This window comes from Triticum aestivum, chromosome 6A (genome assembly GCF_018294505.1).
Source record: "Triticum aestivum cultivar Chinese Spring chromosome 6A, IWGSC CS RefSeq v2.1, whole genome shotgun sequence".
NCBI classification, from domain to species: domain Eukaryota; kingdom Viridiplantae; phylum Streptophyta; class Magnoliopsida; order Poales; family Poaceae; genus Triticum; species Triticum aestivum.
Genome location: NC_057809.1, coordinates 399886530 through 400030708, shown reverse-complemented (window position 1 = coordinate 400030708; position 144179 = coordinate 399886530).

Sequence of the window (144179 nt, the reverse complement as noted above, 5' to 3'; positions counted from 1 at the left end):
TGATACGTCTCCAACGTATCTATAATTTTTGATTGCTCCATGCTATATTATCTACTGTTTTGGACTATATTGGGCTTTATTTTCCACTTTTATATTATTTTTGGGACTAACCTATTAACCGGAGGCCCAGCCCAGAATTGTTGTTTTTTGCCTATTTCAGTGTTTCGAGGAAACAGAATATCAAACGGAGTCCAAATAGAAAAATCCTTTTTGGAATGTGATTTTCTTCTCGGATAAGACCCAGGAGACTTGGACCCTACTCCAAGAAGTACCGGAGGCGGTCACGAGGGTAGGCCCCCCCCTCTACAGGGCGCGCCCCCTACCTCGTGGGCCTCTCGGTGCTCCACCGACGTACTCCTTCCTCCTATATATACCCACGTACCCCCAAACGATCAGAATAGGAGCCAAAAACCTAATTCCACCGCCGCAACTTTCTGTATCCATGAGATCCCATCTTGGGTCCTGTTCCGGAGCTCCGCCCGAGAGGGCCGTCATCACGGAGGGCTTCTACATCATCATAGCCCCTCCGATGAAGTGTGAGTAGTTTACCTCAGACCTTCGGGTCCATAGTTATTAGCTAGATGGCATCTTCTCTCTTTTTGGATCTCAATACAATGTTCTCCCCCTCTCTTGTGGAGATCTATTCGATGTAATCTTCTTCTTTTGCGGTGTGTTTGTTGAGACCAATGAATTGTGGGTTTATGATCAAGTCTATCTAGAACAGTATTTGAATCTTCTCTGAATTCTTTTATGTATGATTGGTTATCTTTCCAAGTCTCTTCGAATTATCCGTTTGGTTTGGCCAACTAGATTGGTAGTTCTTTCCATGGGAGAAGTGCTTAGCTTTGGGTTCGATCTTGCGGTGTTCTTTCCCAGTGACAGAAGGGGCAGCAAGACACGTATTGTATCGTTGCCATCGAGGATAACAAGATGGGGTTTATTTCATATTGCATGAATTTATCTCTCTACATCATGTCATCTTGCTTAAAGCATTACTCTGTTTTTAACTTAATACTCTAGATGCATGCTGGATAGCGGTCGATGAGTGGAGTAATAGTAGTAGATGCAGAATCGTTTCGATCTACTTGTCACGGACGTGATGCCTATATACATGATCATGACTAGATATTCTCATAACTATGATCAAGTCTGTCAATTGCTCAACAGTAATTTGTTCACCCACCGTACAAAACTTATGCTCTTGAGAGAAGCCACTAGTGAAACCTATGGCCCCCGGGTCTATTCTCATCATATCAATCTCCATCACTTTAATCTTGCTTTGTTTTTACTTTGCCTTTTACTTTTCACTTTGCATCTTTATATCAAAAATACCAAAAATATTATCTATCGGATCTCACTTCCGTAAGTGACCGTGAAGGGATTGACAACCCCTAGTCGTGTTGGTTGCGTTGAGCTCTTTGTGTTGTGTAGGTACAAGGGACTTGCGCGTGGCCTCCTACTGGATTGATACGTTGGTTCTCAGAAACTTAGGGAAATACTTACGCTACTCTGCTGCATCATCCTTTCCTCTTCAGGGAAAACCAATGCAAGCTCAAGAGGTAGCAAGAAGAATTTATGGCGCCGTTGCCGGGGAGTCTACGCAAAAGGTCAACATACCAAGTACCCATCACAATCCCTCTCTCCCACATTACATTAGTTGCCATTTGGCTCTTGTTTTCCTCTCCCCCACTTCACCCTTGCCCTTTTATTCGCCCTCTCTTTCTCCTTCCCCTTCTCCTTCTCCGTTTGCCTTTTTCTCGCTTGCCTTTTGTTTGCTCGTGTGTTGGATTGCTTGTTTGTCGCGATGGCTCAAGATACTACCAAATTGTCTGACTTCACCAATACCAACAATAATGATTTTCTTAGCACTCCGATTGCTCCTCTTGCCAATACTGAATCTTGTGAAATCAATACTGCTTTGTTGAATCTTGTTATGAAAGATCAATTCGCCGGCCTTCCTAGTGAAGATGCCGCTACTCATCTGAATAGCTTCGTTGATTTATGTGATATGCAAAAGAAAAAAGATGTCGATAATGATGTCGTTAATTTGAAGCTATTTCCTTTTTCACTTAGAGAGCGTGCTTGGTTTTCGTCTTTGCCTAAAAATAGTATTGATTCTTGGAACAAGTGCAAAGATGCTTTTATCTCTAAGTATTTTCCTCCCACTAAGATCATCTCTCTTAGAAACGCTATTATGAATTTTAAGCAACTTGATCATGAACATGTTGCACAAGCTTGGGAGAGAATGAAATTAATGATACGAAATTGCCCTACTCATGGTTTAAATTTGTGGATGATTATACAAAAATTTTAGGCCGGATTGAATTTTGCTTCTAGAAATTTTTTAGATTCGGCCGCGGGAGGCACTTTTATGGAAATCACTTTAGGATATGCTACTAAACTCCTAGATAATATTATGGTTAATTATTCTCAATGGCATACTGAAAGATCTTCTAATAAAAAAGTGCATGCGATAGAAGAAATCAATGTTTTGAGTGGAAAGATGGATGAACTTATGAAATTGTTTGCTACTAAGAGTGTTTCTTCTGATCCTAATGATATTCCTTTGTCTACCTTGATTGAGAATAACAATGAATCTATGGATGTGAATTTTGTTGGTAGGAATAATTTTGGTAACGACGCTTATAGAGGGAATTTTAATCCTAGGCCATATCCTAGTAATCCTTCTAATAATTATGGAAATTCCTACAACAACTCTTATGGAAATTATAATAAGATGCCCTCTGAATTTGAGAATAGTGTTAAAGACTTTATGAATTCACAAAAGAATTTTAATGCTTTGCTTGAAGAGAAAGTGCTTAAAGTTGATGATTTGGCTAGGAACGTTGATAGAATTTCTCTTGAGATTGATTCTTTAAAGCTTAGATCTATTCCTCCTAAGCATGATATCAATGAGTCTCTCAAAGCTATGAGAATTTCCATTGATGAGTGCAAGGAAAGAACCGCTAGGATGCGTGCTTCAAAAGATGCCTTTATTAAAGTGTGTTCTTCCAATACCTATGAAAATCAAGATGAAGATTTAAAATTTATTGATGTGTCCCATATCAAATCTTTGTTTTGCAATATGAATCTTGATGAAACTGAATATGATCTTCCTTTACCTAGAAGGCGTTCCAAAAATTCGGAGTATTTAGATCTTTATGATGAAATTGATGAAAGTGGGATTGAAAGAAATAAAAATTTAGATGTTGCTAAACCCACTATATTGGATTTCAAGGAATTTAATTATGAAAGTTGCTCTTTGATTGATTGTATTTCCTTGTTGCAATCCGTGCTAAACTCTCTGCATGCTTATAGTCGACAGAAAGCCTTCACCGAACATATTGTTGATGCCTTGATGCAATATTATGAAGAAAAACTTGAGTTGAAAGTCTCTATCCCTAGAAAACTCTATGATGAGTGGGAACCAACTATCAAAATTAAAATTAAAGATCATGAGTTTTATGCTTTGTGTGATTTGGGTGCTAGTGTCTCCACTATCCCCAAAACTTTGTGTGATTTGCTAGATTTCCGCGATCTTGATGATTGCTCTTTAAACTTACATATCACGGATTCTACTATTAAGAAACCTATGGGAAGGATTAACGATGTTCTTATTGTTGCAAATAGGAACTATGTGCCCGTAGATTTCATTGTTCTTGATATAGATTGCAATCCTTCTTGCCATATTATTCTTGGTAGACCTTTCCTTAGAACGGTTGGTGCGATTATTGATATGAAGGAAGGGAATATTAGATTCCAATTTCCATTAAAAAGGGGCATGGAACAATTTCCAAGAAAGAAAATAAAATTGCCATATGAAAACATCATGAGAGCCACTTATGGATTGCCTTCCAAAGATGGCAATACCTAGATCTATTCTCGCTTTTATGCCTAGCTAGGGGCGTTAAACGATAGCGCTTATTGGGAGGCAACCTAATTTTATTTTATTTTGTCTTTTGTGTTTTTCTTATGTTAGGGAATAAATAACCCATCTACCCTCTGTTTGGATGTGGTTTTTTGTTTTAGTTAGTGTTTGTGCCAAGCTAGACCTATTGGATCTTCTTGGATGATAGTTATTTGATCTTGCTGTAATTTCCAGAAACTTTGCGTTCAGTGCCCGAATTACTAAAAATCATCAGAACGTGATAAGACAATGATTCCAATTGCTGATGATCAATAAACAAATTATCTAGGTCGTCTAATTTTGGTATATTTTTTGGAGTTCCAGAAGTTTGCGTTAGTTACAGATTACTACAGACTGTTCTGTTTTTTACAGATTCTGTTTTTCGTGTGTTGTTTGCTTATTTTGATGAATCTATGGTTAGTAAAATAGTTTATAATCCATAGAGAAGTTGGAATACAGTAGGTTTAGCACTAAAATAAATAAAGAATGAGTTCATTACAGTACCTTGAAGTGGTTTTATGTTTTCTTTCTCTAACGGAGCTCACGAGATTTCTATTGAGTTTTGTGTTGTGAAGTTTTCAAGTTTTGGGTGAGTTCTTTTGATGGATTATGGAACAAGGAGTGGCAAGAGCCTAAGTCTGGGGATGCCCATGGCACCCCCAAGATAATCCAAGGACACCAAAAAGTCAAAGCTTGGGGATGCCCCGGAAGGCATCCCCTCTTTCGTCCACTTCCATCGGTAATTTACTTGGAGCTATATTTTTATTCACCAACATGATATGTGTTTTGCTTGGAGCGTCTTGTATTATTTGTGTCTTTGTTCGTTAGTGTGCCACAATCATCCTTGCTGTACACACCTTTTGAGAGAGTCATCTATGAATTAAAATTTGATAGAATACTCTATGTGCTTCACTTATATCTTTTGAGCTATGTAGTTTTGCTCTATGTGCTTCACTTATATCTTTTGAGCGTTGAAATTTTGCTCTATGTGCTTCACTTAGATCTTTTAGAGCACGGTGGTGGTTTATTTTAAAGAAACTATGATCTCTCATGCTTCACTTAAATTATTTTGAGTGTCGTAATAGCATGGTAATTTGTTTAATAATAACTTTCTTGGTATTCAAGATTTGTGAAACTTTCTTTTGAGTGCGTTGAATACTAAGAAAAGTTGGATGATTGATAATTGTTTTGAGATATGGAGGTAGTACTATCAAAGTCATGCTAGTAGAGTAATTGTGAATTTGATAAGTGCTTGATTTAAAGTTTGCAAGTCCCGTAGCATGCACGTATGGTTAACATTATGCAACAAATTTGAAACATGAGGTGTTATTTGATTGTCCTCCTTATGAGTGGCGGTCGGGGATGAGCGATGGTCTTTTCCTACCAATCTATCCCCCTAGGAGCATGCGCGTAATACTTTGGTTTTTGATGGCTTGTAGATTTTTGCAATAAGTATATGAGTTCTTTATGATTAATGTTGAGTCCATGGATTATACACACTCTCACCCTTCCATCATTGCTAGCCTCTACGGTACCGTGCATTGCCCTTTCTCACTTTGAGAGTTGGTGCAAACTTCGCCGGTGCATCCAAACCCCGTGATATGATACGCTCTTTCACACATAAACCTCCTTATATCTTCCTCAAAACAGCCACCATACCTACCTATTATGGCATTTCCATAGCCATTCCGAGATATATTACCATGCAACTTTCCACCATCCAGTTTATCATGACACATTCATCATTGTCATATTGCTTAGCATGATCATGTAGTTGACATAGTATTTGTGGCAAAGCCACCATTCATAATTTTTACTTGTCACTCTTGATTCATTGCATATCCCGGTACACCGCCGGAGGCATTCATATAGAGTCATACTTTGTTCCAGTATCGAGTTGTAATCATTGAGCTGTAAATAAATAGAAGTGTGATGATCATCATTCAATAGAGCATTGTCCCAAAAAAATAGAAAGGCCAAAGAAAAAAAAGAAGGCCCAAAAAAAGGGGCAATGTTACTATCCTTTTTTCCACACTTGTGCTTCAAAGTAGCACCATGATATAGCGAGTCTCATATATTGTGCTTCAAAGTAGCACCATGTTCTTCATATAGAGAGTCTCTTGAGTTATCACTTTCATATACTAGTGGGAATTTTTCATTATAGAACTTGGCTTGTATATTCCAACAATGGGCCTCCTCAAGTGCCCTAGGTCTTCATGAGCAAGCAAGTTGGATGCACACCCACTTAGTTTCTTTTGTTGAGATTTCATACATTTATAGCTCTAGTGCATCCGTTGCATGGCAACCCCTACTCCTCGCATTAACATCAATCGATGGGCATCTCCCTAGCCCATTGATTAGCCTCGTTGATGTGAGACTTTCTCCTTTTTTTGTCTTCTCCACACAACCCCCATCATTATATTCTATTCCACCCATAGTGCTATATCCATGGCTCACGCTCATGTATTGCATGAAAGTTTATGAGTTTGAAATTATTAAGGTATGAAACAATTGCTTGGCTTGTCGTCGGAGTTGTGCATGATGAGAGCAATCTTGTGTGATGAAAATGGAGCATGACTAAACTATATGATTTTGTAGGGATGAACTTTCTTTGGCCATGTTACTTTCAGAAAACATAATTGCTTTGTTAGTTTGCTTGAAGTGTTATTATTCTTTATGTCAATATGAACTTTTGTCTTGAATCTTTCTAATCTGAATATTCATACCACAATTAATAAATTTTGCATTGAAATTATGCCAAGTAGCACTCCGCATCAAAAATTCTCTTTTTATCATTTACCTACTCAAGGACGAGCAGGAATTAAGCTTGGGGATGCCTGATACGTCTCCAACGTATCTATAATTTTTGATTGCTCCATGCTATATTATCTACTGTTTTTGACTATATTGGGCTTTATTTTCCACTTTTATATTATTTTTGGGACTAACCTATTAACCGGAGGCCCAGCCCAGAATTGCTATTTTTTTGCCTATTTCAGTGTTTCGAAGAAACAGAATATCAAACGGAGTCCAAACAGAAAAATCCTCTTTGGAATGTGATTTTCTTCTCGGATAAGACCCAGGAGACTTGGACCCTACTCCAAGAAGTATCGGAGGCGGTCACGAGGGTAGGGGGCGCCCCCCCCTACAGGGCGCGCCCCCTGCCTCGTGGGCCCCTTAGTGCTCCACCGACGTACTCCTTCCTCCTATATATACCCACGTACCCCCAAACGATCAGAACAGGAGCCAAAAACCTAATTCCACCGCCGCAACTTTCTGTATCCACGAGATCCCATCTTGGGGCCTGTTCCGGAGCTCCGCTGGAGAGGGCCGTCATCACGGAGGGCTTCTACATCATCATAGCCCCTCCGATGAAGTGTGAGTAGTTTACCTCAGACCTTCGGGTCCATAGTTATTAGCTAGATAGCTTCTTCTCTCTTTTTGGATCTCAATACAATGTTCTCCCCCTCTCTTGTGGAGATCTATTCGATGTAATCTTCTTCTTTTGCGGTGTGTTTGTTGAGACCGATGAATTGTGGGTTTATGATCAAGTCTATCTATGAACAGTATTTGAATCTTCTCTGAATTCTTTTATGTATGATTGGTTATCTTTGCAAGTCTCTTAAAATTATCCGTTTGGTTTGACCAACTAGATTGGTAGTTCTTGCCATGGGAGAAGTGCTTAGCTTGTTCGATCTTGCGGTGTTCTTTCCCAGTGACAGAAGGGGCAGCAAGACACGTATTGTATCATTGCCATCGAGGATAACAAGATGGGGTTTATTTCATATTGCATGAATTTATCTCTCTACATCATGTCATCTTGCTTAAAGCGTTACTCTGTTTTTAACTTAATACTCTAGATGCATGCTGGATAGAGGTCGATGAGTGGAGTAATAGTAGTAGATGCAGAATCGTTTCGATCTACTTGTCACGGATGTGATGCCTATATACATGATCATGCCTAGATATTCTCATAACTATGCTCAATTCTGTCAATTGCTCAACAGTAATTTGTTCACCCACCGTAGAAAACTTATGCTCTTGAGAGAAGCCACTAGTGAAACCTATGGCCCCCGGGTCTATTCTCATCATATCAATCTCCATCACTTTAATCTTGCTTTGTTTTTACTTTGCCTTTTACTTTTCACTTTGCATCTTTATATCAAAAATACCAAAAATATTATCTATCGGATATCACTTCCGTAAGTGACCGTGAAGGGATTGACAACCCCTAATCGCGTTGGTTGCGTTGAGCTCTTTGTGTTGTGTAGGTACGAGGGACTTGCGCATGGCCTCCTACTGATTTGATACCTTGGTTCTCAAAAACTGAGGGAAATACTTACGCTACTCTACTGCATCATCCTTTCCTCTTTGGGGAAAACCAACGCAAGCTCAAGAGGTAGCATTACCTCGTTGGTTGACCAACGGTTGTTATAATAAGGGTGATAACACCAATTTGGAGTATTGATGACTCCTTCCATGTTTGCTGGTTGATGATAAAACCGTACCGGGTTATGATAAACACCAGTTTTATCCATATAACACTCGTGACTTGTAGTCAAAACCAGACCAGATAAATAAGCGCCGGGTTATAGTTGATCATGTACTGACAACTTAGCATTGTAAGCCACGCCGGGTTTTAATAAACGCTGGTTTATCAGAAAATATTTATGAATCTTATCAATAGAGAAAAAACTTTGCAAAAAACACAAGAAGAATATGCAAGGCTTTTCATGGGCTGCCAGGCCCTAAATCGAGGCTTTTCATGGGCTGCCAGGCCACTGAGTTAAACCATTTTTCAAAGCCTTTTAAGATGGACCTCAATCTTTAACCAATCATCGTTTTAACTTTGACAAGTTCAGGGTCTATGAGATTGACTTGTCAAACGTTCGACGGGTCATACTAGGTTTACCTGGACGGAGTGGCTTACTTAAAGAGGCAGGATAACCCGGGGTTTTAGGTGAATACATCTGGCTTCCAAGCCTGGCTTGATAGCCTATTGCAAGGGTGCAAACTCTTTGTTCTTTGAGAAGCAAAGAGCCCCCAAGCAACATTTGAGCTGTACTCGGTGGGTGCCTATGTTTGAGCTGTGTTGGTGCAACACTCTCTTTGGCCCCACATAATTTCCTTTTGGCCTTAAGCCTATCAAGAGGTGTAGCTATGGTGCGAATACAACCAAGCCCCCTAGTGATTTCCTTTTGGCCTTAAGCCGATCAAGAGGCGTAGCTAAGGTTCGGACACGACCAAGCCCCCTAGTGATTTCCTTTTATATGTGTGGCTTTATAAGTCGGATCAACAGAACTCCACTTTATGAATAGAAGCCCCCATGTAAACGTACATGATGTAAAAACAACGGAGACCCTGCTTTAGTTGAGGCTCCGGTTTATTATATTGATCATAATATATACATTGTCATAATTATGTACATAAAAGGAGCCTATGGCTCAAATATCGTAAGGCCGAAGATGAGCTATATTCCATGGCCGCTGGGTCTCCTCCTCCGATTTAAGTGAGTCTTTGTGCTCTTGAACATCGATAAGGTAGTATGATCCATTGTGCAAATTTTTGCTGACCACAAAAGGCCCTTCCCAAGGTGGGGATAACTTGTGCATATCAGTCTGATCCTGGATGAGCCGGAGCACCAGATCGCCTTCTTGAAAAGTTCTGGTTTTAACCCGGTGGCTGTGATAACGTCACAGATCTTGTTGATAAATCGCCAAACGTGCCGCCGCAAGATCACGCTCCTCATCTAACAGGTCTGGTGAGTCCTGACGTGCTTTTTCATTATCAGCTTCAACATAAGCCGTCACGTGGGGCGAGTCATGACGGATATCACTAGGGAGAACTACCTCTGCTCCGTAAACCATGAAGAACGGCGTGTAACCCATAGATTTGTTCGGTGTGGTGTTGATACTCCATAATACGGAAGGTAACTCCTCCACCCAACAACCTGGCGTCCACTTTAAAGGAACCATAAGCCAGGGTTTGATACCTCTCAAAATCTCTTGATTGGCCCTCTCTGCTTGACCATTAGATTGGGCGTGAGCCACTGATGACACGTCAAGCCGGATGTGCTCACGTTGACAAAATTCTTCCATAGCACCATTGGACAGATTAGTACCATTATCAGTTATAATGCTGTGTGGAAAACCAAACCGGAATATCACCTTTTTAATGAATTGAACCACCATGGCCGCATCACACTTACTGACTGGCTCTGCCTCTACCCACTTGGTAAACTTATCAACTGCCACCAGCAGGTGGGTCTTCTTGTCCATGGACCTCTTAAAGGGTCCAACCATATCTAGCCCCCAAGTTGCAAACGGCCAAGTGATTGGAATCATTCTTAATTCTTGAGCCGGAACATGAGCGCGGCGTGCAAACTTCTGACAACCGTCACACCTCTTTACCAAATCCTCAGCATCAGCATGAGCCGTCAACCAATAGAAGCCGTGACGAAAGGCCTTAGCCACCAAGGATTTTGAACTGGCGTGGTGACCACAATCTCCTTTGTGGATCTCATGCAAAATCTAACAACCTTCTCGAGGAGACACACAACGCTGAAACGCTCCTATGACGCTGGAATGATGTAGCTCCCCATTGACAATGGTCTTTGACTTAGATCACCGGATTATCTGCCGGGCCAAGGTTTCATCGTCTAGTAACTCGCCCCGGCTCATGTATGCCAGGTACGGGACCGCCCAATCCATAATAACATGAAGATCCGCCACCAATTGAGCCTTCGGGTCAAGCACAGCCAAATCCTTCTCCGTAGGTATCTTGACTGACAGATTATGTAGCACATCTAGAAAGGTATTGGGTGGCATCGGTTTACGTTGAGGGCCTATGCGACTTAAAGCATCTGCCGCTTCATTTTTTCGCCGGTCTATATGGTCAACCTGATAACCCTTGAAATGACCAGCCACCGTATCCACCTCTCATATATATGCTGCCATGAGTGGATCCTTGGAATCCCAAGTGCCAGATACCTGTTGAGCCACCAGGTCCGAGTCACCAAAACACTTAACCCGGCTTAAATTCATTTCCTTAGCCATCCGAAGACCATGGAGCAAGGCCTCATACTCAGCTGCATTATTAGTACAAGGGAACATTAAATGTAGAACATAACAAAACTTATCACCTCGTGGGGAATTAATATGACTCCAGCCCCCGAGCCCTCCAATTTTCTGGACCCATCAAAATGAATAGTCCAATAAGTGTTGTCTGGCTTTTCCTCTGGTGCTTGCAACTCCGTCCAATCATTGATGAAGTCCACAAGTGCTTGGGATTTGATTCATGTGAGAGGCGTATACTTTAACCCGTGAGGTCCAAGCTCAATAGCCCATTTAGCAATCTGGCCAGTTGCTTCTCTATTTTGGATGATATCTCCCAAGGGGGCTGAACTGACCACTGTGATAGGATGACCCTGAAAATAATGCTTGAGTTTCTGACTTGCCATGAAAACTCCATACGCCAGCTTATGCCAATGTGGGTATCTCTGTTTGGACTCAGTAAGCACCTCGCTGATATAATAAACTGGCCGTTGAACCGGATACTCTTTTCCGGCCTCCTTGCGCTCCACCACGATAGCCACACTAACAGCCCGGGCATTAGCAGCCACATATAGCAGTAAGGGCTCTTTATCGACCGGAGCCGCAAGTACAGGTGGCTTGGCTAACTGTCTCTTCAAGTCCTCAAACACTTTATCAGCAGCATCACTCCAGACGAAGTCATCTGTCTTCTTTAGCATCTGATACAAAGGGATATCCTTCCCCCCAAGGCGACTAATAAACCGGCTTAGGGCTGCAATCCGGCCTGCAAAACGCTAGACATTGTTGATACACGCCGGTTTAGACAAGTATGTGATAGCTGTGATCTTCTCCAGATTAGCTTCAATGCCCCTGTTACTTAGACACCAGAAAACCCAAGAGCTTGCCTTCTGGTACACCAAAGACACATTGGGCCGGATTAAGCATCATCTTATAAACCCGGAGGTTATCAAAAGTTTCCTTCAAGTCACTATCAATGTTTCCTCCTTTCTGGACTTCACCACAGTATCATCCACATATGCATGAACATTGTGCCGAATCTGTTTATGCAGGCAATTCTGGACGCAGCGCTGATAAGTCGACTGGGCACTCTTGAGCCCAAAAGGCATAGATACATAACCGAAGGCTCCAAAGGTATTTATGAAAGTTGTCTTCTCCTGGTCCTTAACTGCCATTTTGATCCGATGATAACCAAAATAAGCATCCAGAAAACTCAAACGGTCACAACCTGCCGTAGCATCAATGATTTGATCAATACGAGGAAGAGCAAAGGGGTCATCTGGATAGGCTTTGTTTAAGTCTGTGTAATCCACACACATACGCCAAGTGTCGTTTTTCTTAAGTACTAGCACCGGATTAGCTAGCCACTCAGGGTGAAATACCTCCACAATAAACCCTGCTGCCAAGAGCCGGGCTACCTCCTCACCAATAGCTTTACGCCTCTCTTAGTTGAAGCGGCGGAGAAACTGCCTGGCCGGTTTAAACTCAGGATCTATATTAAGAGTGTGCTCAGGGAGTTCCCTCGGTACACCTGGCATGTCATAAGGCTTCCATGCAAAGATGTCCCGGTTCTCATGAATGAACTCGATGAGTGCACTTTCCTATTTCGGATCCAAGTTAGCGCTGATGCTGAACTGCTTGGATGAATCGCCAGGACAAAGTCAACCAGCTTAGTCTCCTCAGCCAATTTAAATTTCAGCGCCGCATCATGCTCTGTAGTTGGCTTTTTTAGAGAAGTCATATCCGCCGGATCAACATTGTCCTTATAAAAATTCAGCTCCTCTGTGGCACAAATCGATTCAGCATAAGCCGCATCACCTTCATCACATTCCAAAGCAATCTGCCGGCTCCCATGCACTGTGATGGTCCCCTTATGACCCGGCATCTTAAGCTACAAATACACATAACAAGGCCTTGCCATGAACTTAGCATAGGCCAGCCGTCCGAATAGGGCATGATATGGACTCCTAATTTTCATCACTTCAAAAGTCAACACCTCTGATCTTGAATCATGATCATCTCCAAAAGCAACCTCCAGAGCTATCTTGCCAACCGGGTATGCCGATTTACCAGGGACCAAACCACGAAACACGGTGTTCGACGGTTTAAGATTCTTATCTATTAACCCCATGCGACGGAAGGTTTCATAGTAAAGGATATTGATACTCCTTCCTCCATCCATAAGCACCTTGGTAAACTTATACCCCCCAACCTGAGGTGCCACCACCAAGGCCGGAGGACCCGGATTGTCAACCCGGGGTGGATGATCCTCTCGACTCCACAGAATGGGCTGTTCAGACCAGCGCAGATAACGAGGTACCGCCGGTTCAATGGAGTTCACGGCCCTTTTATGAAGCTTCTGATCACGCTTACATAAGCTGTCGTGGGTTTGTCACGACATATGTCCTTGTGAAAGGACTTAGTCGTGGAGCCATCACAACGGATTAGCTTAAAGGGGTTAAACCGGACAAGGGGTCACGGGGAATTTATACTAGATCGGCCCCTTCGATGAAGGTAAAAGCCTACGTCTAGTTGTGATTGGTATTGCTAGGGTTTCAATGACTAGGGAGCGAATCCGCTTTGACTAATCTTCATAAAGTTAATCCGGCTACTCCTGGCCGGTTTACTCCAGTAGTAATATCCCCAACATTAGGACCCAGATTGGTTTGAACTTGTTCATGTCAATCTTCAACACTTAGAAAAATTCTTGCTCTGGCATCTTTGTATAAATCTGGTAAATCACCGTGACGTCATCCTTTAAATCCGCAGCCAATCGTTATGATGTCATCTACCCGTTGAAGCCGAAGATGCTCTTCATTAATGATCGTTTCAACCCTCGAGGTGTCATCCTTTAATAATTATCCATTTCCAGCTCCTCGATTTCCACACTTGTCTCTTTATCGCTTCGCCTTATAAATAGGACCACGGGTCCTTCTCCTTTTTCCCCTTCGTCTCCTTCACTTCACCTTCCTCCTCACAACACCTCTGCCCCTAAGCGCCGCTGCCGTCACCGAGCTTCACTTCTGCTTCGACAAAGGCCGTTGCATCAACCTGACCATTACCAGAGACACGTGGTGATCCTCCGTTGCTTCCTCCTGTACCAGTAAGTTTCCCTTCTCCTCACCCCAGATCTGTCATTAGGGTTCGGTGTTCTTCATAACCTGAAGCTGTTCCTCCTTTAGTAACACCAATGGCTAGTTAGATCTGATTGTTTTCAGTGCCCTTTGTAGTTTAAACTCCCTTCTTCTTGTTAAGGAACTTGCTTGATATCAAACTCATCTGAACTTACTGAACCTTTTGAGCACTTGAAATTATAACAGAATATATTTTGATTATCCAACGCATGGCAGATCTGAAATTTCCATGCCAAACTGTGAAATCTATTTTACCTTACTTAGCCCTTTTTCGCCTTAGATCTGTATCCTCTTTACCATGTAGGCGGTTTACCCTTGTAAAAACAATCTATCTCATACCATTAGTCCCCTGGTAAACCGACGAACCCCCTTTGCATTCATTGTAACAATCCGGTTTAACAACACATGTATACCCTTGAAATGACCTTGCCAGTCATTATTGTATTAGTCTCCGGTTTACGCAATTTCATACATCTGTATATCTTTATTCCATTGCATCCTGCGCACCACCATGAATGATTTGTAAACCGGCATTTCTTTTTCAGCTTTTCGTTTCACAATGGCCAAACAGTTTGCCGCTTGCAACTAGGCTCCTTCCCGGATCACCGAAGAACAGTTGAACGGAATGGTCAGTATTGGCACTTTGCCCAAGAAAACAGAAATTCGGTGGCGAGTTCCAGGAACAGAGAATCCTCCTACCCTGAGGCAGGGTGAGGTAGTGGTCTTTGTCGACCACATAGGCGGTGGTTTCAAACCGCCCGGGTCGAAATTTTTCCAAGATGTTCTTGCCAGTTTCCAACTCCATCCTCAAGATATCGGACCCAACTCGGTGTCCAATCTATGCAACTTCCAAGTCTTCTGTGATGTGTACTTACAAGAAGAACCAACTGCTGAGCTGTTCCGGGACTTTTTTCATCTGAACCGGCGTACAGAATTTGTAAATGGTCCCAACACTGAACTTGGTGGTGTCTCTATTCAAAAGCGGGAGGAAGTTGAATTCCCTCATGCCAAACTGCACAGTCACCCTAAGGAATGGAACCAGACTTGGTTCTACTGCATAGATACCTCTCCTGAAGATGAGAACCCTCTTCCAGGCTACCGTGATCACCGGCTTTCCAACACTCATCCAATGTCGCAACGTTTAAGTTCTGCAGAATGGGCCAAATATGCCCCTCAACTCGCCAAGCTCCGGGCCTTTATGGCCAACGGTTTATGAGGCGTTGATTTTGTGCGTTGCTGGATATCTTGGAGCGTTTTGCCGCTAAGCCACCGCCCCGGTTTAATGTATGAGTATACCAGTTAGTTAGAAGACCCCCAACGCCACATCAACATTCAGATAACCGATGAAGAGGTCACTGAAGGCGTTAAGAAAATTTTGAATGAACCGGAATCAGTCTGTCGCCAAACCGGCTTGAACCCCTTCTACACTCAAAATAAACCGCATGCTCTAAGGACTATGCTTCCTTTTTATCTTTGATATCTTTAAATTGTTCAACTTATAAACTTTCCTCTATTTGTGTATGAACAGGGTGATGATCCCTTCTGAAAGCGGAAATCCACAGATAAAGTGGCAAAGCCATCCGGTCCCAAAACCAAAGCCATCAAGCGTACCTCAAAGCGGAAAATGGCTGACCGGATCAACATGGAACTTGATGAAGATGCAGATGATCCGGAAGTTGAGGTAGAACTTGACTCACTTGGCTCCCTTTTCATGCACCTCATTAACAATGATCTTTATCAGGAGGACGTAGAAGGCATCCATGCTAATGATGTAGAGGTAATTACCCTTTCCTCCGGTTCAGACTCTATGCCAACACAAAAAACCCGTCAAGCAGTCCGGAAAGTAAGCTTTTCTCATCCTCTTGCTTACTTGGATCCAACATTTATTTTGAAGGCGCAGTAGCATGAAGCTCGCCGGACAACCCGGCACAGTGGCCAACAGGTCACTTCGGCCGGTTTACCTGATACCCCGGTTCGGAAGCGCCGATCTAAGGTCTCTCCCATTTCTGACAATTCTTATCCCAAGGAAGGTTATTTCAGACAACCTCTTAATCCGTCCGATTCAAATTATCAGGTGACACCTCCCTCATCCTCTGGTGAATCAACAACAACCAACTCCCTCCTCTTAAAACTGTAGCTGGGTAAGCATTCAAACCCTTTCTTCAAATGCATTGCAAATCTTGAATAAGATGCTAAACCTCTTTTACTTTTGTTTGCAGAGCCAAAGCCAGACCCAACAAGAAAGCTCGGATCAACAATCCGTCAGAAGACCAAGCGGTTTTTGGAGAAGAGCAAATAGGTGAACCGGACCAAACTCGTGAACCTGAGGGCCCTCATCCTAAAGCTACCTTTGATGAACCGCCCCTTCAAGACCAGAATATTGATGAACAACGAGAAGTTGATCCTGCTGTGCCTGACACTGAACCGGCAGCTCCAAACCAGGCTAGTCTGGTGAGAGGTACTAATACTCCATCATCACCCGCAAAAACTACTGAAGGCCAAGGAGATGATGTTATCATTACTGGCATGGGCCACAGCTCTCCTGGCCATCTGCTACGTCTTGAGCTTGCGTTGGTTTTCCCCGAAGAGGAAGGGATGATGCAGCAGAGTAGCGTAAGTATTTCCCTTAGTTTTTGAGAACTAAGGTATCAATACAGTAGGAGGCCACGCTCAAGTACCTCGTACCTGCACAAAACGATAGCTACTCGCAACCAACGCGATTAGGGGTTGTCAATCCCTTCACGGTCACTTACGAGAGTGAGATCTGATAGATATAATATTTTTGGTATTTTTGGTATAAAGATGCAAAGTAAAAAGTAAAGGCAAAGTAAAAAAGCAAAGCAAGATTAAAGTGATGGAGATTGATATGATGAGAATAGACCCGGGGGCCATAGGTTTCACTAGTGGCTTCTCTCAAGAGCATAAGTATTCTATGGTGGGTGAACAAATTACTATTGAGCAATTGACAGAATTGAGCATAGTTATGAGAATATCTAGGCATGATCATGTATATAGGCATCACGTCCGTGACAAGTAGACCGAAACGATTCTGCATCTACTACTATTACTCCACTCATCGACCGCTATCCAGCATGCTTCTAGAGTATTAAGTTAAAAATAGAGTAACGCCTTAAGCAAGATGACATGATGTAGAGAGATAAATTCATGCAATATGAAATAAACCCCATCTTGTTATCCTCGATGGCAATGATACAATACGTTCCTTGCTTCCCCTTCTGTCACTGGGTAAGGACACCGCAAGATCGAACCCAAAGCTAAGCACTTCTCCCATGGCAAGAACTACCAATCTAGTTGGCCAAACCAAACGGATAATTCGAAGAGACTTGCAAAGATAACCAATCATACATAAAAGAATTCAGAGAAGATTCAAATATTATTCATAGATAGACTTGATCATAAACCCACAATTCATCGGTCTCAACAAACACACCGCAAAAAGAAGATAACATCGAATAGATCTCCACAAGAGAGGGGGAGAACTTTGTATTGATATTCAAAGAGAGAGAAGAAGCCATCTAGCTACTAACTATGGACCTGAAGGTCTGAGGTAAACTACTCACACTTCATCGGAGGGGCTAGGATGATATAGAAGCCCTCTGTGATGATGGCCCTCTTCCGGCAGAGCTCCGGAATAGGCCCCAAGATGGGATCTCGTGGATACAGAAAGTTGCGGCGGTGGAATTAGGTGTTTGGCTCCTGTTCTGATCATTTGGGGGTACGTGTGTATATATAGGAGGAAGAAGTACGTCGGTGGAGCACCGAGGGGCCCACGAGGTAGGGGGCGCGCCCTAGGGGGGAGCCCCCCACCCTCGTGACCTCCTCTTTGACTCCCTGGAGTAGGGTCCAAGTCTCCTGGATCACGTTCGGTGAGAAGATCACGTTCCCTAAGATTTTATTCCGTTTGGACTCCGTTTGATATTATGTTTCTCCGAAACACTGAAATAGGCAAAAAACAGCGTCCGCCGCTTCATTCTTTCGCCGGTCTATAGTCAACTTGATAGCCCTTGAAATGGCCAGCCACCGTGTCCACCTCTCATCGATATGCAGCCATGAGTGGGTCTTTAGAATCCCAAGTGATAGACACCTGTTGAGCCACCAGATCTGAATCCCCAAAGCACTTAACCCGGCTTAAGTTCATCTCCTTAGCCATCCGAAGACTGTGGAGTAAGGCCTCATACTCAGCTGCATTGTTAGTACAAGGGAACTTTAAACGGAGGACATAACAAAACTTGTCACCTCGTGGGGAAGTTAGTATGACTCCAGCCCTCGAGCCCTCAAATTGTCTGGATCCATCAAAGTGAATAATCCAATACGTGTTATCTCGCTTTTCCTCTGGTGCCTGCAATTCTGTCCAATCATTGATGAAGTCCACAAGTGCTTGGGATTTAATCATTGTGCGAGGTATGTACTTGAGCCCGTGAGGTCCAAGATCAATAGCCCACTTGGCATTCCGGCAAGTTGCTTCTCTGTTTTGAATGATATCTCCTAGAGGGGCTGAACTGACCACTGTGATAGGATGGCCCTGAAAATAATGTTTAAGCTTCCGGCTTGCCATAAACACTCCATACACCAGCTTCTGCCAATGTGGATACCTCTGCTTTGATTCAATGAGCACCTCACTGATATAATAAACCGGCAGCTGAACCGGATACTCCTTGCCAGCTTCCTTGTGCTCCACCACAATAGCCACGCTAACATCTCGGGCATTAGCAGCCACATACAGCAATAACGGCACTTTATCGATCGGGGCTGCAAGCACAGGCGGTTCAGCTAAATGCCTCTTCAGATCCTCAAACGCTTTATCAGCCGCCTCGCTCCAGACAAAATCATCTGTTTTCTTTAGCATCTGATATAAAGGGATAGCCTTCTCCCAAGGACGACTGATAAACCAGCTCAAATCAAAGCCGCAATCCGGCCGGCCAAACGTTGAACGTCATTGATACACGCCGGTTTAGCCAAAGATGTAATTGCTGAGATTTTTTCTGGATTAGCCTCAATGCCTCTGTTTGACACCAGAAAACCCAAGAGTTTGCCTGTCAGGACACCAAAGACACACTTTTCTGGATTGAGCATCATCTTGTAAACCCGGAGGTTGTCAAAGGTTTCTCTGAAATCATCTATCAATGTTTGCTCCTTCCTGGATTTTATCACAATATCATCCACGTATGCATGAACATTACACCCAATTTGCTTATGAAGACAATTCTGAACACAACGTTGATAAGTCGCCTAGGCACTCTTAAGCCCAAAGGGCATGGAGACATAGCAGAAGGCTCCAAAGGGAGTTATGAAAGATGTCTTCTCCTGGTCCTTAACTGCCATTTTGATCTGATGATAACCAGAATAAGCATCCAGAAAACACAAACGGTCACAATCCGCCGTAGCATCAATGATCTGATCAATACGAGGGAGGGCAAAGGGGTCTGCAGGGCAAGCCTTGTTCAAGTCTGTGTAATCTACACACATACGCCAAGTGCCGTTTTTCTTAAGAACCAGCACCGGATTAGCCAACCACTCCGGGTGAAAGACCTCCACGATGAACCCTGCGGCCAACAAGCGAGCTACCTCTTCACCAATAGCCTTCCACCTTTCTTCATTGAAGTGGCGGAGAAACTACCGGACCGGTTTAAACATAGGATCAATGTTAAGTGTGTGCTCAGTGAGTTCCCTCGGTACACCTGGCATGTCAGAAGGTTCCCATGCAAAGATGTACCGGTTCTCACGGATGAACTCGATGAGCGCGCTTTCCTATTTGGGATCTAGGTTAGCGCTGATGCTGAACTGCTTGGATGAATCGCCGGGAACAAAATCAACCATCTTAGTATCTTTGGCCAATTTAAATTTCAACGCCGGATCGTGTTCCGTAGTTGGCTTTTTCAAAGAAGTCATATCTGCCGGATCAACTTGGTATTTATAAAACTTCAGCTCCTCCGTGGCACAAACCGACTCAGCATAAGCCGCATCACCTTCCTCACATTCCAAAGCGATCTTCCTGCTCCCGTGTACTGTGATGGTCCCCTTATGACCCGGCATTTTGAGTTGTAGATAAACATAACACGGCCTTGCCATAAACTTAGCGTAAGCCGGTCGCCCAAACAAAGCGTGATACGGACTTTTGATTTTTACCACCTCAAAGTCAATGTTTCTGATCTTGAATCATGATCACCTCCAAAAGCCACCTCTAAGGCTATCTTGCCCACTGGATATACAGACTTACCAGGCACCACACCATGGAAAACGGTGTTTGACGGTTTAAGACTCTTATCTGTCAACCCCATACGACGGAAGGTATCATAATATAGAATGTTGATACTACTTTCCCCATCCATGAGTACCTAAGTGAACTTATATCCCCCAACTTGAGGGGCCACCACTAAGGCCAGATGACCCGGATTGTCAACCCGGGGCGGGTGATCCTCTCTACTCCATAAAATGGGTTGCTCAGACCAGCGCAAATACTGAGGCACTGCCGGTTCAACAGAGTTTACTGCCCTCTTGTGAAGCTTCTGATCACGCTTACACAAGCTAGTGGTGAAGACATGATATTGCCCACTATTTTACTGCTTAGGATTACTCTGATAACCTGACTGCTGCTGCTGCTGGTTCCCCTGATGGTTGTAACCTCCCTGGTTGCCCTGGTTCCCTTGATTGCTATGTCTGGTTTGATTGCCCTGAAATCCTGAACCGGAGCTGCCGCCTCCGTAACCCGGCCCGTGGAAACCACCTCCTGAACCGCCGGGCGGGCCATTATCATACTGACACATATTGGAGTTCTTGAAATCTCGCATGATATAACAATCCTTCCAAAGATGCGATGCTGGCTTCTCCTTTGATCCATGCTTTGGACAGGGTTGATTTAACAGGCGCTCCAAATTAGGGCCTGAACCTCCGCCCCTCTGAGGCTGTTTGCCCTTACGGCGCTGACCGTTCTCCTGAGCATTGGTGTTAGCCACAAAGTCCAAACTATTGTCGGCCTTGTGCTTACCATTGTTCCCTTGGCCTGCCGGATTATGCTGCTGACCCTTGGTGTTGCCGTTCTTTTTCCCATTCCCCGATTTGTCCTCCTTTGAGTCAGGGTCTTTGGTATTATCTGAATCGGCATACTTAACCAAAGCGGCCATAAGCGTTGACATATCATTGCAGTGACATTTGAGCCTTCCTAACTTCTGTTTGAGCGACAGAAAACGGCAATTGCCCTCCAACGTTAACACTACAGTATCTGCATTGATACGATCTGATGAATGCAAAATAGCTGAGACCCGCTTTCCCCAATGGGTCGTGGACTCCCCATCCTCTTGGACACAAGCGGCCAGATCCACAATTGACATGGGCTGCTTACAAGTATCTTTGAAGTTCTGGATAAAACGGTGCTTCAATTCGGCCCATGATCCGACAGAGTTAGTTGGTAAGCTCTTCAACCAAGTACGAGCTGTTCCTTCCAACATCATGGTGAAGTATTTAGCACATACTGGTTCATCCACATCTAACATCTCCATTGCCATCTCGTAGATTTCAACCCATGCATCTGGTTGCAGATCTGCGGTGTAATTGGGTACCTTACGAGGTCCTTTGAAGTCCTTGGGCAGTCTCACATTACGCAAAGCGGGGGTGAGACACGGTACCCCTAAGGAACTGAATACCACACATGGCTCTACTGAAGCGGTAGGGTGAACCGGAGTAGGTTGACGGGCTCCGTGCATAGCTGCTAACTCGGCTTCCGGACGTGTGCCACCATGATCCACCACATCCTGCGCATTAGCACCTCCCCCTGCCGGGTTGTGCCCTCGCGGCGAATTACGCCGACGTGCACTGCTTGACACGGCCGATTCATCCTCAACGTGCCTGATGTAGCTCCGGCTTGGACGGGGGGTGGAACGAATCCTCTCACGACTGTGCGAATATGCCTGCTGCTGGTTTAGAGCCATTTGAAGGAGATCTCTGGCCCGTCGTGCCTCAATCGCAACTGGTGATTCGCCGTCGGTTGGGAGGGCTGTCAATCGCGAAGCGGCGGCCACAATGTTGTCCAACAGGTTGGAGTAATGCCCGGGAGGTGTTGGAACATACTGTGGTACAATGTTGTTCTGACGAGGCGGGTCCGTCGTGCGCGGCTGAACGGGCGCTTCTCTTCCTGGCGCCTCTGTCCGGTTTAATATTGGCCGGTTACTAGTTCCTGCTCCTGGCATGTTGAAGAGATTTCTTGGCTCATAACTCGGTGGGAGATGTGACCGATATCTTCTTCTCATGACTTCCTCTGAGGCGTTCTGATCCAGCCTAAGCCGGTAGGCCTGAGCTTCCAACTCGGCCCGTTCGGTAGCCATCCTAGCGTTTTCTGCCGCTAGGTCCGCTTTAGCCTGAGTTATCAGATCTTTCACCTTTGCGATCTCCGTGTTGTGATGATCCCGGGCTGCCACGTCCACCTTTGCCGCCATCAATGTTGCCAAAGCGTCGAACAAGTCAGACAAAACTTGAGCCGGGGGTGGCGCAGAGCTCTCTGCCCCCGCCGGCGTGGCTGTTGCTGAACCGGAAAGCATTGATGCGGCGGTTGATGAGTGAGGCGCTGATTGTGTACCGGCCATGAAGATAGCGGCCCGGTTTGGCAGATCAGAGGAGTCCGGAATACTATTGCCCTCGGAACCTCCACTAATCCGGCCATCCTGCAACTGATATAGCGATTCGGTTTCTCCAGAAGACTCGTCGTCGGAGCAGACAACAGTTTCTCCCTCGGATGCTGGTCCATCCTCATATTCTGCTCCATGGATGACACCTACGAAAACATTCTTTGCCATGGGCTGAACCGGGGAAGGGCTTGCATGCTGAGCCGTCTCGATGATGTCGATGCAGGTGTTCGGCTCAGGGCCCGGTTCGCCAATCTTGCCGATGAAGATGTGAATCCCACCAAAGGGGACCCGGTACCCGTATTCGATTGAATCGGCCTCGGGGCCCCATCCTGCGTTGTCGATGTAGAGCTTGCCGCGACGACTCTTCGTCATCCGGCCCACAGTGTATCCCTTAATTCCATCAAAGCTGCCCTTCAAGAACTCGAAACCATTGTGCGATAGCCCCACGGTGGGCGCTAACTATCGTGGGTTTGTCATGGCAGATGTCCTTGTGAAAGGACTTAGTCATGGAGCCATCGCAACAGGTTAGCTTAAAGGGGTTTAACCAGACAAGAGGACACAGGGAATTTATACTAGTTCGGCCCCTTCGATGAAGGTAAAAGCCTACGTCTAGTTGTGATTGGTATTGCTAGGGTTTCGATGACCAGGGAGCGAATCCGCTATGACTGGCTCTCGAGTTGTTCTGTGTTGTCCCTAAACCGACATCGGGTCGTCCCTTTATATACACAGGTTGACGCCCGCCGGTTTACAGAGTCCCGAAGCCGGATCATAAACATGTCCGGTTCAGTCTCTATACTTCCTATCTTATAATGCAAGTTACATAATAAGGTCGGTTTACATCTACACGCTTTAACTCGCCTTTGGGCCTTGGACCTTCATAAAGCGCCATCATTCTCATGTCTTCATGGGCTTCTAATCTTCATAAAGTTAATCCAGCTACTCCTGGCCGGTTTACGTCCAGTAGTAATATCCCCAACATAAGCTAGTGGTGAAGACATGATATTGCCCACTATTCAACTGCTTCAGATTGCTCTGATAACCCGATTGCTGCTTCTGTTGATTCCCCTGATGGTTGTAACCTCCCTGATTGCCCTGACTGCCTTGATTTCCATGTCCGGTTTGGTTGCCTTTGAATCCTGGACCGGAGCTGCCACCTCCATAACCCAGCCCATGGAAACCGCCTCCTAACCGCCAGGCGGTCCATTGTCGTATTGAAAGAGATTTTAATTTTTGAACTCCTGCATAATGAAGCGATCCTTCCAAAGATGCATAGCCGACCTCTCCTTTGATCTGTGCTTTGGGCAAGGCTGATTTAACAGGCGCTCTAGATTGGGGCCTGACCCTCCACCCCGCTGGGGCGGTTTACCCTTACGCCGCTGACTGTTATCCTGGGTGTTGGTGTTAGCCACAAAGTCCAAGCTATTGTCCGCCTTGTGTTTACCGTTGTTCCTGTGACCTGCCGGGTTAAGCTGCTGCCCCTTGGTGCTGCCACTCTTCTTTCCCTTCCCTGTCTTGTCATCATCAGACTCGGGGTCCTTGGTACTATCGGAGTCGGCATACTTCACCAGAGCCGCCATAAGTGTTCCCATGTCATTACAATGGCGTTTCAGCCGCCCAACTTCAGCTTCGAAGGTGCAAACCGGCAATTGCCTTCCAATGTTAAAATGGTTGTGTCAGCATTGATTCGGTCTGATGAATGCAAAATCTCCGAAACCCGGTGTACCCAGCGGGTTGTTGATTCTCCTTCCTCCTGGACACAGGCACGTATCCTTGAAATTCTGGATAAACCGGGCCCTTAACTCGGCCCACGACCCAGTAGAGTTGACCGGCAGATTTTTCAACCATGTGCGAGCTGTTCCCTCCAACATCATGGTAAAGTATTTGGCACACGCCGCTTCGTCCACATCTAGCATCTCCATTGCCATCTCATAGTTTTCCACCCATGACTTGGGGGATAAATCGGCGGTGTAATTCGGCACCTTGTGCAGGCCTTTGAAATCCTTGGGTAGCCGTACATTGCGCAATGCTGGGACGAGACATGGTACCCCCAAAGAACTGGAGGTAACCCCTGGTTCCACCGACATTGTTGGACGAACCGGAGTGAGTTGGCGGGCCTCTTGCTGCGCCGCTAACTCAGCCTCTTGACGTGCCCTAGCGCGATCCACTACATCCTAATCATTGCCACCGCCGCCCGCTGGGTTATGGCCACGGGGCGGATTACGATTCTGTGCGCTGCTTGATATGGCCGGTTCATCAATATGCCTGTTGTAGCTCCGACTCGGGCGGGGAGTAGAATGAATCCTTTCGTGGCTATATGAATAAGCCAGCTGCTGAGTCAAGGCCGTCTGAAGGAGCTCCCTAGCCCGTCGTGTCTCAACTGCTACCGGGGACTCTCCATCGATCAGGAGGGCCGCCAATCGTGAAGTGGCAGCAACGATGTTATCCAATGGGTTAGAGTAATGACCTAGAGGCGTTGAGACGTGTCGTGATGGGACATCGTTCTGACGAGGCTGAGGCGCTAGATTCATCACGCGCGGCTGAACCGGTCCCCCGGTCCCAGGTGCCTCCGCCTGGTTTACCACTGGTTGGTTGCTGGTGCCTGCTCCTGGCGTGTTAAAGAGATTTATTGCCTCAAAACCGGCGGAAGGTGCGACCGGTATTTTCTCCTCATGACATCATCTAACGCACTCTGATCCAGCATAAGCCGGTAAGCCCGAGCCTCTAACTCGGCCCACTCTGTAGCCATCCTGGTGTTCTCCGCTGCCAGGTCCGCTTTAGCCTGAGTTATCTGATCCTTCACCTTTGCAATCTCCACGCTGTGCTGATCCTGGTTTGCTGCCTCCACCTCTACAGCCAGCAACATTGCCAAAGCGTCGAACAAATCGGACAAAACCTGAGCCGGAGGCGGCGTAGAGCCCCCTGCTCCTGCTGGTGTTGCTGCTGCTGAACCGGAGATCATTGCTGCGGCGGTAGAAGAGTGTTGTGCTGATTGTGTACCGGCCCTGAAGACCACGACCCGACTCGGCGGATCAAGGGGGTCCGGAATACTATCGCCATCGGAACCACTACTAATCCGGCCATCCTACAGCTGATACAGTGACTCGGTCTCTCCGGTTGAAGACTCGTCATCAGAATAGACAACGGTTTTGCCACCAGATGCCGATCTATCCTCATATTCCGCTCCATGGATGACACCTACGAAGGCATGCTTTACGGCGGGCTGAACCTAGGCAGACCTTGCACGCTGAGCTGTCTCAATGATGTCGGTGCAGATGTCCGGCTTAGGGCCCGGTTCACCGATCTTGCCGATGAAGACGTGGATTCCACCAAAGGGGACCCGGTACCCGTACTCAATTGAGATGGCCTCGGGACTCCATCCTGCATCATCGATGTAGAGCTTGCCGCGACGACTTTTAGTCATCCGTCCCACAGCGTATCCCTTGAGTCCTTCGAAACTTCCCTTCAAGAACTCGAAATGATTGTGCGATAGCCCCACGGTGGGTGCCAACTGTCGTGGTTTTATCACGACAGATGTCCTCTTGTTTTGGACTCTAATTTGCATGATTTGAATGAAACTAACCCCAGACTGGCGCTATTTTTAGCAGAACTACCATGGTGTTGTTTTTGTGCAGAAATAAAAGTTCTCAGAATGGAATGGAACTTTGCGTGAAATTTTATATAATATATAAGAATTTCTAGAGCCAAGACCTACCGCAGAGGGGGCCCTGGGTGGGCACAACCTACCAGGGCGCACCCACCTCTCCTAGCGCGCCCAGGTGGGTTTTCCCCCTGGTGGCCCCGCTGACCCTGAAACCAACTCTATAAATTCCTATTTTCGGAGAAAAAAATCAGGGAGAAAGAATTATCGTGATCCATGAGACGGAGCCGCCGCCAAGCCTTGTTCTTCCTTGGGAGGGTAGATCTAGAGTCTGTTTGGGGCTCCGGAGAGGGGGATCTTCGTTCTTCGTCATCACCAACCCTTCTCCATCGCCAATTCCATGATGCTCCCTGCCAGGAGTGAGTAATTCCTTCGTAGGCTCACTGGTCGGTGAGGAGTTGGATGAGATTCATCATGTAATCGAGTTAGTTTTGTTAGGGCTTGATCCCTAGTATCCACTATGTTCTTAGATTGATGTTGCTATGACTTTGCCATGCTTAATGCTTGTCACTTTGGGCCCGGGTGCCATGATTTCAGATCTGAACCATTTATGTTATCACCATTATATCCATGTTCTAGATCCGATCTTGCAAGTTATAGTCACCTACTACGTGTTATGATCCGGTAACCCTGGAGTGACAATAACCGGGACTTCTTTCGGTGATTATCGTAGTTTGAGGAGTTCATGTATTCACTATGTGTTAATGCTTTGTTTCGGTTCTCTATTAAAAGGAGGCATTAATATCCCTTAGTTTCCAATATGGACCCCGCTGCCACGGGAGGGTAGGACAAAAGATGTCATGTAAGTTCTTTTAATAAAGCACATATGACTATTTATGAAATGCATGCCTACATTATATCGATGAACTGGAGCTAGTGTCGTGTCGCCCTAGGTTATAACTATCACATGATGAATATCATCCAACAAGTCACTGATCCAATGCCTACGAACTTTTCCATATTGTTTCTGCTAAGTTACTACTTCTATCATCACGGTTACACTTGCTACAAAATTACTACTATCACTGTTACTGTTACTATTGCTGCTGTCACTACTATCAAAACTATCAAACTACTTTGATACTGATCACTTTGCAGCAGATAATTAATCTCCAGGTGTGGTTGAATTGACAACTCATCTGCTAATACCTTCAAATATTCTTTGTCTCCCCTTGTGTCGAAGCTATAAATTTGGGTTGAATACTCTACCCACAAAAACTGTTCGATCCCCTATACTTGTGGGTTATCAGGCCCCGGGGTCTATTTTCCATAATATATTTTCAGATCTATAAACCAAAAATCCAAAAATACTTTGATGTAATTTATTTGGTTTTACTTTGTTTTACGTTTTAGTAATCATTTATATCTATCTATAACAGATCTCATCCTTGCAAGTGATCATGAAGGGATTGACAACCCCTTTATCGCGTTGATTCAAGTGTTTCATTGTTTGTGCATGTGCATAGATTGGAGACTTGCCTGTACCTCCTACTAGATTGATACCTTGGTTACCAAACTGAGGGAAATACTTATCTCTACTTTGGTGCATCACCCTTTCTCTTCAAGTGAAAAACCAACGCAAGCTCAAGAAGTAGCAGGAAGAATTTCTGGCGCCGTTGCCGTGGAGGTTCCACATCAATCTTACCAATTACCTATCATAAACTCTCATCTCTTAATTACATTATTTGTCATTTGCCTCTCGTTTTCCTCTCCCCCACTTCTAAAACGTTTTCAGAAAAATACAAAAATATTTTCCTTTTTATCCGCCCTTTCGTTCGCCTTTTTGTTTGCTTTCCGTTTGCATGTTTGTCACTATGGCTCAACCTAAGAGCTTTGATCCTTACTTTTGTAAGTTGGAAGAGATTGAAAATAATGCTAAAATTTTCTTGTCCTTACAATTTGAGCATAATAGCTTCTTTAGGTACGAACTTAAAGAACAAAAAACTATGAAATTAATAAAGAGCTTGGTGATGTTACTAAGGAAATTTATGGCCTTAAATCTAAATTTTCTCATATTGAAAATTTAGTGGTACAAATTTCCGATAAACAAACCACTTTGGTAAATAAAATGGACGCTAAACCAGAGTCCCTTGAAAATAAGGATGAAGATCTTAAAGTGATTGATGTGACTCCTACTGAATCTTTGTTTTCTAATATAAATCTTGATAGAAGTGGGATTGGAGAGGTCAAAACTTTAAGTAGCATTGAACCCACTCTTTTGGATTTCAAGGATTTTAATTACGATAATTGTCCTTTGATAGATTGTATTTCCTTGTTGCAATCCATGTCGAATTCTTGTCATGCGTATAATCAAAATAAAGCTTTTACTAAACATATTGTTGGTACTATGATGAAAACTTTTGAAGAAAAAATTGAGTTAGAAGTTTCTATCCCTAGAAAGCTTTATGATGAGTGGGAACCTACAATTAAGATTAAAATTAAAGATTATCAGTGGCATGCTTTGTATGATTTGGGTGCTAGTGTTTCCATGATTCTGAAAACTGTGTGATGTGCTACGTTTCCGTGAATTTGATGATTGTTCTTTAAATTTGCATCTTGCGGATTCCACTATTAAGAAACCTATGGGAAGGACTAATGATGTTCTTATTGTTGCAAATAGGAATTATGTGCTCGTAGATTTCATTGTGCTGGATATAGATTGCAATCCTACATGTCCTATTATTCATGGTAGACCTTTCCTTAGAAAGATTGGTGCAATCATTGATATGAAAGAAGAAACATTAGATTTCAATTTCCATTAAGGAAGGGCATGGAACACTTTCCAAGAAAGAAAATTAAGTTGCCCTATGAATGTATTATGAGGGCTACTTATGGATTGAACCAAAGATGACAATGCCTAGATCTATGTTTTATGCCTAGCTAGGGGCGTTGAACAATAGCGCTAGTTGGGAGGCAACCCAATTTTTTATTTTTGTGGTTTTTGTTTTTGGTTCCGTTTTTCAATAATTACACATTATTACCTCTGTAGTAAATGTGTTGTGGTGTTTTAATTAGTGTTTGAGTCAAGCAAGACCTTTGGGATGGTTTATGGTGGTAGTTGATTTGATCTTGAAGAAAAACAGAAAATTCTATGCCCAGTAAAACAATTTTACAAAAATAATAGAAGCATGCTTTTGATCTGAATTTTCTACAAAAGATTTATATACAAATTTTCTAGATTGTCCTAATTTTTCAGAATTTTTGGAGTTACAGAAGTATACGAAGTTTTCAGATTGCTACAGACTGTTCTGTTTTTGACTGATTCTGTTTTCTATCTGTTGTTTGCTTATTTTGATGAATCTATGGGTAGTATCGGGGGGTATGAACCATGGAGAAGTTGGAATAAGTAAATATTACACCAATATAAATAAAGAATGAGTTCATACCAGTGCCAAAAAGTGGTGATTTATTTTATCATACTAACGGATCCCATGAGTTTTCTGTTGAGTTTTGTGTTGTGAAGTTTTCAAGTTTTGGGAAAGGATTTGATGGACTATGGAATAAGGTGTGGCAAGAACCTAAGATTGGGGATGCCCAAGGCACCCCAAGGTAATATTCAAGGATAACCAAGAGCCTAAGCTTGGGGATGCCCTAGATGGCATCCCCTCTTTCGTCTTCGTTCCATCGGTAAATTTACTTGAGGCTATATTTTTATTCACCACATGATATGTGTTTTGCTTGGAGCGTTGATAAATCGATTGTGTACCATGCTTTTATATTGATATTTATTGCATTATGGGTTGTTATTACACATTACGTCACAATACTTATGCATATTCTCTTTTATTTTATAAGGTTTACATGAAGAGGGAGAATGACGGCAGCTGGAATTCTGGACTGGAAAAGGAGCAAATATTAGAAACCTATTCTACACAGCTTCAAATGTCCTGAAACTTCATGGAGCTTATTTTTGGAATATATAAAAATATTGGGCGAAGAAAGTACCAGAGGGGGGCCACCAGCCACAGGGGTGGAGAACGCGCCCTACCCCCTGGGCGTGCCCCCGACCTTATGGGCCCCCTGGTGATACGTCTCCAACGTATCTATAATTTTTTATTGTTCCATGCTATTATATTTCCATCTAGGATGTTTTATATGCTATTTTATATGATTTTTGGGACTACCCTATTAACCTAGAGCCTAGTGCCAGTTTCTGTTTTTTCCTTGTTTTTGAGTTTTACAGAAAAGGAATACCAAACGGAGTCCAATTGATGTGCCAATTTTTGATATTTTTTATGGACCAAATGAAGCCCCTGGAGTGAAAGAGTTGGGCCAGAAGAGTCCTAGACCGTCCACGAGGGTGGGGGCGGGCCCTACCCCCTCCCCCCCGGGCGCGCCGCCCTATCTCGTGGACGACTCGGGGACGCCCCCCCCCCCGACTTGTTCCCGACGCCAAAAATTCCTATAAATACTGAAACCTCCAGAAAATAACCTAGATCGGGAGTTCCGCCTCCGCAAGCCTTTGTGGCCACCGAAAACCAATCTAGACTCATTTCGGCACCCTGTCGGAGAGGGGAATCCCTCTCCGGTGGCCATCTTCATCATCCCGGCACTCTCCATGATGAGGAGGGAGTAGTTCACCCTCGGGGCTAAGGGTATGTACTAGTAGCTATGTGTTTGATCTCTCTCTCTCTCGTGTTCTTGATTCAGCACGATCTTGATGTACCGCGAGCTTTGCTATTATAGTTGGATCTTATGATGTTTCTCCCCCTCTGCTCTCTTGTAATGGATTGAGTTTTCCCTTTGAAGTTATCTTATCGGATTGAGTCTTTAAGGATTTGAGAACAATTGATGTATGTCTTGCATGTGTTTATCTATGGTGACAATGGGATATTCACGTGATCCACTTGATGTATGTTTTGGTGATCAACTTGCGAGTTCCGTGACCTTGTGAACTTATGCATAGGGGTTGGCACACGTTTTCGCCTTGACTCTCCGGTAGAAACTTTGGGGCACTCTTTGAAGTTCTTTGTGTTGTTTGAATAGATGAATCTGAGATTGTGTGATGTATATCGTATAATCATACCCACGGATACTTGAGGTGACATTGGAGTATCTAGGTGACATTAGGGTTTTGGTTGATTTGTGTCTTAAGGTGTTATTCTAGTACGAACTCTAGGACAGATCGAATGGAAAGATTAGCTTCATGTTATTTTACTATGGACTCTTGAATAGATCGATCAGAAAGAATAACTGTGACGTGGTTTTGTACTGTACAATAATCTCTTCGTTTGTTCTCCGCTATTAGTGACTTTGGAGTTACTCTTTGTTGCATGTTGAGGGATAGTTATATGATCCAATCATGTTATTATTGTTGAGAGAACTTGCACTAGTGAAAGTATGAATCCTAGGCCTTGTTTCAACGCATTGCAATAGCGTTTTCGCTCACTTTTATCATTAGTTACCTTGCTGTTTTTATATTTTCAGATTACAAAAACCTATATATACCATCCATATTGCACTTGTATCACCATCTCTTCGCCGAACTAGTGCACCTATACAATTTACCATTGTATTGGGTGTGTTGGGGACACAAGAGACTCTTTGTTATTTGGTTGCAGGGTTGTTTGAGAGAGATCATCTTCATCCTACACCTCCCATGGATTAATAAACCTTAGGTCATCCACTTGAGGGAAATTTGCTACTGTTCTACAAACCTCTGCACCCAACAACGTCTACAAGAAGAAGGTTGTGTAGTAGACATCACATGGCAGGCCTCCGGTGCCCATCTTTGGCTATATGGTGTGTTTTAACCTGGAAAAAATCAGAAGGAAGCTTTCGGGATGAAGCGCCGCCTTCTCGAGGTGGAACCTGGGCAGAAAAATCTAGGGCTCCGGCGGAGCTGTTCTTCTGGGGAAACATCCCTGTGGGAGGGGGAAATCATTGCCATCGTCATCACCATCAATCCTCTCACCGAGAGGTGGTCAATCTCCATCAACATCTTCACCAACACCATCTCCTCTCAAACCCTAGTTCATCTCTTGTATTCGATCTTGGTCCCAAAACCTCAGATTGGTACCTGTGGGTTGCTAGTAGTGTTGATTACTCCTTGTAGTTGATGCTAGTTGGTTTATTTGGTGGAAGATCATATGTTCAGATCCTTAATGATGATTAATAATCCTCTGATTATGATTATTAATATGCTTTGTGAGTAGTTATGTTTGTTCCTGAGGACATGGGAGAAGTCTTGTTATAAGTAATCATGTGAATTTGGTATTCGTTTGATATTTTGATGAGATGTATGTTGTCTCTCCTCTAGTGGTGTTATGTGAACGTCGACTACATGACACTTCACCATTATTTGGGCCTAGGGGAAGGCATTGGGAAGTAATAAGTAGATGATGGGTTGCTAGAGTGACAGAAGCTTAAACCCTAGTTTATGTGTTGCTTCGTAAGGGGCTGATTTGGATCCATATGTTTCATACTATGGTTAGGTTTACCTTAATTCTTCTTTCATAGTTGCGGATGCTTATGAGAGGGGTTAATCATAAGTGGGAGGCTTGTCCAAGGAAGGGTAGCACCCAAGCACCGGTCCACCCACATATCAAATTATTAAAGTAACGAACGTGAATCATATGAGCATGATGAAAACTAACTTGGCAACAATTCCCACGTGTCCTCGGGAGCACTATGCTTTATATAGGAGTTCGTCCAGGCTTGTCCTTTGCTACAAAAAGGATTGGGCCACCTTGCTGCACCTTGTTTACTTTTATTACTTGTTACCCGTTACGATTTATCTTATCATAAAACTATCTGTTACCGATGGTTTCAGTGCTTGCAGAGAATACCTTACTGAAAACCGCTTGTCATTTCCTTCTGCTCCTCGTTGGGTTCGACACACTTACTTATTGAAAGGACTACGATAGATCCCATATACTTGTGGGTCATCAAGACTCTTTTCTGGCGCCATTGCCAGGGAGAGAAGCGCATTTGGTAAGTGGAATTTGGTAAGGAAACATTTATATAGTGTGCTGAATTTTACTGTCACTTTTTACTATGGAAAATAATCCTTTGAGGGGTTTGTTCGGGGTATATTCACCTTGACCGGAACCACAATTAGTTACTCCTCAACCTACTGCACCTACTGATGAAGCTATGTACCTAGAGTAGGGTCATAGGCCTGACCTAGACACCCTCCCCTAGGACGCCATCTTAAAACTAGAAGCATTCAAGGGATAGCATCATCCACTCGACTACAAGTCGTTCCACTCAGAAGATTCAAGGTCACTCGACCGCAACAATTATCACTCGACGGACAGAATACCTAAAGTCACTCTGCACGACAACGGTCGAACGTTTACTTCATAGACTTAATAGGCATTTATGTCACTTAATTACTAGTGTTGGGCCCCTTCTTAGACCTAAAGTCACTCTGCACGACAACCAGTAACGCCCCCTTCTTAATGTACTTTAAACACTTTGTAACGTGGGCTGGATGGGGTCCTGGCGCACTCTATATAAGCCACCCCCATCCACTGGCACAGGGGTTGGCACCCTCTGTAAACACACATATACATAATCCAGTCGACCACCTCCGGGCACCGAGACGTAGGGTTGTTACTTCCTCCGCGAAGGGCCTGAACTCGTAAAACTCATGTGTACAACTTCGCCATAGCTAGGATCTTGCCTCCTCATACCTACACCCCATTCTACTGTCAGTCTTAGATCCACGACAGTTGGCGCCCACCGTGGGGCAGGTGTCTTAGCGGCTTTCTGGTGGAGTTGCAATTTTTCCGATTCTCATCATCATGGTTTCCGTCGGCGGACTCGTTGAGGGCCGCGAGATCTGTCTCGGTGCGCTCGTGTTCATCGCCGACAATTCCGCCTGGCTCCTAGAAGCTCCACTCGACGTCGATGCACTCCTCGTCCGCGGGGCGACACACTTTCGCGCGTGCGTCCGCGGCGTCCTTCTCCGGCAACCATCGACCCAGTATCGGTCGGTTCCCATGGTGTCCTCATCCCCCACCACTTGCCGACACAAGCGTTCCGGTCGGTCATGGCTCCAGTGGTGGGTGAGGCACGCGGTGGCCCGCCAATCGACCACCTCACATGCCGCGGCAATCGAGCCCGATAAAACTCTCTACGGCATGTTCGACCTGTCGACTAGCTCCGTCGAAACCGCATCCGAATGCGACAGCAGCGATCCCGCGGCAGAAGTCTTGATGGTCGACGGACCACCCAGTCCTCCTGGCTTCCCTGCAACGACGGTGGCGATGGTGGCGGCGATCCGTCACGCGTCCACCAAGAGTACCGCCCCGAGCCCCTTTCTTCACAGCAGAGGGAAGAGCTTCGCCGCTGCAACATGGATGCACTTCACAAACCCCCGAGGCCCGGGCCTTGGAGGAAGCGCGCCTGGCCAACTTGGCTGAGCACACTCGGCTGGAGAACCTGCAGCATGCACTCGACGAGCGTGCTGGGCAGCAGATCCCTGAATCCAGTCGACGACAGCTTTTTCTGCCTCAAACTCAGGTATACCACACTCCGATCCAAAATCTCATAGCCGCAGCCCGAATAGCAGAGTCAATCCAGCCTTCCCAGTCGGAGGAAGGCAGGGGTTTGATGTAGATACGGGCCTTGCTTCGAGCAGCTGGAGAACAGAATACAACCGTATCTCAGTCGCAGAATAGGATTCATAGAAGGTATGTGGTGGCGGACACAGTCCAGTCGGCTCACATCCCAAGATCGCCTCCACGGCGTGAAGGACGTGGGCACCGGCGGGATCAGTACAGAAATCGTGAGCAGTATGATCACCGACTCGACCATGATGACCGCCGTCGAGTGCCCATGCCTCCTCCGAGGAGTGGGTCATACGTGCATCGGCGGCAAGATGACAGGCGCCCCCACAGTGATGAGCAAAGGGTACCAGTCGACCCAAGAGAGCCAGGCTTTGATGCGAGATCTATTCTCGTTCAAGGTCTGGTCGACAGGAACAGAGTGCATAGAGAAGGTCATGACAGAGATTATTTGACTGGCAGCAGAGTGCACGTCTCCGGTCCCGAGTGTTTCAGTAGAACCATCAGGGCCGCAGTGATTCCTTCCAACTTCAGGTTGGCGACTAGAGTCAGCAAGTTCACCGGTGAGTCTAAGCGTGACACTTGGCTTGAAGATTACCAAGTGGTTGTGCAATGATGAAGTGGCAATGAGGCACCTCCCTCTTAGCGTGGCCCCACTGGTTCAGATTCCACTCGACATGATCCACCCAGACCGAGTGGAAGAGTGAAAACAACAAATATGTCAAAACACCCAGTGGGTGTGCAGATGCGAAGTGCAGGACAACAAGAGATTGCATGGAGAAAAGTATTCGGGTAGCATATCCTAAAAGAACAAGTTTAGTCAGAAGCCAACTTACTTGGACATTGGCTCGAAGGGCCGCGCTAGCATCGTAAGCAGCCTGACTGTTTTCGTGCACCACCTTCACCCGCTCCATCATTATGCCAGTCTGGCGAATGGCTTCTGCAGCAGCGTCCGCCTGGCTTTCTGGAACGTGATGAGTGGTGAAGAATGGGACTGACCCGTCCAACTTCTCCAGGGCCGTCAGTCCCACACAATAACTTGAAGTTCTGAGGTGTGAAGTTGGACGGTTGAAGCAGGCACTGGCACAGTCGACGATGTGGGGCGTACACTCGATACTGGATCAGCAAAAGTAACAGAAGCCCTGCTCACATCTTCAAGTTGTTGAACCACTAGCTCTGCCACCGGTTCCGATTGGGATGTCTTGCCAGTTGATGCCTTCTTGTTCCTCCTAGGCCTCAGCGGCACGTCATCGTCATCATCTCGAAGCTCAATGATATTGGGAGGGGCTGCAAAGAGACCAGACGACCCCAGATCAGTTGTCAGAATTTAATCGACCAAGTAACCAAAGACATGATTACAAGAGTTGTACCTAAGTTGGAGGTGACTGCATCTTCCATTTCTTCATCTTCGTACTTGCGGGTGGAAGTCCCGGAGGTAGCAGCTCTGCAAATTTCAATATTCAGTCGGTCACGTCTATCGCACCGGGTCAACCAAAGAATCAGGTTTGATTATTACCCAGAGACAGTAGGAATGGCCACTTTGATCTTGGGCAAAGCCTTCGGCGGTTTGGATGATGCAGCTTTTAGTTGTTTCGGCACCTTATCAGACATCGCTGGAGACGGGGCAGCTTTCAGTTGCTTCGGTGCCCCCTCAGTCGACCCTGGAGAAGACGTCCGAGGGCGCTTCAACGACTGTCCAGTCGGTGCGGCCACTTTGTCATGGATGCTTGCGGGGTCGTGGGCGTGCTTGGATCATTTTTCCCTACGAGGAGGTGAGTCAACCTCTTCTTCATCACTCGGGTCGTCACTCTCCTCGTCCTCCTCTTCATTAGAGTGCCACTCGCCGCTCTCGCCTCCACTCGCCTCCCCCTCCGGATCCTGCTCCTGCTCCCCGTTGGGCATTGAGTACATCTCAGTAAGGGTCTGAAAGATAACAAGCGAAGCAAAAAATCAGTCGGTTATCAACAAGCAATTACATGATGAATCAAGAGAACGCTCGACAATTTAGAGTCGTACCTTGTCTGGTTGGCGTGAGTTGTCTAATGGAGGGACTCTCCTAGACCCCCTGGGGTTATCCTTGTTGCTGGTGATGCTTTTCAACCACTTGTCCACCGTGTCCTCGTCGACCTCCTCTGGGTGGATCCGAGTGGAATCCTCAATACCCGAGTAAATCCACATCGGATGGTCACGGGCTTGGAGCGGCTGGATGCATCGTTTAAGGAAGACCCCCAACAGATCCATACCGGTCACACTGTCTCGGACGAGCTGGACCACTCGCTCGACCAACACCATCACCTGTGCTTTCTCCTCTGGGATCACTTTCAAGGCGGAGGGCTTCTCGACCCGAGCCATGGAGAAAGGAGGAAGTCTGGTCGACTGACCTGGAGTCGGCTGGTCTTTGCAATAAAACCAGGTCGACTGCCATCCTTGGACTGACTCAGGAAGGATCATGGCTGGGAAAGTGATTTTTCCTCTCATTTGAATCCCAAGTCCCCCACACATCTGAATCATGTGTGTCCTCTCGTCACTCGGGTTGGCCTTCTTGACCGACTTGGAACGACAAGTGAAAATGTGCTTGAGACCCTAGTGTGGCCTACAACCTAAGAAGTCCTCGCACATGGACACGTAGACAGCGAGATATATGATGGTGTTGGGAGTAAAGTGGTGGAGTTGTGCTCCAAAGAAGTTCAGGAATCCCCGGAAAAAAGGATGGGGAGGCAAAGAAAATCCACGGTCAACATGGGTGGCGGGGAGAACGCACTCACCCTCTCGCGGATGCGGTTCGGTCCCGCCTTCCGAGAGCCGCGCCCATTCGTGGGGAATCAGCCTCCACCCCCCCCTCGACCAGATCGTCGATGTCGTCCTGACTAATCGTCGATCAAATCCAGTCGCCCTGGATCCAGCCGCGCGGCAGGCCAGACCTCGACGAAGATCTGCCCCAGCTGGACTTCTTCCCCTTCGCCTTCGCCGTCGCCTTCTTTGCGCGCTCCAGAGCCACCGTCTTCTCCTTCCCCATGGCCGCGGTTGAAACTCGAACAAAGCAGCAACACCGGGAGCAGAGGTGGATATGGTGGAGAAAGCGGAGGGGAAAGAACGAGAATGGGAATGCACCGTGCAGAAAACCCCAATCCGGCACCTTATGTGAGGCCGCTTCTGAGTGGCTGACATGTGGGTCCGGACGATCCTATCAAATCCCGCAACAGTCGCGCACGAGGTATGTGGCGAAAAAGGTGGCGCGGTGATCAAGGTGGCCTTGCCTAATCCCGTCCGATTACTGCGGCCTCCTCTGTCCCGCGCGCTTCCCCAAAATATGAATCCCACGATATCCGTGAGTAGCAGGGCAACCTATCAGACGGAAGATTTTTTCCATATCAGTACTCAAAACATCACAGTAAAAGTTCACTTGGTAGAACCAAGAATGGATCAAGGCGACTGACGGTGTCCTGGACTAGGGAGTACTCACCACGTCATCTCCCGATCTATTAGATTGGGCCGAGGACCCCCATGGCCGTATACTCATGGGCCAGTTCGGACAGCTGCTGCATACAAGGAAGATTCCACAAGACTTGGCAATCAAGACAAGGACTCCTCCCCACTGGCGTATTCGGCTAGGACTCTTGTTATCCTAGGCCTCTGGTGCATTATATAAAGCGAGGCCAAGCTAGTCGATAGATATACAGAACAACAATCATACCATAGGCTAGCTTCTAGGGTTTAGCCTCTCCGATCTCGTGGTAGATCTACTCTTGTACTACCCATATCATCAATATTAATCAAGCAGGATGTAGGGTTTTACCTCCATCGAGAGGGCCCGAACCTGGGTAAAACTTCATGTCCCTTGCCTCCTCTTACCATCCGGTCTAGACTCATAGTTCGGGACCCCCTACCCGAGATCCGCTGGTTTTGACACCGACATTGGTGCTTTCATTGAGAGTTCCGCTGTGTGATCGACAAAAGGATCGATGGCTCGCCTGCAGATCAACTGCGACTTCGACATCTTCGTCACCAGCTCAACTGGTCACCTTGGTTCGACCAGGAACTGTGCCCCGTATTCAGATCACCATGTTCGGACGAGGGCCTTCATCAAACATCAACTCCGATCTCTATCAAGATCATGGAGGAATCATCCATGCAGCTCGGGGGCTCAACGTCAACATTGCCTTGAAGCGACCGTGTTGTGTTTCTGGACAGCGAACTCGCATCTGCCGCCACCACCTCCTCGAGTATCGCTTCAACGATTGCTTCAGTGGGATTGTGTGGAATTGAGTCTACAACAACCATGCAAAATTTCATCGAGTTCCGATGGAGGAATCTCTGGCAATCTGTGATATACCGGAGCCGTTCCGAATCTGGACGGGAATCTGGACGAGTTTAGGGCGTGGTGTCTAGCTTCTAGCTCGGACGTCCTTTGGAAGATCCAACCATTGATCGGCTGTGGAATTCCCATATCTACCACCCCTCCAAATTTCAGATCGATCCGACCATCCAAACTCTGGGAACCTTCCGATTAGTGCATCACTTTTCAGATATGTTTCCTGCATGAATACGGATCCGACCCGAATTCATGTTTCTTTATGAACATGATAGGGGACAACCTTGTTAAAGGAATTTCTCCTAGGGTATTGTGCATTGTTTTTAAACATGTGCCCATAAAATTTTAAGCCTCCTTCGAGGTAATCTTCACCATCACGCTGGTGTCAAACTAGTCCGGCAGTATTGCTCCACGGCTGCCGACCTGCGCTAGACACGTCGCCGCTTTATTGAGCCGAGCTCAACTCCTTTGATCATCATCTCGGCAATCCAAACAAGAGTTCGGCATCGCGAAGGATAAATCATCATCAACGTCACTGCCGCACAGACTACATGGAGCGGGCACACCGGCATCGCCGCATGGTCACTTCATCAAACCAGCACTGGCTGCCTCACAAGTTACGACCTGGGTCGGCATGGCCGCTTTGTTGCTTCTTCAAGCCAATGTCCATCATCCCGAACTATTTCAACACCTCGGCTGACATGGCAGCTACAACAACTCCTCACTGGCCCGCTCCGTCACCTCGGCTAGACCGAGGACTTGGCTATTTCTTCATCAACATACTCCGGAGACTTCGGCATCACCAGCCGACCAGCTTCGTCATGTTAGCTGGACCGAGGGCTTTGCCTCGGCAAGCCAACCTTTGCCAGCATCACCGGGCCATTGCTTTATCGCCCATCGGGCAATGGGTGTGCGGATCGATTCCTGATTATGGGAGTCGCTTTTCTTCGGAATGCTACAACAAATAAACCAGGTGCTATTAATCCTAACAATTTTTTGCTTGTTGGGTTTATTTTTCTTATGGATTTATTACTCTGGTTTGTTCCATCATCTGTACACAGGTCTATCAAATGGCGGCCACATTAAAAACAGTCGCGTGGTGGTTCGGCCAGTTTTCGTACATTGTTCGGCGAACGGCGCATCTGGAGCCCGGACCACCCGGCAAATTCTGGCTTTGTCACGCCTTCACTGCGTCATGCCGACGCCCTGCATCGACATTGACTTCGGCGCCAGGCCATATTTCTTTTATTACTCACTTTGCATAAATTATTTATTATGTAACATTTTTTTATTATCATTACTATTATCTCCGGTTTGCACTATTTCTTGTGCACAGGAAAATGATCCGGGTTGGGCAGTATCGTCAACTCGGCGTACTGACATACCATGTCACCTCGGCTGGACGGGGGGCTTCGTCAACACTTCATTACCCCATGCCGGGGACTTCGGTATCACTCTGTCAGCCTGCATTGGCCGTGCTATGTCAGCACTTCGGCGTGTCGAGCTCTTTGCTCCGCCACCTCGGGACCGGCTTGGGGGATGGAACCTTGTCCTGCATCAAGCTCGAACCACGTCGTCAATACCGAACACATTAACCAGCTAAGTTGCCTTCATGCTCCAAGTTTTAAATTTTTAACTTGTGTTCGGTTCGACCAAGCATTATACCTTTTTGGAAAAAAGTTGCTTGTAAAAAATTTCCTTGTCATAACCTTGTTTATGACACATAAATTCAAATACCCCGTTTACATGGGGGCTTCCTTTATGAAGTTTTTCCTCTTGCATATGATTATACTTGTACGGCTTCGTTCCTTGTTCATGTATTACGCCACAATATGCATCATATTGACTTAAGCGATTTGCAAGCTGGGTTGCCTCGCTCCTGTGTTTACCCCTACGTTCCCGATTGTTCGGCTAGGGAGTAAAGGGAGCACCTCTACGATTGTCACGATCGGGGTCACCCGAGCCGGACCTCAGACTGGGTGAAGCCAAAAGCTAGCGCTCTTATAGTTTTCAATGATGGTCGGCACACAACGGAACTCATGAGTACAAAAAATCTATTGCACAAGTCTCACAATAACAATGAGCACCGAAGAAAGGTATCGATGGGGGTACTATTTTCTTCGAAGATGCTTCTTACACTTCGCAGTAATATAGCATAAGTTCCCTGAGCGTGCTTTGTCTGTTACAGCCTTATGGCCTGATTGCCTGGTTATTGGAAACACCGTCGATATTCTCGACAGATGGAGTACATAACACTTTTCGGTCCTTGACCGAAGAGGGAGAAGCCGACGCTCGGTTAAGACGCGTTTAAAGTTTGGTTGATCATAGATATGATATAAGTACTGTAGTACATGCAATCATTCTTTTACCCAAGTCACTTGGGGGCCCTTAAATTTATATGAGCCGTTTTATGATAAGTGTTCTTTTTCTTAGTCATTGCAAAGTTTTATTATTATTATTATCTATCACTCCTTTTTTCGACACGAGCGTGCGGTCACTAGCCGGTGAGCCTAATTTCTCTCTCAAAGCTGCTAGAGTTTAGTCTGCTAAACTGGCCTAATGAGAAGTACTCCGCCCTCGGGATAGGAGGTTGAAGCCGTAGGCTGACCCGCTTGAAGTCTTGAGATAGGATGTATCATGTTAATGCACGACAGAAGCACTTCTTTTGCTAAGGCCAATTTTCAGATTGGCACCGAACACTTGATCTTGTTGGGACATCAAGTTTTTACTAACTTTTTTGGTTTTCCAAGCTTATGGCACTTTTAAACTATTTGTGTGTTTTCAGCACAAGTCTCGCAGTGCAACGCCAGACACCTTTAGAGATTCGGCAAAACATTCTCGAATATTGCTATATATGCATCGGTTTTGAATTGTGTCTTCGGTCAATAGTTGGGTTGCCCGGCTCCTGCGCTTGCCTCCTACGTTCCGCTTTGTTCGGCTAGGTGTGCAAAGGGTGAACCACTGCGATTGTGCTTCCAGCTCACATGGTTAAGCACCTCAGTGGAGAAAGCCTAAAACTGACTGTCACAATAAGCGTAAACTGGTCAGCGATCCGATGACGGTGTTAAATGATGGGCCATTCATAACAATGGCCGAAGTGTTTACGGCTTGACCTCGACTGTCGCCGAACACTACCGGGGGCTATTAACTGGCCTCCCAAACTAAATCCTCGATATTTTGCTCTTACATTAGAGCTGCGGTTCCATGCTCATGCTTAGCATGACAACCCAAAGAAAGGAACCGATAGCGGGACTATTTTCTTTGGAAGACATTTCTTATGTTAAACAGTAATATAACATATCTCTCTGCGTACCTTTGTTTATAAAACCGTATGGCCAGTTTGCCTTGTTTGTCGTAAATCTTTGCCCTCATAAAGGCTTTATAAAGTAGGACAAACACTCCTCGGCTACTGGCCGAGGAGGTGGAAGCTGATGGTCGGTTAACAAAGTTTTGTACAATGCGGAACCGAGCATTAATGACGTTAAGTACTTGGATACATAGAGTCATTACACATAATTTGTGATTTTACTATGGATATCGATCCTTAATTCAGCCACCCGTGCCCGCATTAAGGCTCGGGGGCTACTGGGCTTCGGGCTTATTATTTACAAATATTAAAGGGGCACATCGATCCCCTGATCTGGTGTTTCCACCCGACCAGTGTCTCGGGGGCTACTGCATTGCCTGTTCAATGCAGAAAATTTCAAGTGCAATACAGTTTCCAAGGAGATTTTGATCCTCAGGTTGGTCGACCGTACCCAACTTGAGTCTCGAGGACAGAGCACGCCGCTTTTTCTGTCCCGAAGTATTCTGCCGAGCTAGGACTTGATCCTCAGACCGATTTTGCAAATCAACCTGAGTCTCAGCGGCTACTCGAATCAGCGGTCTTATGTCATCCTTCATGTGCATCTCGGGTTTTAGACCGATACCCACCTTGAGGGCTACTGGCTATATATCTCAGCAGAGAATAAATTACACCAATCAAAAATATTGACAAAAATCGGCCCACATTCGGGGTGGTGCACCACCTCGGAAGCAGTCCGGCATAAAGCTCGGGCGCTAGTGGCTGGCTCCATAGAGGGCATTTCCGGCATTAAGCTCGGCTAAACTCCTTCAAACTTCTTTGAACTAAGGTGATTTACGACACCTCGGATACAGTCCGACTTTGGAGCTCGGATACAGTCCGGCGTTGGAGCTTGGATACATAGTCTGGCATCGGAGCTCGGATACATTCTGGCATTAGAGCTGGGAAGCGGTCCGGCGTTGGTGCTCGGCTGCAAAAGATATCTTGAATGTAGTCCGGCGTTGGAGCTCGGACGCAAGAGGACGCTGCCGCCCGGGAACAACTTCAAACCCGAGGTGTGGCATAAAAATAACAAGTCATTGATAAAGGCCAGAAACTTAAAGGGGCTCCTTTGATACCCGACGTGTAAACTTGTCGAATGCATTTCGGCGATCCTCAAGATCGAAGATGAGAAGATTTGTTGAACCAGTTTTCAAGACCGATGACCGAAGATGAAGAATGGTTTGCAAGAATCAAGGAGCGTCCCTAACTTGAAGACCGGTTCAGGGGGCTACTGACAGTGTCCTGGACTAGGGGGTACTCACCATGTCATCTCCCGATCTGTTAGATTGGGCCGAGGACCCCCATGGCCGTATACTCATGGGCCAGTTCGGACAGCTGCCGCATACAAGGAAGATTCCACAAGACTTGGCGATCAAGACAAGGACTCCTCCCCACTAGCGTATTCGGCTAGGACTCTTGTTATCCTAGGCCTCTGGTGCATTATATAAACTGAGGCCAGGCTAGTCGATAGATATACAGAACAATAATCATACCATAGGCTAGCTTCTAGGGTTTAGCCTCTCCGATCTCGTGGTAGATCTACTCTTGTACTACCCATATCTTCAATATTAATCAAGTAGGACCTAGGGTTTTACCTCCATCGAGAGGGCCCGAACCTGGGTAAAACTTCGTGTCCCTTGCCTCCTGTTACCATCCGGCCTAGACGCATAGTTCGGGACCCCCTACCCGAGATCCGCCAGTTTTGACACCGACAGCGACTGAAAAAGAAGTTGAAGTCATCATGGTTGTTCATTTGGTCCCAATAAGACGCTTCTGAAGCGCGAAAATTGAATCAGAGGTGTTCTCAACTCCTTCTCCACTCAAGTCCTGAACCATTCGGGGGCTAATGATGAAGCTATGTACCTAGGGTAGGGTCGTAGGCCTGACCTAGACACCCTCCCCTAGGGCGCCATCTTAAAACCAGAAGCATTCAGGGGATAGAATCATCCACTCGACTACAAGTTGTTCCACTCGGAAGATTCAAGGTCACTCGACCGCAACAATTATGACTCGACAGACAGAAGACCTAAAGTCACTCTGCACGACAACGGTCGGACGTTTACTTCATAGACTTAATAGGCATTTATGTCACTTAAATACTAGCGTTTCCAGTAACGCCCCCTTCTTAATGTACTTTAAACCCTTTGTAACGTGGGCTGGCTGGGGTCCTGGCGCACTCTATATAAGCCACCCCCTCCACTGGCACAGGGGTTTGCACCCTCTGTAAACACACACATACATAATCCAGGCGACCGCCTCCGGGCACCGAGATGTAGAGCTGTTACTTCCTCCGCAAAGGGCCTGAACTCGTAAAACTTGTGTGTAGAACTTCGCCATAGCTAGGATCTTGCCTCCTCATACCTACCCTCCATTCTACTATCAGTCTTAGATCCACGACAGTTGGCGCCCACCGTGGGGCAGGTATCTTAGCGGCTTTCTGGTGGAGTTGCAATTTTTCCAATTCTCATCATCATGGTTTCCGCCGGCGGACTGGTTGAGGGACGCGAGATCCGTCTCGGTGCACTCATGTTCATCGCCGACGATTCCTCCTGGCTCCTAGAAGCTCCACTCGACGTCAATGCACTCGCCGTCTGCGGGGCAACGCACTTTCGCGCATGCATCCGCGGCGTCCTTCTCCGGCAACCATCGACCCAATATCGGTCGGTTCCCATGGTGTCCTCATCCCCCGCCACTCACCGACACAAGCATTCCGGTCGGTCACGGCTCCAGCGGTGGGTGAGGCACGCGGTGGCCCACCAATCGGCCACCTCACATGTCGCGGCAATCGAGCCCGATGAAACTCTCTACGGCCTGTTCGACCTGTTGACTGGCTCCGTCGAGACCGCATCCGAATGCGACAGCAGCGATCCCGCGGTAGAAGTCTTGATAGTCGATGGACCACCCAGTCCTCCTGGCTTCCCCCACAACAACGGTGGCGATGGCGGCGGCGATCCATCGTGCGTCCACAAGGAGTACCGCCCTGAGCCCCTTTCTTCATAGCGGAGGAAGAGCTTCGCCGCTGCAACATGGATGCACTTCACACTCCTATCATTGGAGAAACCCCCGAGGCCCGGGCCTTGGAGGAAGCGCGCCTGGCCAACTTGGCTGAGCGCACTCGACTGGAGAACCTGCAGCATGCACTCGACGAGCGTGCTTGGCAGCAGATCCCTGAATCCAGTCGACGGCAGCTTTTTCCGCCTCAAACTCAGGTATACCGTACTCCGATCCAAAATCTCACAGCCGCAACCCGAATAGCAGAGTCAATCCAGCCTTCCTAGTCGAAGGCAGCCAGGGGTTTGATGTAGATCCGGGCCTTGCTTCGAGCTGCTGGAGAATAGAATACACCAGTATCTCAGTCGTGGAATAGGATTCATAGCAGGTCTGTGGTGGCGGACACAGTCCAGTCGGCTCATAGCCCAAGATCGCCTCCGCGGCGTGAAGGATGTGGGCACCGGCAGGATCAATATAGAAACCGCGAGCAATATGATCACCGACTCGGCCACGATGACCCTCGTCGAGTGCCCACGCCTCCTCCGAGTTGTGGGTCATACGTGCCTCAGCGGCAGGATGACAGGCGCCCCCACGGCGGTGAGTGAAGGGTACCAGTCGACCCAAGAGAGCCATGCTTTGATGCGAGATTTATTCTTGTTCAAGGTCTGGTCGACAGGAACAGAGTGCATAGAGAAGGTCATGACAGAGATTATCCGACTGGCAGCAGAGTGCACGTCTCCGGTCCCGAGTGTTTCAGCAGAGCCATCAGGGCCGCAGTGATTCCTCCCAACTTCAGGTTGGCGACTGGAGTCAGCAAGTTCACTGGTGAGTCTAAGCCTGACACTTGGCTTGAAGATTACCGAGTGGCTGTGCAAATTGGTGGTGGCAATGATGAAGTGGCAATGAAGCACCTCCCTCTCATGTTGGAAGGCTCAGCCAAGGCGTGGCTGAACCAGTTGGCTCCTGGTAGCATATACAGTTGGGAGGAACTCGCCAGAGTGTTTGTTAGAACTTTTGAGGGTACTTGCAAGCGACCAGCAGGGTTGACAGAATTGCAATGTTGTGTACAGAAACCGAATGAAACCTTGAGAGACTATATCCAGAGATGGATCACGTTACACCATACAGTGGAGAATGTGTCAGATCACCAAGCAATATGTGCCTTCAAGGAAGGCGTTAAGTATCGGGAGTTGAATCTGAAATTCGGTCGGACAGGAGATATGACTCTGACTCGGATGATGGAGATTGCCACCAAATACGCTAACAGCGAAGAGGAAGACTGACTCCGGAGTGGCAAGCACAAAATAGTCGCCCAGGATACCGGTGAAGGTACTTCCAATTGGAAACAGAAGCGTAAGGCCGAGCCAGTTGCTCCTGGTGAGGCCTTAGTTGTGGCTCAAGGAAAGTTCAAGGGGAATCCCAAAGGGCCCTGGAACCCCAAGAAAGTGAAAGATCAAGACGGAAATGATGTGTTGGATTTGCCATGTCACATTCACACCAAGAAAGATGAAGAGGGTAATTTGATTTATCCCAAGCATAGCACTCGGCAGTGTCGACTCCTGATCCAGCAATTCCTAGAGAAGCAACCCAAGGAGAAGGAAAAGGAGTCGGACAAGGATGAGGACAAGGAAGAGGATGATGATGGTTTTCCCAATGTCAACTCCACTCTGATGATTTTTGCTGATGTTGAGAGCAAAAGTCGATTGGAAGTTATCAATAGAGAAGTGAACATGGTTGCTCCGGCAACAGAAAGTTATTTCAAGTGGTCCCAGACTGCCATCACCTTCGACTAGTCCGACCATCCAGCACATATAGCCACCCCTGGGAGGCAAGCGTTGGTGGTAGACCCAGTTGTTGAAGGCACTCGACTGACTAAAGTGTTGATGGATGGTGGTAGCGGCCTGAATATCCTTTATGCTAAAACCTTGAAAGGAATTGGGATTCCGATGTCCAAGCTTAGCGAAAGTAATATGAGTTTCCACGGCATTATACCCGGCAAGAAGGTTGAATCACTCGGCAAGATCGCCCTTGATGTGGTTTTTGGTGATTCCAAGAATTACCGCAAAGAAAAGTTGACATTTGAAGTAGTGGATTTCAAGAGTGCTTATCATGCCATTCTGGCTAGGCCTGCCTATGCACGCTTCATGGCTCGACCGTGCTACGTGTACCTCAAATTGAAAATGCCTGGTCCCAGAGTAGTGATCACTATCACTGGCAATCGGCGGAAACCAAAAGAGTGCTTCCAGAAGGGCTCAAAAATTTCCGATGCACAAATGGCGGGAATTGAAATGCAAGAATACCATAAGAATGCAGATCCAGGTGATTTGCTGCGCTCCAAGAAGCCTGCCACTGATTCTGCATTTCAGTCGTCCGGTGAAACCAAGCCAATTCATATTCACCCGACCGATCCTAATGCTGCTCCTATTTATATTCCAACTTCACTCGACAGCAAATAGGAAGAAGCACTCATCCAGTTCCTCCATGAGAACTGGGACATCTTTGCATGGAAACCTTCTGATATGCCGGGTGTACCCAGGGGACTGGCTGAGCATCTTTTGCGAGTCGACCCGAAAGTAAAACCAGTCAAAGAACATCTTCGACGGTCCGCCGTACAGAAGAGAAAACCAATTGGTGAGGAAGTGGCTCGGCTCCTGGCAGCTGAGTTCATCCACGAGATTTACCACTCCGAATGGCTCGCCAATGTTGTTATGGTCCCCAAGAAGGAAGACTCCCTTCGCATGTGCATTGACTTCAAGGATATCAATCGGGCATGCCCGAAAGATCATTTTCCTCTTCCCCGCATCGACCAAATTATCGATTCGACTGCTGGGTGTGAGCGTTTGTCTTTCCTAGACGCCTATTTCGGGTACCATTAGATCCGACTGTATGGACCCGATGAGATAAAAACAGCTTTCATCACTCCATTTGGGTGCTTTTGTTATGTCACCATGCCATTCGGTCTCAAGAACGCTGGGGCCACATTCATGAGGATGATTCAGAAGTGTCTGCTCACTCAAATCGGTCGGAATGTGGAAGCATACATGGATGACATTGTGGTCAAGTCGCGTAAAGGTTCCGACCTACTGACCGACCTTGCTGAAACCTTTGCCAACCTGAGAAGGTATGATATCAAGCTTAACCCATCAAAGTGTACTTTCGGAGTTCCTAGCGGAAAGTTACTCGGCTTCCTCATTTCTGAACGAGGGATCGACGCGAACCCAGAGAAAGTTGGTGTCATACTCCGGATGAAGTGCCCTGTGCGCGTGCATGATGTCCAGAAGCTTACTGGTTGTTTGGCCGCCTTGAGTCGGTTCATTTCTCGCCTCAGTGAAAAGTCATTGCCTCTTTACCGACTGATGAAGAAATCTGACAAGTTCGAGTGGACTCGTGAAGCTAATGCAGCGTTTGTAGATCTCAAAGCCCTGCTTTCCACCCAGTCGGTGCTCGCTGCCCCAATCAGCAAAGAGCCTTTACTGCTTTACATTGAAGCCACTGGCCAAGTTGTCAGTACAGTACTCACGGTCGAGCGGGAAGAAGAAGGAAAAGCCTATAAATTTTAGTGCCCGGTATACTATGTTTCTGAAGTTTTAACTCCATCCAAGCAAAGATATCCACATTATCAGAAGCTTGTTCATGTGATTTACATGACCACGAAGAAGGTTGCACATTATTTCTCTGATCACTCCATTACAGTCGTCAGCAATGCACCATTGTCGGAAATTCTGAACAACAGAGATGCAACTGGTCGAGTGGCAAAATGGGCGATTGAACTCCTTCCCTTAGATATCAAGTTTGAGGCAAAGAAAGCTATCAAGTCCCAGGCAATAGCGGATTTCCTTGCCGAGTGGATCGAACAGCAACTGCCAACTCAGATTCACTCGGACCACTGGACCATGTTCTTTGATGGATCCAAGATGCTGAATGGTTCTGGTGTTGGGGTGGTATTGGTATCCCCCCGAGGTGACAAGCTCCGCTATGTTCTCTAAATTCATTTCGATTCCTCCAACAACGAAGCTGAATATGAGGCACGTTTTTACGGGTTGTGTATGGCCATTTCACTCTGTGTCTGTCACCTCATGGTCTACGAAGACTCAGATTTGGTGGTGAATCAAGTGATGAAGGAGTGGGATGTCAGAAGCCCAGCTATGACTGGATACTACAATGTGGTGAGAAAGTTAGAGAAGAAGTTTGAGGGTTTAGAACTCCATCATATACCCCGACTGAAAAATCAAGCAGCGGATGATTTGGCGAAGATAGGTTCCAAGAGGGAAGCTGTTCCCAGTAATGTATTTTTGGAGCATATTCATACACCTTCAGTCCAGGAAGATCCTTTCACTGAAGAGCCCCCGAAACCAAAGAGCACCACTGATCCGACTGAAGTCGAAGTCCCGGCCGTGGTCGACTTGATCATGGAGGTTTTGGTCATCAGTCCCGACTGGACAGTGCCGTACATTGCGTACATCCTCAGGAAGGAACTCCCAGAGGACGAAGAAGAGGCCCGACAGATCGTCCACCGATCCAAAGCTTTTACTGTGATAAGAGGGCAGCTGTTCAGAGAAAGTGTAACTGGAGTCAGCCAGAAATGCATAACACCAGAGGAAGGTCGAGTGATCCTCAATGACATCCACTTGGGGACCTGTGGTCACCATGCGTCCTCTCGGACCATTGTGGCCAAAGCATACCGAGCAGGATTTTATTGGCCACGGGCAAATGAGATGGCACAAGAAATAGTCGACAAATGTGAAGGCTGCCAGTTTTGCTCCAACATGTCTCACAAGCCCGCGTCATCCCTGAAGACCATCCCACTCGTCTGGCCTGTCGTTGTTTGGGGTTTGGACATGGTTGGACCTCTGAGAACGGGTAGGAGCGGCTTCACTCATGTGCTCGTTGCAGTCGACAAATTCACCAAATGGATTGAAGCCAAACCTATCAAAAGTCTTGAAGCCAGTACTACGGTCAGTTTCATCAGAGAGTTAACATTCAGATATGGTGTTCCGCACAGCATCATCACTGACAATGGATCGAACTTCGATTTGGATGAGTTCAGAGCCTTCTGTGCTTCCCAAGGCACTCGAGTCGACTATGCTTCAGTCGCCCATCCCCAGTCGAATGGACAAGCTGAAAGAGCAAACGGGTTGATCCTCAAAGGACTGAAACCCCGACTGATGCGTGATCTCAAGCATGTGGCAGGCGCATGGGTCGACGAACTTCCGTCAGTACTTTGGGGTTTGAGGACGACTCCGAATCGGTCGACTGGTCGAACTCCATTATTCTTAGTCTATGGAGCTAAAGCTGTGCTTCTGAGTGACTTGCTTCACAATGCACCCAGAGTCGAGCTCTTCTCCGAAGATGAAGAAGAATAGGCTCGGCAAGACGCAGTTGATCTCCTAGAAAAGGAAAGAGAGATGGCTCTGATCCGATCGACCATTTATCAGCAAGACCTGTGTCGATTCCACGCCAGAAACGTGAGGGGTCGAGCATTTCAGGAAGGAGATTTGGTACTTCGAGTGGATCAACAGAAGCCACACAAGCTCGCCCCTACTTGGGAAGGTCCTTTCATCATCACCAGAGTGCTCCACAACGGAGCGTACCACCTCTACAACATCGAGTATAAGAAAGACGAGCCACGCACTTGGAATGTGGAGTTACTCCGCCCCTTTTACACTTAAGCATTCAGACTATTGAGATGTAATAAGAAATACCCTTTAGTTTGATTATCAAAGACACGGTTTTACAGTCTCGTAAATGATCGTTGTTCCTTTTTTGTATGTTCTAAATCCCCTAGTGGGTGCCTTAGATGCGAATCCGTTTCGCCTAAGTTTAACAAATCCTACCGAGTGATGAGCAAGCCTCTCACTTGGAGGCTTAGCTGCGAATCATTTTCGCCTAAGTTTAAAAAATCCTATCGAGTGGTGAGCAAACCTCTCACTCGGAGGCTTAGCTGCAGTCTAGTACTTGCCTAAGTTTAAAAAATCCTACCGAGTGATGAGCAACCCTCACACTCGGGGGCTTAGCTGTAGTCCAGTACTCGCCTATGTTTAAAAAATCCTCCCAAGTGATGAGAAACCCTCACACTCGGGGGCTTAGCTGTAGTTTAGTACTCGCCTAAGTTTAAAAAATCCTACCGAGTGATGAGCAACCCTCACACTCGGGGGCTTATCTGCAGTCCAGTACTCGCCTAAGTTTAAAAAATCCTACTGAGTGATGAGCAACCCTCACACTTGGGGCTTAGCTGCAGCCCAGTACTCGCCTATGTTTGAAAAACATCCCTATCCGCAAGGACGATGAGGTGCAGGTCGACTGCAACCCTCTTGACGGTGTCCTGGACTAGGTGTACTCGCTAGGTCGTCTCCCGATCAGTTAGATTGGGACGAGAACCCCGTGGCCGCATACTCATGGGCCAGTTCGGACAACCCCTGCCGCATACAAGGAGGAATCGACAAGACTTGATGCCCAAGACAAGGACTCTCCTAAACCCTAGGCCTCCGGTGTCTTATATAAACCGAGGCCAGGCTAGTCAATAGACAATCTCATATTCATTACCATCTCGTGGTAGACACATGTACTATGTACTATCCCCATATAAATACAATCAAAAGCGGAACGTAGGGTTTTACCTCCATCAAGAGGGCCCGAACCTGGGTAAAATCTATGTCCATGTTACCATCGCTCCAAGACGCCTAGCTTAGGACCCCTACTACGAGATACGCCGGATATTGAACCGGCATTGGTGCTTTCATTGAGAGCCTGCTGGGTGATCGATGCGGATCGATGGGATGATCAGGTGATATTTTTTCAATTACATGTATTCTGTATAGACTGTCTTTATTGTAAATTATGACTACTGCCTCGGGATACCCTATTCACAGTCAAATCAAGATCATACAAAAAGTGTTTGACCTCTGATAATACGGCAGATCCGATCTCCGCTGTTGCGGCGTAGGCGCATCGTGGAGGTGTCAGAAAAACGGGCACGGAGGCAATAGAAAAATCCATCAAGCGGCGTCGTAGCCAAGGAGCCACCTTGGACCAGTAGGGCTCACGCGTGGCAACTATGCACATCGGCCGATCAAATCAGCCTGACGGAACGCACGTACCGGGGAGATCCTTTTCCTTACCTTTTTTATTTCATCTCCTGCCCGGCCGCCTGTCCTCTGCTACCTTTTGCTAAAAAGTGCATGGACCTAGAATCTTACTGCTTCACATAATTGAGTACTAGTATGCTAATCCAATTGACTACTAGTTTTGAAGTACAGTGTCCTGGACGTGGTTGGATCTAGTAATCCAAAATACTACCTAGTGCATAAAGGAAAGAGAAGAGAATCTTTTCATGGCAGTTCTTACTTGTCTTGTATAGGACATTGCCTTTTATTTGTTTCGGCAGATAAGAATTGTGAAAATTGGGCACTACTCCGGACCCGAGAAGTGCTACTCGAACAGAAAAATCAGGTTCTATTTTTCCAGTTACCTACACAGTATATATTAAATACGCACTAGATATTGTTCTGCTGGTTCCCATAATTTTTTCTATGTAGACCTTTAGCGACCGATCTAAAATTTGGTCCATCGACGCGGCAGCCCCATCCGAACATAAAGTCACAGGGGGAGATGATCCCCGCGCAAGCTAGCAAGCTCCGGCTTGATCGGCTTCTCAGGGGCGCACGCGCGGCAAACGCATACATGAAGCGGCGGCAGCACGTCTCGAGCGACCACATGGGGATGAGGACCTCCGAACACACATCAGTACGGTACCTCGATTTTGGTCAGCGAATTTTATTAATTCGGATCAGCCCCGTCATCGCCGTCGAACAGGTTTTGTTTTTCCTAACTATTCAGTTAGCTCCCAAAATTATTGCACACAGAATATTTTCTGTTGTTTTGCAGTGCATTATTTTTGCAGGGGTATCTTGCGGACACTTGGGCATGACGTCGGTCTAGCCGGCGTCTTGCCGTCACTGAGGTTGGTTGACCTGTGTCGACATCGCCGCACCACAATGCCATCATACCATCGAGCTAGCCTGAACGCTCAAGCCATATTTACCAAACCTTTCTTTTTACTTCGCATAAATTAATTATGCACCTTTTTTCATTATTATTATTTCTTGGTTGCACTACTTTGTGTGTGCAGGCAATCTATTTAGGTTGGGCCGCACCAACACTTGCGCACATCCCTTTGTCAGCATGACCACGCGGCCGCTTCACCCGGCCGACCTCGACACTCAGGCCATATCTCTTTCATTATTTACTTCACTTATATTAATTAAGTAGAAGAATTTTTTTAATATATATTATTATCTGTCATTACTTTTGGTTGGCACTATTTTATCTGTGCAGCTAATCGACTTAGACTGAGCTGCGATGTCGCCTCCATCGACCAAATTGTGTTGTCACCTTGGCGCGCTACCCTTTGTTGGCAACCCGCATCGTCGCTTCGCCAACCTAGCTACTCAGCCGGAGACTCTGGTGTCACCCGCCGACCTGCTCCATCACCGCGGCTGGACTGGGGGCTTCACCTTTTCAAAGTGACGAACTCTCCGCTCGGCCACCTTGGGACCAGCCTGGGGGCTGGAACCTTGCCCCGCATCAAGCTCGGACCGCGTCATCAATGCCGAACACATTAACCAGCTAAGTCGCTTTCATGCTCAAAGTTTTAAATTTTGTTCGGTTCGACCAAGCATTATACCTTTTTGGTAAAAAGTTATATGTGAAAAACTTCCTTGTCAAAACTTTGTTTATGATGCACAAATTCAAATACCCCGTTTACTTGGGGGCTTCCTTCATGAAGCTTTTCCTCTTGCATATGATTATACTTGTACGGCTTCGTTCCTTGTTCGTGTATTACACCACAATATGCACCATTTGACTTAAGTGTTCCACATGTTGGGTTGCCTGGCTCATGTGCTTACCCCTACGTTCCCGATTGTTCAGCTAGGGAGTAAAGGGAGCACCTCTATGATTGTCATGACCGGGTCATCCGAGCTCTGACCTCAGACTGGGTGAAGCCGAAAGCCAGCGCTCTTATTATTTTCAATCATGGTCGGCACACAATGGAACTCATGAGTACGAAAAATCTATTGCACAAGTCTCATAGTAATAATGAGCATCAAAGAAAGGTATCGGTGGGGGTACTATTTTCTTCGAAGATGCCTCTTACACTTCGTCAGTAATATAGCATAAGTTCCCTGAGTGCGCTTTGTCTGTTACAGCATTATGGCATGATTGTCTGGTCATCGGAAACACCGTCGATACTCTTGACAGGTGGAGTACATGACACTTTTCGGCCCTTGGCTGAAGAGGGAGAAGCCGACGGTCGGTTAAGACGCGTTTAAAGTTCGGGTGAACACAGATATGATATAAGTACTTCGATACATACAATCATTATACATAAAATTATTTTATCCAAGTCACTTGGGGGATCTTAAAATTTATATGAGTTGTTTTATAGTAAATGTGTTTTCTTCTTGGTCGTTGCAAACTCTTTTTCTACCGCTCCTTTTTTGACTCAAGTTTATGGTCAATAGCCGGATAGCCTGTCTTCTCTCTGAAAGCCGCTTGAGTTTAGTTTGCTAAACTGACCTCGGAGAAGTACTCTGCCTTTGGGATAAGGAGCTTGAAGCCATAGGCTGACCCGCATGAAGTCTTGACATCGGATGTGTCATGTTAAAGCATGACAGAAGCACAATTTTTTTCCAATTTTCGGATTGGCACCGGACACTTGATCTTGTTTGCACGTCAAGTTTTTACTGACGTTTTTTGGTTTTCCAAGCTTATGGCACTTTCAAATTATTTGTGTATTTTCAGCACAAGTCTCGCAGTGCAACGTCGGACACCTTTAGAGATTCGGCAAAGACATACTCGGATATTGCTATATATGCATCGGTTTCGAATTGTGTCTTCGGTCAATAGTTGGGTTGCCCGGCTCCTACACTTGCCTCCTACGTTCCGCTTTGTCCGGCTAGGTGTGCAAAGGGAGAACCACTGCGATTGTGCTTCCAACTCACATGGTTAAGAACCTCAGTGGAGAAAGTTGAAAACTGACTGTCACAATAAGCATAAACTGGTCAGCGATCCGATGACTATGTTAAATGACGGGCCATTCATAACACTGGCTGAAGTGTTTACGGCTTGACCTCGACTATCGCCGAACATTTCCGGGGGCTAGTAACTAGCCTCCCAAACTAAATCCTCAATATTTTTCTCTTACAATAGAGCTGAGGTTTCATGATCATACTTAGCATGACAACCCAAAGAAAGTAACCGATAGCAGGACTATTTTTCTTTGGAAGACATTTCTTATGTTAAACAGAAATATAACATATCTCTCTGCGTACCTTGTTTATAAAAACCGTATGGCTGGATTGCCTTGTTTGTCATAAATCTTTGCCCTTATAAAGGCTTTATAAAGTAGGACAAACACTCCTCGGCTACTGGCCAAGGAGGTGGAAGCCGATGGTCGGTCAACAAAGTTTTGTACAATGCGGATCTGAGCATTGATGATGAAAAGTATTTCGATACATAAAATCATTACACATAATTTGTGATTTTACTTTGGATATCGATCCTTAATTCGGCCACCCATGCCCACATTAAGGCTCGGGGGCTACTGGGCTTCATGCTTATTATTTACAAATATTAAAGGGGTACATCGATCCCCTGATCTGGTGTTGCCACCCGACCAGTGTCTCGGGGGCTACTGCATTCACAATCCAATGCAGAAAATTTAAAGTGCAATATAGTTTTCAAGGAGATTATTATCCTCAGGTTGGTCGGCCGCACCCAACCTGAGTCTCGAGGACTTTGCACACCGTGTTTCTATTCCTAAATATGCTGGCGAGCTGGAAATTGATCCTTAGGCTGATTTTATGAATCGACCTGAGTCTCAGGGGCTATTAGGGTCAGCGGTTTGATTTTTTCATTCAGGTGCATCACGAATATTAGGCCAACACACACCTTGAGGGCTACTGGCTATACATCTCAGCAGAGATTACATCGCACAATTTGAGATTAAATTCATAAAAATCGGCCCGCAGTCGGGGTGGTTCACCACCTCGGAAGCAGTCCGGCATAAAGCTCGGGCGCCAGTGGCTGGTTCCATAGAGGGCATTTCCGGTATTAAGCTCGGCTAAACTCCTTCAACTTTTTTGAACCAAGGTGATCTATGACACCTCGGATACGGTCCGGCACTAGAGCTCGGATGCAGTTCGGCATTGGAGCTTGGACATAGTCCAGCGTTGGAGCTCGGATACAGTTCGGCGTTGGAGCTTGGACATAGTCTGGCGTTGGAGCTTGGACATAGTCCGGCGTTCGAGCTCAGATATAGTCCGGCGTTGGATCTTGGACATAGTCCGGCGTTGGAGCTCGGATACGGTCCGGCGCTAGAGCTCGGATGCAGTTCGGCGTTGGAGCTCGGCTGCAACAATACTCCTTGAATACAGTCCGGCGTTGGAGATCGGACACAAGAGGACGCTGCCACCCAGGAACAACTTCAAACCCGATGTGTGGCATAAAAATAACAAGGCATTGATAAAGGCTGGAAATGTAAAGGGCCTCCTCGGATACCCGACGTGTAAACTCTTCGGATGCACTTCGGCGATCCTCAAGATCGAAGATGAGAAGATTTGTTGAACCAGTTTTCAAGATCGACGACCGAAGATGAAGAGCAGTTCAGAGGAATCGAGGAGCGTCCCCAACTTGAAGACCGGTTCAGGGGCTACTAACGGTGTCCTAGACTAAGGGGTACTCGCTAGGTCATCTCCCGATCAGTTAGATTGGGCCGAGGACCCCGTGGCCTCATACTCATGGGCCAGTTCAGACAACCCCTGCCGCATACAAGGAGGACTCCACAAGACTTGATGCCCAAGACAAGGACTCTCCTAAACCATAGGCCTCCGGTGTCTTATATAAACCGAGGCCAGGCTAGTCAATAGACAATCTCATATTCATTACCATCTCGTGGTAGACACATGTACTCTGTACTATCCCCATATGAATACAATCAAAAGCAGGACGTAGGGTTTTACCTCCATCAAGAGGGCCCGAACCTGGGTAAAATCCATGTCCATGTTACCATCGCTCCAAGACGCCTAGCTTAGGACCCCTACTATGAGATACGCCGGATATTGAACCGACACCTCTCTTCGGAGCTGCGCCACAAGCACAACGTGTGCTCCATCCCTATCCGCAAGGACGATGAGGTGCAGGTCGACTGCAACCCTCTCTTCGGAGCTGCACCACAAGCACAACATGCGCTCAATCCCTATCCGCAAGGACGACGAGGTGCAGGTCGACTGCAACCCTCTCTTCGGAGCTGTACCACAAGCACGGCGTGCGCTCCATCCCTATTCGCAAGGACGTCGAGGTGCAGGTCGACTGCAACCCTCTCTTCGGAGCTGCACCACAAGTACAACATGCGCTCCATCCCTATCCGCAAGGACGATGAGATACAGGTCGACTGCAACCCTCTCTTCGGAGCTGCGCCACAAGTACAACGTGCGCTCCATTTTCATCCACAAGGATGATGAGGTGCAGGTCGACTGGGATATCCTCCTCAGAATTGCATCTCAAGTACAAAGAATATTCCAAGTGAAGAACAAGTTCCACTCGAAGGCAAACGCAAGCACATTCAGAAGATAAACCAAGTTCAAATAGAATCTTAAAAGTTCCTAGACGAAGATAAAAGTACTCGGGAATCAGGCCCGAAGGAGTTTAACAGTTACAAAATCACTCGGCATTCCAAGGCAAATTTAAGGCGAGGTATCAAGTTTGTTCACTCCACAGGAGGAGGGCTTGCAGGCTCGACGAACTCGTCCAGATCAATCCCGTCAGTGATCCGTGTGGTAGCAGCGATGAAAGTTTACATGAACAATTGGAAGCCGTGTCTTTTGGTGTTAGCAACCTTAATCGCCGCCAGCTTCTCTTCTCGAGCATCTTTGCAGTGGACCCTAACCAGCGACAGAGCCACGTCAGCACCGCATCGGGCAGAAGACTTCTTCCATTCCTGCACTCGACTAGGAACCTCATTGAGTCGAGTCATCAGAGACTCGAGATCATTCTAAAACGTCGCCCTTGGCCAGAGTGATGTATCGATGCGCGACGTCGCCACCTTCAAGCGAGCAAGATAGCTGGTAACACTAGCAACGCGAGATTCCAGTCAAAGCCCATTCATGGCAGCCTCATCGCCGATTGGAGAAAGGATGGGATCCAAGCCCGTCTCGATCCATCTAGTTTCCTCTTCAAAGTTTTGGCAGAATTCTGCAGATTCAAGGAGTTAATGAGTCGACTGATCCGCAGTGACTTGCAAACAGTAAAACAGACGGATAAAAAAATAGGGGGTACCTTCGAGCATAAGGAAGAGCTTCTTGGCGAGGGCTTTCAGATAAGCTTCCAAGTCGTTTCTCCTACGAGACATGCATTCCAGCTGCTCATTCAGAGTCACCTTATCTTTCTTTAGACGAGTCGCCTCTCGGTTAGATTCAGTAAGATATGACTTCAGCTTAGTTATTTCCTCCTCTAGTGCTCCGACCGAAGCCAGTTTTTTGTCAGCAAGGGCAGTCTTCTCCTGAGCCTCCTTGTGCGCAGCTGCAAGGTCAAGGTCCTTCTTCGCCAGAGCCAGCCTCATTTTTTCTGCAAAATATGCATTTGGGTCAAATAGAAGAACGAAGGGATAACTTGAAGGATGGTCGAGATAAATAGTCGACACACTGTTACCTTCCGTACCAGGAACTTCACCTTGAGCCTTTTTTAAGTTCTGTTGGTCCAACTCCAAGTCAAGGTTGAGTTGCCTCTGCTTTTCCTCGAATTTAGCAAACTTGGAGATAAGTGCACAGGACTTCTACAATGAGTAAAAGACATGTCAATGGACAAGATCAAAGATTATTTACTTCCGAGTGAATAAAACTTTAAGATTACTGCAGACTCAAACATTCTACAGTAGTCTCAGGGACTACACCCAGTGGGTGCACTTAGCGTGTCCCCACTTGTTCAGATTCCACTCGACACGATCCGCCCAGACCGAGTGGAAGAAAACAATGGCGAGAGAAAGAAGTACTCAGACCCCAACCGACTGCCAGCAGTCGACTGCGGTCTCGGGGACTACACCCAGTGGGTGCACTTAGCGTGCCCCCACTGGTTCAGATTCCACTCGACATGATCCACCCAGACCGAGTGGAAGAGTGAAAACAACAAATATGTTAAAACACCCTGTGGGTGTGCAGATGCGAAGTGCAGGACAACAAGAGATTGCACGGAGAAAAGTATTCAGGTAGCATATCCTAACAGAACAAGTTCAGCCGGAAGCCAACTTACTTGGACATTGGCTCGAAGGGCCGCGCTGGCGTCGTAAGCAGCCTGACTGTTTTCGTACACATCCTTCACCCGCTCCATCATTATGCCAGCCTGGCGAATGGCTTCCGCAGCGGCGTCCGCCTGGCTTTTCTGGAACGTGATGAGTGGTGAAAAATGGGACTGATGGTCCAGACACAGCAGCTTAAAGTTCTGAGGTGTGAAGTTGGACAGTTGAAGCAGGCACTGGCACAGTCGACGATGTGGGGCGTACACTCGATGCTAGATCAGCAAAAGTAACAGAAGCCCTGCTCACATCATCAAGTTGTTGAACCACTGGCTCTGCCGCCGGTTCCGATTTGGATGTCTTGTCAGCTGATGCCTTCTTGTTCCTCCTAGACCTCAGTGGCACGTCCTCGTCATCATATGGAAGCTCAATGATATTGGGAGGGGCTGCAAAGAGATTAGTCGACCCCGGATCAGTCGTCAGAATTTAATCGACCAAGTAACCAAAGACAGGATTATGAGAGTTGTACCTGGGTTGGAGGTGACCGCATCTTCCATTTCTTCATCTTCGTACTTGCGGGTGGAAGTCCTAGAGGTAGTAGCTCTGCAAATTTCAATATTCAGTTGGTCACGTCTATCACACCGAGTCAACCAAAGAATCAGGTTTGATTATTACCCAGAGACAATAGGAATGGCCACTTTGATCTTGGGCAAAGCCTTTGGCGGTTTGGATGACATAGCTTTTAGTTGTTTCGGCGCCTTATCAGTCGGTGCTGGAGATGGGGCAGCTTTCGGTTTCTCCGGTGCCCTCTCAGTCGGCCCTGGAGAAGACGTCCGAGGGCGCTTTGACGATTGTCCAGTCGGTGCGACCGTTTTTTCGTGGATGCTTGCGGGGTCGTGGGCGTGCTTGGATCGTTTTTCCCTGCAAGGAGGTGAGTCAACCTCTTCTTCATCACTCGGGTCGTCACTCTCCTCGTCCTCCTCTTCATCAGAGTGCCACTCGCCGCTCTCGCCTCCGCTCGCCTCCCCCTCCGGATCCTGCTCCTGCTCCCCGTTGGGCATCGAGTACATCTCAGTAAGGGTCTGAAAGATAACAAGCGAAGCAAAAATCAGTCGGTTGTCAACAAGCAATTACATGATGAATCAAGAGAACACTCGGCAATTTAGATTCGGACCTTGTCTAGTTGGCGTGAGTTGTCGAATGGAGGGACTCTCCTTGACCCCCTGGGGTTATCCTTGTTGTCGGTGATGCTTTTCAACCACTTCTCCACCGTGTCCTCGTCGACCTCCTCTGGGTGGATCCGAGTGGAATCCTCAATACCCGAGTACATCCACATGGGATGCTCACGGGCTTGGAGCGGCTGGATAATCGTTTAAGGAAGACCTCCAACAGATCCATACCGGTCACGCCATCCCGGACTCGCTCGACCACTCGCTCGACCAACACCTTCACCTGTGCTTTCTTCTCTGGGATCTGTCGGTGTCAAAACCGGCGGATCTCGGGTAGGGGGTCCCGAACTGTGCGTCTAGGCGGATGGTAACAAGAGACGAGGGACACGATGTTTTTACCCAGGTTCAGGCCCTCTTGATGGAGGTAAAACCCTACGTCCTGCTTGATTAATATTGATGATATGGGTAGTACAAGAGTAGATCCACCACGAGATCAGAGAGGCTAAACCCTAGAAGCTAGCCTATGGTATGATTGTTCCTACGGACTAAAACCCTCCGGTTTATATAGACACCGGAGAGGGCTAGGGTTACACAGAGTCAGTTACAATGGTAGGAGATCTACATATCCGTATCGCCAAGCTTGCCTTCCACGCCAAGGAAAGTCCCTTCCGGACACGGGACGAAGTCTTCAATCTTGTATCTTCATAGTCCAGGAGTCCGGCCGAAGGTATAGTCCGGCTATCCGGACACCCCCTAATCCAGGACTCCCTCAGTAGCCCCCGAACCAGGCTTCAATGACGACGAGTCCGGCGTGCAGATTGTCTTCGGCATTGCAAGGCGGGTTCTCCTCCAAATTCCGTGTACCTGTTGAATAATGTCGGGTTTCTTGTAAATGTAGCCCTCCTTGGCTTCTACTCCCAATAATGGTCGTCTTCCACATGTCAAACGAATACGAAAAGTCTGGGTGTTTTTACATTTACACCCCTAGCCGCGTGAATGAGCCGCCTATTTAAGGGGACGAGGATTTAGATCCAAACCACACCTTCTCCCCTCCGCGAGTATTCATCATAGCGTATCCGACAGAGGTCCATTCTATCATGGCCGACCGCCGCAGCTCCTCCTCTCGCCCTTCTAGCCCTCAGCCTTGAGATTGGGAGAGATGCTCCATCCCGCACAGCGAGCTAGTGACGCTCCAGACCAAGGGATTTCTCCCCCCGGCCTATATGGTCCCGGTTCGAGCCGGACTTGCCACCTATAATGGCAGAGAGCAAGCGGAGAGCGCCCCCAATCCCTCCAAAGGAGAGCGGGTACACCTTGTCCCTTACTTAATAAGAGGGCTCGGATTTCCAATTCATCCGTTTCTCCGGGGGCTCCTGGAGTTCTATGGCCTCCAGCTGCACAACCTCACGCCTGCCTCCATATTGCATATCGCGGGCTTCGTAGCCCTTTGCGAGTTGTTTTTGGGCTGTGAGGCTCATTTCGCGCGGTGGAAAAGGTTATTCTGCCTTGTGCCCCATTCTCAGAAGGGGTCAATATATCAAGTGGGTGGAGCCGAAGTGTGGCGCATCGCCAGGACCAGATATCTATCCGGAACCCCAAAGAAGGCGTCCGAGGACTGGCCTTCGAAATGGTTTTATATAGAGGACATCCTGCTGCCGGATCCTGTCCAGATCGGCCTCCCTGAGTCCGACAGCGCTCCCCTAAAGAAGCACCTAAGCTGGCATCCATGGAGCCCTCAGAGGGAAAGTGACAAGGACGTTCTTTACCTGATGGGCCGGATAAGATTGTTAGCTCATTCCGGACTGACCATGATCGGGGTCATGGCCGCGTGCATCATGCGAGGGGTGCAACCGCTTCAGTATAGAGGCCACCCCATGTGGGACTTCAATAGGGAGGACGACGCCACCCGCCACGGCCGTAAGGAGCTGGATTCGGCTGCCGCTCTAATAAAGATCTTGTCCTCTTTGTACAAGGGAGAAGAGGAGGAATTTCTCCGCGTCAACCCACAGGGTGGATTTTCTATGTACAATCCCCCAAGTTGGGTAAGTGGTCACTTTTACTTGCCCATCCATTTTATATTCCCATCGTTAAATATTCAGTCTAACGACTTCAATGCAGGAACTGCGCCAGGATGTTAAAGAAATAAACAACCCTCCTCCACAACCCGAGGATCCGGGACGATCCCTCGACCCGGCCTCTCAAGAGGATCCGGACTTATCTGTGGAGCTGATTGATGGGGTGTTTCATCAATTGAGCAAGGACAACGCCTTGGTGGCCATTACGACCGATTACCCAGCGCTACTCCCAGCCTCACAGGTAACTGAGACCGAAGTGTCAGCACTTTGAAAAGGGATCTATCCTCGCGTGTTTTCGATTGTCGTATGACAACCGTGTTTTGCAGGAGAGGTCCTTGAGACGGGAGGCCGAGCCTGCGGCGACTAGCCAACGAGGGGCGGCAAGGCCCCGCGGGCTGAAAAGAATTGCGGTCCGGACTGAGACGCCGGCGCAAAGGTATAGCGCGCCATCTTATTCCCAGGTGTTATTCCTTCAAGGCATATTAATGCTCGTGCTCTCTTCAGGACGAAGCGACCTCGTCGGACTATATCCGGAGAGGTTGCCAATCGCGCCTCCACCAGCCAGGCTCCAAAGCCTGGTCCGGAAGCGGAAGCGAACACAAGGCGCACACCGGACGCTCCTCCAACAGAGGATGCGGACAGGCTGTCTGCCACCAATTCCAAGGTGGAGAGTGCCATGAACCACAGGCGTCGCCGGACAGTTCTTCGTGACGCTTGTTTCTCCCAAGAGGCATTGGATGCCTTCAATTCGGGAGATGCGTACGTCCGTGCCGCTCAAAATGGTCTAGTCAGAGCCACAGAGCAATATGTAAAAGACATACGGGTAAGAAAATTTTGGTAACTATATATATACCAGTAGCCCCCGAGACTTGAAACAGTTAGAATAACTGATTTAAGGATCATTTGTTATGCAGGTTCTTACAGAAAAGAATACCCTACTGTCCCGGGAGCTGGAAGAGTGCAAAGCCCAACTTGAGGCCGCACTAGCCGCGGCAGGGGAGCCTAAGGAGACCCCCTCTGGTAATATACGCTTCGAAAGATAAGTATTTTGCAAAGTGCGGCGTGGGTGCAAATCTGACAAATGAAATTGCAGATGGCGTCGGATTAAATCCGGAAAAGCAACAACTCCTATGCCAGCTGAAGGCTGGTGAGAGCGTGCTGACAAAGGTGAGGCGGGAGAAGAACGATCTCCAAGATGCCAACACCAAGCTGGGCGTTGAACTGAAGGATGTTCGTGCCCAACTGTTGGACTCCGTTAAGGAGAATCAACGGCTTCGATGCAACATATTTAGTAAGTGCTTAAACGAACTTTGAAAAAAGAGTTCAGCGAGGAAGTCGACTAACAGAGTAATGTCTGTAGGTATGCCAACAGGTCGTCCTGCAGAGGAAATGCCCGGTTCTACGGGTGACCTTCTTCTCGAGCTCTCACAACTACACGAGCGAGTTCGGCAGGTGATGCAAGGCGTCGCCCAGGCCTTGTGGCCATCCTTCTCCATGCCCAAAGGCCTTGGAGAGCTTGTAGAGAAGCTGAAGGGAGCACGGCGGCGCTTCCGATTGTGGAAGATGTCGGCCTGCAGTCAAGGCGCCAGGGAGGCCTGGGCCATGGTGAAGACGCGGTACACGAAGGCTGACCCAAACCACATGGCCGAGGTCGGACCCGTGGGGCCCGATGGGAAGGAGATCCCTGTGAGCTTAGTATACGGCCAAGTAGAATTGGCCGCAAAGTATTCCCAACAGGACTGTAAACTAGACAGCCTGTTAGATGGTATTGAAGAGGAATACAATCAGTCAGATTGACTATGTAATTTTAATTGACATGTGTAATGCCTTCTAGCCGGATTGTAGATCATTTGTCATGGCAGACCTTTTCGCTTCAACCTCAGGACCTGACGGTCCGGAGTGTGTCCGAATACCCTCATGATTATATAAGAACCGAGGTATGCATGGAGACCAGGCGTAGGGGTCATTAGTGCTTGAACAGACAAGTTCCCAACTAGTTATGTTATATTACATGGTTAGTAAGAAACATCTTCCAGGGAGAATAGTTCCGTTAGGGGTTCCTTTCCCTAGGAGGCATGCCCTAAAGTGCATGTCCATTCTGTGAAAAGAGACGCAGGAAAAACATCTGGGGGCGTATAGATAAATAAGTGAAAAAAAGATCATCTTTAGTTCACCGACCGAATATTCCCTTAAGAACGCTAGCTTTCGGCTTCACCCAGTCTGAGGTACACATCCGGCTGACCCGGCAGTAACAATCGCAGAGGTGCTCCCTTTACCACCTAGCCGAACAATCGGGAACGTAGGGGTAAGCACAGGAGCCAGGCAACCCAGCTTGGCCAAAACTTAAGTCATGTCGATGCATATAATGGTGAATAAAAGGTACATGCGGAAGTGTGACACATGTGTTGGGCATGAAGCCCGTATAAATAAGCTTCTGTTTAAAGAAGCCCCCAGGTTTAATGGGCGCGGATAGCGCGTCACTTTATGAGCCTTTAAAGGCTATAAGAGAGAGAGGGGGGGGAGAAGGAGAGAAATGTAAGATAGAAAGTATATAAAAAATGGATAGAGGAAGGAGACGAACACAGAGTCCGGCACTAGGCATAGAATCTTCGGAGACGGGCTGCGTTCCATGGGTTCGGCTCGAGTCGGTTATCCGATGCATCTCGCAGGCGGTACGCTCCACCAGTCAGGACTTGGTCAATTATGAAGGGACCTTCCCACTTGGGCTTGAGTTTGTCCTTTTTCTTGTCCGGCAGGCGTAGAACTAAATCGCCAACGTTGTAATTTTTGGCCCGTACTTCTCTGCTTTGGTATCTTCGAGCCTGCTGTTGATAGAATGCGGAATGGGCTTTTGCCATGTCACGCTCTTCCTCCAAGGCGTCCAAACTGTCCTGCCGATCGAGCTCGGCTTCTCTTTCTTCGTACATGCGCACTCGAGGTGAGTCATGAATTATGTCGCAGGGTAAAACTGCCTCTGCGCCGTACACCATGAAGAATGGTGTGTATCCGGTGGTGCGATTCGGCGTGGTCCGCAGCCCCAGAGTATGGAGTTGAGCTCCTCTACCCAGTGTGTATTAGATTCCTTAAGGGACCGCACTAATCTGGGTTTGATGCCGCTCATGATAAGACCATTTGCACGTTCGACCTGGCCGTTAGTTTGTGGGTGATAGACGGAAGCATAATTGAGCTTGATGCCCATGTTTTTGCACCAGAGTTTCACCTCGCCCGCCGTAAAGTTCGTGCATTATCAGTGATGATGCTATGGGGGACGCCGTAACGGTGTACAACCCCAGATATAAAGTCTATCACCGGTCCAGATTCGGCCGTCTTAACAGGCTTGGCTTCTATCCATTTGGTGAACTTATCCACCATGACCAGTAAGTATTTTTTCTTGTGGGTTCCACCTTTAAGGGGTCCAACCATGTCAAGCCCCCAGACCGCGAAGGGCCAAGTGATGGGGATAGTTTGGAGGGCGGTGGGTGGCATATGGCTTTGGTTTGCAAAAAGCTGGCAACCGACGCATCGTTGGACTAAGTCCTGGGCGTCTGCCCGGGCCGTCAGCCAATAAAAGCCTGTACGGAAGGCCTTGCTTACAAGGGACCGAGCTGCAGCGTGATGTCCACCGAGTCCGGCATGAATTTCAGCCAGGAGGTTCCGCCCCTCCTCTTCGGAGATGCACCTTTGAAGGACTCCGGTAGTGCTTTTCTTATAAAGCTCTCCCTCATGGACTTTATAGGCTTTAGATCGCCGCACTATGCAGCGTGCCTCATTTTGGTCCTCGGGGAGTTCCTGCCTAGTAAGGTAGGCGAGGAATGGTTCTGTCCATGGGGCGATGACGGCCATTATTACGTGGGCTGAAGGTGTTATTTCATTGGCAGAGCCTCCAATTATGTCAGAGTGTTCGGTGTCGGGCAGTGCGGTTGGGTCTGGGCTATTATTGCCGGGTTCCCCTTCCCATACTACGAATGGCTTGAACAGCCTTTCCAAGAAGATGTTGGGGGGACTACATCGCATTTTGCGCTGATGCATGCCAGGACATCTACCGCTTGATTAGTTTCCCGGGCTATATGGTGAAATTTGAGCCCTTTGAACCGAGCTGACATTTTTAGGACGGTGTTGCGATAAGCTGCCATTTTTGGATCCTTGGCATCAAAGTCTCCATTTATTTGGGATATTGCGAGGTTCGAGTCCCCGCGCACCTCTAGGCATTGAATGCCCATGGATACTACCATCCGGAGACCATGTAAAAGGGCCTCATATTCAGCTGCATTGTTGGAGTCTGTGTACATTATCTGGAGTACATATTGAATTGTGTCTCCTATGGGGGACGTCAAAATGACGCCGTCCCCTAGACAGGCCAACATTTTAGAGCCATCAAAGTGCATGACCCATTTTGAATATGTGACGTACTCTTTAGGGAGTTCGGCCTCCGTCCATTCTGCGACGAAGTCGGCCAAAACTTGCGACTTGATAGCTTGCCGTGGCTTGTAAGTTATGTCGAACGGGGGGAGCTCAACGGCCCATTTTGCAATCCGACCCGTCGCGTCGCGGTTGTTTATAATATCGTTAAGTGGCACTTCCGAGGCTACTGTTATTGAACACTCTTGAAAGTAGTGTCGTAGCTTCCGGGATGCCATAAATACCGCGTACGCAATCTTTTGATAATGCAGGTACCATGACTTGCACGGAGTAAGGACAGTGGACACATAGTAGACCGGCTTTTGAAGGGGGAATTTGTGTCCATCCGTTTCTCATTCAACGACGAGCACTGCGCTTACGACCTGATGGGTTGCTGCAATGTATAATAGCATTGGTTCGCCAATGTTTGGCGCGGCCAGGACTGGGTTTGTTGCCAAGATGGCTTTTATTTCGTCGAGTCCGGCCATGGCTGCATCCGTCCACTCAAAGTGTTCGGTGCGCCGAAGGAGGCGGTAAAGGGGTAGGGCCTTTTCTCCCAAGCGGGAGATAAAGCAGCTTAGAGCCGCCACGCATCCGGTTAATTTTTGTATTTGTTTGAGGTCCTTTGGGATATCCAATTGTGACAGAGCTCGGATCTTGGCTGGATTTGCTTCAATTCTTCTACCGGATACAATGAAGCCCAAGAGCTTTCCGGCTGGAACGCCAAAAACGCATTTTTTAGGGTTGAGCTTGATGTCGTATGTTCGGAGGTTATTGAATGTTAGCCTCAAGTCGTCTACTAGAGATTCGACATGTATTGTTTTAACGACCACATCATCTACGTATGCCTCCACTGTTTTGCCGATATGGTTTGCCAGACATGTCTGAATCATGCGCTCATATGTTGCGCCGGCGTTTTTGAGCCCAAAGGGCATTGTGTTGAAGCAGAATGGGCCGTATGGTGTGATGAATGCCGTTGCGGCTTGGTCTGACTCTGCCATCTTTATTTGATGGTAGCCGGAGTATGCGTCGAGGAAACACAACGAATCGTGTCCTGCAGTAGCGTCGATAATTTGATCGATGTGGGGGAAGGGGAAGGGATCCTTTGGGCAAGCCTTGTTAAGGTCTTTAAAATCAACGCACAGGCGCCAAGATTTTTCCTTCTTTGGTACCATCACCAGGTTTGCTAGCCAGTCCGGGTGTTTTATATCTTTGATGAATCCAGCCTCCAATAGCTTGGCTAGTTCCTCTCCCATGGCCTGTCTCTTAGGTTCGGAAAAACGCCGAAGAGCCTGTTTGACTGGCTTGAATCCTTTTAGGATATTTAAGCTGTGTTCGGCCAGCCTGCGTGGGATTCCTGGCATGTCGTAAGGGTGCCAGGCGAAAATGTCCCAGTTCTCTCATAGGAACTCTCGCAGTGCGGCGTCTACATCAGGTTTAAACTGTGCCCCGATGGAAGTTGTTTTATTAGGGTCCGTTGGATGGACCTAGAATTTGACTATTTCATCTGCCGGTTTGAAGGAGGTGGACTTGGATCTTTTGTCAAGTATCACAGCGTCCCTATTCACCATGGAGCGCAGTGCAATCAGTTCCTCAGCCGCTAGGGCTTCGGATAGCGCCTCGAGGGCCAGTGCGGCTGTCTTGTTTTCGGCGTGGAGTGCTATGTCCGGATCACTAGCGAGAGTGATGATTCCATTAGGCCCGGGCATCTTGAGCTTCATGTACCCGTAATGGGGTATTCCTTGGAAGATTGTAAATGCTTCCCGCCCTAGCAGAGCGTGATATCCGCTACTGAACGGGGCCACTTGGAACGTGACCTCTTCGGACCTGTAATTATCTGGCGTGCCGAACACCACATCTAGTGTGATTTTTCCTGTACAGCGCGCTTCCCGACAGGGGATTATTCCTCTAAAAGTTGTGCTGCTTCGCTCAATGCGGTTCCAGTCTATTTCCATTTTTTGAAGGGGTTCCTCATAAATGAGGTTCAATCCGCTGCCACCATCCATGAGTACCTTGGTAAGACGAAAGCCGTCCACTATTGGACTGAGGACCAATGTGGCTGGTGCTCGGGCTGTTCGGAATTTAGGTTCATCACTGGCGTTAAAAGTAATAGCCGTGTCACTCCATGGGTTTATTGTTGCTACTTGGTAAACTTCGGCAAGGCTGTGGAGTGTTCTTTTTCGCATATTATTTGATGCGAAAGTCTCGAAGACTGTTAATACCGTACTGGTGTCTCTGGGGTGGCTTTCTATGGCTTCTGGAATTAGAAGATCTTCGCCAATTTTTGCCACCTACCGGAGTATCCAACATGCTCTAAGGCTGTGAGTTGGTGTGGCGCCCTCTGCACTGTGAATTTTACAGGGTCCATTAAGCCATCCTTCCAGTATGGTTCCGTGCCCTGTAGAGGGATTTTGCTTTTTGGTATTGAACCCGGGTGTCTGGCGATGATGCACCCTTTTATTTCGGACTGGGTTTGTATTCAGGGCCGGATTGTCCCAAAATTTTATTTTTGTTTTCCAGGCGCTTTCCATCGCACTGTACTTTCGTACTATGGACGCCAAGTCAGCGAAGCATGTAATATCACGGTGACTTATGGCGTTGAGGATTCCCTTGTCCGTGCAATTATTGTAGAAGAATGAAATTGCGTCTTCCTCGCGGCAGTCCTTTATCCTGTTCATAACCAGGAGGAATCTGGCCCAGTAATGATGTACTGTTTCTTCGGGCTCTTACCTAATTTGGGATAGATCGCTTATGTACGGGTGGGTGGGTGGAATCAAATCCGAAACCTCACCCAATCTGAGACCCAGAGGCCAAGGAGTTTCCGAACTCGGAAGTTTGGGTTCTTGGATGCTGTCTAATGAATCTAGCCCGTCGCCTGACTTTAAGTTCAGGTCTTGAGTGATGTCCTCGCCTCCGCGGGTATCCGTCTTGGAGGGATCGGAAATCCGGACATAGCTAGTCCTTAAGATAGATGAAGGGTCGCCGCACTGTCCCTCTATCACGGCAACGTGATGGGTGACCTGGGGAGAGTTAATCTCTCTCAGATCGGGTTTAGGCCCAATCTGGTCGTAATCCGAGCGACTCCCAGGGCGGCGATGCGATCCAAGAGCTCGTTTAGGGAAGAGAGCTCCATTGGATATAGCTGCTCGGCGAATTCCAAGCTGACGTGAAGATTGCTTTCGATGACCCGAGAGGTCATCGTCGGCGCAGCAGCCGAACAGGCGGTCATAGGGAAACCACCTAGCCGGAGAGTTTGGCCGACAGCCAAAGCTCCCTTAACAACGGTGCCATCTTTAAAGACGGGATGAGGCATCCTTCCTGATGGCGACGGCACAGAGGAACTCTCAATGAAAGCACCAATGTCAGTGTTAAAACCGGTGGATCTCGGGTAGGGGGTCCCGAACTATGCGTCTAGGCGGATGGTAACAGGAGACGAGGGACACGATGTTTTTACCCAGGTTCGGGCCCTCTTGATGGAGGTAAAACCCTACGTCCTTCTTGATTAATATTGATGATATGGGTAGTACAAGAGTAGATCCACCACGAGATCAGAGAGGCTAAACCCTAGAAGCTAGCCTATGGTATGCTTGTTCCTACAGACTAAAACCCTCTGGTTTATATAGACACCGGAGAGGTCTAGGGTTACACAGAGTCGGTTACAATGGTAGGAGATCTACATATCCGTATCGCCAAGCTTGCCTTCCACGCCAAGGAAAGTCCCTTCCGGACACGGGACAAAGTTTTCAACCTTGTATCTTCATAGTCCAGGAGTCCAGCCGATGGTATAGTCCGGCTATCCGGACACCCCCTAATCCAGGACTCCCACAGGATCACTTTCAAGGCAGAGGGCTTCTCGACCCGAGCCATGGAGAAAGGAGGAAGTCCGGTCGACTAACCTGGAGTCAGATGGTCTTTGCAATAAAACCAGGTCGACTGACATCCTCGGACCGACTCAGGAAGGATCATGGCTAGGAAAGTGCTTTTACCTTTCATTTGAATCCCAAGTCCCCCGCACATCTGAATCACGTGCATCCTCTCGTCACTCGGGTTGGCCTTCTTGACCGACTGGGAACGACACGTGAAAATGTGCTTGAAAAGACCCCAATGTGGCCTACAACCTAAGAAGTTCTCGCACATGGACACGTAGGCAGTGAGATATACGATGGTGTTGGGAGTAAAGTAGTGGAGTTGTGCTCCAAAGAAGTTCAGGAATCCCCGAAAAAAAGGATGGGGAGGCAAAGAAAATCCATGGTCAACATGGGTGGCAAGGAGAACGCACTCACCCTCTCGCAGATGCGGTTCGGTCTCGCCTTCCAAGAGCCGCGCCGATTCGTGGGGAATCAACCCCCCCCCCCCTCGACCAGATCGTCGATGTCGGCCTGACTAATCGTCGACCGAATCCAGTCGCCCTGGATCCAGCCGCGCGGCAGGCCGGACCTTGACGAAGATCCGTCCCGGCTGGACGTCTTCCCCTTTGCCTTCGCCATCGCCTTCTTCGCACGCTCCAGAGCCACTGTCTTCTCCTTCCCCATGGCCGCGGTCAAAACTCGAACAGAGCAGCGACGCCGGGAGCAGAGGTGGATATGGCGGAGAAAGTAGAGGGGAAAGAAGGAGAATGGGAACGCACCATGCAGAAAACCCCAATCCGGCACCTTATATGAGGCCGCTTCCGAGTGGCTGACCTATGGGTCCGGAGGGTCCTACCAAATCCCGCAACATTCACGCGCGAGGTACGTGGCAAAAAGGTGGCGCGGTGATCGAGGCGGCCTTGCCTAATCCCGTCCGATTACTGCGGCCTCCTCCGTGCCGCGCGCTTCCCCAAAATACGAATCCCACGATATCTGCGAGCAGCAGGGCAACCTGTCAGATGGAAGATTTTTTCCATATGAGTACTCAAAACATTGCAGTAAAAGTTCACTCGGAAGAACCAAGAATGGATTAAGGCGATTGAAAAAGAAGTTGAACCCATCATGATTGTTCATTTGGTCCCAATAAGATGCTTCCGAAGCGCGAAAATTGAATCGGAAGTGTTCTCAACTCCTTCTCCACTCAAGCCCTGAACCATTCGGGGGCTAATGATAAAGCTATGTACCTAGGGTAGGGTCGTAGGCCTGACCTAGACACCCTCCCCTAGGACGCCATCTTATAACCAGAAGCATTCAAGGGATAGCATCATCCACTCGACTACAAGTCGTTCCACTCGGAAGATTCAAGGTCACTCGACCGCAACAATTATCACTCGACGGACAGAAGACCTAAAGTCACTCTGCACGACAATGGTCGGATGTTTACTTCATAGACTTAATAGGCATTTATGTCACTTAATTACTAGCGTTACCAGTAACACCCCTTATTAATGTACTTTAAGCCCTTTGTAACATGGGATGGGTGGGGTCCTGGCGCACTCTATATAAGCCACCCCCTCCACTGGCACAGGGGTTGGCACCCTCTATAAACACGCACATACATAATCTAGATGACCGCCTCCGGGCACCGAGACGTAGGGCTGTTACTTCCTCCGCGAAGGGCCTGAACTTGTAAAACTCGTGTGTACAACTTCGCCATAGCTAGGATCTTGCCTCCTCATACCTACCCCCCATTCTACTGTCAGTCTTAGATCCACGACACCTACTTAAAATATTTATTATGAAATTCCTTCGGGTATGATAGAGAAACTACTAGCTAATCCTTATGCAGGAGATGGAACATTACATCCCGATATGCACCTAATCTATGTGGATGAAGTTTCTGGATTATTTACGCTTGCAGGTATGCCCGAGGATGTTGTCAAGAATAAGGTCTTCCCTTTATGTTTAAGGGAAAGGCATTGACATGGTATAGGCTATTGGATGATGTTGGATCATGGAACTACAACCGATTGAAATTGGAATGTCACCTCGGGAATTAGCGAGTTGAGTGCCAAAACATATGTCAAGTGAATCAATTGAACACCCCATTGTCATCGGGTATTCATATGCAAGACATACATCAAGTGTTCTCAAAATCCATAATAGTATTCAATCCTATAATAGCGAAACCTCAAAGGTAAAAACTCGATTCATCACAACAAGATAGAGAGGGGAAAACACCATATGATCCAACTACATTAGCAAAGCTCACGGTACATCAAGATCGTGCCAAATCAAGAACACAAGAGAGAGAGAGATCAAACACATAGCTACTAGTACATACCCTTAGCCCTGAGGGTGAACTACTCCCTCCTCATCATGGAGACCGCTGGGACGATGAAGATAGCCTCTGGTGATGATTTCGCGGGGTGCCGGAACTGGGCTCTAGATGGTATTTTGAAGGTACGGAGGCTTGCGGCGGCGGAACTTCTCATCTAGGGTTATTTCTGGGGGTTTCTGTATTTATAGGATTGTTTGTGTTGGTCTCACGTCAGGAGGTGCCACAGGGGGACCACAAGCCACCAGGGCACGGCCACCCCCTAGGTGCACCCAGGTGGCTGGTGGGGCCCTTGTGGTTCTTCCAGCCCTCCCACGAAGCTTCTAGTGTCTCTTTCCTTCCAAAAAAAATCATCAAAAAGTTTCGTTGAATTTGGAGAACTTTTATTTCTGCACAAAAAACAACACCACGGTAGTTCTGCTGAAAACAGCGTCTGTCCGGGTTAGTTCCATTTAAATCATATAAAATTGCACCCAAACCATATAAATTATTGTAAACATGACATGAATACTTCATAAATTATAGATACGTTGGAGGCGTATCAACGAGGAACAAGTAGCAATTGTAACAAAGGTGCAGCAAGGTAGCCCAATCCTTTTTATAGCAAAGGACGTGTCGGAATAGTCTCTTATAGCAAGCAAAGCGTTCTCGAGGACACACGGGAATTTCATCTAGTCACTTTCATCATGTTTGTTTAATTCGTGTTCGCTACTTCGATAATTTGATATGTGGGTGGACCTGGTGCTTGGGTTCTGTTCTTACTTGAACAAGCCTCCCACTTATGATTATCCCCTCTCGCAAGCATCCACAACTACAAAAGAAAAAATAATATAAATCTAACCATAGCGTGGAACATACGGATCCAAATCAGCCCCTTATGGAATAATGCATAAATTAGGGTTTAAGCTTCTGTCACTCTAAAAACCCATCATCTACTTATTACTCCACAATGCCTTCCCTTAGGCCCAAGTATGGTGAAGTTTAATGTAGTCGACGTTCACATGACACCACTAAATGAAGCAACAAAATATTAAACAAATACCAAATTCACATGATTACTTATGACAAGACCTCTCCCATGTCCTCAAGAACAAAAGTATCTACTCACAAATCATATTCATGTTCAAGATCAAAGGCGTATTGAATATTATCAAGGATCTGAACATATAATCTTCCACCAAATAAACCAACTAGCATCAACTACAAGATGTAATCAACACTACTAGCAACCCACATGTACCAATCTGAGGTTTTGAGACAGAGACTGAATACAAAAGATGAACTAGGGATTGAGATGAGATGGTGCTGGTGAAGATGTTGATGAAGATTGGTCCTCCCACGATGAGAGGGTTGTTGATGATGTCGATGGCTTTGATTTCCCCCTCCCGGAGGGAAGTTTACACAGTGTAATCCCTCCGTCGGAGAGAAAAAGTGCTCCTACCCAGGTTCTGCCTCGAGACAGCGATGCTATGTCCCAAAAATATTCCTCAGATTTTTTCTGGGCCAAATGGCATCATATAGGAGAAGATGGGCCTCTGAGGGCTGCCAGGGGCCCCACAAGCTCGGGGGCGTGCCCTCGGGGGTAGGGCGCACCCTAGGCTTGTGCCTACCTGGTGGGTCCCCTTCTGTTAATTCCTTCGCCGGCATTTTTTATATATTCCAAAATAATTCTCAGTAAATTTTTATGTCATTTGGAGCTATGCAGAATACCTATCTCCGTTGCACCCCTTTCGGGCCCAGAATTCCAGCTGTCGGCAATCTCCCTCTTCATGTGAAATTTGCAAAATAAGAGAAAAAAGGCATAAGCATAGTATCATAAAGTGAAATAGCAATCCAAATTGCAATAAATATCAATAGGAAAACATGATGCAAAATGAATGTATCAATGATCCACCTCCTAAAAATAAAAGATATGATAAAAGAGATTTTGTTGCTAGGAAGCATGGTAGATAAAGAGAACCATGGGTACAAGAACCCATGCCTTTTCCTAGTAAAGCTTTAAAATCAAAGGATGAAGATGTTTTTAATCACTTTGTTGAATTTCTTAGACCTTTATTTCTTCAAGTTCCTTTGACTGATGCTATGAAAATGCCTCCTCATGCCAAATATATGATATTATTACTACTAAAAGAAAATTCCTGAGGCCGACTACTATGCTTGGAAATTATTCCTTCAAGGGAAAGATTCCTAAAAAACTAGGAGATCCAGGTATACCAATTATACCATGCTCTATTAGAAATAATTATGATAAAACTTCTTTATGTGTTTGGGACCTGGTGTTAGTGTTATGCCATTTTCTCCTTATAAAAGACTTGAATTGAATAAGTTAATACCTACTGAAATTTCTTTGCAAATAGCTAACAAGTCTACGACTATTGTTGTTGGTGTTTGTGAGGATGTTCTGGTTGTGGTCGCTAATGTTGTCATCTTAACAGACTTTGTTATACTTGATATGCCCGAGGATGACAACATGTTTATCATTCTTGGAAGACCTTTTCTTAACACAGCAGGAGTTGTTAGTGACCGTAATAAAGTCAAGCTTACTTTCCATGTCAATGGTAATGAGCATACAGTTTATTTTCCAAGAAAGCCAAACAAAGGAAATAGACTCAATTATATCGGAAAAGTTATGACTACTACTATTGGAGACTTTGAACTTCCAATTCCGGTTCCTGAGAAAATACCAAACCATTATGATTGGGACCATGCCTATTCAAGTTGAGGTAAACATAGTGTTATGCAAAAATACTTTGGTTTTATGTTGCTAAAAATGGTTCATTAATAAGACTTGATCAACCTTATTAATGGATTCTTTTTGAAAAACATATGGTCGATGAATTTCGTAAGCGCAACTTTCTGTAGCTTTGTTTTGTTCTTTGTTTGCATTAGTTTAAATAAATAGTAAACACTCTAGAATGTCCTATTTTGCCGCTTTTCTGAATCCCCTACACAACAAAAAAAGTGAAAAATAAAAGTTCTCATAATGCCATGAAAATTTAGCACGATTTTTCCTGAATATTGAAGAATTTTTTGCGCTGAAATCACCTCTAGAGTGGGTGTCAACCCTGGGTCCACAAGCCCAGGGGCGCATCCCCTCCTAGGTCACGCCATTGAGGCTTGTGGGAACCATAGGCACCCATTCACTTGGTGCTTGTGGCCTCTGCCTTCTTCCTCCTCTAGAAAAATTTGGTCATGCTTCTTAGCTCGTGTTCTCACCGCTACACGCACAATTTTTGATTTTTTTTGCTCGGAGCTCCGTTTCCGTAACTTTTTGAAGGTATTGTTCCTTTATGTGACTCCTTCACTTTTCCAATTATTTTTTGTTCTAGTGGTTTATTCCTCGCTTATTTTGTTGTTGTAGGTGACCATGAATATGAGCTTGCATGCTGAATTTACTTAGTCCTAAGTAGTTTTGATGCATGGTTTAGCCTCTAGACACTTGTGGGGGTAGTTGTTATCAATTGTATTAAGTTTGTTGACTTTTATAAGTTGTTATATGATACGTCTCCAATGTATCTACTTTTCCAAACACTTTTGCCCTTGTTTTGGACTCTAACTTGCATGATTTGAATGGAACTAACCCGGACTGACGCTGTTTTCAGCAGAATTACCATGGTGTTATTTATGTGCAGGAGCAAACGTTCTCGGAATGACCTGAAACTTCACGGAGCCACTTTTAAGAAAATAAGAAAAATCCCAGCAAAAAATGAAGGCCAGGGGGGCACCACCTCTCCACGAGGGTGGGGGCGCACCTGCCCCCCTAGGGCGCGCCCCCTACCTCGTGGGCACCCTGTTGCCTCTCCGACTCCAACTCCAACTCCATATATTGAGTTTCGGGGAGAAAAAAATGAAGGAGAAGAAATCATCGTGTTTTACGATACGGAGCGGCCGCCAAGCCCTAAAACCTCTCGGGAGGGCTGATCAGCAGTCCGTTCGGGGCTCCGGAGAGGGGAATCCGCCACCATCATCATCATCAACCATCCTCCATCACCAATTTCATGATGCTCACCGCCGTGCGTGAGTAATTCCATTATAGCCTTGCTGGACGGTGATGGGTTGGATGGGATCTATCATGTAATCGAGTTAGTTTTGTTAGGGTTTGATCCCTAGTGTCCACTATGTTCTGAGATTGATGTTGCTATGACTTTGCTATGCTTAATGCTTGTCACTAGGGCCCGAGTGCCATGATTTCAGATCTGAACCTATTATGTTTTCATCAATATATGAGTGTTCTTGATCCTATCTTGCAAGTCTATAGTCACCTATTATGTGTTATGATCCGTTAACCCCGAAGTGACAATAATCGGGATACTTACCGGTGATGACCGTAGTTTGAGGAGTTCATGTATTCACTATGTGGTAATGCTTTGTTCCGGTTCTCTATTAAAAGGAGGCCTTAACATCCCTTAGTTTCTATAAGGACCCCGCTGCCACAGGAGGGTAGGACAAAAGATGTCATGCAAATTCTTTTCCATAAGAACCTATGACTATATTCAGAATACATGCCTACATTATAACAATGAACTGGAGCTAGTTCTGTGTCACCCTAGGTTATGACTATTACATGATGAACCGCATCCGGCATAATTCTCCATCACTGATCCATTGCCTACGAGCTTTCCATATATTGTTCTTCGCTTATTTACTTTCGTGTTGCTATTTCTATCATCACCACAAAATACCAAAAAACATTGCTTTTATTACGGTTACCTTTTGCTACCGTTATCACTACTATCATACTACTTTGCTACTAAACACTTCACTGTAGATATTAAGTTTCCAGGTGTGGTTGAATTGACAACTCAGCTGCTAATACTTGAGAGTATTCTTTGGCTCCCCTTGTGTCGAATCAATAAATTTGGGTTGAATACTCTACCCTCGAAAACGGTTGCGATCCCCTATACTTGTGGGTTATCAAGACTATTTGCTGGCGCCATTGCAGGGGAGCATAGCTCTATTCTTTGAGTCACTTGGGATATATATATATATATATTCTTATCATTATGAAGAACTTGAGAGATCCAAAAACCAAGATCTATCCCTCAACTACGAGGGGAGGTAAGGAACTGCCATCTAGCTCTGCACTTGATTCAACTTCTGTTATGAGTAAGTTTGCGACACCTACACCTGCTTCTGCTATTCGTTCTGATATGTCGCATGTTATTGATGATGCCACTTCTGCTATGCATGATACTTATGATGAAACTACCTCTATACCTGATACTACTGTGCCACTTAGTGATTTTCTTGATGAACAAATTGCTAGGGCTAGAGAAATTGAAAATATTGAATCTGATGATACTAATGAAAGTGATGATGAAGAATCACTTGTTATTCGTAAGGGTTATGTTTTTGATCAAGAAGCTTCTTTCGCTATTTTAACTTGCAAAAATAGAAATGAACTAAAAAGGTTATTAGCTAAATGGAGTAAGCAATCTTTAAGTGCTAGAATGAAACATGACCCTGCTTTTGCTACTTCACCTATCTGTGTTACTGATAAGGATTATGAATTCTCTGTTGATCCTGATATAATTACTTTGGTTGAATCTGATCCTTTTCATGGTTATGAATCTGAAACTGTTGTGGCACATCTTACTAAATTGAATGATATAGCTACCCTGTTCACTAAAGATGAGAGAACTCATTACTTTTACATCCTTAAAATATTTCTGTTCTCATTAAATAGTGATGCTAAGACATGGTTTTATTCTCTTGACCCTGGTTGTGTGCGTAGTCCCCAGGATATGATTTATTACTTCTCTGCTAAATATTTCCCTACTCATAAGAAACAAGCTGCTTTAAGGGATATATATAACTTTGTGCAAATTGAAGAAGAGAGTCTCCCACAAGCTTGGGGGAGGCTTCTCCAATTACTTAATGATTTGCCTGATCATCCTCTTAAGAAAAATGAAATACTTGATATCTTTTATAATGCACTAACCGATGCCTCCAGAGATTACCTGGATAGTTGTGCTGGTTCTGTTTTCAGGCAAAGAACACCGGATGAAGCTGAAATTTTATTAAACAATATGTTGACAAATGAAAATAATTGGACACCTCCGGAGCCAACTCCTGAGCCTATTCCTAAACCAACTCCGAAGAAGAGGGGTATTCTATTTCTCAGTCCTGAAGATATGCAAGAGGCAAAGAAATCTATGAAAGAAAAAGGTATTAAAGTTGAAGATGTTAAGAATTTACCTCCTATTGAAGAAATACATGGTCTTAATTTACCGCCCGTTGAAGAAGCATATAATCCAAATCCTTCACCTATTGAAGAAACTCATGGTCTTGATAACCCGACACGGGTAGTAAAGGTAAATTCCCTCTATAGATATGATAAAGCTGAAATCCCATTTACTAAGTTTGCTAGCCCATGCTTAGATGAGTTTGATAAATTTATGGCTAAGCAAGAAGACTTTAATGCTTATTTTGGTAGACAATTGAAATACAATTCAAATATGCTTGAACACTTGGGTGATTATACGGCTAATTTTAAAGGTGAACTTAAACTTATTTGTAAAAATGCTTCTATGGTTACCACTCAAGTAGAACAAGTACTTAAAGCTCAAAATGATTTGCTCAATGAATTGAATAGTGAAAATAATGATAATGTTGTTAGAGTGGCTACTAGAACTGGTAGAATGACTCAGGAACCTTTGTATCCTGAAGGCCACCCTAAGAGAATTGAGCAAGATTCTCAGAGAAATAATATAGATGTACCTAGTTCTTCTTAAAGGAAGAAAAAGAAAAATGATAGGACTTTGCATGGTTCTAGTGATCCTATTGTTGAAACACCTAAGAATCCAAATGATATTTCTATTTCTGATGCTGAAACTCAATCTGGTAATGAACCTGAGACTAGTGATAATGCTAATAATAATGTTCATGATGATGCTCAACCTAGTAATGATAATGATATAGAAATTGAACTTGCTGTTGATCTTGATAACCCACAATCAAAGAATCAACGTTATGATAAGAAAGACTTTGTTGCTAGGAAACATGGTAAAGAAAGAGAGCCTTGGGTTCATAAACCCATGCCTTTTCCTCCCAAACCATCTAAGAAAAAGGATGATGAGGATTTTGAGCGCTTTGCTGAAATGATTAGACCTATATTTTTGCATATGCGATTAACTGATATGCTCAAAACCAATCCTTATGATAAGTACATGAAACATATCATTACAAATAAAAGAAAGATACTGGAATCTGAAGTTTCCACCATGCTTGCTAATTATACTTTTAAGGGTGGAATACCAAAGAAACTTGGAGATCCAGGAGTACCCACTATACCATGCTCCATTAAAAGAAATTATGTTAAAACTGCTTTATGTGATCTTGGAGCCGGTGTTAGTGTTATGCCTCTCTCCTTATATCGTACACTTGATTTGAATAAGTTGACACCTACTAAAATATCTTTGCAAATGGCTGATAAATCAACTGCTATACCTGTCGGCATTTGTGAGGATGTGCCTGTTGTAGTTGCAAACGTTACTATTTTAACGGACTTTGTTATTCTTGATATTCCCAAGGACGATAGTATGTCTATTATTCTTGGAAGACCCTTTTTGAATACTGCAGGGGCTGTTATTGCTTGCACTAAAGGCAATGTCACTTTTCATGTTAATGGTAATGAGCATACGGTACACTTTCCGAGGAAACAACCTCAAGTTCATAGTATCAACTCTATTGGAAAAATTCCATCGATTATATTTGGAGGTTTTAAATTTCCTCTTCCTACTGTCAAGAAGAAATATGATATTCTTATTATTGGGGATGTGCATATCCCCATTGAGGTAACATAGTGTTATTCGAAATTTCTTCGGTTCCATGTTATTCAGAATGAGTTCGTTAACAAGACTTGATCAACCTTGCTAGTGGATTCCTTTTGATGATCATGAGACTGATGAAACTAGAAGGCACAACATTCTGTACCCCACTTTTACTTTCTATTATTTATATTAAATAAAATAAAAATAAGTATTTTTCTATCTGTTATCTGATTATCCGTGCAATATAAAAATACCTCGAAAGTAAAAGTTCTCCAAATGCCCTGAAATTTAAATATGATTTTTTTCTAGAATATTTGAGAATATTTGGCACTGAGAACACAGCTGGGGGGGCAACCACCTGCCCACGAGGGTGGAGGGCGCGCCCCCTGCCTTGTCGGCCCACGGTGGCCCTCCTCCACTTATTCTTTCACCCATACACTTCTTCTTCCTCCCACAAACATGAATATCCAGCTCAAGCACGAGTTCTAGCTCATCTTGCTGCCATTTTAGATCTCCTTGCTCAAAGCACCTCTCACAAAACTGCTTGGGGAGATTGTTCCTTGGTATGTGACTCCTCCATTGGTCCAATTAGTTTTTGTTCTAGTGCTTTATTCATTGCAAAAAAATTCTGCTTGGGTGACCCTATTCTTGAGCTTGCATGTCAAATTTATATGGTCAAAAGTAGTTTTGATGCATGATATAGGCCCTAGGCACTTGTAGGAGTAGTTGCTATCAATATTATTGAGTTTGGTTTACTTTTATTTTGAAGTTACTAAAAAAATTCAGAATTTTTCAGAAGAAGAAAAATGCTTAGGAAAATGTTCCAAGGTGGTTCTTCAAGGAAGCAAGGACCCAGGCTTGCAATGCGTGATGCTGATGACGAGCCACCAAGAAACGCTCCAGTGCGTCCTTGTGAATGGCCCTCTGAGAACTTTATGGATCGAGCGGGAATTAAGGAAGAATTCAACGCATATTTTCGTAACACTGATCTCGTGAGCTTCGAGGAAGAGAAGTGCAGCCAGTATCACAACCTCACCAGTACCTTTGTGAGGAGGTTTGAATATGCAACTTAACGTAATTCTCCAATTGTCCTATTTGATCTTTATGATAAATCTTACACTATGGACTTAGAGGATTTTACCACTGCATACAAACTTCCACAATGGGGTAGTATAAGGGATCCTCGCAAATCTGAATTTAGAGATTTTCTAGCAAGCATAACTGTGGGAGAATCTAGAGATATTACACAAGCTACCATAGGGAGCATTCACTTTCCTGCTATACATTATTTTGCTCTCTTCATAGGTAGATGCATCAATGGTAAAGATGAGGCATGTCACATGTGTGTCCCCGATCTCAGTATTCTTAGGAGTGCTGTGTTAGGAGACCAATCTTATAATTTGGGAGCCATTGTTGCACGTAGGTTGCACCTTAATAGATTTAATGGAGATTTCTTTGGAGGAATTTATGCAACCCGCATAGCTAATTTTCTTGGTATAGCCATACGCGAAGATGATATTGAATTACCACCTACTTATCTAGATTTTAATGCTATGGTTCACCACCAGTTTGTAGAGAGGAACGAATCACCTCTCCAGTATCGACTAATCTTTGACAGACATCGTGATGTCCGTATTACTCTCCCTGCTCCTGCCTTCTTTGATTATCAGGCAAGAGGAAGATATACTATAACCAGAGAGGAGGTAGATGAGTACGAGAGAAGAGAGGAGGCCGCTCGTCGCCACGCTGCAGCTCAGCAGGCGATAGCCGTTGCATTGCAGTACGACCCCAACTACTATTATGGATATCCGCCAGGCCAGCCGTGGCCATAGACCAACTTAGGCCAAAAGCCTAAGCTTGAGGGAGTACGTATTTCCCACCGACATTACATTTATGTTCACACACTCATTGCTAGACCTTGGTGCTCATACCTTTTCATTGTATCATCCATGCTAGTTTAATTTCCTTTTTATGCTTTCTTCTTGTGTGTTTAATAAACCTTAAGAAAAAACAAAAAAAATTAGTTGTAGCTTTTAATCAGCTTAATTTCCATGCTTGTAGTAGTAATTAAAAAGAAAACCCAAAAATATTTCATGTTCTTCTTTTGCTTGTTGGGAGCTTTCCCGTGTAAATAGTTTTATTTCTTTTCTTTTCTTTGGGGGTGGATAGGAGAAGACCATAATTAAATTGTTGAAATGGCTCTTATATGCATTATTGTTTATCTGACAAAAGAGCCCATTGCCTTGTCTTCTCCTGTTTATTGAATGCTTGCAGATTCCAGCTTAGTCCAATGCACGTGCACTATTATTATTATTCACACTATTCGATCGTGCAAGTGAAAGGCAATTATGATGATATATGATGGACTGACTGAGATGAGAAAAGCTGGTATGAACTCGACCTCTTTTGTTTTTGTAAATATGATTAGTTCATCGTTCCTGATTCAGCCTATTATGAATAAACATGTTTGCAATGACAACTAGAGATCACAGTTTCTTGTGCCATGCTTGATTATCTATGAGTTATAATGGTTTACCTTGCGTGCCAACATGCTATTGAGATAGTTATGATGTGGTATGATAGGGTGGTATCATCCTCTGAATGATTTAAGTGACTTGCCTTGGCGCATGTAGTTGAAACAAAATCAACATAGCCTTCACGATATTTATGTTCATGGTGGATTATATCCTACTCATGCTTGCATTCGGTGTTGATTAATTTTAATGCATGTTCATGACTGTTGTCGCTCTCTAGCTGGTCGCTTCCCAGTCTTTTGCTAGCCTTCACTTGTACTAAGCAGGAATACTGCTTGTGCATCCAATCCCTTAAACCCCAAAGTTATTCCACATGAGTCCACTATACCTACCTATATACAGTATCTACCTGCCGTTCCAACTAAATTTGTATGTGCCAAACTCTAAACCTTCAAATAAATATCCTGTTTTGTATGCTCGAATAGCTCATGTATCAACTAGGGATGTCTGTATCTTCCATGTTAGGTGGGTTATTCTCAAGAGGAGTGGACTCCGCTCCTCACTCACAAGATAAATGGCTGGTCACCGGGATGCCCAGTCCCATGCTTTATGCAAACTAAATCAAAATAATTGCAAACAAAACTCCCCCTGGGACTCTTGTTAGTTGGAGGCACTCGTTGTTTCGAGCAAGCCATGGATTGATGCTTGTTGGTGGAAGGGGAGTATAAACTTTACCATTCTGTTTGGGAACCGCCTATAATGTGTGTAGCATGGAAGATATCGCCATCTCTTGGTTGTTATGTTGACAATGAAAGTATACCGCTCAAAATATTATTCACCTCTATTTCAAAACCGAGCTCTGGCACCTCTAGAAATACCTGCTTCCCTCTGCGAAGGGCCTATCTATTTACTTTTATGCTGAGTCATCATCCTCTTATTAAAAAGCACCAGTTGGAGAGCACCACTATCATTTGCATTCATTATTGTTAGTTTACATTGAGTATGACTTGACTGGATCTCTTTTACCATGAATTATAATGTCTAGTCAGTCCTTGGTCTTTAAAGGTTCTCTGTATTTATGTTTTGCGGTCTCAGAAAGGGCTAGCGAGATACCACCTTGTTATATCATATTATGATTGTTTTGAGAAAGTGTTGTCATCCGAGATTTATTATTATTGCTCGCTAGTTGATTATGCTATTGATATGAGTAAACTTGAGACCTATGCGTTATTGTGAATGTGGTTAGTTATACTCTTTGCAGAAAACTTGAATGTTGGCTTTACATATTTACAACAAGAAGAGCAAACCGAGTTTGTAAAAGTTTTTCTTTATCACTTTCAGTTTGTCAATTGAATTGCTTGAGGACAAGCAAAGGTTTAAGCTTGGGGGAGTTGATACGTCTCCAACGTATCTACTTTTCCAAACACTTTTGCCCTTGTTTTGCACTCTAACTTGCATGATTTGAATGCAACTAACCCGGACTGACGCTGTTTTCAGCAGAATTACCATGGTGTTATTTATGTGCAGGAGCAAACGTTCTAGGAATGACCTGAAACTTCACGGAGCCACTTTTCAGAAAATAAGAAAAATCCCTGCAAAAGATGAAGGCCAGGGGGGCCACCACCTCTCCACGAGGGTGGGGGGCGCGCCTGCCCCCGTAGGGCGCGCCCCCGTACCTCGTGGGCCCGCTGTTGCCTCTCCGACTCCAACTCCATATATTGAGTTTTGGGGAGAAAAAAATGAAGGAGAAGAAATCATCACGTTTTACAATACGGAGCCGCCGCCAAGCCCTAAAACCTCTCGGGAGGGCTGATCTGGAGTCCGTTCGGGGCTCCGGAGAGGGGAATCTGTCGCCATCGTCATCATCAACCATCCTCCATCATCAATTTCATGATGCTCACAACCGTGCATGAGTAATTCCATCGTAGGCTTGCTAGACGGTGATGGGTTGGATGGGATCTATCATGTAATCGAGTTAGTTTTGTTAGGGTTTGATCCCTAGTGTCCACTATGTTCTGAGATTGATGTTGCTATGACTTTGTTATGCTTAATGCTTGTCACTAGGGCCCGAGTGCCATGATTTCAGATCTGAACCTATTATGTTTTCATTAATATATGAGTGTTCTTGATCCTATCTTGCAAGTCTATAGTCACCTATTATGTGTTATGATCCGTTAACCCTGAAGTGACAATAATCGGGATACTTACCGGTGATGACCGTAGTTTGAGGAGTTCATGTATCCACTATGTGTTAATGCTTTGTTCCGGTTCTCTATTAAAAGGAGGCCTTAATATCCCTTAGTTTCCGTAAGGACCCCTCTGCCACAGGAGGGTAGGACAAAAGATGTCATGCAAGTTCTTTTCCATAAGCATGTATGAATATATTCGGAATACATGCCTACATTATATCAATGAACTGGAGCTAGTTCTGTGCCACCATAGGTTATGACTGTTACATGATGAACCGCATCCGGCATAATTCTCCATCACTGATCCATTGCCTATGAGCTTTCCATATATTGTTCTTTGCTTATTTACTTTCCCGTTGCCATTGCTATCATCACTACAAAATACCAAAAACATTGCTTTTATTATTGTTACCTTTTGCTACCGTTACCACTACTATCATACTACTTTGCTACTAAACACTTTGCTGCAGATATTAAGTTTCCAGGTGTGGTTGAATTGACAACTCAGCTGCTAATACTTGAGAGTATTCTTTGGCTCCACTTGTGTCGAATCAATAAATTTGGGTTGAATACTCTACCCTCGAAAACTGTTGCAATCCCCTACACTTGTGGGTTATCATTATAAAATTTCAAAAATAGGAAAATGTTGAGAAGGATGTTCTCAAGGGTTCTTCAAGCCGGAGTTCCAAGAGAACCTCGCGGCAAGCACCCGGGTACAACCTTCCTCGCGATGCCGAGGTGCGGGCCTGTGAATGGCCATGCAAGATGTTCATGATTAGGGTTGGTTTTCATCACGAGTTCATACAATTTGTGGAGAATGCATGCTTGACCGCTTTCTCGCAGATAAGTGCAACCAGTACATCTCCTTACGAACACTTTTGTGCAAAATTTTAGATTCTCATCGGGACAGAATGGGCCTAGAGTTTTATTTCATTTATATGAGCATACCTTTGATGTTCCTCTAGTTGATTTGTGTAAGATTTGCATGATTCCTACTGATGGTAGCATGGTTGATCCGCGACCTCGTGAGTTCAAGGAATTTTTGCAAGGAGTAACCGTAGGGGGATCTAGAGGGGTCCCCCATGCTAGAACCACATGTTTACATTTTCCTGATGTGCATTACTTTGCTTTATTTATAGGGAAATGTTTAACTGATAGGTAGGAAGGTGGTATGCTTAGTCTTGCTGATCTCACTATGTTGCGAGATGCACTATCATTGCACATTGTTTACATACAAACAAATATAAGGGTATTATTTATGGTGGTATTTATGCCACCCAGCTTGATGCACGTTTTAACATACCCATTAGACATGGTGAGGATCACATGCTTCCTAATAGATATCTAGATTATAGTTCTATGATAGGACATGATTTTCTTGCTAAGGAGACTCCAATTAACGCTTATTGATATAATTTGGTGTTCAGCCCGGCTACCCGTAAGCTTATTACACTGCTTGCTCCTGCTTTGTTTGATGTGAATGCCAGGGGAAATATCTTATCATGTCAGCGTACATCATTAACTACGAGAATGCACTGGCCATGGAGGAGGCTAATTTGCAGAGTGCTAAGAAGAGTATCAATTATGGTTTCTACTCATACCATCAGCAGCCACCAGCCAAGCTAGGCCAAAGGCCTAAGCTTGGGGGAGTACGTTGATATGTATCCAACATATCTATAATCATGAAGTATTCATGCCATGTTTACAACAATTTTATATGGTTTTGGTGCACTTTTATATGATTTTGATGAACTAACCTATTAACCCAGTGCCCGGTGTTAGTTGTTGTTTTCGACATGTTTTTGGTTTTCTAGAAAATCCATACCAAACAAAGTCAAAATGCCACAAAAATTTACGGTGATTTTTTATGGAACATAAGAGACCCTTGAAGCTTTGAGGAAGGACCAGAAGACCCATGAGGAATTCACGAGCTCACCCCGCGCCCCATGGGGGTAGGGAGTGGCGTCTGAGCTCGTGGGTCCCTCGTAACTCATATTGACGTGAGACCTGAAGGAAATATGCCCTAGAGGAAATAATAAAGTTGTTATTTATATTTCCTTATATCATGATAAATGTTTATTATTCATGCTAGAATTGTATTAACCGGAAACTTAGTACATGTGTGAATACATAGACAAACAGAGTGTCACTAGTATGCCTCTACTTGACTAGCTCGTTAATCGAAGATGGTTAAGTTTCCTAGCCATGGACAAAGAGTTGTCATTTGATGAACGGGATCACATCATTAGAGAATGATGTGATTTACTTGACCAATCCGTTAGCTTAGCACGATGATCTTTAGTTTGTTGTTATTGCTTTCTTCATAACTTATACATGTTCCTATGACTATGAGACTATGCAACACCCGAATACCGAAGGAACACTTAGTGTGCTATCAAACGTCACAATGTAACTGGGTGACTATAAAGATGCTCTACAGGTGTCTCCGATGGTGTTTGTTGAGTTGGCATAGATCGAGATTAGGATTTGTCACTCCGATTGTCGGAGAGGTATCTCTGGGCCCTCTTGGTAATGCACATCACTATAAGCCTTGCAAGCAATGTGACTAATGTGTTAGTTACGGGATGTTGCATTATGGAATGAGTAAAGAGACTTGCTGGTAACGAAATTGAACTAGGTATTGAGATACCGACGATCGAATCTCGGGCAAGTAACATACCGATGACAAAGGGAATAACATATGTTGTTATGCGGTTTGACCGATAAAGATCTTCATAGAATATGTAGGAACCAATATGAGCATCCAGGTTCCGCTATTGTTTATTGACCGGAGACAAGTCTCGGTCATGTTTAATAGTTCTGGAACTTGTAGGGTCCGCACGCTTAACGTTCGGTGACGATCGGTACTATGAGTTTATGTGTTTTGATGTACCGATGGTAGTTCGGAGTCCCGAATGTGATCACAGACATGACGAGGAGTCTTGAAATGGTCGAGACATAAAGATTGATATATTGGATGGCTATGTTCAGACACCAGAAGTGTTCCGGGAGGTTTCGGATAAACCGGAGTGCCGGAGGGTTACCAGACCCCCCCCCTCCCCCGGGGGAAGTTATTGGGCCCTTAGTGGGCTTTAGGGGAGAAAGAGGGCAGCAGCCAGGAGGTGGCGCCTCCCCCAAGGGAATCCGAATTGGACTAGGGGAGGGGGGCGCGACTCCTATTTCCCTCTCCCTCCCCCTCTCCTTCCTTTCCCCTCCTAGTAGGACTAGGAAAGGAGGAATCCTAGTCCTACTAGGAGGAGGATTCCTCCGCCCCTTGGCGCGCCCTATAGGGCCGGCCGGCCTCCTCCTCCCCTCCTTTATATACGGGGGAGGGGGCACCCCATAGACACACAAGTTGATTGTTTAGCCGTGTACGGTGCCCCCCTCCACAGATTTCCACCTCGGTCATATCGTTGTAGTGCTTAGGCGAAGCCCTGCGTCAGTAACTACATCATCACCGTCATCATGCTGTTGTGCTGACGAAACTCTCCCTCGACCTCGGCAGGATCTAGAGTTCGTGGGATTTCACCAAGCTGAACGTGTGCAAATCGCGGAGGTGTCGTACCTTCGGTGCTAGGATCGGTTCGATCGTGAAGACGTACGACTACATCAACCGCGTTGTCATAACGATTCCGCTTACGGTCTATGAGGGTACGTGGACAACACCCTTCCCTCTTGTTGCTATGCATCACCTAGATGGATCTTGCGTGTGCGTAGGAATTTTTTTGAAATTATTATGTTCCCCAACAGTGGCATCTGAGCCAAGTCTATGCGTAGATGTTATATGCACGAGTAGAACACAAAGGAGTTGTGGGCGTGGGTATATACATATTGCTTGCCGTCACTAGTTGATTCTTCATTCAGCGGTATTGTTGGATGAAGCGACTTAGACCGACATTACGCATACACTTACGCGAGACTGGTTCTACTGACGTGCTTCGCACACAAGTGGCTAGTGGGTTTCAGTTTCTCCAACTTTAGTTGAATCAAATTCAATGAACAGGGTCCTTTCTGAAGATCAAAAAGCAATCACTATACCGCGTTGTGGTTTTTGATGCGTAGGTAAGAACGGTTCTTGCTCAGCTCGTAGCAACCACGTAAAACTTGCAACAACAAAGTAGAGGACGTCTAACTTGTTTTTGTAGGGCATGTTGTGATGTGATATGGTCAAGAAATGATGCTAAATTTTATTGTATGAGATGATTATCTTTTGTAACAGAGTTATCGGCAACTGGCAGGAGCCATATGGTTGTCGCTTTATTGTATGAAATGCAATTGCCATGTAATTGCTTTACTTTATCACTAAGTAGTAGCGATAGTCGTAGAAGCAATAGTTGGCGAGACGACAATGATGCTTCGATGCAGATCAAGGTGTCAAGCCGGTGACGATGGTGATCATGACAGTGCTTTGGAGATGGAGATTAAAGCCACAAGATGATGATGGCCATATCATATCACTTATATTTGATTGCATGTGATGTTTATCCTTTATGCATCTTGTTTTGCTTAGTTCGGCGGTAGCATTATAAGATGATATCTCACTAAATTTAAAGGTATAAGTGTTCTCCCTGAGTATGCACCGTTGCTACAGTTCGTCATGCCGAGACACCACATGATGATCGGGTGTGATAAGCTCTACGTTCACATACAACGGGTGCAAGCCAGTTTTGCACGCGCAGAATACTCGGGTTAAACTTGACGAGCCTAGCATATGCAGATATGGCCTCGGAGCACTAAGACCGAAAGGTCGAGCATGAATCATATAGTAGATATGATCAACATAGTGATGTTCACCATTGAAAACTACTTCATCTCACGTGATGATCGGACATGGTTTAGTTGATATGGATCACATGATCACTTAGATGATTGGAGGGATGTCTATCTAAGTGTGAGTTCTTAAGTAATGTGATTAATTGAACTTTAATTTATCATGAACTTAGTACCTGATAGTATTTTGCATGTCTATGTTGTTGTAGATAGATGGCCCGTGTTGTTGTTTTGTTGAATTTTAATGTGTTCCTAGAGAAAGCTAAGTTGAAAGATGATGGTAGCAATTACACGGACTGGGTCCGTAACTTGAGGATTATCCTCATTGCTGCACAGAAGAATTACGTCCTGGAAGCACCGCTAGGTGACAAACCCACTGCAGGAGCAACACCAGATGTTATGAACGTCTGACAGAGCAAATCTGATGACTACTCGATAGTTCAGTGTGCCATGCTTTACGGCTTAGAACCGGGACTTCAACGACGTTTTGAACGTCATGGAGCATATGAGATGTTCCAGGAGTTGAAGTTAATATTTCAAGCAAATACTCGGATTGAGAGATGTGAAGTCTCCAATAAATTCTACAGCTGCAAAATGGAGGAGAATAGTTCTGTCAGTGAACATATACTCAGAATGTCTGGGTACCACAACCACTTGACTCAGCTGGGAGTTAATCTTCCTGATGATAGTGTCATTGACAAAGTTCTTCAAACACTGCCACCAAGCTACAAGAGCTTCGTGATGAACTATAATATGCAAGGGATGGATAAGACAATTCCCGAGCTCTTCGCAATGCTAAAAGCTGCGGAGGTAGAAATCAACAAGGAGCATCAAGTGATGATGGTCAACAAGACCACCAGTTTCAAGAAAAAGGGTAAAGGGAAGAAGGGGAACTTCAAGAAGAATGGCAAGCAAGTTGTTGCTCAAGTGAAGAAGCCCAAGGTTGGACCTAAGCCTGAGACTGAGTGCTTCTACTACAAAGGGACTGGTCACTGGAAGCGGAACTGCCTCAAGTATTTGGCGGAGAAGAAGGATGACAAAGTGAAAGGTATATTTGATATACATGTTATTGATGTGTACCTTACTAATGCTCGCAGTAGCGCCTGGGTATTTGATAATGGTTCTGTTGCTAATATTTGCAACTCGAAACAGGGGCTACGGATTAAGCGAAGATTGGCTAAGGACGAGGTGACGATGCATGTGGGAAATGGTTCCAAAGTCGATGTGATCGCCGTTGGCACGCTGCCTCTACATCTACCTTCAGGATTAGTATTAGACCTAAATAATTGTTATTTGGTGCCAGTGTTGAGCATGAACATTATATCTGGATCTTGTTTGATGCGAGACGGTTATTCATTTAAATCAGAGAATAATGGTTGTTCTATTTATATGAGTAATATCTTTTATGGTCATGCACCCTTGATGAGTGGTCTATTTTTACTAAATCTTGATAGTAGTGATACACATGTTCATAGTATTAAAGCCAAAAGATATAAGTTTAATAATGATAGTGCAACTTATTTGTGGCACTGTTGTTTAGGTCATATTGGTGTAAAGCGCATGAAGAAACTCCATGCTGATGTGCTTTTGGAATCACTTGATTATGAATCAATTGATGCTTGCGAACTATGCCTCATGGGTAAGATGACTAAGACTCTATTCTCCGGAACAATGGAGCGAGCAACAAATTTATTGGAAATAATACATGTTGATGTATGCGGTCCGATGAGTGTTGATGCTCGTGGCAGGTATCATTATTTTCTTACCTTCATAGATGATTTGAGCAGATATGGGTATATCTACTTGATGAAACATAAGTCTAAAACTTTTGAAAGTTCAAAGAATTTCAGAGTGAAGTGGAAAATCATCGTAACAAGAAAATTAAGTTTCTACAATCTGATCGTGGAGGTGAATATTTGAGTTATGAGTTTGGTCTTCATTTGAAACAATGCAGAATAGTTTCGCAACTCACGCCACCTGGAACACCATAGCTGTAACACCCCGGATGTAACTTACCATATTCGTAACTCCAACTCTTGCCTTTTCCGGAGATGCGATATGAGGTTCCCTTCATGGTTGGGTTTTGTCTTCGTTTTGCATTTTGTTCATGTCATGCATTTCATATCATGTCATCATGTGCATCGCATTTGCATACGTGTTCGTCTCGTGCATCTGAGCATTTTCCCTGTTGTCCGTTTTGCAATCCGACACTCCTATGTCCTCCGGCACCCTCTTTTGTCTCTTTTCGTGAGAGGGTGTTAAACGTTCTTGGAATGGACCGAGATTTGCCAAGCAGCCTTGGTATACCACCGGTAGACCGCCTGTCAAGTTTCGTGCCATTTGGAGCCCGTTTGATACTCCAACAGTTAACCGGGGAACCGTAAAGGCCTCGTGCGTGTTGCAGTCCAACACCCCTCTAAAGTGTCCCAATAACCCATCCAAACCCCCTCCATCTTCTCGGCCGTTCGATCACGATCGCATGGCCGAAAACTACACCTCATTTGGACACTCCTACATCCTCCTACCTATAAAAAGGCATCCCTCGTCCAAAATCGCAGTCTAAACCCTAGATCTTCCTCCTCTACGCGCCGGACATGTCCACTCCGTCGCTGGACATGTCCGCGCCGCCGCCCCGTCCAATCCCGGTGCGCCACCTGTCCCCGCCGCGCCCACTTCACCGCCGGGCCCGTGAAGCCCATCGCGAGCCCGCCGCGGGCCGAATCCGGCCCGGTCGCCCGCGCCGCATCGGTGCCTCCCGCTCCTGTCGCGAGCGCCGCCTCGAGCTCCCGTTCAGCCTCGCCACCAACCGGTGGCTCGCCGAAGTTGCACGCCACCCGCCGACGACCTCTAGGTCATGCTGTCGCCCCTCGCACCTCCCTTTCCCTTATCTGCTCGCCCTATCACACTCACCACAGCTCTCCCCGTGCGCCTGCAGGACGCCGCACCGCCACCTCCAACCCCTTGCCGCCGAACCTCCCCAGCTCGTCGTTCTTTTGCCGTCGACCACCTCCGAGGCTGGATTCGGGGGCCCCACACCTTGATCTGTCCGTTTTCGGTGCCTCCCGCGCGACCCCGACCTTCACATGCCCTCGCCGGAGTCTCTGTTCCGCGCCGTTGCCGCCATGGTCTCGTGTCCGAGCGGGATCGGGAGGTTGGCGGAGATGACCGCACCTTCGCTCATGGGCCCCAGCGCCAGCCCATCCGCGTCGGCCTCCCTCCGGCCCGCCAGGCCTCCTCAGCAACCTGGGCCGCGGCCCACCCTGGTGAGAAACCTAAGCCCAGCCCCCGTTGCTCTATCTACCGCCCGGTGCACTGCGTAGCTATCGTGCGCTCATCTCAATTTTGTCTAAGTCTGAGATTATCAACTTCATGTGTGCTTGTTCATCACATCGTAACTTCATCACCGTACCTCCGTTTCATGTGCATGATATATCAAAATGTTCATCAAGATGTGCTCTTCATTCTGTTCCATTGTGTCATGCTTGTTTGAGTCTATCTTGATGCCCAAATTGTTGATGCAAGAGTGCTATAAAATGTTAGTTCCTATTTCTTAGCAGAGTATGAGCATTTGTCATTTTTGCTACAACTATTGTGTGCCGCATATGTGCATGAGATCGACATGTGTTTTGGGCTATGCCATGCCATCTTTACAGGAGTGTATGCCATGTATTTTTGTGATCAATGTGGTGACTAGCACATGCATGCAAAGTAGCTCTCGTGATATTGTTGATTTCAGGGACTTAGAATTTCACTAAGTCATTTCCCTGCTGTTATTTTTATGCCATGTATTCATGTTGCTATAGAGAGATCCATGCTTCTTTTGAGTATGTTCAGTAAGGATGATTTGGGCATATGGTTATGCTCTATCCATTGATACGTCTACATCGTATCTACTTTTCCAAACACTTTTGCCCTTGTTTTGGACTCTAACTTGTATGATTTGAATGTAACTAACCCGGACTGACGCTGTTTTCAGCAGAATTGCCATGGTGTTGTTTTATGTGCAGAAAACAAATATTCTCGGAATGACCTGAAACTCCACGGAACATCTTAGAAAAAATAATAAAAAATCCTCGCCAAATATGAAGACCAAGGGGCCCACACCCTTCTCACGAGGGTGGGGGGCGCCCCCCCTAGGGCGCCCCCTACCTCGTGGGCCCCCTGGATGCCCTCCGATGCCAACTCCAAGTCTATATATTTGCTTTTGGAGAGAGAAAAATCAGAGAGAAGAAATCATTGCGTTTTACAATATGGAGCCGCTGCCAAGCCCTAAAACCTCTCGGGAGGGCTGATCTAGAGTCCGTTCGGGGCTCCGAAGAGGGGGATTCGTCGCCGTCGTCATCATCAACCATCCTCCATCACCAATTTCATGATGCTCACCGCCGTGCGTGAGTAATTTCATCGTAGGCTTGCTGGACGGTGATGGGTTGGATGAGATTTATCATGTAATCGAGTTAGTTTTGTTAGGGTTTGATCCCTAGTATCCATTATGTTCTGAGATTGATGTTGCTATGACTTTGCTATGCTTAATGCTTGTCACTAGGGCCCGAGTGACATGATTTCAGATCTGAACCTATTATGTTTTCATGAATATATGTGAGTTCTTGATCCTATCTTGCAAGTCTATACTGACCTACTATATGCTATGATCCGGCAACCCCAAAGTGACAATAATTGGGACCACTCCCGGTGATGACCATAGTTTGAGGAGTTCATGTATTCACTATGTGCTAATGCTTTGTTCCGGTTCTCTATTAAAAGGAGGCCTTAATATCCCTTAGTTTCCAATAGGACCCCGCTGCCACGGGAGAGTAGGACAAAAGATGTCATGCAAGTTCTTTTCCATAAGCACGTATGACTATATACGGAATACATGCCTACATTACATTGATGAATTGGAGCTAGTTCTATGTCACCCTATGTTATGACTATTACATGATGAACCGCATCCGGCATAATTATCCATCACTGATCTGGTGCCTACGAGTTTTCCATATATTGGTTCTCGCTTATTTACTTTCTGCTGCTACTATTACAATCACTACAAAATACCAAAAACATTACTTTTGTTGTCTTTACTTTTTGTTGCCGCTACCGCCACTATCATATTACTTTGCTACTAAACACTTTGCTGCAAATACTAAGTTTCCAGGTGTGGTTGAATTGACAACTCAGCTGCTAATACTTGAGAATATTCTTTGGCTCCCCTTGTGTCGAATCAATAAATTTGGGTTGAATACTCTACCCTCGAAAGCTGTTGCGATACCCTATACTTGTGGGTTATCAAGACTAATTTTTGGCGCTGTTGCCGAGGAGCATAGCTCTATTCTTTGAGTCACTTGGGATTTATATCTGCTGGACACTATGAAGAACTTGAGAGATCCAAAAACCAATATCTATCCCTCAACTACGAGGGGAGGTAAGGAACTGCCATCTAGCTCTGCACTTGATTCACCTTCTGTTATGAGTAAGTTTGCGACACCTACATCTGCTTCTGCTATTCGTTCTGATATGTCGCATGTTATTGATGATGCCACTTCTGCTATGCATGATACTTATGATGAAACTGCTTCTATGCCTGATACTACTGTGCCCCTTGGTGAATTTCTTGATGAACAAATTGCTAGGGCTAGAGAAAAAGAAATCATTGAATCTGAATACGATGATGATAGTGATGATAAAAATATGTCTGTTATTCCTGAGGGTTATCTTTTTGATATGGAATCTTCTGCCGCTATTTTAGCTTGCAAAGATAGAGATGAGCTTAAGAGGTTATTAATTAAATGGAACAAAGAATCACTTAGAGATAAAATGAAACCCAACCCTCCTTTTGCTACTTCACCTATATGTGTCCCTGATAAGGATTATGAATTCTCTGTTGATCCTGATATAATTACTTTGTTTGAATTTGATCCGTTTTATGGCTATGAATCTGAAACTGTTGTGGCACATCTTACTAAATTAAATGATATAGCTGCCATGTTTACTAATGATGAGAGATCGCGTTACTTTTATATACTCAAAATATTTCCGTTCTCATTAAAGGGTGATGCTAAGATATGGTTTAATTCTCTTGATCCTGGTTGTGTGCGTAGTCCCCAGGATATGATTTATTACTTCTCTGCTAAATATTTCCCTGCTCATAAGAAACAAGCTGCTTTGAGGGAAATATACAACTTCATGCAAATTAAAGAAGAGGGTCTCCCACAAGCTTGGGGAGGCTTCTCAAGTTGCTTAATGCTTTTCCTGATCATCCTCTTAAGAAACCTGAAATACTTGATATCTTTTATGATGGACTAACCGATGCTTCCATAGATTACCTAGATAGTTGTGTTGGTTCTCTTTTCAGGGAAAGAACATTGGATGAAGCTGAAATTCTATTGAATAATATGTTAACAAATGAAAATAATTGGGCACCTCCTGAGCCAGCTCCTGAGCCATCTCCTGCTCCAATTACTGAGCCTATTCTTAAACCAACTCCGAAGAAGAGAGGTGTTTTATTTCTCAGTCCCAAAGATATGCAAGAGGCAAAGAAATCTATGAAAGAAAAAGGTATTAAAGCTGAAGACGTTAAGAATTTACCTCCTATTGAAGAAATACATGGTCTTAATTCACCGCATGTTGAAGAAACATATGATCTTAATTCTTTATTTACTGAAGAACCTCCTGATCCCGATATCCCGACACAGGTAGTAAAGGTAAATTCTCTCTATAGATATGATAAAGTTGAAGTCCCTCCTACTAAAATTGCTAGTCAGTGCTTGGATGAGTTTGATAACTTTATGTTTAAGCAAGACGACTTCAATGCTTCTTTTGGTAGACAATTAAAAGAAAATGCTTATATGATTAGATGCTTGGGTGATTATATGGCTAATATTAAAGGTGAACTTAAACTTGTTAGCAAACATGCTTCTATGGTTACCACTCAAGTAGAACAAGTACCTAAGGCTCAAAAAGAAGTGCTTAATGAAATGAATAGTAAGAAAAATGATTATGCTGTTAGAGTGGCTACCAGAACTGGTAGAATGACTCAGGAACCTTTGTATCCTGCCACCCTAAGAGAGTCGAGCAAGATTCTCAAAGAAATAATATTGATGTTCCTAGTTCTTCTAAAAAAGAAGAAGAAGAAAAATGATAGAACTGTGCAAACTTCTAGTGAACCTACTGCTGAACCACCTGATAATCCAAATGATATTTCTATGTCTGATGCTGAAACACAATCTGGTAATGAACATGAACCAAGTAAAAATATTAATGATGATGTTCATGATGATGCTCAACCTAGTAATGATAATGATGTAGAAATTGAACCTGTTGTTGATCTTGATAACCCACAATCAAAGAATCAACATTATGATAAAAGAGACGTTGTTGCTAGGAAACATGGTAAAGAAAGGGAACCTTGGGTTCAGAAACCCATGCCTTTTCCTCCGAAACCATCCAAGAAAAAGGATGATGAGGATTTTGAGCGCTTTGCTGAAATGATTAGGCCTATCTTTTTGCGTATGAGATTAACTGATGTGCTCAAAACAAATCCTTATGCTAAATATATGAAGGATATCATTACTAATAAAAGAAAGATACCGGAAGCTGAAATTTCCACCATGCTTGCTAATTATACTTTTAAGGGTGGAATACCAAAGAAACTTGGAGACCCCGGAGTACCTACTATACCTTGCTCCATTAAAAGAAATTATATTAAAACTGCTTTATGTGATCTTGGAGCCGGTGTTAGTGTTATGCCTCTCTCTTTATATCGTAGACTTGACTTGAATAAGTTGACACCTACTAAAATATCTTTGCAAATGGCTGATAAATCAACTGCTATAGCTGTCGGTATTTGTGAGGATGTGCCTGTTGTGGTTGCAAACGTTACTATTTTAACGGACTTTGTTATTCTTGATATTCCCGAGGATGATAGTATGTCTATTATTCTTGGAAGACCTTTTCTTAATACTGCAGGGGCTGTTATTGGTTGCAACAAAGGCAATGTCACTTTTCATGTTAATGGTAATGAGCATACGGTACACTTTCCAAGGAAACAACCTCAAGTTCATAGTATCAACTCTATTGGAAAAATTCCATCGATCATATTTGGAGGTTTTGAATTTCCTCTTCCTACTATCAAGAAGAAATATGATATACTTATTATAGGGGATGTGCATATCCCCGTTGAGGTAACTTAGTGTTATTCAAAATTTCTCCGGTTTGATGATTATCGGAATGAGTTTGTTAACAAGACTTGATCAACCTTGTTAGTGGATTCTTTTTTATGAGCATCAGATGGATGAAACTAGAAGCACAACCTTCTGTACCCCACTTTTACTTTCTATTAATTAGTAGAAATAAAGTAAAAATAGTATTTTTCTGTCTATTTCCTGACTTATCTGTGCAATATAAAAATATCCCGAAAATAAAAGTCCTTAGAATGACATGCCAATTTAATATGATTTTTTTGGAAATATTTGATGATTTACTGTGCAAAAATTACCGTGGGAGGAGCTGCCACCTGGCCACGAGGGTGGTGGGTGTGACCCCTCCCCTAGGGCGCGCCCCCTGCCTCGTGGGCCCACGGTGGCCCTCGTCCACTTATCCCAGCACCCATCTTCTTCCTCTATCTCACACAAACCCGAAAAACCAACTCAAGCACGAGTTCCAGCCACTTTTGCTGTGATTTTCGATCTCCTTGCTCAAAGCACCTCTCGCAAAACTATTTGGGGAGATTGTTCCTTGGTATGTGACTCCTCCATTGGTCCAATTAGTTTTTGTTCTAGTGCTTTATTCTTTGCAAATTTGTGATGCATAGGTGACCATGTTCTTGAGCTTGCATGTCAATTTATATGGTTCCAAGTAGTTCTAATGCTTGATATAGGCTCTAGGCACTTGTAGGAGTAGTTGCTATCAATATTATTTAAGTTGGTTCACTTTTGTTTGAAGTTACTAAAAATTTCAGATTGTTCCAGAAAAATAATGAGGAGATTTTTGAGGGGCTCGTCGAGCCAAAGCTTGAAGGAAAAGGCACCGAAGCCTAAGTATAATTTGCCGCGCACCACGGAGATTCGAGCGTGTGAATGGCCTTTTGAAGATTTCTTGAGAGCAGCTGGTATCTATGAAGATTTCCATGAATTGGCTCACAATCAGTATCTCTTACTCACAAATACTTTTGTGCAAAACTTTCATTTTCATTCTAGGAACTCACCACCTACGGTGGAGTTTCATTTATATGATGAGCATAAGGAGATGTCACTTTATGATTTCTGTCGGATTTGTTTAATCCCTTTTGAGGGCAAGACAGAAAAACCACATCATGATGATGTGGTTGGGTTTATTGATACTATCACTATAGGAGAAACTAGAAAGGTTTCCGATGCACGAATCACTAGCATACATTTTCCTGTTTTACGTTACTTTGCGTTATTTGCTAGTCGTTGTTTAATTGGACGCGGAAACAGTGGAAACCTTAGTATCCCTGATATAATTATTCTGCACCACGGTTTATACAGTGATAACACTTTTAGTATGGGCGGTATTATTGCTAGACGGTTAAGTATGAACCGTACTAAGGGTCCCATCTTTGGAGGCGTCTATGCCACACGCCTAGCTGCACATTTTAACATAACTATTAGGCATGCTGAGAAGGAAGAAAAGGTGCTGCCCCGTGTTTATCTAGATCATAAAAGTATGGTGGCACATGATTTTATTGTTAAGAATAGGGCAGGAGAGCTTAAGTATCAATTGTTCTTTAACAAACATCATCCTGAGACTATTATCCTGCCTGCTCCTTCTTTGTTTAATTTTGTAGGACCCTACCTCATTACGTGGGCTGTCGTCCAAGCTTACAAGAATCCTGCACCAGCCACGGAACAGGGACCACAAGATGAGCCTCCACGACAATCTGTTTATTCTTGGGATCCAGAGATGACTGTCAACCAGTGGCAATCAGAGTCTTCTTCTTCATCACAGTATGATCCCAACTATTCCTCCTCATCACAGTACGATCCCAACAACTATTATTATGGATATCTGCCAGGCCAGCCGTGGCCATAGACCAACTTAGGCCAAAAGCCTAAGCTTGGGGGAGTACGTATTTCTCACCGACATTACATTTATGTTCACACACACTCATTGCTAGATGTCGGTGCTCATACTCTTTCACTGTAATATCCATGCTAGTTTATTTTCTTTTTCCTGTTTTCTTCTTGTGTGTTTGTTAAACCTTAAGAAAAACCAAAAAAATTAGTAGTAGTTTATTTTTCTGCTGTAGTAGTAATAATTAAAAATAAAACCCAAAAATATTTCCCGTTCTTCTTTTGCTTGTTGGGAGCTTTCCCGCGTAAATAGTTTTATTTCTTTTCTTTTCTTTTCTTTTCTTTGGGGGTCAGTAGGATAAGACCATAATTAAATTGTTGAAGTGGCTCTTATATGCATTTCTTTTTATTTAACCCAGAGCCCATATTGCCTTGTCTTCTCCTGTTTATTGAATGCTCGCAGATTCCAGCTTAGTCCAATGCACGTGCAATCTTATTATTATTCACACCGTTCGGTCATGCAAGTGAAAGGCAATTATGATGATATATGATGGACTGACTGAGATGAGAAAAGCTGGTATGAACTCGACCTCTTTTGTTTTTGTAAATATGATGAGTCCCTCGTTCTTGATTCAGCTTATTATGAATAAACATGTTTGCAATGACAATTAGAGATCATAGTTGCTTGTGCCATGCTTGATTAGCTATGCGTTATAATGATTTACCTTGTATGCCAACATGCTATTGAGATGATTATGATGTGGTATGATGGGGTGGTATCCTCCTTTGAATGATTTAAGTGACTTGACTTGGCACATGTTCACGCATGTAGTTGAAACAAAATCAATATAGCCTTCACGATATTTATGTTCATGGTGGATTATATCCTACTCATGCTTGCATCCAATGTTTATTAATTTTAATGCATGTACATGGCTATTGTCGCTCGCTAGTTGGTCGCTTCCCAGTCTTTTGCTAGCCTTCACTTGTACTAAGCGGGAATACTACTTGTGCATCCAATCCCTTAAACCCCAAAGTTATTCCAGATGAGTCCACTATACCTTCCTATATGCGGTATCTACCTGCCATTCCAAGTAAATTTGTATGTGCCAAACTCTAAACCTTCAAATAAACATTCTGTTCTGTATGCTCGAATAGCTCATGTATCAACCAAGGTTGTCCTTATCTTCTGTGTTAGGCGGGTTATTCTCAAGAGGAGTGGACTCTGCTCCTCACTCACGAGAAAATGGCTGGTCACCGGGATGCCCAGTCCCACGCTTTATGCAAACTAAATCAAAATTAATTGCAAACAAAACTCCCCCTGGGACCTGATGTATGTTGGAGGCACTCATTGTTTCGAGCAAGCCATGGATTGATGCTTGTTGGTGGACGGGGAGTATAAACTTTACCATTCTGTTTGGGAACCGCCTATAATGTGTTTAGCATGGAAGATATCGCCATCTCTTAGTTGTTACGTTGACAATGAAAGTATACCGCTCAAAATACAATTTATCTCTATTTCAAAACCGAGCTCTGGCACCTCTACAAATCCCTGCTTCCCTCTGTGAAGGGCCTATCCATTTACTTTTATGTTGAGTCATCACCCTATTATTAAAAAGCACTAGCTGGAGAGCACAGCCGTCATTTGCATTCATCACTGTTAATTTATATTGGGTATGACTATGATTGGATCTCTTTTACCATGAATTACAATGTGTAGTCAGTCCTTAATCTTTAAAGGTGCTCTGTAAAAGTGCTAGTGATCGACTAGAGGGGGGTGAATAGGTGATTTTTATGAAAGTCTTCAAAACATGGAAGTTTCGAAGACAAACGATAGAAATAAACCTATTACCATGCAGCGGAAGGTAGACTACACTAGGCAAACCATAGTCAAGTATTCAATGGAGTGAAAGCACAATGACTAATAGCAGCTAGGCAATAAAGATCAGGTAGGAAGATATTGTGAAGCCAATCAGAACAAGCAGTCACTCAGTGAAGACAAAAGATAAAGCAATCATACAATGACTTCACAAGGACCAACAATAAGTAAAGGGAAGGGAAGGATGAAACCAGTGACTCGTTGAAGACAATGATTTGTTGGACCAGTTCCAGTTGCTGTGACAACTGTACATCTGGTTAGGGAGGCTGAGATTCAACTCAGAAGACCTCGTCTTCACCTTATTCCCCTTGAGCTAAGGACACCCAGTCCTCGCCCAATCACTCTGGTAAGTCCTCAAGGTAGACTTCCAAACCTTCACAGACTTCGTTCACTGGCGATCCACAATGACTCTTGGATGCTCAGAACGCGACGCCTAACCGGCTGGAGGATTCACAGTCCTCAAGTGTAATAAGTCTTCAGATCACACAGACAGGAAGACTTAAGTGATGCCTAGCACTCTTTGGCTCTGGGTGTTTAGGGCTTTATCCTCGCAAGGAATTCTCTCTCAAAGGCTTCAAGGTGGGTTGCTCTCAAACGACAAAAGCCGTGCACTAACTCTGAGCAGCCAACCATTTGTGGTTGTAGGGGGTGGGCTATTTATAGCCACTAGGCAACCCGACCTGATTTGTCCAAAATGACCCTTGGTCACTAAGGAACTGACACGTGTTCCAACGGTCAGATTTCAAACACACACTGCAACTTTACTTGGGCTACAAGCAAAGCTGACTTATCCAACTCTGGACAAGATTTGCTCTCATAGTCTTCACTCGAAGACATAGGATTTTGGTTAAGCATCACTTTAGTCATTCTGACTGGTTCTCTTGGACCCCACTTAACAGTACGGTGGTTCCTATGACTCAACAAGGAAAAACACAGAAGGACGAAACTGCTAAGTCTTCGCGCTCCATAGTCTTCACGCGATGTCTTCTCTTGTCATAGTCTTCAATGTGAATGTCTTCACATACCACCTTTGACTTCAATGTCTTCATACATTTTTAGGGGTCATCTCTGGTAGGAAAACCGAATCAATGAGGGACTTCTACCCATGTTATCCTGCAATTCTTACAAACACATTAGTCCCTCAACCAGGTTTGTCGTCAATACTCCAAAACCAACTAGGGGTGGAACTAGATGCACTTACAATCTCCCCCTTTTTGGTGATTGATGACAAACTGGTTGAAGTTTTCAACGGGGAATAAAATATGTGAAATTGTAAAGAATAGGTTATTGTCTTCATAAGTGGCAAAGGCTCCCCCTGAAGATGTGCATATAAGTAATTTGCTTTTGGTATGCAAATGTACATGGCAGGTTGTAGTTGTGGAGATCCTCTTCAACTTATGATGACAATTCATCATGCATGAAAAGTATGTGAAGATAATGACATGCATAATGAAAAATGGACGTCTGCAAAATGATCTAATTGCGGAATTTATCGTCGCACATGCGGAATTTATCATCGCATCACAAAAAAGCAAATAAGTAGCAGCCGACCATCGAGTTTGAGTGTTACAACTCAAAAAACCAAATGTATCAAAATGCGAGAGTTGTAAACACTAGGAAAAATATAAAACCACCGCCCATATGGACCCGCTTGAAGACTATCAAACTCATATGCTTCTCCCCCTTTTGTCAGTAAGGACCAAAAAGGATTGAAGACATAGAGCACCTACTCGTTCCCATGAGGAGTTGGTGAAGCAGCAGGGTCATCGGAGTTGGTTGGCGGTGCAGACGAACTCGGTGCAGTGGTGATTCGCGCCGAAGGTGGTGAAGTAGCATTGTCTTCATCATCGATGACACGTGCATTCACTGTTGCAGCAGAGGAGGAGAACTCAGAGTCTTCAAGAGACGGAGTACGCCGTAGCAAGGTCCTTGAGGGAGCCCTGGATTAGGGGGTGTTCGGGTAGCCGGACTATACCTTCAGCCGGACTCCAGGACTATGAAGATACAAGATTGAAGACTTCGTCCCGTGTCCGGATGGGACTTTCCTTGGCGTGGAAGGCAAGCTTGGCGATGCGGATATTCAAGATCTCCTACCATTGTAACCGACTCTGTGTAACCCTAACCCTATCCGGTGTCTATATAAACCGGAGGGTTGTAGTCCGTAGGACATCAACTCCATATACAACAATCATACCATAGGCTAGCTTCTAGGGTTTAGCCTCCTTGATCTCGTGGTAGATCTACTCTTGTACTACCCATATCATCAATATTAATCAAGCAGGAGTAGGGTATTACCTCCATCGAGAGGGCCCGAACCTGGGTAAAAACATCGTGTCCCTTGTCTCCTGTTACCATCCGGCCTTGACGCACAGTTCGGGACCCCCTACCCGAGATCCGCCGGTTTTGACACCGACATTGGTGCTTTCATTGAGAGTTCCTCTGTGTTGTCGCCTTTAGGCCCGATGGCTCCTTTGATCATCAACAACGATGCGGTCCAGGGTGATACTTTTCTCCCCGGACAGATCTTCGTCTTCGGCGGCTTCGCACTGCGGGCCAATTCGCTTGGCCACCTGGAGCAGATCGAAAGCTACGCCCCTGGCCATCAAGTCAGGTTTGGAAGCCTAAATTACATGGCAGACATCCGCGGAGATTTGATCTTCGACGGATTCGAGCCACAACCAAGTGCGCCGCACTGTCTCGCGGGGCATGATCTAGCTCTGTCACCGAACAGTATCCCGGAGGCCGCAAACGCACCAGCTCTGACCCTTAATTCGGAGCCAGTTGTGTCAGTCGAGGATGAGCGGTTACACGTCACCTCGGGGGCTGCGATCTCAAAGGCGATCGAGCCGAACGCCGGCCCCACACTCCGCGTGAGTCATGACTCCGAGGATCCGGACTCCCCTCCGGACTCCGAACCCCCCGCGCCCCTGCCGATCGAATTCAATTGGGCGCAAATAATGGAGTTCACCGCCGCGGACATCTTTCAGCACTCGCCTTTTGGCGACATCTTGAATTCTCTCAAGTCTCTCTCTTTATCAGGAGAGCCCTGGCCGGGTTACGGTCAGCGAGGATGGGACACGGACGATGAAGAAGTTCAAAGCCCACCCACCACCCACTTTGTAGCCACTATCGACGATTTAACCGACATGCTTGACTTCAGCTCCGAAGACATCGACGGTATGGACGACGATGTAGGAGACGAACAGGAACCAGCACATGTAGGGTGCTGGAAGGCCACCTCGTCATATGACATATATATGGTGGATACTCCAAAAGATGGAGATGGCGATGGAATAGCGGGGGATGACACCTCCAAGAAACAGCCAAAGCGCCGGCGTCAGCGGCGCCGCTCTAAATCCCGCCAAAGCAAAAACGGTGATTCCGGCACGGGAGATAATACTACCCCGGATAGCGCCGAAGAACAACCACCACAGCAATATTCGGCACAGGAAGATGGAGAAGCCAGCCCTCATGAGAGAGCGGCAGACCAAGAGGTCGAGGATGATAACTATATGCCTCCCTCTAAAGACGAGGCAAGCCTCGATGACGACGAATTCGTCGTACCATCAGACCCCGCCGAACAAGAGCGTTTCAAACACAGGCTTTTAGCCACGGCAAGCAGCCTCAAGAAAAAGCAGCAACAGCTTAGAGCTGACCAAGATTTGCTAGCTGACAGATGGACTGAAGTCCTTGCAGCCGAAGAGTACAAACTCGAAAGCCCCTCCAAAAGTTACCCAAAGTGCAGGCCGCTACCCCGATCAGAGGAGGAAGCACCTACATCACCAGCGCACGACATGACAGACCGGCCACCTCGCAGCCGCGATAGAGAGGCCTCTCGGCCCTCCACCCAAGCCATGTACCGACGCCGCTCAACTAAGGCACGGGAAAATGCGCCAGACCTGCGAGACGTACTGGAGGATAAGGCAAGACAAACAAGATCGATCTACGGATCGCGCAGGCGCCCTACGGCACGTGACGATGATCTTCACTCTGGATACAACAAATCCGGCCGGGCCGAACACAACAGACATAGCTCTTCCGAGCTGCGTCGTGATATAGCCCAGTACAGAGGCGCCGCACACCCGCTATGCTTCACGGATGAAGTAATGGATCATAAAATCCCAGAGGGTTTCAAACCCGTAAACATCGAATCATACGATGGCACAACAGATCTGGCGGTATGGATCGAGGATTATCTCCTTCACATCCACATGGCATGTGGCGATGATCTACACGCCATCAAATACCTCCCGCTCAAACTTAAAGGACCGGCCCGGCATTGGCTTAACAGCTTGCCAACAGACTCAATCGGTTCTTGGGAAGACCTGGAAGCCGCATTCCTCGACAACTTCCAGGGCACTTACATGCGACCACCGGATGCCGACGACTTAAGCCACATAATTCAACAGCCAGAGGAATCGGCCTGGCAATTCTGGACACGGTTCCTAACAAAGAAAAACCAGATAGTCGACTGACCGGACGCAGAGGCCCTAGCAGCCTTCAAGCATAACATCTGCGACGAGTGGCTTGCCCGGCACCTGGGACAGGAAAAGCCGAAATCTATGGCAGCCCTCACGACACTCATGACCCGCTTTTGCGTGGGAGAAGACAGCTGGCTAGCTCGCAGTAACAACTTATCAAAGAACCCTGGTAATTCGGATACCAAGGACAAAAGTGGCAGGACACGTCGGAATAAGCAAAAACGCCGCGTTAGCAGCGACAACAATAAAGACACGACAGTCAATGCCAAATTCAGAGGCTATAAATCCGGTCAGCGGAAAAAGCCATCCAAAAAGAATACTCAGGGCCCGTCCAGTTTGGACTGAATACTCGACCGCTTGTGCCAGATACATGGCACCCCTGAAAGGCCAGCTAATCACACTAACAGGGATTGTTGGGTGTTCAAGCAGGCAGGCAAGTTAAGAGCCAAAAACAAAGACAAGGGGCTGCACAGCGACGACGAGGAGGAGCCCAGGCCGCCGAACAACAATGGACAGAAGGGCTTTCCCCCACAAGTGCGGACGGTGAACATGATATACCCAACCCACATTCCCAAGAGGGAGCAGAAGCGTGCGCTACGGGACGTATACGCGATGGAGCCAGTCGCCCCAAAGTTCAACCCATGGTCCTCCTGCCCGATCACTTTTGATCGAAGGGACCATCCCACTAGCATCCGTCATGGCGGCTTCGCCGCATTGGTTCTCGACCCAATCATCGACGGATTTCATCTCACAAGAGTCCTCATGGACGGCGGCAGTAGCCTGAACCTGCTTTACCAGGATACAGTGCGGAAAATGGGCATAGATCCCTCAAGGATTAGGCCCACAAAAACGACCTTTAAAGGCGTTATACCAGGTGTAGAAGCCAACTGTACAGGCTCAGTAACACTTGACGTGGTCTTCGGATCCCCGGACAATTTCTGAAGCGAAGAGTTAATCTTCGATATAGTCCCGTTTCGCAGTGGCTATCACGCCCTGCTCGGAGGAACCGCATTTGCAAAGTTCAATGCGGTGCCGCACTATGCATATCTCAAGCTCAAGATGCCAGGCCCACAAGGAGTAATCACGGTCAATGGAAACACCGAACGCTCCCTCCGTACGGAGGAGCACACGGCGGCTCTCGCAGTGGAAGTACAAAGTAGCCTTCTTAGGCAATTCTCCAGTCCGGCTGTTAAAAAGCCAGACACCGCCAAGCGCGCCCGGAGTAACCCACAGCAGGACCGCCTGGCACGTTCTGAGCAAGCGTAGCAATGCGGCCCCAACCCCAGCTCTCGTGACATAGCGAAACCAGTGCCTCGCGTACATAACTACGCCCTTGAAATACCAATATATCAAAATTTTCAGAAAAAGATTTTCTACGACATGAACATTTTCATAACTTCAAATAAAATCCACACAAATTCAGATAAATCAAAGAGTGCTACTGGTCTATTAAAATCCAGCAAAAATCATTTTTAAAAATACCAAAATGATTTCAATTTAATTTTTCTCCAATTTTCTAATGTAGGGAATCATGTTACCCTAATTTCCATATATATATTTTTGAGAAAAATTATTTGAATAAAACTCAAATAACTCCAAATTGAAAAATAAAATTCAAAAGAACTTTGAATTTAATTCTTTGAAACTCCCAACTCATATTTCGTATAATTTGAAGAAGTCATTTTATCTTCTCTCGTGAAAATCATTGAGTTGCATAAAGTTTCAGAATTGGAAATATTTTCCCAAATGAAATTCAAATATTTTCAAACACCCCATTTCATTTAAATAAATGGAAGAAGTCATGTCATCTTCTCTCCAGGGTTTTGTGATGAAAAGTATTTGAATTCACGGAGATCAGAAAGCAAATATGGAAGTTTGGGAAAGTCCTTTTATTCCCTCTCATTTAACTTTCAAAAAGTTTCGAATTCACTCACTTTCAGACAATCAATTGAACAATCAATCAAATCTATCTATTTATTATAACATTCCAAAATTTAGAATTTTGGGATGTTACAGATATTGAACGATCCGGGTGCAGATGTAGTGCCTGGAAACCTAGGCAGCCTTGGTATTGGCTTCTGAACCTGATGCCTGCGCTCGATGTGACAGTCGAATTGGGGACCAGCAGCAAATGGAGGAACAATAAGAGGCCATTTGATAGTGATGAGCTGACCATAGTTGTATGCTTGCTCAATAGTATGTGGCCTTGGTGGCGGAACAGGAGCAGTGGCATCAACAGAGGCGTCAGGCTGCACATCTGTTGCAGGTGCATCATTGTCTTCATTGGCCTCTGGCACAGTGTTAGGTGCAGGATCCACAGTGTCTTCAGCCATGACCACGTCATTGGCTTCAGTGGTGTTAGTGGTGGCAGCCTCAGGATTCTCAACCTCCACTTGAGGAGCTGGAGGGTCGGGCACTGACACGTTCACTTCAGGAACAGCTTCTTTAGTGATGGGGGAAGTAGGGACACGTTCTTCTGCTTGTTTTTCTTCGGCTGATGTAGCCGGATTGTCTTCAGCAACTTTAGCTTCAGACTCGGAAACGTTCACAGTAGGAGTGGCTTCGGGGAACACCTGACGTGCAATAGATTGGTGGTGCACTTCTCCTTCTAAAACGCTCGAAAGAGGGACTTGGGGCCTTGGTCCTTTGCGAAGCCTGGGTAACGCTGGCGACGCCTGTGATGATGGAGTTGGCTGGGCCTCAAAGTCATCCTCTTCTTGCACTGATGGGGTTGCTTGCGGTTGGGGAGAGCTTGGAGTGTCTTCTCTCTGTGGGTGATCAGCCCACGATGCATCCTGAGCAGTTGGCGTCAGAGGACGACCAATGCTGATGAGTTCGCTGTGCGTAAGCACAGGCGATGATACCAATTGGTGCTCGATCTGAGGAAGGACTTCATCATCTTCAACATTGTCATGATGACCAATGTCTTCAGCAGCGGTGGGGTCAACTGCTAGAATGTCTTCAGCTTCAGGAGCCTCTGTGGAAGCAGGCTCATGAATTACCATCTGTCGTTCTTGATGCGAAGAGGCAGGACGAGCAACCGAGATGGGATCAACAATAAGGGGCTCTGTGGGAGCAGCCCGATCTTTCTTGGTTTTGCGCTTCTTCTTGGAGGGAGCGACATCAGAAGCTTCAGGATGTTTCCTCTTTCTGGCTTCAGCCTCGGCAGCCCTTGTCTTCTTTAATTCTGAAGCCACTGTGGGGACCTTAGGCTTCGAGCCTGTCATACTGGCAGGGAAGACAATGGGATGTGCTTCCTGCCTTGTTGCTTCGGGTTCGGCCACAGCTGGCTTCTTCTTCTTCGTTGCAGCCATCCTGGGATTGATGCCAGGACGCCCAAGAGCCTTGCGCTTTTCAGCTTCATTGTAGGCTTGCACGCACTTGTCAGCCAGACTCTTCATGCGCTCACGAGAACCTTTAGCTTCTTCACGTTTCTTGAGAAAGGCTTCCTTGAGCTCGTGCAACATAGTCTTGAAGTTCTTGACATCTTGCACGCTGAGCTTTGCCATGTGCTGCTTGAACTGAGCTTTCTCATAGTCGATCTTTTGCTTCAGTTCAACGATGCGTTGAGCTAGAGCTAGCTCAGAAGCAATGGCGCCAGTGAAAGTGATGATGAGGCCAATTGGAAGTTGCAGATCATAAAAGCTGAGATTGGGGGTTTCAAACCACTCATCAATGAAGTTGTGAAGGATTGCTACGTCAAAGAGAGGCAAATCATTGAAGATTTCTGCTTCTTCTTTGCTCTTGATCAGTTGCTCAAGAGCGTCATCTGCAAGATCTTCATCGCTGGACAGATCAATGGCGTCGTTGCACAGAATAGCAGCAGCAGTCAGTTCTTGGCTGGTGGGTTGCAAGGGCATCTTTACTCTCGAGGGCTTGGAGATGCGTGACAAATCTCTAGACTTCACACTGTGTTCAGGAGGTGTAGTGGCCAGAGGCTTCGCCTGTAAGACCTTTGGTGCAGGAGCAGGCTTTGAAGCTTTAGGCTTCTTCAGTTTCTTTGGCTTCGGTGGTGCAGGCGCTTCATCAGATTCAGCGTCATCTGCAGGCTCATCCACGGCTGTCCCTTGAACCATGATATGAGTGATGAGACCTTCCAGGTTGTAGAAGGGCCCAACAACATTGGGTTCAGCTTCGCGTGTACCATCAGCACGAGGAGCAGAGGGGCCTGGATTGAAGTCTAAGCCTCGTGACTTCTTGTTCTCTTTGGCCGAGTTCCTGGCAAACTGAAGGTTGCACTTGAATAGATTATCACCGCGGCACCACAGTAATGAAGATGGGTCTGCATCCGTAGGCTGCGGTCCACGGACCATGCAAGGATAGAAGCCTTGTTCAATGGCTTCAGCTCTGGACTTGGGTTGAAGATTTCTGTATAGAATGTCTCCCCATGGTCATTTGATGGCATTCTTCTCAGCATACTCCTAGGTCACGAACCTGTACTTGAACCACTGTTCTGCCCAATATCTTCGAATCCATTGGATTCGAGTCTTTTGCTGATTGTAGTCCTCCTCTGGATCTGTCTTGTACAGCTCATAGAGGTCAGGAGGCAAATCTCTTGAGGTGTTGCCACGACGCTGTCTGCCACCCTTTCTTGTAGGTTTCTCTGGTGCCATGAAGCTTAAACTAAAGGGCTTCAACACGTTTAAAGGCTTCAAAGGCTTTCGCTTTCTAGTCAAACAGGAACTGGCTTCAGGAGAGTTAATGTGATGCTGTAAGAATTCTGCAAACGAATGCAGACTATGAGAACCAAGGGATTCTCCCATAGACATGTACATGTGACAGCATTAAGGTGTGAGGGAAGGGGAAGAGGTCATATGCATTCTCAGAAGATTTTGAAGATAAATCAGTTTAGAAGACATTGACCTCATAGTGCGAAGACATTCACTCATAGATAGAGAGTTGGTTCCAGATTTGTATGAATCCACGAATAAGTACAAGTGAGGAATCTAACTACTTTGTGAAGCATAAGTGAACATACTAGGCATATTATGAGATGCAGTATGAAATAGATCCAACTTGTGTGAACAGAAACTGCTTGTGGTAGAAAGTGATGAATCTATAGGATCAAAGGGGCCGTAAAAAGGAAGTTTTATTTACCACACGAAGAACTGCTAGACGGACTGGGAGAGGAGGCCGAGCAGTTCGATCGTCCGTGCCCTAACTTGGCGAGGGAGGACACCTACGGCGACGGCGGAGAAGACGATGTCCGCAGCCGGCGTGAAGACGGCGTCGGTGAGGTCACGGCAGCTAAGCACTTCGACGCCGGCGTCGTCGAGGGCTAGCGGTGGTGCTAGGGTTTGTGCGAGAGTGGAAGAAAGGATAATGACTGTGGTGAGGCATGTATTTATAGGGACAGGGACGGCACAGTGTTATTACACAGGTGCCCCTGGCGATTCACATCTGAAGGACATGTGGCCATCATGCAACATATCGGAGGTTGTTCTACATTCCCACGCACGCCTGAATTGTCGGGTGGTCGTTCCCACTTCTCCGGGTTTCAGGTGAAGGAATTAGCATTGAAAACGGACTTAATGTTTGTCTCTGTATCTTCTGCTGACAAGGACGCAGAGAAGACATTCGACAGTTTCAATAGAATGCATATGATTTGGACAGATTGAGTTTGAGATAGAAAGCATAGAGAGATTAGGGTCCGATCACATTCACTTAGTTCAAAAGATTCAACAAGGAAGACGTAGCTATAAGTGAATGCTGTAGAGGACAGAACACTAGTATGTATATATCAGAAGACAATCAAGTCAACATAGTGAAGATAATCATGAAGACAAGTTGAAATTGAAGACAAACCAAATGTGAAGACATAGCAAATGTAACGCCATGGGTAAAACACTTCAAACAGAAGAATTTGGTGGTGGCGTTACCCACCGTATAGGAAGTATTAGACCCAGACACGGTGCACAATTATCGTGGTGCTCCGAAGTCAAATTCCATGTTAATGTATTCACACTCAGAATGTATGTCTTCATTGATTGAAGATATACTTTACTTCGTGTGTTGCACATCTAAGTCATCAACATGCATAAGTGTTAGGATATGTGCCTGATCACAGGACATTTGAGGATTCCAAGATATTTAGCTCACACCGTAACTTGCAAAACCTCTTCTCATCCAAGGGCTTGGTGAAGATATCTACCAATTGCTCTTCAGTGTTGACGTGTATGATATCAATGTCTTCCTTCACAACATGATCTCTGAGAAAGTGATGACGAATTTCAATGTGCTTTGTCTTCAAGTGCTGAACTGGGTTGTTGGCAATCTTGATGGCGCTTTCATTGTCGTAGTAGAGTGGCACTTGCTTCAGGTGAATGCCATAGTCTTTGAGTGTTTGCTTCATCCATAGAAGCTGAGCGCAGCAAGATCCAGGAGCAACGTATTCAGATTCAGCAGTGGAGAGAGATACACTGTTCTGCTTCTTTGAAGACCAACATACAAGTGATCGTCCTAGAAAATTGTCGGCGTTCTAGGAACGGGGGTCCCCAGACTTGCCTGCCTGCGGCCTGCGGCGTGGCTCAAAGGGGGGCCCAGCACGGCCCATCTTCATCAACACAGACCCAAGACCCTCGCGAGGGGCCAAGCCTCGCGGGGCGGACGACACGGAGCTTCCTCAGGCGCGGCCACATCAGGCTGGCTCGCGAGGAGGCGGAGAGATCATGGCGGGGTACCTCACGAGGTGCCCGTGACGCAAGCCATGACGACCAAGGGCGCCAGGCGGGCGCCAGCCCGCGCAGTGTCCTCCTTTCCTCTTTGGTGCAAAGGGAGCAAGAGCAGGCGAGAGCATCAAGCAAAGGCAACCGTTTCGCTGCAACAAGACCAAGACCAATTCAACCGTAGGAAGGAAGTCATTGTGGAGCCCAAGCCAGCGTCACCACCAGAGCCTTTGGCAGGCGAGGACCAACTTTAGTCAGGATAAGTGTACCAGATGTTCCCCTTCAAAATGGCCAATTGTTGGCGCCCTTCCCGCTCAATATTTGGGAAGAGGCCCAGGGCCTTTGCCTATAAATAGGACTAGCCAACCACAGAGAGAGGATCGGAAATCAGAGAGAGAATTGAGAAGAGAGAGAGAGAGAAGCGTGACTGAACTCCTCCTAGCAGTTCATCCCCACAGCCAAGAGCAGACCCTCGCAAGGCTGTTCTTCCTTGTATTGCTCATCATCATCAGCCCAAGAGGAAATCCACCACACCACACACTGGAGTAGGGTGTTACACCACAACGGTGGCCCGAACCAGTATAAACCCTGTGTCTCTTGTGTTGTTCTTCCCATAGCTTAGATCTCAGCGAGGCAGAGGGGGGCAGGTAGGTAGAAGGCGAAATCTCCGCGCGCACCCCAGTGTTCGAACCTCAAGGGTCTGTCAGAACCCGAAATCCGACATTTGGTGCGCTAGGTAGGGGTACACCAGAATTCGTCTCCCACCACCCCGTTCTCCTCCGACCATCGCGTCCATGTCTGACGCTCGTCGGGCCCGCGCCGCGCGCCGGGCCGCTCTCTCTTCCCGCGTCGCCCAGACGGCTCCTGTCGGCGGGCGTCCTCGCCGTTCCCCGTCACCTGCCGTCAGCGCCACCACCGGCCCAGCGGGGGACGAGCAGCAAGCGTCGTCTCAGCATCCATCCGTGCGGCAAGACGGCCGCACCACTACTCCCTCGCTCACCCCAGCTGGTTCTTCGTCCCGCGCGCTCCGCGCACCCATGGAGGCTCGAGCTGCGCTCATCACAGCAAACGAGCTCCTGCGCTACCGTGTCGTCGACGACGTCTACGAAGAATGGCTCGACCGCGTCGCCGAGCTCGTCCGCGCCACAGGGGGCTCTCCTGCGCCGTCCGTTCCGCTGCACCGCACCCCGCCCCGCGCGGGCGACGAAGCTCCGGCGGCGCCCCGGCCGCCTCCTCCTCAAGAAGGCGCCATGGCTCCAAGGCGCGTGGCCCCTGGGCGGAACCCGCTTCGTCAGGTGCCAGCGCGGCAAGAGCAGAGCTGCCAAGAAGTCCCTCGCCTGCAAGAAGCTGCCCGGGCGCTCCCTGCTCTAGCACGTCGCGACCATGCTCCTGCTCCCGCGCGTCAAGACCCCGCGTTGCTCCCAGTTGCAGCGCGTGGGGGCATGCAAGACCAAGCTCTTCGTCAACCAAGGCCTCCCGTGGCCACAGCAGGCTGCCGTGCACTCACCGCCGAGCTACGCAGCGTCGCGTGGCCCGGCAAGTTCAAGCCAGACCTGCCTCCTCGTTACGACGGCACGGCTAACCCTGCGGAGTTCCTCCAGCTCTATGAGCTGGGCATCGAAGCTGCCAACGGAGACGAGAAGGTCATGGCGAACTGGTTTCCCATGGCGCTCAAGGACGGGGCCCGCACCTGGCTCCTGAACCTGGCCCCAGGCACGATCTCCTCCTGGGACAAGATGCACACCCGCTTCATCGCCAACTTCCAAGGTACTCGCGACCGGCCACCCGCCGTGAGCCACATGCGCCGCATCAAGCAACAACCCGGAGAGACCCTGTAGAAGTACATCCAGCGCTTCAACAATGCACGCCTCAAGATTCCCAAGGTGACCGAGGAGGCCATCATCTCAGCCTTCTCCGACGGCGTGCGCGATGTCAAGATGAAGGAGGAGCTGGCGATGCATGAAGACCTGTGCACTTCCTTGGAGTTGTTCAACTTGGCAACCAAGTGCGCCAGGGCTGAGGAAGGGCGTCTCTCCCTCCTCGAGCTGCCTGCTGCAGACCAAGAAGAGAAGAAGCCCAAGGCCAAGGATGTGAAGCGCAAGGGGGCTGCCATGCTCGCGGCAGAACCAGACACCAAGCGGGGCAGAGATCTGCCCGAACCTCCCAAGGGCAGTCGGTACTGTGTGTACCACGACCTCCACACCCACAACACCAACGAATGTCAAGAGCTCCGAGCCGTGCGAGAAGGAAGGATCGGCCGTCGCCCCGACCACGGCGACCGGGGCTACGGTCGAGGAGGAGGAAGGAACGCAGGACGCTGGGAAGACCGCGGCCCGCGCCAAGGGTGGCGCGATCAACCTCGCGAGGATCGCTGGCAAGACCCGCCTCGCAAGGGAGACTGGAGGGATCAGCCTCGCGAGGATCGCCCGCAAGGCAACGCAGGCCTCCCTCCGTTGCCGCCGTAGCCAAGGAGAAACGAGGACCGCCATCAGGACGAGGGGGCTGGGGGCTTCTAGGAGCCGCGCGCAATCGCCTGCATCCTGGGCGGGGCTCAAGCCCCAGCCTCTCAACGCATCTTCAAGTAGTTCGCCCGCGAAGTGAATGCAGTCCTCCCCAAGCTGGAAGCCACGCGCCCTCTCAGGTGGTCGGCGTGCGCCATCACGTTCAGCTCAGCAGATCAGCTCAAGTGTGCAGCTACATCCGGAGTCCTCCCGATGTTTTGTTCCCCAATCATCAGCAACGTGGTGGTCACCAGGACCCTCATCGACGGCGGGGCAGGGCTCAACGTCCTGTCCGTGGAAACATTCAACAATCTCCAAGTGTCCTACAACCAGCTTCAGCCGACTAAGCCTTTCTTCGAAGTCATCGACGGCTCCACGGTCCCGATTGGGCAGGTCCGCATCCCAGTCACCTTCGGGGCACGCGACAACTACCGCACCGAGCTCATCGACTTCCACGTCGCTCACATTCGCTTGCTGTACAATGCCATCCTTGGGTACCCAGCGCTGGCCAAGTTCATGGCTGTAACTCACCATGGCTACAACGTCCTCAAGATGCCAGGAAGTGACGGAGTCATCACGGTGCCCTGTGAAGAGAAGGACGCGGTGTGTTCCCTGGAACGAGCCTTTCAGGCCGCGTCACTGGAAGACCCGGATCACGGAAGCAGGAGGCTTCCCGAGACCGCCCCCAAGAAGAAGCAGACATCGTCCGGCCCGGCCCCTCAGGAGGCAGGCCCCTCAGGGCCCGCGCCTGCCCAGGGGGAACCTCCTTCCGTCTCATAGGAAAGCGCGCCCGGCGCCCTCCTCAGGCAGGGCTCAGGGGCTCTCCCCTGGAGGGCCACCGACCTGGCTAAGGTCACGAGGGAGGCGCTTGGGCACCACATGGTGGCGTGTTTCGAAGCACATTTCCCTCGGGAAGGAGTAAAGAAAGGAGAGCCAGACCCTCAGGAGTTCGTCAGCAAGGCCATTCAGGAGCTACAGGAGTCAAGAGTCATGAGAGGCGATTGCCGCCTACCAGCTGTGGCTCCCCATCCAAGCGAGGATGGTGGGCTACGTGTCTGCATCGACATACCAGGGCTCAATCGAGTCGCCCCTCTGGAGCGCTTCTGGCCCTCGCGAGTAGGGCGCTGCAAAGGTCCACCCCACAGCTACGTTCGCATGCCTTATGGCTTGCCGAACGTGGCTGCCACGTACCAGCGCCTCATGAGGGGCATCATGGAGGCTCAAGAGGCCAGGCGTTCCACAGCCCTGGCGGAGATGGAGATGGTCCGCAAGGAACCACCAGCGCCTCTAGAGCCTCCCGAGGCCCCTGGGCCTAGGGGCTCGTGAGGATCGGCTTCCGCAGCCCACCGAGTCTGCTACACCAACACTCCTTCGTCCTCAACATCATCAGGTGACATCTTTCAAGTTTCACTTCCAGCTGGGGCGCCCCCCAGGGCTGCATTATTCCCATGCCGCGTGGGTCCGTCCCTGCGGCATGTATCCCTTTTATTTCATGTTGTTAGCTTACTTTGTTGGGGGTGCCCCTCGGGCTGCATCATCCCCAAGTCGCTCGGGCCTGACCCAGTGATGTCCACCTTCCCAGCATCTATTTGAATGAATCCACTCCTTCGCGGCTAATGAGTTTGACCTAGTTGCCCGCTCAACTGACGCCAACTGACGGAGCTGCTCCCAAACGGCACGACGCTTGTGCATGGGTCCGTCCCCGCAACACCGACAAACCTGAATGGCTGAGCTCTGGCCGCGGCAGCCCCGCATGGCGCCACCTCGTCAAGTCTTCAGTGCCTCATTGCCCCTCGGAAGCAACCAATGGCTGACTGTCAATTATCATGGCAACCCCTCGTTCTTTCTATGATAGGTCTACAGGATCTCCTAAAGGAGCTGCGTCAGGCGAGGCCCTTGCGGTGTCTCCTTCACTCTCATCCGCGCGAACCGCTTGCACGTTAAAGGGGGGGTGCCTGAGCATCGTGACTCAGGGCACCTACTGGCTCTCCAGCCCTCACCCTCTGGCCTTGTCCACGGCATCGCGACCTAGCATACCAGCGACGGCTGAGACTCGCTCGAGGGCCGGGACCCGAGGACGTAGAGCAGAAAGGGGAGCAAAGGCGAGAGGGAAGGGACACGCGAGGACCTCGCCGAGCAACCTCACGTCTGCCGATGCACGGACCCGGTGACACACCAGAGAACGGCCCCTGATTCTCGAGATAAGTCACCACCCGGAAGCACCAGCTACCGTGGCACCATCCCCGCACCTAATGCAATCCCGTGTTAGCGACGTTGCTCCCCTTTCTCACCGAACAACGGCTGCTTGAGCGCCAAAGGGGACCTCCTGAGCATCGCGACTCAGGGGCTCTTACGGGACCCCGGGTGGCTCACTTCCTGGCCTTGACCAGGGCATCGCGACCTGGCATACCAGCGACGGTTGAAGCCGCCTTGGGACTGGGACCTGTCGGCACAGAGCACCAAGCCCTCGTGAGGTTTGAAAGGGAGAACTGAGCTAAAACGGAATGAGCAACTCACACAGTTCTACGACAAGGGTTATATTAACAAAACAGGATCACAGGCACCTTACAAGCCCCCACGGGACGCGTCTTTGATTCCTCGCAGGGAACAGATCCTAAAGGGACGCTAACTACACGCACCCCTGCAAAAGACGCCATCATCAATAGTGGGCCGTCAAGCACCGGCGCCAACCCCATCCAGATCAGAGTCGGGGACGGCCTGACGAGCCCGCCCTGCTCCAGGAGCGGGACCTGCTCGGGGGCTCGTAGCTGTCGTCGCTCGTCTCCGGAGTCGTGAAGAGCTCGCCAGAGTCGCTGGAACTTCCGACGCCCCGCCGCCTAAGGAGCCACCAAGGGAGCGGTCGGCGGGCCCAGTCCTCGCCGTAGCAGGGTCCCGACCACCTCTCCCGGGGCAGCACTCCAGCCGGCACCCGTTCGCATCGAAGACCTTGAAGAACATCACCGAAGCACCGTCGTACTCCAAGTGGATCGCAAGGCGCCTCTTGTCCTGCAAACCCGGGCGATCTCGCTCCAGCCTCGAGTCATGAAGACCTCGCCCGGAGCAACGACCGCGACCTCTGCTTCGGTCGCGAGGGTGCTGCAGCCGGCGTGCTGCAGCCAAAGCTCCAGGAGTTCTCCCTGCGGGATGATGGAGGCGAAGAAGGGAGGAAGGCGAATCCAAGACTGAGGAGGCATGGCGGCGTGAAGCACAAACTCTCGGGAGGAGCCCTCAGTGTGGACCCCAGGGGGGGGACCCACACCTTCGTGACCCGTCGGCACCGACGGCGGCGCCGCCCGTGGCGATCGACATCAACTCCTTCAGGGCCCTCGATGTGGGCGTACAAGGGAAGCGGGAACCCCGGCGGTGCCCGCTCGCACCAGGGCCTCGACACCACCTGATGGGCCCCCTCGTCCCGGCCGCGGAGGGCGAGCCGTTTCTTCGGCGGGAGCGGGTCTGGTTCCTCTCGGGGAGCCTTTCCCTTCTCTGCCGAGGAGAACCGGCGGATCGGAGCCATCGCAGCAAGACGGAGCAAGGGCCGGGAAGAAGGAGAAGCAAGGAGGGATGGACTGGAAGGGCGCGTGCCGTTCCGTACTTATGGCCGGCGAAGGCCAACCACCGACCTCCATGATCGTAGGTAATCATGACCCGCTTTGCATGCAGGGACTTGTACGATCCGTGCAGTTGCCGAGGCGCCATGCAGAAGTGGAGACACCCACGCCCAATCAACCGCCACGCGGCACCCAAGGCCGCAGGCTGTTAGGGCCCGCGGCGCTTCGCCCTTTCCCTTTCGCCTCCCTATACGGCCAAGTCCAGGCGCCTTGGGCCCGGGGGCTACTGTCGGCGTTCTGGGAATGGGGGTCCCCAGACTTGCCTGCCTGTGGCCTGCAGCATGGCTCAAAGGGGGGCCCAGCACGGCCCATCTTCATCAACACAGACCCAAGACCCTCGTGAGGGGCCAAGCCTCGCGGGGCGGACGACATGGAGCTTCCTCAGGCGCGGCCACATTAGGCTGGCTCGCGAGGAGGCGGAGAGATCAAGGCGGGGTACCTCACGAGGTGCCCATGACGCAAGCCATGACGACCAAGGGCGCCAGGCGGGCGCCAGCCCGCGCAGTGTCCTCCTTTCCTCTTTGGTGCAAAGGGAGCAAGCGCAGGCGAGAGCATCAAGCAAAGGCACCCGTTTCTGTGCAACGAGACCAAGACCAGTCCAACGGCAGGAAGGAAGTCATTGTGGAGCCCAAGCCAGCATCACCACCAGAGCCTTTGGCAGGCGAGGACCAACTTTAGTCAGGATAAGTGTACCAGATGTTCCCCTTCAAAATGGCCAATTGTTGGCGCCCTTCCCGCTCAATATTTGGGAAGAGGCCCAGGGCCTTTGCCTATAAATAGGACTAGCCACCCACACAGAGAGGATCGGAAATCAGAGAGAGAATCGATAAGAGAGAGAGAGAGAAGGGTGACTGAACTCCTCCTAGCAGTTCATCCCCACAGCCAAGAGCAGACCCTCGCGAGGTTGTTCTTCCTTGTATTACTCATCATCATCAGCCCAAGAGGCAATCCACCACACCACACACTGGAGTAGGGTGTTACACCACAACGGTGGCCCGAACCAGTATAAACCCTATGTCTCTTGTGCTATTCTTCCCATAGCTTAGATCTTAGCGAGGCGGAGGGGGGCAGGTAGGTAGAAGGCGAAATCTCTACGCGCACCCTAGTGTTCGAACCTCAAGGGTCTGTTGGAACCTGAAATCCGACAAAAATGACATGTGCCTGATGTAGACTTGCGATCCACCTTGTCACCAGCATAATCAGCATCCGAGAATCCAACTAGATCAAACTCTGAGCCCTTTGGATACCATAATCCTAGTGTTGGGGTGTGAGGCAAATATCTGAGAATTCGCTTCACAGCTAAGTGATGCGATTCCTTTGGTGCCGCTTGGAACCGGGCACACATGCAAACACTAAGCATGATATCTGGCCTAGATGCACATAAATAAAGCAAGGAACCAATCATGGAGCGATATACCTTTTGATCGAACTCTTTACCATTGTCGTCGGGACCCAGATGATGTTTGGCTGGCATTGGCGTCGTGTAGTCTTTGCAATCTTGCATTCCAAATTTCTTCAGGCAATCTTTGAGGTATTTCTCTTGAGATATGAATATGCCGTTGCGTTGCTGACGTATTTGAAGGCCAAGGAAGAACTTCAGGTCTCCCATCATGGACATCTGATATTGCTCTTTCATCATATATCCAAACTCATCAGTGTATTTCTGATTGGTGCAGCCAAAGATAATGTCATCCACATATATTTGGCACACAAACAGTTCACCATCATATGTCTTCGTGAAGAGAGTGGGGTCGAGGGAACCAGGTTTGAAGCCTTTGCTCTTCAGGAAGTCTTTGAGTGTGTCATACCAAGCCCTAGGGGCTTGTTTGAGGCCATACAGTGCCTTGTTGAGCTTGTACACCATGTCAGGATGTTTTGGATCTTCAAAGCCAGGCGGTTGTGCAACATACACTTCTTCATCAATCTTGCCATTGAGAAAAGCGCTCTTCACATCCATTTGATGCAGTAGAATGTTATGATGATTTGCATAGGCCAGCAGTATGTGTATGGCTTCAAGCCTAGCCACAGGAGCAAATGTCTCATCGAAGTCAATCCCTTCAACTTGAGTGTATCCTTGAGCAACGAGACGAGCTTTGTTTCTGACAACTTGACCATGCTCATCTTGCTTGTTGCGATATATCCATTTGGTGCCTATTATATTGTGCTTGCGAGGATCAGGACGCTTAACCAGTTCCCATACATTATTCAGCTTAAACTGTTGAAGCTCTTCTTGCATAGCTTGAATCCATTCAGGTTCCATGAAGGCTTCATCAACTTTCTTGGGTTCAGATATTGAGACAAATGCAAAGTGCCCACAGAAATTTGCTAGCTGTGTTGCCCTTGAATGAGTGACTGGACCTGGTGCATTGATGCTATCAATTATTCTCTCAATCTATACTTCATTTGCAACACGAGGATGTACAGGACGAAGATTTTGCTCTTGCTGATCATTGTTATCGTTAGAAGGATTGTCTTCAGGCTGAGCATTGTCTTCAGGTTGATCATTGTCTTCAGGTTGATCAGGTGCGGAGATGATAAGTTCCTCTTCAGGCTGAGCTTCAGAAGGTATGATTTCTCCAGTTCCCATAAGTTTGATTGATTCACTGGATGGAACTTCATCTAGCACATTTGCAGGTGCTCTCTTTGCGAGCCGTTAGTCTCATCGAACCGCACATCCACAGTTTCAACCACTTTATAGTGAAAGATGTTGAAGACTCTGTAGGAGTGCGAATCATTTCCATATCCAAGCATAAAACCTTCATGTGCTTTTGGTGCAAATTTTGAAGTGTGATGTGGATCCTTGATCCAGCACCTGGCACCAAATACTCTGAAGTAACTGACATTTGGCTTCTTGCCAGTAAGGAGCTCATAGGATGTCTTGTTCAGAAGCTTGTGAAGATAAACACGGTTGATGATATGGCATGCAGTATCAATGGCTTCAGGCCAGAATTTTCTTGGAGTCTTGTATTCATCAAGCATCGTCCGAGCCATCTCAATAAGTGTTCTGTTCTTGCGTTCGACGACGCCATTCTGTTGTGGCGTGTACGTAGCTGAGAATTCATGTGTGATGCCCAAAGTATCAAGATATGTATCTAGGCCAGTGTTCTTGAATTCAGTGCCATTGTCACTTCTGATGTGCTTTATCTTGACGCCATAGTTGTTCATTGCTCGATTGGCGAAGCGTCTGAAGACATCCTGCACTTCAGTCTTGTAGAGGATTATATGCACCCAAGTATATCTTGAATAATCATCAACAATGACAAATCCATAGAGACAAGCAGTAGTAGTAAGAGTTGAGTAATGAGTGGGACCGAAAAGATCCATGTGGAGCAGTTCGAAGGGTTGAGTCGTTGTCATGATTGTCTTCGAGAGATGCTTGGCCCTAGTCATCTTTCCTGCTTCATAGGCACCGCATAAGTGATCCTTCTTGAACTTGACGCCCTCGATGCCTATGACATGCTTCTTTCTTGCAAGAGTGTGCAAGTTCCTCATGCCAGCATGCCCTAGCCTTCGATGCCAGAGCCAGCATTCTGAAGCTTTTGCTAGAAGACATACGGCAAGCTGTGGTCCTGCTGAGAAATCTACCACGTACAAATCATCTTTTGGATACCCTTCAAACACTAGAGACTTGTAAGATTCCATTAGAACAAGGCAACGATATTTTCCAAACATCACAATCATGTTTAAATCACAAAGCATTGAGACAGACATTAAGTTGAAACCAAGGGATTCAACAAGCATGACTTTATCCATGTGTTGATCCTTTGAGATTGCAACTCTACCTAGACCCAATACCTTACTTTTACCAGTTTCAGCAAATGTGATGTGACTTTTGTCATATGGACGTAAGGTTGAGTCCATAAGAAGGTCTCGCTTGCCAGTCATGTGATTGGTACACCCACTATCAATAATCCATTCTGAAGCAGCTGGTGTCATACCCTACAGTGCAGTTAGGGGGATAGGCTTCACGAAAAGAATTGTGAAGCAAAAAAATTTGACGAGCCAGTGGATTATGAAAGCTTAGATCGAGATTAGGACTGATAGGGCAAGTAGCAAGCGACTCAGGAACAAAGTACATAATAAGAACATTTGGGCATTTGATCTTGCGCCCTACAAGATGTTTAAGATCCCTAGCAATAGCGTCAGACGATTTTGGTTTTCAGCTGGAGACCTTTCCCTGCAAAAGAGAGTTAAGCTTTCTTAGCCACCCACATCTTCAAGGGTGGCTTCGAAGTAATGAGTCTAAGTGCAGCATCTGAGAACTTTGGCTTTGGAGCCCTAGCAAAAAGTCTTACAGGTGGACAATAGTACTCATAAGAATAAGCAGAATAGTTCTTGGTCTTATGAAGATGGCTGTTTGATGAAACACACTCATATTCATAGCCCTGAGTATAGTTTCCCTGCAAAACATTTGCGTTAGTGCGAATCAGGTGAGTCCTCTGTCTATATGAAGCCTTTGGGCCGTATGAAGCCTGTGGTCTGGGGTTTGTCTTCTTCACTTGTGGTGTCATGATGACATTCACAGGAAGATTCTCCAAACACCTTTTCGGCACCCAGACCTTCTTCATAGGCGGCCCATTCCTGCAGTTAGTTCCAATATACCTGGCAAACACTTCACCATTCTGATTCTTAAACAGTTTATAGTTTGCATCAAAGGATTCATCAATAACAATGGAATTAGCACAAGTGAAGCCAAATAGGGTGGATGGATCCACTAAAGGTCCCTTTGCAGCAACCCATGTGGTTTTGGGGTACTGCTCAGGTTTCCAGTAAGAGCCATCAACATTCATTTTCCTTTTGAACCCAACACCCTCTTTCCTAGGGTTTCAGTTCAGGATCTGCCTTTTGAGGACATCACATAGTGTATGATGCCCTTTGAGACTTTTGAACATCCCTGTTTCAAGCAATGTCTTCAACCTAGCATTCTCATCAGCAATAGCAGTGGCATCCTTAGCAAAGGGGTTAGTTATCACATCAACAGTTGAAGATATTGCAATAGTAGCAGCAGTAGAACACTCAGCAACACAAGTAGCGTTATCACACTCAATGCATTTAAGACATGGTGGTTCAAAACCTTCCTGAGCGGAACTGATCTGTTTGGCGTGAAGTGACTCGTTTTCCTTTTGAAGATCTTCATGAGCCGCTCTCAATTTTTCAAGGTCTTGCTTCCTTTGAAGATAATCATAGGAAAGCTTTTCATGAGATGTTGAGAGCGTTTCATGACGACTTTCAAGTTCCTCATACTTAACATGAAGATTTTTTATGTCTTCAATTAAGGACTGAGATCGAGTCATTTCAGCGTCCAACAGGTCATCGCTTTTGTCTAATAGTTTTTGAATATGTTCCATAGCTTTCTGTTGTTCAGTTGCAATTTTAGCAAGTGTTTTGTAGCTGGGTTTGGAACCACAATCAGAGTCATCTTCACTTGATGTTTGATAGTGAGTGGCGCGTGAGTTTACCTTGGCACCGCGTGCCATGAAGCAGTAGGTGGGAGTGGAGTCATCCTTGTCATTAGCATTGGCGTTGGTGACATTGTCTTCAGTGTTGAAGATGGACTTGGCAACGTAGGCTGTAGACAGACTTGCCACACCAGAATCGGACTCCTCCTCAGACTCCACCTCCGCCTCCTCAGAAGCGGACTCCTCCTATGAATCCATTTCCTTGCCAACAAACGCACAAGCCTTGCCAGATGAGCTCTTCTTGTGTGATGAAGACTTTGAGGAAGACTTGGAAGAAGACTTTGAGTATTTCTTCTTCTTCTTGTCGTCAGAATCATACTCCTTGCTCTTCTTTTTCTTCTTGTTCTCATTGTCCCACTGCGGACACTCAGAGATGTAGTGGCCAGGTTTCTTGCACTAGTGGCATGTTCTCTTCTTGTAGTCATGAGCAGAGGCTTCATCATTCCTTCAGCTTGATCTTGAGGACTTTCTGAAGCCTTTCTTCTTGCTGAATTTTTGGAACTTCTTCACAAGCATAGCAAGCTCCTTTCCAATGTCTTTAGGATCATCAGAACTGCTGTTAGATTCTTCTTCAGATGAGGAGACAACTTTTGCCTTTAAGGCACGAGTTCGCCCATAGTTGGGACTGTAGATATCTCTTTTCTCAGAAAGCTAAAACTCATGTGTGTTGAGCCTCTCAAGTATGTCAGACGGATCGAGTGTCTTGAAGTCAGGACGTTCTTGAATCATCAGGGCTAGGGTGTCAAACAAGCTGTCAAGTGATCTCAGGAGTGTCTTGACGACTTCATGCTTGGTGATCTCAGTAGCGCCGAGGGCTTGAAGCTCATTTGTGATGTCAGTGAGTCGATCAAACATGAGCTGGACATTCTCATTGCCATTTCTCTTGAAGCAGTTGAAGAGGTTGCGAAGGACACTGATTCTCTGATCTCTCTGGGTTGAGACGCCTTCGTTGACCTTGGAGAGCCAATCCCAGACTAGCTTAGATGTTTCCAAAGGACTCACGCGGCCATACTGTCCTTTGGTCAGATGACCACAGATGATGTTCTTGGTAGTGGAGTCCAGTTGAACGAACTTCTTGACATCAGTAGCGGTGACACCTTCACCAGCCTTGGGAACACCATTCTTGACGACATACCATAGGTCGACATCAATGGCTTCAAGATCCATGCGCATCTTATTCTTCCAGTAGGGATATTCAGTTCCATCGAAGATGGGGCACGCGGCGGGGACTTTAATTATCCCTGTAGTCGACATAGCTAAAACTCCAGGTGGTTAAACCGAATCACACAGAACAAGGGAGTACATTGCTCTGATACCAATTGAAAGTGCTAGTGATCGACTAGAGGGGGGTGAATAGGCGATTTTTATGAAAGTCTTCAAAACATGGAAGTTTCGAAGATAAACGATAGAAATAAACCTATTAGCATGCAGCGGAAGGTAGACTACACTAGGCAAACCATAGTCAAGTATTCAATGGAGTGAAAGCACAATGACTAATAGCAGCTAGGCAGTAAAGATCAGGTAAGAAGATATTGTGAAGCCAATCAGAACAAGCAGTCACTCAGTGAAGACAAAAGATAAAGCAATCATACAATGACTTCACAAGGACCAACAGTAAGTAAAGGGAAGGCAAGGATGAAACCAGTGACTCGTTGAAGACAATGATTTGTTGGACCAGTTCCAGTTGTTGTGACAACTGTACGTCTGGTTAGGGAGGCTGAGATTCAACTCAGAAGACCTCGTCTTCACCTTATTCCCCTTGAGCTAAGGACACCCAGTCCTCGCCCAATCACTCTGGTAAGTCTTCAAGGTAGACTTCCAAACCTTCACAGACTTCGTTCACTGGTGATCCACAATGACTCTTGGATGCTCAGAACACGACGCCTAACCGGCTGGAGGATTCACAGTCCTCAAGTGTAATAAGTCTTCAGATCACACAGACAGGAAGACTTAAGTGATGCCTAACACTCTTTGGCTCCGGGTGTTTAGGGCTTTATCCTCGCAAGGAATTCTCTCTCAAAGGCTTCGAGGTGGGTTGCTCTCAAACGACAAAAGCCGTGCACTAACTCTGAGCAGCCAACCGTTTGTGGTTGTAGGGGGTGGGCTATTTATAGCCACTAGGCAACCCGACCTAATTTGTCTGAAATGACCCTTGGTCACTAAGGAACTGACACGTGTTCCAACGGTCAGATTTCAAACACACACGGCAACTTTACTTGGGCTACAAGCAAATCTGACTTATCCAACTCTGGACAAGATTTGCTCTCATAGTCTTCACTCGAAGACATAGGATTATGGTTAAGCATCACTTCAGTCATTCTGACTGGTTCTCTTGGACCCCACTTAACAGTACGGTGGTTCCTATGACTCAACAAGGAAAAACACAGAACGACGAAACTGCTAAGTCTTTGCGCTCCATAGTCTTCACGCGATGTCTTCTCTTGTCATAGTCTTCAATGTGAATGTCTTCACATACCACCTTTGACTTCAATGTCTTCATACATTTTTAGGGGTCATCTCTGGTAGGAAAACCGAATCAATGAGGGACTTCTACCTGTGTTATCTTGCAATTCTTACAAACACATTAGTCCCTCAACCAGGTTTGTCGTCAATACTCCAAAACCAACTAGGGTGGCACTAGATGCACTTACACTCTGCATTTATGTTTTGTGGTCTCAGAAAGGGCTAGCGAGATACCATCTTGTTATATCATATTATGATTGTTTCGAGAAAGTGTGTCATCCGAGATTTATTATTATGACTTGCTAGTTGATTATGCTATTGATACGAGTAATTATGAGACCTGAGAATTATTGCAAATGTGGTTAGTTATGATCTATGCTGAAAATTTCAATGCTGGCTTGACATATTTACAACAACAAGAGCAAACAGAGTTTGTAAAAGTTTTTCTTTCTTTCTTTCAGTTTGTCAACTGAATTTCTTGAGGACAAGCAAGGGTTTAAGCTTGGGGAGTTGATACGTCTGCGCCGTATCTACTTTTCCAAACACTTTTGCCCTTGTTTTGGACTCTAACTTGTATGATTTGAATGGAACTAACCCGGACTGATGTTGTTTTCAGCAGAATTGCCATGGTGTTGTTTTATGTGCAGAAAACAAATATTCTCGGAATGACCTGAAACTCCACGGAACATCTTAGAAAAAATAATAAAAAATCCTCGCCAAAGATGAAGACCAGGGGGCCCACACCCTTCTCGCGAGCTCGTGGGCCCCCTGGATGCCCTCCGACGCCAACTGCAAGTCTATATATTTTCTTTGGGAGAGAGAAAAATCAGAGAGAAGAAATCATCGCGTTTTACGATACGGAGCCGCCGCCAAGCCCTAAAACCTCTCGGGAGGGCTGATCTGGAGTCCGTTCGAGGCTCCGGAGAGGGGGATTCGTCGCCATCGTCATCATCAACCATCATCCATCACCAATTTCATGATGCTCACCGCCGTGCGTGAGTAATTTCATCGTAGGCTTGTTGGACAGTGATGGGTTGGATGAGATTTATCATGTAATCGAGTTAGTTTTGTTAGGGTTTGATCCCTAGTATCCATTATGTTCTAAGATTGATGTTTCTATGACTTTGCTATGCTTAATGCTTGTCACTAGGGCCCGAGTGCCATGATTTCAGATCTGAACCTATTATGTTTTCATGAATATATGTGAGTTCTTGATCCTATCTTGCAAGTCTATAGTCACCTACTATGTGTTATGATCCGGCAACCCCGAAGTGACAATAATCGGGACCACTCCCGGTGATGACCATAGTTTGAGGAGTTCATGTATTCACTATGTGCTAATGCTTTGTTCCAGTTCTCTATTAAAAGGAGGCCTTAATATCCCTTAGTTTCCAATAGGACCCCGCTGCCACGGGAGGGTAGGACAAAAGATGTCATGCAAGTTCTTTTCCATAAGCACGTATGACTATATACCGAATACATGCCTACATTACATTGATGAATTGGAGCTAGTTCTGTGTCACCCTATGTTATGATTGTTACATGATGAACCGCATCCGGCATAATTATCCATCACTGATCTGGTGCCTACGAGTTTTCCATATACTGGTTCTCGCTTATTTACTTTCCGCTGCTAGTGTTACAATCACTACAAAATACCAAAAACATTACTTTTGCTGTCTTTACTTTTTGTTGCCGCTACCGCCACTATCATATTACTTTGCTACTAAACACTTTGCTGCAGATACTAAGTTTCCAGGTGTGGTTGAATTGACAACTCAGCTGCTAATACTTGAGAATATTCTTTGGCTCCCCTTGTGTCGAATCAATAAATTTGGGTTGAATACTCTACCCTCGAAAGCTATTGCGATCCCCTATACTTGTGGGTTATCATCCATCCATGCCCCTGTTTGCAATTATGGAGTACCCTAACATGACTCAATCTTGCTCTACTTTTGCTATAAAATATTCCTAGCAGATTGTTTACGTGTTAATCAATTTTTCCAAGGTTGTTGTAGTCGATCCATGCATGCTATGAGTTTGTTCTTGCTTTGGTTAGCTTCATGAACATGAATTCTTGCTGGTAGTATGCTTAGCTTGTCATGCAATGCCTTGTATTGAGTGAATCAAGCTCGCAAAGAGGCCTTCATAATTCTGTTTTTGCCATGTCCTGTTTTCTGCTAAGTCTGAATCTGTTAACAAAACTTGCTATGTTTACATGGGTGCCATCATATTTTCTGATCCTTTTTGGCTTATGGTCAGTAAGGGACTTTTGTTATATGCTTTGAGTAGATTCATGCCATGACTTAGTTTGCTATGTCATGTTCCTGTAGCATGTTGTTTGCTTGCTCTAAACATGGCTTCCTGATGTTAATTCCTGACATGTTATTTTCACTAAGTCTGTGATGCTGATATCTTTTGCACTTTTGCCATGCTTGTTTGAACCTGCTCTTGTGTGATTTAGCCGTAGCTCAGTGTACATCTTTTGTCAAGCATCTTGATTAGATCACTGCCATGTGCTTTGTTGATATGTTGGAGTGCAGTAGCTTAGTTTCGTGTTGCATTCTAGATGGCATCCTCCTGTTAATCGCAGATTTGTGCCATTCTTGTTTTGCTTGCCATTTGCAAACCGTGCATCCGATTCCAGTGATCTTTATATCGATTTCGACCGAAATCAACTCATCTTTCCAGCGGCACTCTTGGTTTGCCAAGTTGAGGCCTGGTTCAATCTTTTCCTTTCGGAGCATGCATATGCATTGCATATCACATCCCGCATATCATGCCATGTTTTGCATCATGTTGCTTGCGCATTGCATCATGGTTGATTGTTGTTTACTTTGCTTGTGTTCTTGCTTGGGTAGAGCCGGGAGACGATTACGTGATCGAGTAACCCATTGAGTATGCTTACGAGGATCAAGCTTTTGTCAACTCAGAGAACTTTGCAGGCAAGATGACCATACCCTCGAAATCACTTCTATCTTTGCTTGCTAGTTGCTCGCTCTTTTGCTATGTCGCGATACCCACCACTTGCTATATCATGCCTCCCATATTGCCAATGTCAAGCCTCTAACCCACCTTTCCCAGCAAAACATTGTTTGGCTATGTTACCGCTTTACTCAGCCCCTCTTATAGCGTTGCTAGTTGCAGGTGAAGATGGAGTTTGTTCCTTGTTGGAACATGTTTATTGTTGGGATATCATTACTATCATATCTTGTTTACTTTAATGCATCTATATACTTGGTAAAGGGTGAAAGGCTCGGCCTTTTGCCTGGTGTTTTGTTCCACTCTTGTCGCCCTAGTTTCCGTCATACCGGTGTTATGTTCCTTGATTTTGCGTTCCTTACGCGGTTGGGTTATAATGGGAACCCCTTGACAGTTCGCCTTGAATAAAACTCCTCCAGCAAGGCCCAACCTTGGTTTTACCATTTGCCACCTAAGCCTTTTTCCCTTGGGTTCTGCGGACTCAAGGGTCATCTTTATTTTAAACCCCCGGGCTAGTGCTCCTCTGAGTGTTGGTCCAACCTGTCAGCAGCCGGTGGCCACCAGGGGCAACTCTGGGTTGGCCTACCAGAATCTTGGACAATCCGGTGTGCCCTGAGAACGAGATATGTGCAGCTCCTATCGGGATTTGTCGGCACATTCGGGCGGCTTTGCTGGTCTTGTTTTACCATTGTCAAAATGTCTTATAACCAGGATTCCGAGTCTGATCGGGTCTTCCTGGGAGAAGGAATATCCTTTGTTGATCGTGAGAGCTTGTGATGGGCTAAGTTGGGACACCCCTGCAGGGTTTGAACTTTCGAAAGCCGTGCCCACGGTTATGGGCAGATGGAAATTTGTTAATAGCCGGTTGTAGAGAACTTGACACTTAACTTAATTAAAATGCATCAACCGCGTGTGTAGCCGTGATGGTCTTTTTCCGGCGAAGTCCGGGAAGTGAACATGGTCTCGTGTTATGCTTGAACGTAAGTAGTTTCAGGATCACTTCTTGATCTTTATAGCCTATCGACCGTGCTTTGCTTCTCTTCTCGCTCTCTTTTGCGTAAGTTAGCCACCATACATACTAGTGCTTGCTGCAGATACACCTCACTACCTTTTCCTACCCATAATCTTAAATAGTCTTGATCGCGAGGGTGTGAGATTGCTGAGTCCCTGTGACTCACAAATTACTTCCAAAAACTAGATGCAGGTGTCGATGATGCCAGTGCAGGGGACACGACCGAACTCAAGTGGGAGCTCAACGAGGATTCGACACGTTACTATGTTTCCTTTACGGACGATCAGTAGTGGAGCCCAGTTGGGGCGATCGGGGATCTATGCATTTGGAGTTGTCTTTCTTTATGTTGGTTCCATAGTCGGACCTTGATTGTATTCTGGATGATGTAATGCTATATTTATGTATTGTGTGAAATGGCGATTGTAAGCCAGCTCTTTATCTCTTTCCTATTCAGTACATGGGATGTGTAAAGATTACCCCTCTTGCGACATGCCTACTATGCGGTTATGCCTCTAAGTCGTGCTCCGACACATGGGGGATATAGCCGCATCGTGGGTGTTACAACAGCATAATGGTGTGTCGGAACATCGTAATCGCACTTTATTAGATATGGTGTGATCTATGATGTCTCTTACTGATTGACCATTATCGTTTTGGGGTTATGCTTTAGAGACGGTTGCATTCACGTTAAATAGGGCACCATCAAAATCCGTTGAAATGACACCTTATGAACTGTGGTTTGGCAAGAAACCCAAGTTGTCGTTTCTTAAAGTTTGGGGCTGTGATGCTTATGTGAAAAAAGCTTCAACCTGATAAGGTCGAACCCAAATCGGAGAAATGTGTCTTCATAGGATACCCAAAGGAGACTATTGGGTACACCTTCTATCACAGATCCGAAGGCAAGATATTCGTTGCTAAGAATGGATCCTTTCTAGAGAAGGAGTTCCTCTCAAAAGAAGTGAGTGGGAGGAAAGTAGAACTTGATGAGTTAACTGTACCTGCTCCCTTATTGGAAAGTAGTTCATCACAGAAATCGGTTCCAGTGATTCCTACACCAGTAAGTGAGGAAGCTAATGATGATGATCATGAAACTTCTGATCAAGTTACTACTGAACCTCGTAGGTCAACCAGAGTAATATCTGCACCAGAGTGGTACCGTAATCCGTCTGGAGGTCATGTTAATTGACCTTGACGAACCTACGAACTATGAGGAAGCGATGATGAGCCCAGATTCCGCAAAATGGCTTGAGGCCATGAAATCTGAGATGGGATCCATGTATGAGAAGAAAGTGTGGACTTTGGTTGATTTGCCCGATGATCGGCAAGCCATAGAGAATAAATGGATCTTCAAGAAGAAGACTGGCGCTGACGGTAATGTTACTGTATACAAAGCTCGACTTGTTGCAAAAGGTTTTCGACAAGTTCAAGGAGTTGACTACGATGAGACCTTCTCACCCATAGCGATGCTTAAGTCCGTCCAAATCATGTTAGCAATTGCCGCATTTTATGACTATGAAATTTGGCAAATGGACATCAAAACTGCATTCCTTAATGGATATCTTAAAGAAGAGTTGTATATGATGCAACCAGAAGGTTTTGTCGATCCAAAAGGGGCTAACAAAGTGTGCAAGCTCCAACGATCCATTTATGGACTGGTGCAAGCCTCTCAGAGTTGGAATATATGCTTTGATAGTGTGATCAAAGCATATGGTTTCATACAGACTTTTGGAGAAGCCTGTATTTACAAGAAAGTGAGTGGGAGCTCTGTAGCATTTCTGATATTATATGTAGATGACATATTGTTGATCGGAAATGATACTGAATTTCTGAATAGCATAAAAGGATACTTGAATAAGAATTTTTCAATGAAAGACCTCGGTGAAGCTGCTTATATATTAGGCATCAAGATCTATAGAGATAGATCAAGACGCTTAATTGGACTTTCACAAAGCACATACCTTGATAAAGTTTTGAAGAAGTTCAAAATGGATCAAGCAAAGATAGGGTTCTTGCATGTGTTACAAGGTGTGAAATTGAGTCGGACTCAATGCCCGACCACTACAGAAGATAGAGAGAAAATGAAAGTCATTCACTATGCTTCAGCCATAGGTTCTATCATGTATGTAATGCTATGTACCAGACCTGATGTGTGCCTTGCTATTAGTTTAGTAGGGAGGTACCAAAGTAATCAAGGAGTGGATCACTAGACAGTGGTCAAGAACATCCTGAAATACCTAAAAAGGACTAAGGATATGTTTCTCGTTTATGGAGGTGACAAAGAGCTCGTCATAAATGGTCACATCGATGCAAGCTTTGACATTGATTCAGATGACTCTAAGTCACAAACTTGATATGTATTTTTATTGAATGGTGGAGCTGTCAGTTGGTGCAGTTCCAAGCAGAGCGTCGTGGCGGGATGTACGTGTGAAGCGGAGTACATAGCTGCTTCGGAAGTAGCAAATGAAGGAGTCTGGATGAAGGAGTTCATATCCGATCTAGGTGTCATACCTAGTGCATCGGGTCCAATGAAAATCTTTTGTGACAATACTGGTGCAATTGCCTTGGCAAAGGAATCCAGATTTCACAAGAGAACCAAGCACATCAAGAGACGCTTCAATTCCATCCACAATCAAGTCAAGGAGGGAGACATAGAGATTTGCAAGATACATACTGTAACACCCTCGATGCGACTATATCTCCCACGTGTCGAGGCGCGACTTAGAGGCATAATCGCATTGAAGGCATATGTCGCAAGTGAGGTAATCTTCACACAACCCATGTAATATAATAAGGGAAAGAGATACATAGTTGGCTTACAATCGCCACTTCACCCAATTACATGAATAAAGCATTACATCAATCAGATACAATCAAGGCCCGACTACGGAGCCAAAATAAAAGAAGAACCCAAAATGCGACAAAAGGTCCCCGATCGACCCCAACTAGGCTCCACTACTGATCAACTAGAACGAAACAACACAAAGGACAAGATCTTCATCGAGCTCCTCCTTGAACTTGGTTGCGTCATCTGCACGGACTCATCGGCACCTGCAAGCTGGTTTTGGAAGTATCTGTGAGCCACGGGGACTCAGCAGTCTCGCACCCTCGTGATCAAGACTATTTAAGCTTATAGGTAAGGTAAAGTTATGAGGTGGAGCTGCAGCAAGCGACTAGCATATATGGTGGCTAACATACGCAAAAAGAGCGAGAAGAGAAGGCAAAGCACGGCCGATAAAAGTATGATCAAGAAGTGATCCTATAACAACCAACGTCAAGCATAACTCCAACAACTGTGTTCGCTTCCCGGACCCCGCCGGAAAGAGACCATCATGGTTACACACGCGGTTGATTCATTTTAATTAAGGTCGACTCTAGGTTTTCTACAACCGGACGTTAACAAATTCCCATCTGCCCATAACCGCGGGCACGGCTTTCGAAAGTTCCAATCCCTGCAGGGGTGTCCCAACTTAGCCCATCACAAGCTCTCACGGTCAACGAAGGAATAGACCTCCACCCGAGACATTCCGATCAGACACGGTATCCCGGTACAACAAGACATTTCGACAGGGCAAAACTAAACCAGCAACACCGCCCGAATGTGCCGACAAATCCCGATAGGAGCTGCACATATCTCTTTCTTAGGGCACACTCAGATTGTCCTAGGTACGGGTAGGCCAGCCCAGAGTTGCCCCTGGTGGCCACCGGTAGCTGACAGGTTGGACCAACACTCAGAGGAGCACTGGCCCGGGGGGGTTAAAATAATGATGACCCTTGAGCCGGCCGACTCAAGGGAAAGAAAACGGCTAGGTGGCGAATGGTAAAACCAATGTTGGGCATTGCTGAAAGAGCTTTACTTAAGGCGAACTGTCAAGGGGTTCCCATTATAGCCCAACCGCGTAAGGGACGCAAAATCCGGGAACATAACACCGATATGACGGAAATTAGGGCGGCAAGAGTGGAACAAAACACTAGGCATAAGGCCGAGCCTTCCACCCTTTACCAAGTATATAGCTGCATTAGTTAAATAAGATATATAGTGATATCCCAACAAGTAAACATGTTCCAACAAGGAACAACATCTCCATGTTCCAACAAGGAACAAACTTCAATCTTCACCTGCAACTAACAACGCTATAAAAGGGGCTGAGCAAAGCGGTAACATAGCCAAACAACGGTTTGCTAGGACAAGGTGGGTTAGAGGCTTGGTTCAACATTATAGGAGGCATGATAAGCAAGTGGTAGGTATCGCAGCATAGGCATAGCAAAAGAGCGAGCAACTAGCAAAGCAAAGATAGTAGTGATTTCGAGGGTGTGATCATCTTGCCTGAAATCCCGCAAGGAAGAATGATGAGTCCATGAAGAAGACAAATAGACGTAGACGAACGGTTCCTCACAAGCACGACGTTACCGGAACCAACCCGAAGAAGCAAACACCGGAAAAGAAGCACACAACATAGTAAACAACCAACACAAGAACATGGTATGATATGCGGGATGCGGTATGCGATGCATATACATGATTTGACAAGGAATGCATGAACCTGGCCTCAACTTGGAAAACCAAGTGTGTCACTGGAAAGATAAGATGAAATCGCTTGAAAACGATATAAAGAACGCCGGAATCGGAGTTACGGTTTGGTAATGGCAAGCGATTCAAATATGACACCGATCTGCGATTTACAGCAAGTAGCCGACTAAATGCAATGAGATGAACATGCTACAGCAACCAAACATGACAACAAAATACATGGCAGGGATGCATTCAAGATGCTTAACAAAAGTCTAGCACTGAGCTACGGCCAAATCATCCATTAACAGGTTCAAACAAGCATGGCAAAAATGCATATGACAAACAGATCTCAGACTTAGTGAAATTAACACTTGTCTGGAATTTCAGATCAGGTAGCCCTCTTCGGAGCCACAAAACTACATGCTACAGGATCTGAACAAGGAAAAGTAAAGCATGGCATGGAGCTACTCAAAGAGGTTAACAAAAGTCCCTTAGTGACCTTGAGCCAAAAGGGGTCAGAAGATACAATTGCAAGCATGTGAACATGGCAAAAACATAATCAGTTTTCAGACTTGGTGAAAACTGGCACATGCTGAAATATAACTCAAGTAGGCATGTTTACGAGCTCGATGCACTCACTACAGAGCAAGTCATGACAAGCTAAGCATACACCCATCAAGAAGGCACAAAATGAAAGCTAGACATGGCAAGAACAACGGCATAGCATGCACGGATCAACTACAACATCATCGGCAAAATTGCAAACAAGTTGACAATCTGCCCAGATTCACAAAGTAGCAAAAGTAGAGCTCGATTGACTCATGCTAGGGTGCTCCATAATTGCAAACAAAGACATGGATGGATAGAGCACTACAATATTAACAAAACATCCTTACTGATCATCCTCAAAAGAGGCACGGATCACTAGGAAACAACATGAACATATGGCATCATGAGATAAACAGATCCAGGACTCGGTGAAAATACTAAGTCCCTGAAAACAGAATTAGCAAGTGCACCACTTTGCAAGCTTGCACTAGTCACCACACACATCACAAAAATACATGGGTTGCACCTCTGGAAAGATGACAAAACCCTTAACAAAACACATGTAGAGCATCAGGGCATAGCATGCACACAATAATCATGGCAAAAATGACAAAAAGCTAAACGGAGTAGCAGATCTGACAATAATCTCAAGTAGCCATCTTCTAACAGCATTTCGGGTATCAAGATGAGCTCAAATGAAAATGATGCAATGTAATGAAATGATGTACTCTCTGAGATGAACATTTTGATATGCTATATGCATGAATCGGAGCTATGGATGCAAAGTTACAATGCGATGAACATGAGCACTTGGATCTGGGAATCTCAGGACTTAGAAGAAATTTGCCCCGCGGAAAAAGTCAACGGCGGACGGGGATATCCAGGACGGAGCGGTGCGGGAACGGGCGAGGGCGTTTGGATCGGGGACTGGTGGATCTGGTCCCGATCCGGATCGGATCCGGCCGGAGTAACTCCGGCGAGCTCGAGGACGAACTCCGGCGGGTGGCTCGGGCTCCGGCGAGCGTGTGGGGGCGGCACCGGTGGACGACGCCGGCGAGGCGGCGGAGTTCCAGCGTGGCATGGCGGCAACCAGCGAAGGACGGCGACCGAACGGAGGGCGACGAGGCGAGCTCGAGGCGGCGGGGTGCTCTCTGTGGCCGGGCGAGCGACTCTGGCGGCGACCGGAGCTCACGGCGGCGCGGGGCTCCCGAGGCGGCGCGGGGCCGACCAGGCGCGGGGCGGCGGCGCGCGCCCGCGGCGACCGAGCGGCGGTGGAGCGAAACAGGGCCCGGGCGGGCCTGCCCTGGGCCCGGCGGGCCACGGGAGGTGGGAGGCGCGCTATGGGACAGGTGGCGCTGTCCGGTAGGCTGAGGCGGCGGAGGCGATGACGTGGCACACTCCGATTGGCTGGAGTGATGTGGCCGGCGAGATGGACGCGCCCGCCGGCGGGCGGACATGTCCGGCGGCGCGGAGGGAGTGGATCTAGTTTTGGTGAAAGTGCAACTATCCCTAGGTGGTTTTGGTAATTCATAACAACATATAGCTCATTGAGCTAATGCTATTCCAAGATGATTATTTCAGGAAAGCTCAATGATTGGCATGGCATGGATGTGAAGGTGGAACCCTCAAAATGCTAAGGAAAAAAGGATTGGCTCAAGCTCAAAAGCTCAAGACTCTTCATTTTATATTTTAGTGATCCAAGATCACATTGAGTCTTTAGGAAAAGCCAATACTATCAAGGAGGGATGAGGTGTTGCTTAATGAGCCTCTTGCTTCATGTGCTTAGTGATATGCTCCAAAAACCCACAACTACTTTCCCATATCCACATTTGACCTAAACCCTAAGCCAAACTCGGTCCTACCGATTCTTCCTATCCGGCGCCACCGAGTTTCACTTGTCATTAGCCACTTCCAAACCCTAGCAATTCGGTTCTACCGATAGGGATCTCGGTCTCACCGAGATGGGATTGCAAACTCTCTGTTTCCCTTTCGTAACTTTTCGGTCTCACCGAAAGAGCGAATCGGTCCCACCGAGATTGCAATGTAAATTCAGTGTTTCCCCTTTGTAACTTTTCGGTCTCACCGAAAGAGCAAATCGGTCCCACCGAGTTTGCCTGACCAACTCTCTAGTTAGCTAATTACCAAATTCGGTCTCACCGAGTTTGTGTAATCGGTCTCACCGAGATTACGTTATGCCCAAACCCTAACCATATCGGTCCTACCGAGTTGCATGTCAGTCCCACCGAAAATCTCTAACGGTCACTAGGTTTACATTTTCGGTCCGACCAAGTTTGTGATTCGGTCCCACCGAGATTGGAAAACTGTGTAACGGTTGGATTTTGTGTGGAGGCTATATATACCCCTCCACCTCCTCTTCATTTGAAGAGAGAGCCATCAGAACACATACACCATTCCAACTCATATGTTCTGAGAGAGAACCACCTACTCATGTGTTGAGACCAAGATATTCCATTCCTACCATATGAATCTTGATCTCTAGCCTTCCCAAGTTGCTTTCCACTCAAATCTTCTTTCCACCAAATCCAAATCCTATGAGAGAGAGTTGAGTGTTGGGGAGACTATCATTTGAAGCACAAGAGCAAGGAGTTCATTACCTACACACCATTTGTTACTTCTTGGAGAGTGGTGTCTCCTAGATTGGCTAGGTGTCACTTGGGAGCCTCCGACAAGATTGTGGAGTTGAACCAAGAAGTTTGTAAGGGCAAGGAGATCGCCTACTTCGTGAAGATCTACCGCTAGTGAGGCAAGTCCTGTGTGGGCGATGGCCATGGTGGGATAGACAAGGTTGCTTCTTCGTGGACCCTTTGTGGGTGGTTGCTTCTTCGTGGACCCTTCGTGGGTGGAGCCCTGTGTGGACTCGCGCAACCATTACCCTTTGTGGGTGGAGCCCTATGTGGACTCTCGCAACCGTTACCCTTTGTGGGTTGAAGTCTCCATCAACGTGGATGTAGGATAGCACCACCTATCCGAACCACGGGAAAAACATCCGTGTCTCATATTGCGTTTGATTTCTCCAAACCCTTCCCTTTACATTCTTGCAAGTTGCATGCTTTACTTTCCGCTGCCAATATACTCTTTGCATGCTTGCTTGAATTATGTGATAATTGCTTGACTTGTCCTAAAATAGCTAAAATCTGCCAAGAACTAAAATTGGGAAAAGGTTAAGCTTTTATTTGGTCAAGTAGTCTAATCACCCCCCTCTAGACATACTTTCGATCCTACAGTTGGACTGCGCGAAAAATTCAGGGAGAGCCACATATTTATAGGTAGAGGGAGCTAGGAGAGTCCAAATGAGGTGCGGTTTTCGGCCACGCGATCGTGATCGAACGCTCTAGATCATGGAGTAGAGTTAGGTGGGTTTTGGGCCAAATTGGGGGGGTGTTGGGCTGAAACACACACGAGGCCTTTTCGGTCCCTCGGTTAACCGTTGGAGTATCAAACGAAGTCCAAATGATACGAAACTTGACAGGCGGTCTACCGGTAGTAAACCAAGGCCGCTTGGCAAGTCTCGGTCCAATCCGGAAATGTTTAATCCCCACACATGAAAGAAAGGTAGAAACGACCACCGGAGGAGAACAGAGCGCCGGATTGCAAAATGGACAACGGGAAAAATGCTCGGATGCATGAGACGAACACGTATGCAAATGAAATGCACATGATGACATGATATGCAATGTATGACACACAAGCAATGACAAGGCAACAACAGCGAATAACTGCACGACACCTGGCACGTCGGTCACGAGGTGTTACAACTCTCCACCACTACGAGAGGATCTCGTCCCGAGATCTAGAATGGCACCGGAGGGACATATGGAAGATAAAGAGAAGAGGTAAAACTAAGTTGCTTCTTTAACCAATGAGTGAAACCAATGAACCTTAAAAATGTTAAACCATTCGAGAAAAGAATACAACAGAGATGAACGGAGTTGAAAACACTCCGTTAGAAAAGAGGAACAAGGCAGAAAAAGGTTGAAAGCACTCCGATTGAAAAGAAAAAAGAGTTAAATAATAACTTGATAAGATGAGAAGATACTTGATGACATTACAAAACACTACCTCCGGAACGAAGGGAAAACAAAATCTTGAGAGAGCACGGTTACAACAAATGCTAGAATGGAGTTGTTGAAAACCAAGAACGAAAAGAATAAGCTTGTAGTGGGCTTATAGAAAACATCTCGAAATTATGAGGTGAAATTCTGCCACTAATGGAAACGATAGATTGGATTGATATCAACAAGGAGATGAGACGCTTATATCACCGGAAGGATAAATGAAGAAATTGGATCATTGATAAACGCCATGAGAGCGACAATCCTTAAGGAAAAACTTTAGGTGAAATATAACCCAAGATAGCTCCAACGAAGAGGTTGATGGATTTAAATATCTCATTCTTAACAACATTCGAATCGTGAAACATGAACTCAGATTATCAAGAATGACACAATACCATCTCCAATGATATGGAAGAAAGAATTGCACTCCGGATTGCAATATGAAGAATGCTTGAGCTCCTTAGAAAAGAATCTCGATGAACACTTCGAGAAGGAATAAAGTCCTTGATGAACCATCATGTAGAACCTTCGTGAGAACTCTGGTAATAAAAGAATGATCAAACGAAATGGAGGATGAAAAGAATAAGGTTGAAGCCTTGCAATGATTTAAACGGATCTCGCGACGAAATAATTGAGAGAACTTGGAACTCCGGGAAAGAAAGAAGAGCAATTGAAACCCAGAATAAGTATGATGAACCACTCCGTAAAAACAGGAATTGAACAAACTCGACGAAACAAGAATAAGAGTTATATTATGCTCGTCCTTCATCAATTAAATTGATGACAATCAACGGATTTGGCATACTACTTATTCCCGTTGAAAGGATTCAGATAGATATAGCGCAAGCTTGAGAAGGTCTTCAACGAACCACCGGAAGGATTGAAAACAACGAATAATTGATAAGGAAGAGAAATATGGAAGAACCACCGTAAGAAATGAAAATGAACGAAGAAAAGATAAAGGAACACCGGGAAAAATTTGCAAATGAACGAAGATGCTTGAGACAAACTAGATACATGAGAACGAAGAGATCAAGAACTGATTAGAGGATATTTGATTGATGCAGCGGCAAGATAGGAGAATGATAACTGACAGCTGAGATTGAATAAACCTGAATTGATGGACTCCGGATAACAAACTGAGAAGACTCTTGAATTGCTCCGGATGGATAAAAAGAATTCTCACAATCAAACAATTATGAGAGGATGGCCTCGAATTAGAACCATGAATCTCTGAGAGAACGGATAAGATATGGAGGTAAGACTCTTCTTCGGTCTTCAAATGATGACGAGAAACACCACCAAGAATTTATTTAGACACCACGGAAGAATCAAAACGAAGACGTTGAGCCAACGATGAAAAGAATTGTGAAAGATCTAGGAGATGGCATTTGACTGATGGTAACTCATTCTTACGTCAAACTTCGAAAAGAATTTAAGATAGCTCCGGGAAAAATAAGAAGAGTCAGGTAAGATCCTGGAAAAAGACTTGTGGGTTAGGGCCCACTCAAAATAAACACCGTTGAACGATTGCTTGAAAAGAGAGATTCCACCGGTTGAATTTAAATGGCTTGAATGAGGTAACATCCTCAAAAGATCTTGAACGAATGTAGAGTGGAAACACGAATCTTCTGAGATATCTTCGGCACTCCGAAACAAATGAATAGCGAGGAGTAGAAGATTAAGAGGTGCACCGGTATGAGAAGGTATTGAAATGAGGAAAAGATATGATCAACAAAGCTTGTATTGGATCCGCCGGAGATGGAAAGAATGAAGAATGATGAACTAGTAGAACATCTTCTTGAGAACCCACCGGGTAAGAATATTGACGGAAAAGAATGGAGAGACTTCACATGAATAAAAGGATACTTGATTAAGAAATCCGAGTCCTTGAGGAAAAAGGGTGGGTGGGCGGGAAAATCAAAGGCAACTTGGAGACGGATGAAACAAACACCGTTGAGAAAGCTGAGATTGGATCTTGCGGATGTTGAAATGATCGGATCCACTTGAAGAGAAAACACGCCGGTTGAAAATGATTGACATGACAATCTCGATTATCATGAAGGATTTGTATTCACATCGGAGTATGAGAACACCGCTTAGGAAAAATATGGAATCAACATTTGACTTCAAAGCAACTCGAATACCACAACTCAAAACAAAAACAATGGATTGGCTTGCAGAATAAGCCGGAACAAACATATGATAGAGATTTCGTCCGAAGTTTTCGTGGTGGGGCCTACACGGGCTCGATCGTACAGCACCATCATGTACAAGGCAGTGCACATGACATACGAAGCGTCCCCAAGTCGGCAAAGCCAAGGACTCTTTAAGACACAATGAGACCACTGTAAAATCGACCGTGAATAGGCGGACCACTAGACATCGAACCCCAATTTCATATCATACATCTGTCGTAAAGATATCCTACGAGCTACTTGAATTCCCACCTATGAAACTCCCGAACCTTTCCGGTTATGCAATCAGGTGTTGTGGATACAGGGGAAGCATAATATCTCACCCAAACTAGCAAATCCTACATCCAGTTGTATCCATCCTTCAACACATAACCAAGAAACCTTTGGAAACCATCTACCTCAACCTTCGAAAAGCATCCGTTATACAAGTTATGGCGATACTCCCGAACTCCCGCCCTAGTACTGGGTGGCGTCGAGGTTATCTCACCAACGAACTGCATAAAAGAGATTTTCGATGTCGGCGTACTAAACTCAGGTATTCCAGAACTACAACGATAAAATTATGATGACAACACCTCAGAGCTCAACTCCCCGGGAACACTTCCACTAAACCCCTGACAGGAGGCACCAAGACAATGTTCTCATCATAAAACCATCGGAACGATTCCAAGATACCCGCGTGATCCTAAAAAAATTTAGTGGAATTTGAGAAGAGAAGAGTCAAAACTCTACGTCAGGATGCCTTACCAGAGCGATGAGGAGACTGGGAAGTAAAAAGAATTCCTAAACTCTCCGATATATAATTCCTAAAAGACTCAAAATATTTTTCTAGACACAACTCGGCCGCTCAAAACGATCAAGCAATGGGGCTCCTAAGGTCGGGGAGGCTCTGATTACCA